We start from the raw sequence: 144,179 nt of genomic DNA, 5'->3' as shown, positions 1-144,179 counted from the left end.
TCTCACATGTTTAATTTTCCCCACTATGCTTATTTGTGTGTCTCCCTTTTATCCTTCTTTGCATCCTTGCTTCCTTCTACATCTCCACAAGTCTTACCATCCATCATTTTGTCCTTACTGTTCCTTCTCTCTGTATCTCCATATGTCCTCTTTTCCTCCCTTCCTAGTGTTCTCCCTTAGACACTTTCTTCCTCTGACCGTTCCTTTTCTTATTTCTTTCTCTTTATCACTTGTGCATTTCATTCCTTTTTTTCCCCCTTCCTTAAAGGTATATAGCCATGTTGTGGGGTGACTGTGGCTTGATGGATTGAGTAGTTGTCTTGCAATTGAATGGTTGTGGGTTCAATTCCAGCTTCCCCTTGTCACATGTCAATGTGCCCTTGGGCAAGGCACTTAACCCCAAGTTGCCTACTGAGCTGTGCATCAGTGTATAAATGTGTGCGTGTTAGTGAGTGCGATTGGGTGAATGTGGCTCTAGTGTACAGCACTTCGAGTGCTCAGTATGACTGGAAAGGTGCCATATAAGTTCAGTCCATTTACAATTTTATAAGGCTATATACTCCAAGCATCCATCCAGATACTGTTTAATAGTCCTTTTTGAGCCTAAATTGAACCCCAGCATCTTTCTTTCCTTCCTTTCTTGCTTGCTTTTTTTCCTTCTTCTTCTTTCCCAAAGCTGTGAGGGCTATCGTCCCCTGCTGGGAATTGAATAAACGTGTCATGCTATCGGGGCAACCAGATATTCAAGCCAGACACAGAGTAGCGCTTAGAAGGTTTCTTTCAAATAAAATAAAGAAAACTAGATGCAGGCAGGATAAAGTTCAGAGATAGGCAAGGGACGGTCAGAGCTGACAGCATGGGATGACAACAGACAGGCCTGGAGACAGAGAGCAGATAAGTGAGGCAAACCTGGTGGTTAGAGCATTGTGCTTGTGTCCTTGAGGTTTTTGGGTTCAACTCCCACAGACTGCCATGCTTGGTCCCTGAGCAAGACCTTTAACCTCAGATTGCTCCTTGGGTGCCACACAGTGACAGCCCACTGCTCCCCAAAGGGATGAGTTAAATGCAGAGAACAAATTTCATTGGAATGTATGCTGCAGTGACAATAAATTATTCATGCAACTGCATGAATAATTTTCATCCTGATTATGATTATTCAATAATAATCATAATCGTTCTGCAAAGTGACAGCTATCTGCTGTTTCAGACTCGAACATCTGAATCTTATCTGATGATGAGGACTACATACACAATTTTAGCTTTTCAGGAAATGTTTTTTGGTGCATTCAACTTGTGTCTTTGTGTTATGTGTGAATACGAGCCGCTGTTTCCCCAAAACTTCATTATTGTTACAGAATGACATTAAAGACCCTTGATTCTTGCTTCCTTCCTTCTTTTTTTTGCCCTTGCTTCTATGCTTCCTTGTGTTCCTCCTGTTTATCTTTCCATATTTCCTTCCATCCTTCCTTGTGTCCTTCCCTTGTTCGAGTTGTCATGCAGGATAGAACCCTGTTAGAGCTGGAACACTATCATTATGTCACTCCTCTCTTTTCTCTTTCCTTAATTCTTTCTTTCTGTCCCTTCCTCTGTGTTTGTCGATCAGTTTCACATTTAAAGTGTAGAAATATTATAGATTTAAACCATAATCAACTTTTAAATTTAGTATATAATACCGTGGGTTAAAACATCGGAGAAGGCTGGAAATTTAATTCTGGAAAATTCAGAAATTTTGCCGTGAGGATGTGTACCCTGCGCCCCTGTGTTTTGCCACGGTCACACAGATGTGCTGACAGGGGTCCTAACCAACATGGCATCTCACGTTCTGCTTCCTGTAATTCCCCCTCCTTCTTTCAACAAACCGTCCAATGCCTCATTTGCGTCAGGTTTTCCAACCCTCACCTTCCTCTATAGTTTTCTATGCAAATGCCAGCTCCCTGTTGATTTGTGGCCTTGAATTTCCCAAACATGCATCACTCCGTGTGTAATCTGGTGTTTGTGACTGCAGTTCCTGTGTCATGGGAAAGGAAAGCGCAGTGTCATCTTAACAAGTTTGTGAAATCAGATAAACCACAGCCAGATGGTTTCAAGTAACAGGGGAGTTTTGGAGGAGAAAAATACTGTCAGACACATGATTTGCTGCCGGTCTTTACTGTAACCTGTACACAAAAACATCATTGATGCTGTACAGCTTTCATCTGATTTAATGGTACTTGCCTTCCCAAAAACACAGCAGAAATCTAAGTTTCCAGTCATGGCCCCTGAAATCCCTTTTTCATGGGGAATTTCCCCTAAAAGAGCCTTAGCTTTTGTAGGTGGAAATAAACCTAATCACAGTTAATAGGAATTGCCCAGTTTTTTATCTATTAACTAAAAAAAGCATGCAATGCACCGGCTGCTGGTCACCAAAGGGATATGTGTCCATACAACAGAAGCGCAGACACCAACAAGCATTGTTGCATTTTTGCCTTGCAAAAGTTTTCACACATTTTTTAACATTTTCACATATTGAAATTTCAGATTCATTTTATTGTGTGTTATTTAGTGTGATTGATAAACACATCATTTTGGGGTGAAAGAAAAAAGTGCATTCAGCTCCCTTTACTCTGATACAATGTGCCATCAACTGTCTTCAAAGGTCACAGTAAATAGCGCCCACCTTTGTGATTTCATCTCCGTATAAATACAGCTGTTCAGTGAAGGCCTTAGGGCAGGGTGTCAAACATACGGCCCGCGGGCCGGATCCGGCCCGCCGAACAATTTAGTCCGGCCCTGTGGCTTAATGCATTATCATTAAATTTTTATTTTTATTTTTTTATTTTTTATTTTTCCCAGTGTCCTGTCTGGCAATGTGGCAATAAGATGCCACAAAGAGCTCATCAGATTTGACTTTCACAGGTGGACAAGATAAAAGGAAGAGAATGATAAAACAATTATTGAAAAAAACATGTACTTAGTTTAATTGAAAATATGCAGTTCCTAAATTGTCCACGAGGGGCGCTGTGTTTTAATTAGCAGATTAAGCTTCAGGTGTGGAAAAATTCCAATCATTTCTTAATTTTTATCTGTTTGATGTATTTTGTCATGCAGGACAGTGTTTTTAAGTTCCAAAAAATGTGAAAAATGTTTTTCAACATTGTATAATCACTGTGATCATTTCTTATGCATAATGCACAAGTAAATGTTTAACTGAGTAAACGTATTGTTGAAATTGCACATACTTTTCTTAAAAACGCTGAGGTTATTCATAACATATTGTGTAAAAGTGAAATTAACTTAATATAAAAATCAACAAGTCCACATTTATTAGTTCTATTTAATCTTGCAATGAGTTTACTCGTGTGGCCCACTTGAGATCAGATTAAGCTGAATGCGGCCCCTCAACCAAAATGAGTTTGACACCCCTGCCTTAGGGAGACCGTTAATCAGAGAAGCAGCCAAGAGGTTTCTCAGCAGGACCCTCAGAGCTCCACATCTCAGGTGAGAGAATGTGTTCACAGGACAACTGTAAAATGTACAAACTGCTTAACCTTTTTCACATCTTTTGATATTAAAACCGCAAAGCTCAGTGTATTTCATTGTTACCTAATTTGACACCGAACACTCAATAATAGATAATTGGAAAGGGAAATTATTCATGTTTTTGACTAACAAAAATCTGAATAGAGTAACATGGCCTTTTAACTACCCCGCATTCCTTTGGTAACCCTCCATAAATTGTTATGCAAGCAATTGCTTTGAGAAGTGCCCTAACTAGTAAACAGAGCGAACCTGGTTGTAATTCAGCATCATGTTGAATTTAGTCAGTGGAAAAAGTGATACTAGACATGCCCCTGAACACACCATCCTCCCTGTGAAACATGGTGGCAGCAGCATCATGCTGTGGGAATGCATTCTCTCCGAAACGGCATGAAAGGTGGCCAGAGTAGATAACAAGATGGAGCTAATCACAGCAGAACACCGACCATAAACATAAAGACAGAGCCACCAAGTAAGAGACAATTTTGATCAAACCATAATTTTCTGTTGGAATGTGCCAGATCAAAGTCCAGACCTAAATCCAAATAAGAATCTGTAGAAATAGTTGAAAAGCAAGGTTATCAGAATGGGCTAAAATGTCTTTATATCTCTACATATGAGAAGCTTGGAGAGGCATACACCAAAAGCGTTGGATCTAAAATTGCAACAAACAAATTTGAAAACCATGTATACTTTCCTTCTACTTCACAATTTATGTGTCTTACTAATCTGTGTTCTTCAGTCACAAAAAATCTGTGTAAAACACATTGAAGTTTGAGGTTATAACATGACAAAATAGGAAAAGGTTCAATGAGTTTGCATAGTTTTACAATGCCCTGTAAAGGTCTGAGCCTTAATGTGAAACGTGTCTTTTCCTCATTACTTTTCCCCTTAGATATGCAGGGAAAAGTTGATACAGATTTCAGTCATTGCCACCAAAACAGACATGTTTGGATGACTTGGAAATTCAGTTTTTCTCCCGCCTGTGCTCCCTTAAATCTTCCCTACTGTGTTCTGGGAATTGAATCTATCTTCACTTGAATGAGTCTGAGAGTGCTTTGTTAGGGGGAGGGTAAAACATGCTGTATCAGCACATTTCCAGCAGTTTGCTTGCCTTTGTTGCTTGCAGTAAGCTCTTACTGTAGCGTGACCTCATCAATCACACCAGGCAGTCATCAAACTGTCTACGATCAAGCCCATACAGAATTATCATGCAGTTGCAGGGATTTTATGGTAAATACACAGCATAATAAGTGGACAGTCTGCATCCAGTTTAATCTTCGGTGCCTGGGTCAACACTTTTCGGAACCACCTTTTACTGACGTTACACCTGCAGGTCTTTTGGGGCATGTCTCTACTAGCTTCGCACATCTAAAGACTGAAACTTCTGCCCATTCTGGCAAAAGTAGCTCCAGCTCAGAAAGTCAGACAGGATGGGAAGCTATTGTGAACATAACATTTCAAACATTGCCACCGTTTCTTTGTTGGATCTAGATGTGCCCTTTGCTTTAGCAATTCCAACCCATAATTATATTTTAATATAGCTTTGGCTCTATGTTTTAGGTTGTTTTCAGTCTAGATGAATATCTGCTCAGTCTCAGGGGTTCTGTGGTCAATAAAAGCTATTCTTCGAGGATTGTCTTGTATTTAGGTCCATCCATCTTGCTATCAACTCCGACCAGCTTCCTCGGTCCCTTCTCACTTCCCCACAGCATGGTGATGCCACCACCGTGTTTCACTATGTGTTCACAGTATTCTTCAGAGTTATTTTACCACCACACATTCTGTTTTGTACAGAAGCCCTGGAATGCAAATGAGAAAACAAAAACTAGATTAAAACATTTCTAAGTTACTTTTTCTTTCGGTTGTTTGTTTTGTTTTTTGTTGTTTTTTTAACTGCCCTGGGGTCCGTTCTTCGTACGTCGCTAACTCAGTTAGCAGGATTTCATTGTTGACGATTTGGCATGATCTCGGATCGTTTGGTTCTTCGAAAGACATCCTGCACTTGTTGTCATAGCAACATGTGCGCCAGCTTAAACCTGCTCCAGAGCAGGCTTATTTCATGTAAACAAGATTAGATCACAGCTGTATAAGCGGAGGAGATAGGGAAGTCTGCCGTAGCCATGTCCATTTTTACGACTACAACCTGTTGCGGAAGATGCAAGAATAATTTGCAGAGTTTTTCGAATTAATCGCGTATTGCGCAATAGACAGGATCCTTTAGCGCAGCGCGACAGTGTAATTGTAGAGAGATTTTTCTTGGTGGCTGTTATAAACAGACAAACACATTATTTAACATTGGCTGTTAAAGAGGAAAAAGTGGTGTTGGAGCCATAAATCTAAAATATTTAAGTTATTTGTATGATGGTTTACTTTTTATTTTTATCCTATTCAGTAAGAAGATTTGTTCGGGCCATTTTATTGTGAAGTTTAGTTTACTTTGAAAGGCTTGCTTCCTGTCGAGCCGTATATTGTATTAGAAAAAACTATGGATGGATTATCTAGACATGGAGCAATACAGTTTTACTGTGTAAACTGTGGATGACTTGGAAAAGGAAAATTTTCATTTTTTATCGATAAAGATTTTTTTTTTGTTAAAATTCCCAGTTTGCACATGTCCTTTACTTCCCGTGTCTAAGGAATGACACCAAAATTTGGATCTCTTGACATAACAAGTGCCTTTTTAAAATAAAGTATAATAATTAAAGGCTACCATTTTGTAGAATATTCTTGTATTTCACTTTTACTTGTTCCCATGTTCTAGTGGGTTCTGTGGAGGCTCTGATATAAAAGAACAAAGTTAATATCAAATTATTGCTTACTGTAGAAAGTGATAGAAACATCTACCATGGACAGTATTTACGCATTAAGTTGTCTGCTACTTTTTGCCAGTCCTCTCTCCTGGCTTTAACAGATTTTGAGATGTTCCCTGTCGTTTTAATTAATGACTCAAATTCGACATAACCTTCCAAGCTCTTGTTCTGCTTGGGAGAAAAACTGTGGGCGTTCTTTGGCCATGCTGAACAGCCAATAGCAGCGTTGCTGATCAATGTTTCTACTATCGATACATTTCCCCTTTTAAACAAACGCATGAACGCGCAGTTGTCTCAGAAAACTCAATCCAGCCATACTAATCATAAACAACAGGTGAGTTTGAAGAACCCAATTAGCCAGACCCTGATTAGCCGGATGAAATCATCTTGGATGTGTCATTTGATCTTGGATGTTTTAAGCAACGTACGAAGAACGGACCCCTGATGGGCAAGTGAAAAAAAAAAATTAAAAGCAAATTTTTCTGTGTTTGTTCTTGTAATACTTCGTTTTAACCCTAGAGGCACTGACATAAATCCTCAGACCTTCACTGATGGTTGTATTCCTCAAATGGATAGTCAGAGGCCTGGTTTCCAACAATCAGTGTCCCATTTTCTAAATTAGATTTTTGCAAAGTAAAATAAGATATAATAAAGGTACAAAAACTGTGTATTTGCTGCCCATGTTATGTTGTTATCATATCGACTTTGTATGTTTACGAGAATTAATTACAGTGGTGATCCAAAACTTACTCCCAGCAGATGCTTATCAGAACTTCACTGCACAAATTGCCTATGTAACTAAGTCTTACAATCTTAGATTTAGCCAAAAGGTCTTTTTGATCTGAGACTGATGCTACGTAAGAGCACATTCTGTTAGATTATTAATCTTCTTTTGAGAGGATTCTGCTCAAAATAAATGTGATAATCTGCCATTGAAGTAACACGTTTGCACTTGGCAAGACTTCTTGAAATCATGATATTTATATTCTCAAAACAAGAAGTCTTGCCAAGTGCAATTTTATTACTGCGCTGGCAGACGGTTGCACTTATTTTGAGCAGAATCTTCTTGAAAGAAGATTAATAATCTAACAAAAATGTGCTCTTGTTTAGTATATCAATCTCAAACTAAAATCCAAAATATTTTTTTTGCTACATCTAAAATTGTAAGACTCAGTTAGATGTAATTGTCACAATAAATTAGACTTGGGTGTAAGAAATAACGTGGCAGGGGAAAAAAGGGAAAGGAAATAAATAACGTGGCAACAAAAATGAAACAAAAAGACTTGGAGAAATAAACCAAGAGTTTTGACCGACAAATACACAGTTTTTGTACCTTCATTGTATGTGACTTTACTTTGCAAAAATCTAATTTAGAAATTAGTCTGTCTGTGTCCCTGTGAGTACCAGCTCACTTTAAAATGTACTCTGTGTTTGGCTGATTATCGGGTTCCTCCAGCATTAGTCATTCAATTTTTTTCTGCACAAAGTTAGATTTACATCATTTTAGAGCCGGGTAATAAGTTACTACTTTCTACCTTTCTTCTGTTGATATATTGCAGAGCCACTCCGTTGTTGCCTTGTAGATTATCTTGAGTTTACAAAAACAGGTTTGCAATAAATACAGTAAAGATACAGCAGAAAATGTAACTCTCAATTCTGGCATAAAACTTACAAGACATTTCTGCACACGTTGTTGGTGTGAAAGTATAGGGCTGGTTTATGTCTTCAGGACCCAGAGAACTAACCTGACGACGCCAGATAGATTGGCTTCGCATATCCATCTGGAAACCTTCCGTTGAAGTAATTTTGGGAAGGGGCGAAAATACTGGTTAGCTGATTGGCCTATGTTGGTGATAGACAAGCCAAATAAACCAATCAGATCAACGAAGCATATGACCTACTTGTCAACATGCTTCCTCGTCGCTCGTAACAGAGCAACGACGAAAACACAACCACAAGCCAAGCTACTCTTGCTGCTGCAGGTAAAGGCTCGCTAGCTCAGCAAAGAAATATTCTGTAATTCCGATAAAACTTGCTCAATAGCCACGCTAACGCTAGTTTCATCGGCTGAAGCCGCCATGTTCTTTAGACTGAACTGTCGCGCTTCTCGTTGCGTCACACCTCAACCCGCCTCAAAGCCAACGCTGATTGGACGTTCGTTTGGTGAACGGCTCCAAATTTTCTTTAACGGAGAGTAGCCAGACTGATCTGCGAGTGAAACCTTGAAAGCTCGCGAGATCAGGATGGTCTCACGAGGCTACCAGAGAACCATAAATGATGCTCTGTACCAGTAAATACTGAATGTCTGACAGTTTCTTACCTTCAGTCCACCTCTGAATGGCTTAAAAAAGCTAAAGGAAGGTGTTTGGAAAGGCCTAGTCAAAGCTTCAATTTGGACATGATTGAAATGTTCTGGCAAGACCTTAAACAGACCCTAAAAACCCAATGATGTTTTATTAAGGCAATTCTTCAAAGACTAGTTTGAAGAATGTGCTCCACAGTGATGCAAAAGACTCTCTGCCAGCTGTTCCACATGTTTGATGGCAGCTGTTGGCAGAGGCGGTTCTCACATGAATGGTGCTGTTGGTGAGCCGCTCCTTTGTCGTAAGCCCAACTAATTTAAATGAGATAAAATGTTGTGCAGTTAGTTCTCCTAACAAGCAGGGGGTGCCATTTTAACCCACAAGGATAGTTAGATCACGTGTTTTGTTTCTGGCATGTATGCACTCTCCCCATTTGTGATGTTGCCCTGGGCAACTGCACATACAATTGCAATTTTACGTACGGCAAGGATGGTTTGGATACCATGTTTATTTTAATAATGGAAATCATAATTTGAAATGTGCTTATTTTGTGCTTGTTTTTATTGAGGATATTAAAGTTTGTTTAATTTTCTGAGATATTTAAGGATGACATTAAGACAGCAAACACAAGTAATTCTTAAGAGAGCAAATACATTTTTCAAGCACTATGAAAAAATATGTTTAGGAACATGTGACATACACAGATGTCTGGTGTCCAATCATTCCAAAATTGAAATAGACTCTCCTGGAATCTTGGCTTGCATGAATTCCTTGAAGCTGGTGAATGGGACAGAGCAACAGTTCTTGGTAATAATTCATAAAGCCCAACAGACACATATTACTTTTTTATTAGTTGGTTTCATGGTATTAATAGCTAACATGAGTCACATTTGAAGTAAAAATATGTTTAAAATTGCATTGTCGTTACCAGGTTTATTGTAAATCTGTTGCTAAACATAGTTTGGATTTGGAGGATAGTAATCTAAGATCATGCATTAATACCAATATATAGAACATGTATTTAAAAGAAAAGTACTCTTGGTTAGTAAGTGAACCCCTGAAAGAATCTTACAACTCAATCTATTGAGGTATCCTGTTCACAAGATCCACTTCATTCTCTGGATTACATTTCCCATCATCTCTTTTTTTGTAATGTAGCATGTTAACCCGAGATCTAGGCAAGTGAGAGAAATACTATACTTCTGAGCTGTTTCCCACAGATTATATTGTTGCTCTGAAGCATTTTGCGCTGAGCTTACTTCTCTTCTCTGCTTTTGATTAGTTACACCACTCAAACATCGTTCGAGTCGTCCCCAGCTCCATTTCTCTCACTGAGCAAATGTGACAGCAGCTTCAGCGTCTTTTGACAGATAATAAAGTAGGTCAGGAAATGAAAGCTAAGCTGCAGATATAACAATGGCGGAGAACAGGGAGGGAGTCAAAGAGGAGAGAGGCAAAAGATTAAGGACTTAAAGATTATTGTTGGCAATAAAGCTTTGAGAAGAAAAGTTCCCATAGGATTTTTGAAACTCTATACCAGTTGTTCTAAACTCCAGTCCTAGACGGATGCAGTTTTTAGATGTGTCCCTTTTTCAGTTTACCTGACTCCAATATTAGCTCATTAGCAGAGCTCTGTAGCGCTTGAGCTACTAGTGAGGCACTTTAGCCATTTGATTCAGAAGTGTAGGGAAAGGGTCACATCTAAAGGTTGTAGGACACCGGCTAAAATAATGTGAGACCAGTGCTGTACACAAATGTTCCTTTTATAGATTCAAATAGATCCCTTAAGGAATACACGTCCTAAAACCCTGGAGACTCCTCCTGCCTTTTCAGACGATCAGCTGAAACTCAAAGTAAGCATTATACATTCCATGTTTTCACTGGTGCCATAAAAGCGGGAACTAGCCCAGCCCTGCAGGGTGGGGAGCGTGCAAAAAGCAGCGGCATGACATCATTTGGCTGCTGGATGTGTGTTTTAATTCACACTTTATTTCCTGGCTGTAAATCTTCTAACACTCTCTGCACTTTATGGTCTTTACCTCAATAGCCACTCCAATGGGAGTTAAGGCCACAATCTAAGAACTTCTTGGAGTATTTCCGGTAGTGACTTAATTTCTCAGTGTCACTGGAGCTGGTAGAATTTTGCTTCCATATTTACAGGGTTGGAAAAACTTTGGAGGTTTACCAACTACATGTAACTTTGCAAAATAGTTTGGCAGATTTTTACAATTGTTAGCCCGGGCATTGCTCATTGATTCAAGTAAATTGTGGATGAGTGGTTCTTTTTGAGAAATATTTTTCTAGTTTTTGCAGAGCTGGTTTTAGCAGAAATGGGGACTTATACATACAATTTAACTTTATGACTTAATTTCTGGTTCAAACAGCAAGATTTCAAAACCCGAAAGACACCACACGTAGTGTTAAAAAACTGGAGTGATATAATTGGTGAGCTTGTACAGTGATGTCCAGTCAAGCAGCAAGCCCAACACATTTACTCATAAACATTCAAGTATCAGATGCAAAATCTTGCGAAACCTCTCAAGATAAAAAACGGATGACAAGGAAGAACAATGGTGATAGTTTGTGGAATAATTTTAACTAATTTTAACTAATAAAAACATTGCAAAAAGAAAAGGTGTTGGGTAAAGGAATGGAGGCAGCACGAACAGGGGCTCTACATTTGCTGCACTATGATATGGAGGTGAGTTGGGTTTTTTTTCACCATGTTTTCCTCACCTTGGATTCTGATTGGGTACAAGTCACATTCAATAGGCTCTGTGCTTGTTTGTCCTCGGCGAATACCATACACCAGGGGTGTCAAACTCATTTTGGTTGAGGGGCTGCATACAGCTTAATCTGATCTCAAGAGGGCCACACGAGTAAACTCATTGCAAGATCAAATAGAACTAATAAATGTGGACTTGTTGATTTTTATAATAAGTTAATTTCACTTTTACACAATGTATTATGAATAACCTCAGCGTTTTTAAGAAAAGTATGTGGAATTTTAACAGTACTTTTACTCAGTTAAACATTTACTTGTGCATTATGCATAAGAACTGATCACAGTGATTATACATTGTTGAAAAACATTTATTCACATTTTTTGGAACTTAAAAACACTGTTTTCCACACCTGAAGCTTAATCTGCTAATTATAACACAGCGCCCGTCGTGGACAATATACGAACTGCATATTTTCAATTAAACAAAGTACATGTTTTTTTCAATAATTGTTTTATCATTCTCTTCCTTTTATCTCGTCCACTTGTGAAAGTCAAATCTGATGAGCTCTTTGTGGCATCTTATTGCCACATTGCCAGACAGGACAATGGAAAAAAAAAAAAAAAAAAAAAATATATATATATATATATATATATATATATATATATATATATATATATATATATATATATTATTTTATTTTTTTTATAATGATGATGCATTTAGCCACAGGGCCGGACTAAATTGTTCGGCGGGCCGGACCCGGCCCGCGGGCCGTATGTTTGACACCCCTGCCATACACGCTAGGATATCGGGCCAAGACAATCCAACCTGTTGAAGATCCCGGATCTGAGGTTCGAGGGGTCCCGATGTCCTCCTGAGCAGATCAGATAATATTTTTTAAGATTATCTTAAAGTCAAGCAAAAATATATAACCGTTTTCATGTAAAATGCATTTATAACTGACATACTACATAATAACTTCCTGACACCCCCCAAAACATTTGCAACTATAAGCAATCCTCGGGAAACCCAGAAGTGACGTACAAACTGCGCCAAGGACAGTGCATACACCTTCCCATCATACTACAAGCTCTTTTGGCATGCCATGTCAAATTCCGCTGCTCAAGGTGGCTGCATGTTGGAGTATTTCTGTTGTTTTTACTCTGCAAATATTTTTAAGGAACTGAGGTTATTTTTTTGTGGATCAGGAGTTGCTTTGTTTAAAAAAAAAACTCTCAGCAAGTGTTGGATGCTGTACTGCTTTAAGGATTTTTTTTTTTTTTGGGGGGGGGGTTACATTTTTGGAACATTTGTAATGATGCATAACCATAGCAACAAGTTTGCTTTGGACAACAGGGAGCAGCTGATTAACATCTCAAAAACTGAAATAACATTTCACCTATGTTCCTATATCCCAGATGAGCTGAAAAGGAGGTGCAGAAGATGCAGAGCTGAAGCAAGAAGAAAGAGAAGGAGAAAATGTAAGCCATGTCTTTCATTTAATTATTATGGGCAATGTGAGATCTATGGGAAACAAGTTGGACGAACAACAAGCTTTACCAAGGATCAAGCCAACATATTTTGAATGCAGTATTACTATGTGTTCTATAGGAACATGGCTGCTGGATCAATTCTATTCTATTCTATTTATATAGTGCTAATTCATGATACATGTCATGTTAAGGCTCACTCCAACGTCAAATTCAATCAAAGTCAAATTCAAAATCATATCCCTGACTCTCTGCTAGGCTATCTAACCACACGAGCAGACAGAAATTTTAAGAAGAGCGGAAAGAGTACAGGTGGTGGATTGGCGGTGCTGGTGAACTACAGATGGTGTCATGCAGGACATTTCACTGTGAAGTTTTGTCTCTGAAGCCTGGATATTGAAGTTATTTACCTAGAGAACTCCCCAGTATTGTTTGGGCAACAGTCCACCATTAGCTGTTGCCTGTTGCAGACACTGCATGTGATGTCATCAGCTCAGTTGTGGATGAGCTACAGACACAACATCCAAATGCTTTCCTAAAAATATCTGGTGATTTTAATCATCCCTCGCTCTTTGTTACACTTCCAACTTTTCAACAATTTGTCGCCTGCTCTATTAGAGAAAACAAACCTCTGGACTTGTTTTATGCTAATGTCAAAGACTCTTACATCTCTAAGGCAAGACCTCTCCTTGGCAAATCAGATAAAAAAAAAATGTCAAAGTCAACCTGCAGTAAGGAGAACTTTGAGAAAATGATCACTGGAAGCCAAGGAAGCCCTTAAGGGTTGTTTTGAGGCAACAGACTGGGATGCACTTCAGGGAAAGGTATAAGGAATTACAGAGAAGTATACAGAAGAAACTTAAAGTCAAGATAAGAGAAAGCAAGGAGGAAGCTGGAGAGCAATAGCCTCGTGAGACCATCCTGATCTCGCGAGCTTTCAAGGTTTCACTCGCAGATCAGTCTGGCTACTCTCCGTTAAAGAAAATTTGGAGCCGTTCACCAAACGAACGTCCAATCAGCGTTGGCTTTGAGGCGGGTTGAGGTGTGACGCAACGAGAAGCGCGACAGTTCAGTCTAAAGAACATGGCGGCTTCAGCCGATGAAACTAGCGTTAGCGTGGCTATCGAGCAAGTTTTATCGGAATTACAGAGTATTTCTTTGCTGAGCTAACGAGCCTTTACCTGCAGCAGCAAGAGTAGCTTGGCTTGTGGTTGTGTTTTCGTCGTCGCTCGTAACAGAGCGACGAGGAAGCATGTTGACGAGTACGTCATATGCTTCATTGATCTGATTGGTTTATTTGGCTTGTCTATCACCAACATAGGCCAATCAGCTAACCAGTATTTTCGCCCCTTCCCAAAATTACTTCAACGGAAGGTTTCCAGATGGATATGCGAAGCAAATCTATCTGGCGGCGTCAGGTTAGGAGAGCAAACTCCAGCCGAACAATATAAGAGATGTGTGGTCAGAGATGAGGATCAAAGGCTTCAAGCACTGTCATTGGTAATGTTATTGTTCTTTTGAGAGGCGGGGTATACCTTGGACAGGTTGCCAGTCTATCGCAGGGCATCGCATTGACAACCATTCTCACACACACCTAATTTAGAGAGGTTTTTTGACTGTGGGAGGAAGCCGGAGAGAACCCAGGGAGAACATGCAAAGAAAGACCCAGGGCAAGGGTAGGACTCAAACCCAGGACCTTCTTGCTCCACAGCAAAAGCACTACCCACTGCTCCACTGTACAGCCCCTAAGCATTGAGACATTTGGTGTGACAGTTGCCTTAGACTCAGTGAAGTTGATTTACTGAAGTTTAAAGCGTGTTTCGCAATGGGGATTTAAGTGATAGGAAATTTAAGCTGTTGTTCAACCAATTATGGTAATGTCCTAAAAATTGGATCATAACAGTGTTATATTCCATATGTGTTTGGGTTTCTTTTGTGTCTCTGTTTTCATCACTTCCCTGGTGCTTGTTTTGTTCATTTCGTGTGTTTATTATTATTTGGGGCAACTGTTGCTTAGAGTGTAGAGATGTTGTTCCAATGGTCACCACAGCAACTAGATCTCAATCTAATGGAGCTCCTTTGGGATGTGGTGGAACAAGAGACTTGCATCTCTGAGGAATCGTTGACACCTTATTTAATCTGTTGCAAAAGCAGGATTAATGCTGTTCTGAAGGCAAAAGAGGTCAAAACCAGTACTAGCAAGGTGTACATAATAAAGTGGTTGGTGACTATAGACTCACACTCAAAAGATTTAATCTTGAATCAATGCCTAGCAGTATCTGTATTTCATGTAATGAAGGTTGAAACTATTATGGTTACCATTCCATCACAGTAAGTGTAGATCGTTTGAATAAATTAATAATAATGCCCCCTTTAAGATACCATAGAGTTAACAAATGACTTATTGTCATGGTAACGTAACACACAGTAGATATACATTCTCTGGAATGTTTCTCTACAATTAATGTCAATAAACAGAAGAAGCACATTTTTACTTAATCTGTTTTTATTTAATGCTGTCAAAAAGAAGCATTTACTGTAAGTCATACTGACAGCAGCTCTGATAGGAAAGCTTGTATTTCCCTATGAAAAATTGCATTTGATTTATTATCCACACAGGTCATGGGCTGTTAATAGGTCATAGCAAACTGTGTTTACTGTTTCATAAATAATCATATCTTAGATATCGCTACAAGTCAACTCTATGTTAAAAGACTTGTCACGGACCTTCTTGTTTCCAGCTGGCAGTTTGCTGCATGGGATGTACCACTGGCAGATAGTTGAAGTGGCTGATATGACCAAATCCCACCAATGCCTAGAGAGAAATCCCACCAATGCCTACAGAGCACTGATCATGGCCGCACAGGAGCAGTCTTGAGCACCAGAGCAATAGAGGCCCAGATCTACCACACCAGGCAAGATCCCAGATGCAGTCTATGCAAAGAGGCAACAGAAACCATCCAGCTTCTCATAGCAGGGTGTAAGATATTAGCAGAGATGGAATGCCATGACCAAGTGGCTGGTTTAGTGTACAGAAACATCTGTTCAGAATACCAACTGGTGACCCCCAGGTCATAATGGGAGTCACCTCCCAAGGTGATGGAGAACAACACAGCTAAGATTCTGTGAGACTTCTAGATACAAACAGACAAAATAGTAATGGCCAACCAACCAGACATTGTGATCTCTGATAGGCAGCAGAGGACAGCCGTTGTCATCGACGTGGCCATCCCATGTGATGGAAATATCAGGAAAAAAGAACACGAGAAACAGGAAACATACTAAGGGCACAGAAAGAACTGGAAATAGCCTGGAAGGTGAACACAACATATCATAATTTCCAGAGTACAAGTCGAGACAAAACTCAAAGCAGCCAGAAAACCTAAGACAGGGGAGTAAAATAACTAACATAACCAGAACAGAACCCAGAACATTACAGAGCCCCTCCCTCAAGGGCGGATTCCAGACGCCCTTTAACGTCTACAGGAGTCAAAAGAAAAACAAGTCAGATCGGGCGGGTGGAGGGGGCTACTGGCTGGAGGGCCAGAGTCAGAAAAAGACAACCAATAAAAAAGGTTCAAAACAAAAAACAACCCTCAAAGGGCGAATCCCAATAATACAGTCCCAAAACAGTCAAAGTGGCTGCATCTCCGGTGGACGTCCCGAAGGGCGAGACAGGGTCGACCGGCGGGGGTCCCGGCGGACGGCCCAGGACTTCAGGAGGCCGTCGGCAGACCAGGAACCTCAGAGCCCGACGCCTGGAGAGGGAGAAAACAGAAACTGGCGCCGGACTAAAGGTTGGGGACGGCGCCGCACTACAGGCGACTAAAGGCGGGGCCTGGCTACAGGCGACTAAAGGCGGGGCCTGGCTACAGGCGACTAAAGGCGGGGCCTGGCTACAGGCTTCGGGCAGGGCCTGGCTACAGGCTTCGGGCAGGGCCTGGCTACAGGCTTTGGGCAGGGCCTGGCTACAGGCTTCGGGCAGGGCCTGGCTACAGGCTTCGGGCAGGGCCTGGCTACAGGCTTCGGGCAGGGCCTGGCTAAAGGCTCCGGGCAGGGCCTGACTACAGGCTTCGGGCGACAGTGCTTTGAAGCTGCGGGGAGCCGGCACTGGAGACTGAGTCCTTAAGCTGCGGGGAGCCGGCACTGGAGGCTGAGTCCTTAAGCTGCGGGGAGCCGGCACTGGAGACTGAGTCCTTAAGCTGCGGGGAGCCGGCACTGGAGACTGGGCTTTAAAGCTGCGGTGAGCCGGCACTGGATGCTTTGCTTTAAAACTGCGGGGAGCCGGTACTGGAGCTGAAATCGAGGGCGGGTCCTCCAGTACCCCTTCTTGGGGCTTGGGCGGAAGCGGTTCCTCCTGGACCCCTTTGTCGCCTGCTGGTGGCGAACCCTCTGGAGACTTGGGCAGAGGCAGACCCTCCAGGGCCCCCTCTGGAGACTTGGGCAGAAGCGGACCCTCCAGGGCCCCCTCTGGAGACTTGGGCAGAGGCGGACCCTCCAGGGCCCCCTCTGGAGACTTGGGCAGAGGCGGACCCTCCAGGGCCCCCTCTGGAGACTTGGGCAGAGGCGGACCCTCCAGTGCCCCATCGGCGCCCGCTGTCGGCGGACCCTCCTGGGCCCCCACGTCGCCCGCTGGCGGTAACCCCTCAGGGACAGGAGCCGAGGCCTCAGCCAGACCAACCGCTCGCCGGCGTTTGCGGCGGTGGGGCGGCTGCGGCAGAGCGGTCCTCCCTTGGAAGTAGCGTCTGGGACCAACACCAGGGGGACAAAACGCCAGCCTGGAACCCTCAAATGAGGCCCACTGCAAATTAGCTCTGTAGGGGAAAGAGCTCCAGGGCCGCAGCAGGCTCATCATAGAAGAAAAAAAAAAGTCAGGGAAAAAAACAACAAAAAAGTGAACGTGCTGGTCTGGCGATGGGTCCTGTGTTGGCCAGGTCGTTCTGTCATGAATCAGAGCAGAGGACCCAGAATTCAACTAGACCAGCAGAGGTTCGGTAAAATAATATTTATTAACAAAATCCAAAAACCAAAAAGGGCAGAGAAACAAACAGTCCAGTTGGGCAGACAAGGCAGCAACAGACAGAAACAGGGTGGCTCAAATCTCTGGGGACAGGGGGTCAAAAATCCAAAAGTAAACCAATAAACAGAAACTTGCAGGAGGAGACTCACCCATACTTAAACAGACGACCTGGCACTGATGTCTGGTCTCAACAGTTTATATGGAGGATGAAGCAGGTGAAACCGGTCAGAGATGATTGCAGCAGGGGTGGAGTAAGGCAGGTGTGCAGAGTAAGTAATTAGACCAGACATCAGTGCAGAGGCTCAAAACAAGAAATAAATCAGAAACCAAACCTAAACTAAGAAGCTAACAGGACAAGACAAAACTCAAAGCAGCCAGAAAACCTAAGACAGGGGAGTAAAATAACTAACATAACCAGAACAGAACCTAGAACATTACACCAAGTGGAGTGGAGACAATTCATAAAGGAGCGGTGATTCAAAACAGATGCAGAGGTTGCAGGTTTTCTGCTGGATCAGTAAGGTAATTCAATATAACTCCTCTGTCATTACGCATTGTTTTAAATTATTTAATGTGTAATAAATAACTCTCGGTCTGTTTGGTATTGTCTGGTGAATATCAGCCAAAACAGCTGATATTAGGACAATAGTTGAAAAGTTGATTTGAGTGCTGGCATACTTTTAACAGCAGACTTTGCACACATATGGAATAAAGGAGAGACAACTTCTCTGTAACGTTTCTGGCACTGGAGCTGCTGATTGCAATCAGCGCACCTGTGTTTTCTCCGCCCTTTCTGCTTATAAGCTCTGCTCCTCGCAGTCTCCAGTGCCAGAGCGTCTCTAGCCAAACGGTGAGCGCTTCCAGTCTTGTTTTTGTATACCTGTCTGCCTGTCTAGCCTCGTGAGACCATCCTGATCTCGCGAGTTTTCAAGATTTCACTCCCAGATCAGTCTGGCTACTCTCCTTTAAAGAAAATTTGGAGCCGTTCACCAAACGAACGTCCAATCAGCGTTGGCTTTGAGGCGGGTTGAGGTGTGACGCAACGAGAAGCGCGACAGTTCAGTGTAAACAACATGGCGGCTTCAGCCGATGAAACTAGCGTTAGCGTGGCTATCGAGCAAGTTTTATCGGCATAACAGAGTATTTCTTTGCTGAGCTAACGAGCCTTTACCTGCAGCAGCAAGAGTAGCTTGGCTTGTGGTTGTGTTTTCGTCGTCGCTCGTAACAGAGCCTCTGTTTTTTGAAGCCAGTCTGCCCCTTTTTGGATTTGTCTGCCTGCCTGAGTTCTGCCTGTCGGCCTCAGAGATCTGGACTGCCTTTCCGTGTTTCTGACCCCAGCCTGTCTGCAAGTACGTGAGATTGCCTGCCCCCTTACTGTCTGTGCTTTTTGGATTTTGGACCCGGACCTGGATTTGAATACTCTGCTGGATGCTCCCTTGGAAACCGCTGCCTGGATCAAACGGATTTCCCCCTTGACAAAGACCCGGACTGGACCTGGATTAAGAGCCCTGGATAACCCCCTCTCGGACCCCATCGACATCTGGAGTCAGAGTTCTGCCCACAGTGCGGCCAGGTTAGTGACCCTGCTTCAGTCTCACCTTTCTGTCTGTTCCTGCTGGTCACTAACCCACCACTCTGCCTTCAGGAGTTGCCAGTCGCAGAGTGCGAGCCGCACCAGGGGTCCGCGCCGCCATCCTCTAAATAAAAACTGTTAAAGTTTTTTACTTACTTGTTTTCGGGTATTTCTTGGGTCCATCCAAATTCATCACATTCTCTTCAAGTTCAAGAATTTATTAACAGAATTCCAGAGAACACCTCTATAACACCTCTATAAGTGTACCAAATACACTGAGGACATGTTTAAATTGTCACATTTATGACACTTCATGGCTTCTGTATTAGTCATTACATGCTTAATGGCAAGGTAATTTGTAATTCATTTAGTCCCAGTGTGAAAATCTTACACAGTGGGGCTTTAAAGACTAGCAAGTTGATTTGACTTGGACACAACAATCAAAGTAATAAAACGTAACTTGCCCTTGCCCCTCAAAGAGCTTTGACTGGTCTTAGACTTAGCCCTCAAAGATTCAACAGCTGACATGGAATTTGAGCAAGAGACTTGAGGCTTGATTTCGACATTCAAATCAGAAATATGACTTGAATGTGACTCGTGATTTGACTTATACTTGGACAAAATTACTTTTACAAATATCTGGTAGCTATAAAGATAGCACTTTATTGTTCTTCTAACGTTGCAAGCTTAGCTTTTTAATTTGCCAAAAACACAAAGGAGCAGTACTGAAGAATTAACATAGTGTAAAACAAATTTGCTTTGTTTACAACTCTATAAGAACAACAGAAGAGCTTTATTAATACAAATCCTTCAGGTATCTCAGTGTAACGTAGGTCAAAGTAAGGCAATGAATCTCCAGCTCAGACACACAAACACACGCAAAGGTATGCGCTGTATTGGCACGTTCTCCAGGAAACCAACAGACTTTAATAGATCATCTTAATGAGCCATCTTCTGGAGGTTTTCCAAAGGAAGTAAGTGGGAAATTTCTGCACCAAGTCGAAAGTGAATATCATTGACATTTGTCCTTTCATATACATAAAACCCTTCTGGAATTTTTCAGGACCGCAAAGCATGTCCTCAATCAATTTGAGCATGACAAGTGTGGGCCTTGACAGTATTAGCTGTGTTGAAAAGGGTGATTGTGGAATAATCTGAGGCCTTTGTTCCTTAAGACCTAGGTGTTACACCATTCAAGAGTTTGGACTGGTTAAAACAACAAAGTTATGTGGTTAACTTTTCTCACTCTGCAAATATACATTGTTTATCTTTTTTGTTTGCATGTAACCATGTGAAATAGTCCACTACGAAATGATAAAATAATATTTAACAAAGGCTGAACTTAAACAACCATGAAGTAAAAGTCAGGTTGTTTTTTTTAAATCCATGACTTTTAGTGAAGACAACTTGATGTTATTCAGCATTTGTATTGGTTGTTTAAAATCAAACGTGTCAATCCCTGTATCTAAATTTTAACTGTATTTGCACCACTAGCATTGACTAGATTTTCATGAGATCAGATTTTAGCCATTTCCCTTTTTTGTTGTACATCATCACTTGCACTAACAAGTTTCACTGCTTTAAATACATCACAACCTTCAGAATGTTAAAACTATCCATATAAAAAAACAATTACAACTAGTAGTGTTAAAATAATTCAGAAACCTATATAAGGTTGAAATGTTTCCATTTACATTATTTATTACATATTTGATATTTCCTGCTGAATCTTGACAACAGTAGTATCAAACCTGATTTCAATATCCATTTTTAGCCACCAACCGAAGTACCAAGAATATATATTTTAATTCACTTTTTCTAAAGCGCTGTAATTCTTCTTCTGCTGCAGTCAGTAATGATCAGTGACGGACTGGGACTAAAAAACGGCCCTGTCAGTTTCACCAACCGAGCGGGGGGGCAACGACGACAAGTTTTGCGCCGAACAGGGGGAGACAACAAGCTTTGCGCGGAAGCGGCCGCCTGGCCAAGACAGCGCTGCAGGAAACCCTGCATTTGGCTTATTAGTGGGCCGAGAGATAATTCAATTCAATTCAATTCAATTTTATTTATATAGCGCCAAATCATGAAACATGTCATCTCAAGGCACTTGAGATGACCTACAACACCCTGTTAAATGTAGGCCTACAATTAACAGGGTGAAAGGGGCCGCGCACACCCGACGACCAGGCTGCCTCGTGATTGGCCGGCCCAAACGGCCCACGAGGGCCCGCAGCCCTTCTGGCATCTGCCCAAATGTTTTTATGTTATCATCACCAGTCCGTCACTGGTGATGATAACATAAAAACTGACTGTTCAAAAGAACATCCTCACTATGAATTAATTAATTTTATCTTGGAAGTAGGAGCTTGTGAAAATCAGGTCTGTACCTGAACTGAATTTGTTCTATATAGATGCAAATTGGGGAAAAAATGGGATTTGCTAATTGTTCAGGTGCCAACTACATGCCACAAAACAAACCAATAATGTTGCATTCTATCCATTTGGGAGTTAAGCGTAAGGAACGTATTCACAAATTGAGGTTGTACATTTTCATGTGTTCCACTGGTTTAGAGGGATGTGACCTCAGACGTTGAAATAAAGTTCTATTCCAGATAATTTCTCTTCTTTTAACTCAGGGGGTGTTCTTGTTGTTATTCCAATTCGAAAATTTGACCTTTGAGTACAAACAGGAAACACATATTAATCTGTGCTAGGCCATAGTTTTCCCCCACAAATGTACCTAGTGTCTTCTTTCTCTCTGGAGAGCAATAGACTTTCTGTCTGACCCACTATTATGTTAGATTTCGCTTGGAAGTAGGAGCTCAGATTGGGATATGACAAATACACACCTGCGTTTTAGAAGCAAATTCCAACAAGAGTGAACTTGGCTACATATTGTGGTGCAAACTGTTTGCAGAAACACAAGCTGATAATGTATTCTCTTCATGTCATATCTTCAAACACTAGAGGAACATGTTGACATAGGGGTATGTGTGGCAGCCATATTAGATGTTTGAAACTTTGAGGGCTTTCTCTTTCTTGTTTGACATCCAACTGGAAACCTGAAAATTCAACCGCACACTACAAAAATGCAGCTTGTGGTTTATGAGAAATCATTGCTTGCAATTTTGTCTCTAATGTTTTTCAGCTAAAATATGTCCCGATGGCGCTACGGGTGACAGCCGCAGTACTTCGCCCTCTTGTACTTTTTTTTGTTTATTCTGCTTTTTGCCACCGTTGCATGATCACTTTAACCCGAGATACATGATTTCTAAATTATTTTATTGATCCCAGATTTTTGTTGCCGGTGCATAGGCCCTCAATTGGATTTCAAGAATTTTAGGTAAACAAACAGGAGTGCTCATGAAGCTTAGACAACAGACTTCTCACACCTTTGGCTTCAATCGACCTGGCTAGTATCCACTCCCTGGCTAATAAAATTGACAAATTGCTGCTTCACATCTCTAAAAACTCAAACTTCCACAGAACTTGTGCCCTCTGTGTCAATGAAACCTGGCTGGGTGAGGACACACCAGACTGCACATTACAGATGCCGTGTATCCGGAGATCCCTGATCGTTGGGGAAAGGCAGAAAGAAGATGCACCTTCCTTTCTAATCCTGTCTAAATCCTGCTTAGTTCAATAATAAAGTCTGATATTACACAAAACTCACTCTGCTTGTTCTCCCTACTTATGCCCTTGGTGCAGAAGATAAATGAAATCTTTAACAGAAATGTTACTATTTATTCTGAAAATATTATCATGTGAATATAAATACAAAGCATACAGAAAATGCAGCTTTATTAAGTGACCTGGTTTATTTTATTTAGCTTTTAATTTCTTTTCAACATTTAGTTCTACTACTTGGCTTGTGCTTTGGTCGTTTCATGTTTAAAATGACAAAAGAAATATGAAAAAGCTTATGGTGCATCTTCTTTCTGCCTTTCCCCAACGATCAGGGACCTCCTGGTTGTGTCTGGTGCTGCAGTGTTCTTATTGGGTAAAACACCTTTAAATCTAGTGGCTGAGCACATAAAAGACAACCTCCTGATAATATAATATGCAAAAAATGCCACCAAACGTTATTAACGCCACCGCACGTACTAGGCCAATAACCTTTTTGTTTTATTTCTAGCAGTAATTACTTCAGTTTGTATTTTATTATGCTGCTCATAAAGCAATGTCTACACTGTGTTAGGTCATTGGCTGATCTTTAATAAATGTTTTAACCAGTGTATCAGACTCATTTTGAATTGATCTGACATTAGGTTGGTACAATGTTAAGTAGCTTCTGATGTAGTTAAGCTACTTTTAACACATTTGTGTAACTTAGCTTGCTATATTTCTATAGGTGGTAGCTTTTGTGTAGTGAAGCTTAATTTATTGTTGCTTGACTGCTGCAAAGATCCAAATGTTGCACACCTGACAACCACTTAAACCATACTTTATATTAAATGTTGCTAAAACAGTTGGCTATGAATCCTTCTAGCAGTTGAAACCCAGATTAGCATTGCCAGTCTTTGTATTATAAATCATCAAATTTGTGCTGGAGTCATGAGTCATCCATCATGTATGCTTCCAGTGAGGAACACGTTCTTCCTCTTCTTCTTCTGACTTTTCCTATTTTCCAGTGTCACCACAGTGAGTCATGTTATTGACTCGCATGGTAAATCTGGCAAATGTTTTACACCAGATGTACTGTCCTTTTTTGATTAAACGTGATTCTTTCATAAGGTTAGTGTTTCCTTTTTGTTTTAGAGCTAGGCTAAATGCTGTCCCTTTGAATAATTTTTACATACACTGCATTTATCCAGGCTAAGGACTGGCCCAAAATAGAGCCCAAAACACTGTGTCCCCTTTGAGGATCACTTTCTTGTGATCTTTAAAAAAGTCTTAGAAGTATTTTTTAGGCTTTAGCCTTTCCTCACTTATTCTTAAGTCTTTTATATATATTTTATGATTGGATCTTCCTTTGTCTTGCAGCACATCTTGTTCTTTGTTAATCTGTGTACACAAGAGCTGTGAAACGATCAGGTGTTAAACACAGAGCTAGCCTTTTTTCTTTTTCTTTTTTTTTTTTGTCGTTCGTGACGTTGCTTGACACCCGATACAGCACAAAGGTCAACACCGAAGGCAAACAAGGGTTGAATGATCCAAAGAGAATTTGCCGGCAAAATTTCAAAGAGGGAGAGAGAAAGAGGAAGCGAAACTTGAGACGACAAAGGAATAAAAGCTTTAGCCAGGGTGGGTTTGAAAGGTCAGTTTGAGTGCTAATTGAAGTTACAAAAAGACTGGATTTATATGCTGGGGTGACACTTGAACTTCATTTACACTGTGATACAGGGACTAAAGCAATGTAAACCAATAAAACTAAATCAAGAGACTTTAAAACAAAATTAATGAGAGACTTTAGATTGCCTGGGTCAACAGTTGAAAAATGTGTTTTGATCTGTATAGGGACTATTTGTTCAAAACACAAACATGCTCATCATCTGAAATCCTCATATCTGCCAAAACACCAAGTGATATATGAGCGCTCTTATGAGAGTGCACCACTTATCTCACTGGACCTCACCAAGTCATAAAACCAGGTCAGTCCGAGTACAGCTTGAGAGCCCGATCTGGAACTGTGTGCACATCTTTGGAGAGTTCATTTGTTATCGTTGAGATGGAATGTCTCAATGTTTAAAGCAGGAATACTTTGGCAGAACAGCGAACTGAATGATATCTGAGGGGAATAATAAAGCTCTGTCATTTCTCAGGCAGGAATTCGCCCTCAACTCTGGAAGACTCTGATCATTTCTTGTCTTCCTGGGAGTTAACTTTTTAACAAATTGTAAAGGCACAGACAAATTAGGCTGTGTGTTGTCCAAAGAGCAACCGTTGGACAAAACTGCGTGTCAGCAATATCAAGATAAATATTTTGAAGGCAAAGACTTAAAACTGGAAATGGAAGGCATGCCGAGAAAACAACCTTAGGCACAACATCCTAATTTAGCATTAGCATTCATTTTATAATAATTTAGCGCTTTTAATTGCCTGTTACATAGTTGTTTTTAAGATTCTAATATGACAATTTCTTTTTCTGTCCAATGTCTTTTTATTGGTTTTAGAAATCTTAATAAATACAAGATAGTCATGTATCGTTAACATTCTTCAAAATTTTGAACCCACAAATAAATCCCCAGACAGCAGACAAACCCACACAAAACAGAACTACAGTAATGGACTTCTCAACAAAAGATAAAAAGGGGGATCAGACTTTGTAAAATCTTTTTTCAAAACCTTATCTTTTCCAAGTCCATGCACATCATAATATCCCCAATGTGAATGAGACGGTCGAATCTCGGATTCAGGAAGAGCAGTGTGGTTTTCATCGTGGCCGTGGATCACTGGATCAGCTCTACACCCTCAGCAGGATCCTGGAGGGTGCGTGGGAGTTTGCCCAACCAGTCTTCATGTGTTTTGTGGATCTGAAGAAGGCATTCGACCGTGTTCCTCGGGGGGGGGGTCCTGTGGGGTGTACTCTGGGAGTATGGGGTACCGGGCCCTCTAATAAGGGCTGTTAGGTCTCTGTACGACCGGTGTCAGAGCTTGATCCGCATTGCCAGCGGTAAGTTGGACTCGTTTCCAGTGAGAGTTGTATTCCGTCAAGGTGGACAGAATTTCTAGGCGCAGCCAAGGTGTTGAGGGGATCCGTCTTGGCGGTCTTAGGCACACATCTCTGCCATTTGCGGATGACGTGTTTGTGCTGGCTTCATCAGGTCATGATCTACAGCTCTCACTGGAGCGGTTCGCAGCCAAGTGTGAAGCGGCCGGTATGAAGATCAGTGCTTCCAAATCCGAGACCATGGTCTTGAGCCAGAAAAGGGTAGAGTGCCTTCTCCGGGTTGGGGAGGATGTGCTGTCCCTTGTGGAGGGTCTTGTTCACGAATGAGGGGAAGATGGAGCGGGAGATCAACAGGCGGACTGGTGCGGTTTCTGCTGTGAAGCAGGCGCTGTACCGATCCGTTGTGGTGAAGAGAGAGCTGAGCCAAAAGGCAAAGCTCTCAATTGACCGGTCGATCTATGTTCCTACCCTCATCATTGGTCATGAGCTTTGAGTCATGAGTTAAAGTTAATTTTGCCTATAAGAGACACTAACAATGGGGACCATTTAAAAAAATTTTTTTTTAAGATTGGTCTAGTAATGGAAGAAAATTAGTTACTTAAATTGCTCAGTCACTTTCCTGAGGGGAAAACTGCCGTAATTTAGTTTCATTCCCTCATCATCAATCAAAAACCTTTAACCTTTATCTACATTTCTTTTACACCCAGACAATTTTCCAAGCTCATCTAACACCTATAGTATTGCGGGTAATGATTTAAGTTGCTCGGAAACTTTAAAATAAAAGCAAACCATCAGCATGTAGTGACAACATATGCTCAAGTCCGCCTCTGTGGATTCCCAGTATTTCCCCACTATTATGGATCATAATAGCAAGTGGCTCAGTTGCTAAGGCAAAAAGGGGGGCTTAAAGAACAGCTCTGTCTCGCTCCCGGTAAAGCCTAAAATATTCAGAATAATGGTCATTTGTTAACACTGAAGCCAGAGGACACATACTGGATTTGCATGTTCGCAATGTTATCCAAGAACAGAATATAGCTGGGCAAAACCAAACTTCTCCAGGGTAGGAAACAAATAAGCCCAATAGACCAACAAATTATTTTTCGGCATCCATAGAGGTCAAACATTCTGCTATATGACTGTTAGATGTATAGATAATTGTCAAACAGCCATTTAATATTGTAAAAGGAATACCGATTTTTGTCAAAACCAGTCTGGTCTGGAAATAATACAAGAACATTCTGAATTCGACGGGCTAACAATTTAGCCCGTATATTGACATCAGTAAGATATAGGTCTGTAAGATGCACAGTCTGTTAGGTCTTTATAATTTTTCAAGAGTAGGGTCATACTGAACTGATAAAATGTGGGAGGAAGAGCACCAGACTCTAGTGGATAATTGAAAACTTAATTTAAAAAGAACAAGAGGTCGTTTGAAAATGTTTTGAAGAAACAGCCAAGAACCCATCGAGCCCTGGCGATTTCCCTGACGTCATGGATAATATAGTTGTTTTGATTTCCTCTTGGGTGATAGTAGCTTCAAGATTTTATCTTAAGTCTGGGGAGAGTGAAGGTATATTAACAGTATAAAAAAATGTCCTGATCACTCAAACTTGCACCAGATTCAGACAAATTTGAAAAGAGCATTTTAAAATGGTCATTGATTATTTTAGAATTAGCTGATGTGTCCCCGCTGCTTGATTTTACACCTGGAATTATTTGCCTGGCTCTAACACTGTGCAGTTGATTGGCGAGGATTTTACCAGTTTTCTCTCCATTTTCAGAATAAGAACTTTTAGTCCTAAACAGACAGCCTTCCACCTGATAGGTGGAGAATATATTAAATTTGGTTTGTAGCCTCAGTCGTTCCTTATAAAATAAATGTGATGGTGATTGTGTAAATTGTCGATCTACGCTAAGTATTTGCTCAGACAGATCCTTTTGTTTCTGTAGAACTGATTTCCTTTTAAATGCTGCAAAATAAATTATTTCTCCCTTTAGAAAAGTCTTCAAAGCTTCCCAAATAGTTTAGTTATATATATATATATATATATATATATATATATATATATATATATATATATGTCAGGAAAATCACTTGATGCTATGTGTTTAACAGAAACATGGTTACATTAATTTAATGAAACACCTATTCTGATAGAGTCAACTCCTCCAAACTACTATTTTCCTTTGAGAGTAGACAGCAAAGGAAAGGTGGAGGAGTGGCAACATTGATTTGGGATTCACTAAAGTGTAAAAAGGCGTTTGGCTCTCCCGATAAAGAGCCCGGTATGAACAATGCTCTTGGTCTCCTAAGTCCAAATCAAACTTTTTTAATTAGTGACCTCCTATCTGTGATATGTGTTGATTACGACTGTTTAATTATTGTGGGAGACTTCAACTCTCACGTTGACAACCCTGAAGACAGAGGTGCAAAAGAACTGTGTGAAACACTTATTTTGGTTTAACTCAACATGTTAAACAGCTAACGTACAAACAGGGACATATTTTAGACTTAATCATCACTAAAGGTCTAAAGATTTCCAAGGTCAATATAACTGATGTTGCTCTATCTGATCACTTTTCAGTTACCTTTGAAAGCAGCATTTCCAATGACTCCTTTAGCTAAAGGGACATAATTGGAAAACACACCTTTAAGGACAATGCCACGGAAGCTTTTATCCAAGCTTACTCTGCTACTTCAACCTTGTGCTGCAACTCAGTAGATGAACAAGTAGATAACTTCTGGTCTAAAGTCTCAGATGTCATTCACTGCATTGCTCCAATTAAAGTGAAGGTTGTTTCCGGGAAGAAAAAATCTCAGTGAGCAGTGCTCCCACAGTTAAAAGTGAAAAAAGGGAATGTCGAAAAGCTGAACGCAGGTGGAGAAAGACTAGACTCCAGGTTCACCATGACATCTATAAAGACGGACTTTACAGATATAACTTAAAACTGAAAAATGCAAAGGAATCTTTCTTCTCTGAGATCATCAACAAAAATATTAATAATACTCATGCTTAATTTGCTGCGGTTGACAGGTTAACAAATCCCCCTGTGTTTATGGCTTCTGAACCCCATTCCACCAAGGCCTGCAATGAATTTGCTAACTTCTTTACTGAGAAAATCCTAAAGATTAGAGGATCAGTGTGTACATCCATATCAATTTTTGAACAGGAAGCTGGCTCCTTGGTTTAATTCAGAGCTGCGTTCCTTGAAGCACAATGTTAGGAAATTGGAGAGAAAATGGCGCTCTACACACCAAGAGGAATCCTACTTAATCTGGAAGAACAGTCTATTGTTGTATAAATAGACCCTTCGCAGAGTTAGAGCAGCATATTTTTCATCATTAATTGAGGAGAATAAGAATAATCCTAGATTTCTCTTCAGTACAGTTGTCAAACTTACCCAGAGCCACAGCTCTGTTGATCCATCCATTCCCTTAGCTCTTAGCAGTAATGATTTTATGGGATTCTTCATAAATAAAATTGATTCCATTAAAAATAAAATAATTGGCATCCTCCCAAACATGATTACCCCATCCTCAGTAAGTGAGGCAGCATTGGAGGAATCCTTAGAACCTGCGCAGTGTCTGAACTGTTTAAAAGCAGTAGAGCTTTCTGAGCTATCTAAAATTTTAGCTTCATCTAAACCTTCTACCTGTATGTTAGACCCAATCCCAACCAAGTTGTTTAAGGAGGTATTCCCTCTGATCAGTGGTCCTATTTTAGACATGATTAATCTATCCTTGGTAAATGGATATGTACCACAGGCTTTTAAAGTAGCTGTTATTAAACCTTTACTTAAGAAACCATCTCTTGATCAAGATGAGTTAGTAAATTACAGACCTATATCTAATCTTCTTTTCTTATCTAAAATTCTTGAGAAAGTAGTTGCTAATCAACTATGTGAACATTTACAAAGTAATGACCTACTTGAGGAGTTTCAGTCAGGCTTCAGAGCTCATCATAGCACTGAAACAGCTCTGGTGAAGGTCACTAATGATATTCTCATGGCCTCAGATAATGGACTTGTGTCTATACTTGTCCTGTTAGATCTCAGTGCTGCATTTGATACAGTTGATCACAATATTCTCCTACAAAGACTTGAGCATACTGTAGGGATTAAGGGAAAAGCATTAGGCTGGTTTAAATCTTATCTGTCGGACAGATTCCAGTTTGTTCATGTTAATAATAAATCTTCCTCAAACTCTAGGGTCACTTGTGGAGTACCACAGGGTTCAGTCCTTGGACCAATTCTATTTACTATATATATGCTTCCGATTGGCAAAATTATCAGACAGCATGGGATTAATTTCCACTGTTATGCTGATGACACTCAGCTATATTTATCCATAAATCCTGATGAATCCAATCAGTTACTTCGACTGCAGTCATGTCTTGATGACATCAAAAGCTGGATGACTTTAAATTTCCTGCATTTAAATTCTGACAAGACAGAAGTTGTAATCTTTGGGCCAGAGTCTTCAAAAAATAAAGTTCTTAATCAATCCCTTAATCTGGATGGCATTAACTTGGCCTCTGGTAATAAAGTTAAAAATCTTGGTGTTGTTTTCGACCAAGACATGTCATTTAAATCCCATATTAAACAGGTTTCCAGAGTTTCCTTTTTTCACCTCCGGAATATCGCCAAAATTAGAAACATTCTGTCCAGGAGTGATGCTGAAAAACTAGTCCATGCATTTGTTACTTCAAGGCTGGACTATTGTAATTCTTTACTATCAGGAAGTCCACAAAATGCAGTTCGAAGTCTTCAGCTGATTCAAAATGCTGCGGCAAGAGTTCTGATGAAAATCAACAAGAGGGATCATATGTCTCCAATTTTAGCTTCCCTTCATTGGCTTCCTGTTAAATCAAGAATAGAATTTAAAATTCTCCTTCTAACGTATAAAGCCCTTAATAATCAAGCTCCATCATATATCAGAGCTCTGATTACCCCGTATGTTCCTAACAGAGCACTTCGCTCTCAGACTGCAGGTCTGCTGGTGGTTCCTAGAGTCTCTAAAAGTAGAATGGGAGGCAGATCCTTTAGCTATCAGGCTCCTCTCCTGTGGAACCAACTCCCAGTTTTGGTCCATGAGGCAGACACCCTATCTATTTTTAAGACTAATGTTAAAACTTTCCTTTTTGACAAAGCTTATAGTTAGAGTGGCTCATACCCTGAGCTATCTCTATAGTTGTGCTGTGATAGGCCTAGGCTGCTGGAGGACATCAGGGTCTAATTTTCTCACTCTACTGATTTCTACTGTTCTTCAGTCTACTGTTCTCCAGTTTTGCATTGTATTACATTGAAATGACTGTCGTCATTTCAGCTTTTAACTTTTTGCTCTCTCTCTTTTTCTTCATAGTAGGTACACCTGGTCTGGCGTTCTGTTAACTGTGACATCATCCAGAGAAGACGGCTCACCCGCTACTTCCATCTAATGTAGAACAGATTACTAGATCAATGTGTGCTTCTGTGCTTTTTTGTCTCTCTTGTTGTCTCTCTGCTCTGTCTTCTGAAACCCCAGTCGGTCGAGGCAGATGACCGTTCATACTGAGCCCGGTTCTGCCGGAGGTTTTTCCTTCCCGTTAATGGGTGGTTTTTCTTCCCACTGTCGCTTCATGCTTGCTCAGTATGAGGGATTGCAGCAAAGCCATGTACAATGCAGACGACTCTCCCTGTGGCTCTACGGTTCCCCAGGAGTGAATGCTGCTTGTCGGGACTTTGATGCAATCAACTGGTTTCCTTATATAGGACATTTTTGACCAATCTGTATAATCTGACCCAATCTGTATAATATGATTGAACTTGACTTTGTAAAGTGCCTTGAGATGACATGTTTCATGATTTGGCGCTATATAAATAATTGAATTTGAATTGAATTTGAATTTGAATTTGAACCAAAGCTGTCTAAAACTAGAACTTGTCTTGACAAAATGTCCCAATTCAGACAAATAAACTACAAAAGCTTAGAGGAAATCATTCACCAGCTAAGTTCCTCCTCCCGCTGCCTTAATGTTTTGCCCACAGCTTTCTTTAAGAAAGTTTTGCCTGTCGTAGCATCTGATTTGACTCAGACTTCTGCCAGGTGTTTTCCCCCAGTCCCTAAAAACAGCAATTATCAAACCACTGTTGAAAAAGAACAATTTGGACAAACTACTTCTGCAGAGCTACAGGCCCATCTCCAAACTCCCTTTTATCAGTAAGATTATTGAAGAAACTGTGTTTGAACAATTAAAAGCCTTCCTAACAATGACCAGCCTTTGTCAAGGTGTTTAACGATATCCTTATAAATGCAGACTGTGGAAGAACCACAGAACTGGTTTAAATCCTACCCAAAGGACAGGGGCTTTTTTGTGTCAGTAGGTATCTTTACATCAGAGACAACAAAAATCACATGTAGGGTCCATCCTGGGTCCCCTCCTCTTCAATATCTACATGCTCCCTCTAGCTCAGATCATAAAAAACAACATCAGCTACCAGCTTTGCAGACGAGACACAGCTTTACATCACCATGTAACCAGTTACTACGAACCCATTCAAGCACTGATTAAATCCTTAGAAGAAATCAATCAATGGATGTGCCAAAATGTTCTTCAGTTGTATAAAAACAAAACTGAAGTGATCATTTTTGGACCAATAGAGGAGCGATCAAAAGTTAGCACATAGCTTCAGTTGCTTCAACTAGAAACCACCAATCAGGCTTGACATGTGGGTGTAGTGATGGACTCAGAACCTCTAAAAACATCTAAGGACAATTACAAGGTCAGCCTGCTATCACTTGAAGAACCTTTCTGGGATTAAAGGACTAACGTCTCAGCAGGATCTGGAAAAACTAATCCATGTGTTTACCTTTAGTAGAATTGATTACTGCAATGGTGTTTCCACAGGTCTGCCTAAAATGTGGGTCAGACAGCTGCAGCTGATCCAGAACGCTGATGCTGGTGTCCTCACTAAGACTAAGAAAGTAGAGCAGATCACCCCAGTTCTGAAGGCCTCTGACTGCTTCCTTGTATCTCAGATAATAGACTTTAAAATACTTCTGTCAATCCATAAATTGCTGAAACACACACTACTCAGATTTTCTGCCTCAAATCTACTCTGCATACCCAGGACCAGAACCAAACATGGAGAAGGAGCATTTAGTTATTATGCCCCACTTATCTGGAACAAACTCCCAGAAAACTGTAAAAGTGCTGAAAGCCTGAGTTCCTTTAAATCAAGATTAAAAACACATTTGTTTAAGATTGCCTTTGACTGTTCCAGTTAAACTGTAAACTGAAACATCATTGATTTAAGTTTGTAATCCAACTGTTTTTAATATTTGCTTTTAGGTTTTATTTTGTTTAAAATTTTCTACATTTTATTCCAACTAGCTTTTATTCTGTTTTTATTTTCCTATGTTTTAATCATGTAAAGCACCTTGCATTGTCTTTGTACTAAGATGTACTGTACAAATAAATTGCCTTGCCTTTATTTGTAATGATAAGTATAAAATTAAATTACATTTAATTTAAATAAAATGGCTTTTCTAGTGTGTTGGTTTATGCTAATTTATCTGTTCGATTTAAAATTGATCAAAGTCAGGTTGTATGCATCACAAAAAAATGTGTTGCTGCAAATAGGTGTTGAGTTTTTGTGCCCCACATAACTTATCATGCCAGAGATGCCACTGCTCACAACAATATCACTTAAACCCTGTATAGCTTGAAGGTCAAATGCAAACAATTGTTAATGCAGATATTAATGCAGTCTCACTGAATATGCATTGCAAATTACAGAAATAACAAAGGAACCGTTAAATGTTAAGCAGCAACATACAGCAAGGGGTGGCTTAGTCATACACAATCAGTCATAACTATCAGTAAGCTTGAGCCGGTGTAATTCCCTCAACTCAGGAACTATGCAGTGGTCTTTCTCTCTTGATTGGACTAAATCAGTAGCCTCAGACACTGAAGATAACCATCGTTTCTCACCGCTGGGGAGTATGACACGCAGCTTAGCCGGAAAAAGAAGAGATGGCCGGAGTCCCGTTTTATAAAATTGTTCCATGACGCCCGTTATTCGGCCCACATTTCTGGTGTCTGCTTCTCCCTTCAAGATAAGAGTTTCAGCTTTAGCTGCCTGCTTTCCTCACGTAGCTTCAAGCTGCTACAAGCGTTGACAAACTTCATTAGCATTAGACCAGAGTTCGCTGATCCACTGTCCATGGCCCGTCACAGTCTGTTGAATTGTGTCTAACTTCAAGTAAATCTGCTACATGTGTAGCCGTCAATGTTCCGCTAGCTTCACTAGCCACACCCGCAGAGGTGCTTTCAGCTGCCTTTGGTGGATTTCAACATATTTACTAAGCCTCAGAGATTCCTTAAGTGTGAGGATGTTGTAAAAGAAGCAGAGATGTGTTATAAAATGGGGTATCAACAGTTAGGAAACGAAAGTTAGCGAGAGCCCCCGACCTACTGACAACTCCATCACTCATTACCAGAAGTCTCACCCTACTATCACACTTTCAATGATCTTGAAACAAATTTATTGATAATTTTCTTGGATATAGTGGGTCAAATATATAGAGGCATTCATCTTAAATCTTTTAGAAGCTGTCCTGAAAGTTTGAGGAGTGTTAACATGACAGGACCAAGACTCATTGTAATATTGTCCTTTCCAAAATTGCTCTCAAGTACACTTTATTCAGATGGGTCACCACAAGTCTAGAAGAAGACTCAAAAGTTGCCGTCAGATTAAAGTAAATTTGTTAAATGTTCAGTACAACCCAGAAAACACAAAGGATCAAACATTTCACAACCTGGAAGCTGCTGGACCACCAGTCTGAGTATCATATTTTTCAGACTATAAGGCACAATTAAAATCCTTAAATCTCAGAAATTGATGGTGCGGCTTATAATCCGGTGCGTCTTATTTGTGGACAAAGACACGTCAATTTATAGTGTGCCTAATAATGCGGTTCGCCTTTTGGTCCAAAAAATACGGTATCCAAAATGTTTACCAAATTGTACAGAGAAATATTGCATTATCTGGTTTTACTGTCAATCACAACCAATTTCTGAATTTGGAGGACAAATACTTGAAAATTACATTTGAAAGTGTGTAAAATCCCTCATGGTATGCATGTACGCAAATGTCGATAATTTTGGTTGATGATTTTTCTTGAAATGTTACTTTTTTGTGGGTAGAGTAATTGTACATACAACTGCAATGATCTCTAATAACAATTGGTTAGACAAATTTCAAGTTATTGTGGATTTTCTCTAATTCACAAGGGGTCAGAATTAGACATGGCAAAATAATATACATGCATATGTAACGAGTTTAAATGGTTCTAGAAAGTAATTGACAAGGTTCAGCTTAAGGCCTAATAACATCTCTAACTGTGCACAGGTCTATGTGGAGGTTTGTGGCACTTCTCTCTGGTTCCACATGTATGCCCTTATTAGGCAAGGACTCTTTAGCCAAAGCGGAAGTGCATCAGCAGTTACCATAAGTGCTGTCTGAATAGTGCAGTCAATAAGTAAGGAGGTGGGAAAAGGTGCCTGTATGCTTCCTCTCGCAGATAGTTTAGCCCAGGAACCACACAAGCCTTAAGGCATCCCACAATCCTTTATGTGACATGACATATTATCACAGCCCACCTCACGGAAATCAACTAAAATGTCCATAGAGATGAGAGAGCACACTTTGTAGTTAATTTTCGGAGGGCTGTAGGTCCGGATTTGACTCGCATCATCCATGTGCGTTGCTGTCATATAAAAGTTAAAGGCTGTCTGAAATCGACACAGCAGTCCAAAGCTCCTTTCCTCCCCACAATAGAGTTCTTACTGTTGACCCCATGAAATGTTACAGAACAGGAGCTAGGAACTATTATTAAGGGTATTCAGATGGAGATATATTTCTCTGCATGGTGCGAGTGGCAGGCTGCAGTTACAGAGAGTTCCCATCAGTAACAATCAAGAGGAGCACAAAGGAGGCAGGACTCATGTATAAGGAAGTTATAAGAAAGCGGAAACTGGACCTGATCCCTGGTGCTAAGATCCTTGCCTTGACACCTTGATAAGTGCTTGTGACTCATCAATGTTTTCTCCCCACACATATCTTTGACCATGGTGCTGGACCTTCACCCAGCTATAATAGTGTTCCTGCATTCCTGAGAGAAACCAAGTAAGCCTGCCTAGTCGTGTGTTCATGAGCCTTCCCGAATCTCCTGATCATCTATGTTCCTGCATTGACGAACACTCATCCAAACGTTCCACAGAACCAGTGCCTAACACACTCCTACATCTACCATCGACAACAGCTAGCTGTGGTGTATTACAAAAACTGCCACTCAGACTGCCATCCACAGCTCTCTGTGTGCCGACTCATAAACCTCCCAGCACTGGACATTAACCAACATTGTTAGCCACCCGCAGAGCAGTTAAAATCACCAACCTGCTTGCTGTCACTGTTTCATCTTGATTATGTTCTGTTTCCAGTTCATGACCAGAGCCATCCCAGTTTCCCCAGTTCCCTTACTCCACTTGCCTAAAAAAAACCTCTTAATCACACATCTTCCGCTGTTTGTTGTACTGTTCAAAGACAAAATGGGACAGTCTCATGATTTACATTTACTATTTTCTCTTTGAATACAAAAAAGTTTTTTGACAGTATTCCCTGGATTGACCAGTTTTTAAAATAACTGGAAGGCCTAAGAACTTTAGTGAACATCTAAAAAGCTGAAATGTAGATTCACATGACCTGGGGAAAGAACCATTTAAAACAGCTGATTCCAAGACCAAGAACTCTACAGCTCTCCATATGGACAAGAAAAATGTAATCTGGAGAAATAATAAGTCAGTCGGGATGGTGATTATTTCCCACAATGACAAGAAGCATGAGTTGGGGTGGAAGTTTCAAGCCTAAAAACAATGAACCACCTGTCGATCATGGTGGGGGCAGAAACATGCTGCAGGGCTATTTGACTGCCAGTAGAATGCACATTTGGAATTAACTACAATTAACAGAAAGTTCAGAGCTGGATTTCCCGTGGGGCAATCGTTGTAAACACCTCAATGCTCAATTTTAAATGTCTACAGGGTCCTCTCCAAAACATTTTTCAGCGTAATTGGGGGCATTTAGCCATATGACGGGGCGAAATGGGGTAGGGTGCACACAAGTGTTTGTATGTCGTTTCGCTGCCCTCAGCCTTTAGTATGTATGGACACAGCGGACAACGTGGCACAGAGGTTAGGGAGTTCGTCTTGCAATTGGCAGGTTGCCGGTTCAATCCCCTGCACTAACTGTCTCTGTCCTTGGGCAAGACACTTCACCCTCATTGCCTGGTGGCGGTGGTGGTCAGAGGGCTGGGGCATGGCTGCCCCAGGGCAGCTGTAGCTACTAACATAGCTGTGAATGGGTGAATGACTGAACTGTAGTGTGAAGCTAGACTAGTTAAAAGCGCTATATAAGTACTAGCCATTTACCATTGCATAGTGCAGCTCAAAGGGGGACTCAACACTGGCTTGTCCATCAAGCTAATAACAGCTAGCATTAATTTATATTGTCCGGGTGGTTTACAACTTCACTGATGCACGGTCAAGAGCTTTACTAACCTTTCTATGTTGCTTTCAAAAATCACGTCATACTGTTAGCTAAGCACGTAGCACCATCGTGTTCATTTTGACAACGAACCCTGGGCTAAAGCAAGCTATCATAAGGTTCTGGATTGAACAAACCCAATGCTCTGAGTGCTGAGGGAAAATAGTTGGCAATAATTACAAGTATTAGGTACACCTGGCCAACTGCTCATTAACACAAATTTCTAATCAGCCAATCACATGGCAGCAATTCAGTACATTTAAACATGTAGATATGATCAAGATGATCTGCTGCAGTTCAAACTGGGCATCAGAACGGGGAAGAAAGGTGATTTAAGTGACTTTAAACGTACCATATGCACCAATTGAGCATTGTGTGAATGCCACACCCTACTTGAGTATTGTTGCTGACCATGTCCATCCTTCTATGACCACAGTGTACCCATCTTGCGATGGCTTCTTCCAGCAAAATATAACACCTTCTCAGACTGGTTTCTTGAACATGATAATGAGTTCACTTTACTCAAATGACCTCCACAGTCACCAGATCTCAATCCAATAGAGCACCTTTGGGATGTGGGGGAACGGGAGATCTGCATCAAGGATGTGCAGCCAACAAATCATGTCAATATGGACCAGACTCTCTGAAGAATGTTTCCAGTACCTTGTTGAATCTATGCCACAAAGGATCAAGGCAGTTCTGAAGGCAAAAGGGGGACAAACCCCTTTGGACCTCTTAATAAAGTGGCTGGTGAGTGTAGTTGGCAATAATTACAAGTGTAGTCTGATACCAGGAAAGTAATAAGTTCTGACAATAAGCTTGCTCAAATATCTTCCCAGAATCATGTCAGAAGATAAGTTTGTGGCTGCAAAATGCCTGGGGTTATGGAGCAACATCCTAAATATTTAACACTGTAGTTATGTCTACATCCAGTTGTCATGCGAATTTTTAGCAAAATTTTAAAATTTCACAAAAAAGAAAACAAAATGCAAATGAGGCATGTTTCACCTACTGGTTTGGAGTGAATTAACCAGGCTGCGCATGGCTGTAATAAACACGAAGTAGAGGTTGCAAACTAGTTACATTAGCGTGTCAAATTGATTGGCATGTGGGACAACCAATACATAAGGCTTTACCCCCAGAAGTTGAGGGAGAGGGGGTTGAGAACAGGATCAAAACTCTGACCAATCCCTCCTCTTCGCACCGAAGAGGACAGAAGGATGATTTTACCCAGCATAACAAAAAGTGTTTCTGAACAGGATTACCAACTATAGCTTTAAATGCTCCATGGGGCATGTATATCATGTCAATTTAAAGCAGCCTTATATCATGTTCCAGTTTTGGTCCTCGGGCAAGATCCTTACCATATAACATAAACCAGGAAGCATACACGGCAACCATAACCCTTTCAATTACGGTATGTCTCGTGACGAGGAACTAGGGCACTGATGACAAATGGGCTACTGTAAGACAGGTTGCAACTGTCAGGACAAGAGAACAAGACATTTTTTTCTTCTTTGTATAAACATGTATCCGTCCGTCTTCTTCCGCTTATCCAGGGTCGGGTCGCGGGGGTAGCAGCTTCAGTAGGGAGGCCCAGATGTCCCTCTCCCCGGCCACTTGGGCCAGCTCCTCAGGAGGAATCCCAAGGTGCTCCCAGGCCAGCCGGGAGACATTGTCCCTCCAGCGTGTCCTGGGTCTTCCCCTGGGCCTCCTCCCGGTGGGACGTGCCCGGAACACCTCACCAGGGAGGCGTCCAGGAGGCATCCTGACCAGATGCCCGAGCCACCTCAACTGGCTCCTCTCGACGTGGAGGAGCAGCGGCTCTACTCTGAGTCCTCCCCGGATGACTGAGCTCCTCACCCTATCTCTAAGGGAGAGCCCAGACACACTACAGAGAAAACTCATTTCAGCCGCTTGTATCCGGGATCTCGTTCTTTCGGTCACGACCCAAAGCTCGTGACCATAGATGAGGGTAGGAACGTAGATCGACCGGTAAATCGAGAGCTTGGCCTTTTGGCTCAGCTCTCTCTTCACCACAACGGATCGGTACAGCGCCCGCTTCACAGCAGACGCTGCACCAATCCGCCTGTCGATCTCCCGCTCCATCCTCCCCTCATTCGTGAACAAGACCCCAAGATACTTGAACTCATCCACTAGGGGCAGCACATCCTCCCCAACCCGGAGAAGGCACTCTACCCTTTTCCGGTTCAAGACCATGGTCTCGGATTTGGAGGCACTGATTTTCATCTCGGCCGCTTCGCACTCTGCTGCGAACCGCTCCAGTGAGAGCTGTAGATCACGCCCTGATGAAGCCAATAGGACCACTCATCCGTGAATAGCAGAGACGCAATCCTATGGCCACCAAAACGGATCCCCTCAACACCTTGGCTGCGCCTAGAAATTCTGTCCATAAAAGTTATGAACAGAATCGGTGACAAAGGGCAGCCTTGGCGGAGTCCAACTCTCACCGGAAACGAGTCTGACTTATTGCCGGCAATGCGGACCAGACTCTGACACCGGTCGTACAGAGACCTGACAGCCCTTATTAAAGGGCCCGGTACTCCATACTCCCGGAGTACCCCCCACAGGATCCCTCGGGGGACACGGTCGAATGCCTTCTCCAGATCCACAAAGCACATGTAGAGTGGTTGGGCAAACTCCCATGCCCCCTCCAGAATCCTGCTGAGGGTATAGAGCTGGTCCAGTGTTCCACGGCCAGGACGAAAACCACACTGCTCTTCCTGAATCCGAGATTCGACTATCCGACGGACCCTCCTTTCCAGAACCCCTGAATAGACCTTACCAGGGAGGCTTAAGAGTGTGATTCCCCTGTAGTTGGAACACACCCTCCGGTCCCCCTTTTTAAATAGGGGGACCACCACCCCAGTCTGCCAATCCAGAGGAACTGCCCCCGATGTCCACGCAATGTTGCAGAGCCGCGTTAACCAACACCGCCCCACAACATCCAGAGCCTTAAGGTACTCAGGGCGAATCTCATCCACCCCCGGGGCCTTGCCACCGAGGAGCTTTTTAACAACCTCGGCAACTTCAGCACCAGAGATGGGAGAACCTGACCCAGAGTCCTCAGGCTCTGCTTCCGCAATGGAAGACGTGTTGGTGGGATTAAGGAGGTCTTCGAAGTATTCCACCCACCGAAACACAACGTCCCGAGTCGAGGTCAGCAGCACACCACCCCCACTGTAAACAGTGTTGGTACTGCACTGCTTCCCCCTCCTGAGACGCCGGATAGTGGACCAGAATCGCTTCGAAGCCGTACGGAAGTCTTTCTCCATGGCCTCTCCGAACTCTTCCCACGCCCGAGTTTTTGCCTCGGCGACCAGCCGAGCCGCCTGCCTCTTCGACTGCCGGTACACATCAGCTGCTTCCGGAGTCCCACAGGCCAAAAAAGCCCAATAGGACTCCTTCTTCAGCTTGACGGCTTCCCTGATCGCTGGTGTCCACCAGCGGGTTCGAGGGTTGCCGCCGCGACATGCACTGACAACCTTGCGGCCACAGCTCCGACTAGCTGCCTCAACAATAGAAGCGCGGAACATGGTCCATTCAGACTCAATGTCCCCCGCCTCCCTCGGGACGTGTTTAAAGTTCTCCCGGAGGTGGAGACATGTATAAACATGTATATCTCAAATAATAATAATAATGAACAAAATCAGGATTGTTACTTTTAATTGATATATACAAGACCTAAACATACTCTATAAACATTCACTTTATTTTTTGTATGTTGTGTTTCCTGATTGAAATGGTGGGTGCTAAATTGACAATAATGGCATAAAAAATAATGAATTATTCTAATGCCACTTTTTCTGCACAGACCCCTAGTGCAAGGTTTAATAGTGTCATATTCCAGGTCTGGGTGCAGGTCTGGACTCTCTCTCTCTCTTCTCTGCAGGGTGTGATGGGCAGGTGCTCCCCATCACTGCTAATTAGAGCCCTTCTTAAGGAGCAGAAACCAGGAGGAGGGCGTCAGGAACTGGGGGCGTCAGAACAGGATTTTGTGGAAGAACCAGAAGCAGCTGAAGCGGAGGGGGAGGAGTGCGGACGGTAGAGGAAGTCGACAGCTGGCTTGGAGCGGAATTTGAATAGACGGAGCAGAATTGACACAAAGTTGCTGAACGTGTGCGGTTGGTAAAAACTGGTTTGTGACTGGACTGCTATGGCGTCTCAGGTTGAGGATGAAGGAGATGATGAGATGGATTTAGGAGACTGGACTCCAGTGCGTGGTAGTAGAGGGTCGGGAAGAGAGAGAAGAGAAGGAAATGTGTCAGAGACACAAAGTAGTAAACGGAGTCTGGAAGGAAACAGTTCGGATGAAAATAATGTAGGGTGTAAGAGAATAGTTCGGGAGGAAGCTAAACTAATAATAAAGTTTAGAAAGGAGGATGAAGGTATTCATCTTAGTCCGTTGGCTTTGTCGAGAGAATTAAAAAAGAAGTTTGGAGAGCTGACATTCGCTAAGATACTTAGAGATGGGAATCTGTTGGTTACAGTGAGGAATGAAGAACAGAAAAATAAAGTAATGAGCACCCAAAGTATTTGTAAAAAAATGATTACTCAGGTAAAGATTGTGGGAGAGGATAAAGTAGTAAGAGGGGTGATTACAGGTATTCCAGTGGAGGAAGATCTAGAAAAGTTCCGAAGAAGTATTTATGGAGGAGAAGTAAGTAAAATTAAAAGGTTGATGAGAACAGTTGAAGGTGAAAGAATGGAAAGTCTATCAGTAATGCTGGAGTTTCAAACAAATGTTCTTCCTGAAAGGGTAAAAGTTGGGTGTATGTGCTTTCCTGTGAGGCCATATATCCCTCCGCCTCTCAGGTGCTATAAATGCCAGAGATATGGACACATCGCAGCAGCATGTAGGGGAAAACAAAGATGTCCAAAGTGTGGAGGAGAGCATAGCTATGAAGAATGTAAAAATGGGAAGGATACTTGCTGTAATTGCGGAGGGCAACACAGAGTGACTTATGGAGGATGTGAGGTCAGAAGAAAAGCAATGGAAATCGAACAAGTTAAAGTCACCAATAATATAAGTTATGCAGAAGCTGCTAAAAGAGTGAAGCCAAAAGAAGTGATAAGGAAAGTTCAACCAAATCCAACACCAGAACAAAGACAGAGTGGAACTGAAAATGTGCTAACAGTTGAAAAGATATTGTTGTTCATTGCATATGTCATAAATTGTACAGATCAAGTTAAGCAAAAAACAGAAAAAATCAAAATAATTGTGAAAGGGGCAGAGAGGTTTTTTGGTATAAAGGACATATCCTGGGAGCACATAAATAAGAGGCTAGGGGCAGGAGGACATGAAGACAAAAACTGAAAATCTTACAATGGAACGCTAGAAGCCTTATTGCAAACGGACAAGAGTTTAAAGGATTTGTTAGAGAATTTAAAGAAGATATAGACATTTTATGTATTCAGGAAACTTGGCTTAAACCAAATCTTGATTTTGTTATAAAAGGATATGAAAGCATTAGAAGAGACAGAGAGGGTGGATCTGGAGGAGGGTGTATAACATTCGTAAAACAGGGAATTCAATTTAGACTACTGGCTAAAGGAAGAGAGTTAGAATACATAGTTACAGAAATTTGGACAGTAAATGGGTCATTTAAAATAATCAACTTCTATAATCCATGTAAAAGACTTTCAATAGATTTAATGGAGGAACTTGGGGTGTATTTAGAGGGTAAGGTTATATGGTGTGGGGACTTTAATGGGCATAGTACACTATGGGGTCATCATAATGATCAAAATGGGGATATAATAGAAGAAATAATGGATGTTAAAAATTTGGTTTGTCTAAATGATGGAAGTGGAACAAGAATTAATGTTAGAGATAACACAGAGTCAGCAATTGATTTGACATTAGTTTCAAATTCTATAGCAGGTGTTTGTTTATGGCAAGTAATTAATAAAACAACTATAGGAAGTGATCATTATCCTATTGTGATTGAAATAAAGTTAAATATAGAAAGGTATTGTATAAAAGGGGTAAAGAAATGGTGTTTTAAGTCAGCAGATTGGGAAACATTTAGGAACAGTAGTGAAATGAAAATGTTAAAAGTGGATATGAACAGTAGTATTGATGAAATCAATTTTTCTATATGTAAAGCTATTTTAGAAGCTGCTAATCAGGCTATAAGGAAGAAAGGTGGGGGAAGGGAAAGAAGGTTGGTGCCCTGGTGGACATCAGAATGTAAGGAGATTATCAGGAAACGAAATAAAGCTTTCAAATTATTAAAAAGAAATCACAATTTTCAGAATCTGAATAACTACAAGAAATTACAAGCAAATGTAAGAAGAATTATTAAAAATGCAAAAAGAGAGTATTGGAGGAGTTTCTGTAATTCAGTAGGAAGGGAGACAGATATTTCTAAGGTGTGGGCAACAATTAAAAGGATGAATGGGATTAAAAGAGTGAGTGGATATCCAATATTAGATGATGGAGAAATAACAGCAGTTACTGACAGAGAAAAGGCAAAAATGTTAGTAAATACTTTTGTTAAAATTCATAGCTCTGAAAATATTAGTGAAGAAGGAAAAAAAGGAAGAGAAAAGACTATTTTAGAAAACAAGTATTTATTACAGCAAATAGAAGATAAAAACGAACCGTTGAACATGTCTTTTACAATAACAGAACTGAATAGGGCTTTTAAAAAATATAAATTATCAGCTCCAGGAAAAGATAACATTTATTATATTATGATTAGTAATTTAAGTGAAAATTCTAAAAATATTTTATTAGAAATGTATAATAGGGTGTGGGAAGATGGGGAATTGCCAAAGAGTTGGAAGGAAGCTGTAATTATTCCAATTAGAAAACCAGGGAAAAATGAGACAAAACCAGGAAATTATCGGCCGATAGCTTTAACATCTAACTTATGTAAAATAATGGAGAGAATGATAAATGAAAGATTAATATATTATATGGAGAGCAAGCAACTTATATCATCTTATCAGAGTGGTTTCAGGAGAGGTAGAAGTACAATGGATCCAGTTTTATGCTTAGAGCATGAAATTAGAAAGGCACAGGTGAATAAAGAGAGTGTCGTGGCAGTATTTTTTGATATTGAGAGAGCATATGATATGATGTGGAGGGAAGGGTTATTAATTAAAATTAGAAGAATGGGGATAAATGGTCATATGTTTAGATGGATTAAAAATTTTCTAGAAGAAAGACAAATACAAGTGAGGATAGGGAAGGATTATTCTGAGAGTTTGAAAATAGAAAATGGGACACCACAGGGAAGTATAGTAAGTCCGTTATTATTTTCAGTGATAGTTAATGATATGTTTAAAGAAATAGAGGGTGGAATGGGATTCTCATTATTTGCAGATGATGGAGCAATGTGGAAAAGAGGAAGAAACTTGGAATTTATTGTAAAGAAACTTCAGGGAGCAATTGCAGTTGTAGAAAAATGGTCATATAAATGGGGATTCAAATTTTCTGTAGAGAAAACTAAAATAATGTTTTTTACAAGAAAAAGAGTTGATGGAAAAGCTAACTTAAAATTATATGGTCAGGATTTGGAAAGAGTTAAACAATTTAAATTTCTTGGGATGTGGTTTGATGAAAGAATGACATGGGGGGTGCACATTAAAAAAATAATCGATAAATGTAGAAAGGTGCTAAATATAATGAGGTGTTTAGTTGGAACAGAGTGGGGAGCTGATAGAAAATCATTAAAAGCAATTTATACTGGGTTAATCAGGTCAGTACTTGACTATGGATGTATAGTCTATAACTCAGCAGCAGATACAAATCTACATAAGTTAAATATTATTCAACATCAGGCTTTAAGAATATGTACTGGAGCTTTTAAAACATCGTCAACAGCAGCATTACAGGTTGAAATGGGAGAAATGCCTCTTAAAGTTAGAAGGGATCAATTATCATTAAACTACTGGTCAAATTTACAGGGGCAAAGGAAGGATCATCCAACATTAGAGGTGCTTAAACCTGGATGGGAAAAAGAAAAGAAACAATTAAAGAGCTTTGGATGGGTAATAAAAAATAAAGTCAATGAAATGAATTTAAATCAGTTAGATATATGTCAGACAGTTCCGTTAACAACAATACCACCTTGGATACTTCCTGATGCTAAAGTTGATCTTGCATTATTAGAAAAGAAGGAAAAAGAAAAATATCATATTATGAATAAATATATAGTATTAGAACACTTAAATAAATATTATAATTATATACAAATATATACAGATGCATCAAAAAATACATCTAATAGGGTAGGGATAGCATTTATAATACCACAGTTTCATATTAAGATAGGAAAAAGGATTAGTGATGGAGTTTCAGTGTATACAGGAGAAATGCTAGCTTTGCTTTTAGCAGTTCAATGGGTGGAAGAGGTAAGACCATTAAAATCTATCATTTGCTCAGATTCTAGTTCATCATTAATCAGTTTGCAAAATAATCAGTCAGACAGTAGACCTGATATATTAATTGAAATACAACAAACGCTTTACAGAATAAATATGATGGGGTTAGTAGTAAATTTTGTTTGGGTTCCGGCACATAACGAGATTAAAGGAAATGAAATGGCAGACAGAATGGCTAAGGAGAGTACAAATAAGGTAAGGGTAGATATTAATGTTAGTTTTGGTATAACAGAAATAAAGGGTATAATTAAACAAAAAGCCAAAGATAGGTGGCAAAAGTTATGGGATGAAGAAAGGAAAGGAAGGTGGCTTTATAAAATACAAAAGAGAATTGGACAAATGAGAATAACAGAAAGGAACAGGAGAGAAGAGATAATTATTTCACGACTTAGAATGGGACACACTGGATTGAATAGATCATTATTTTTGATAGGTAAACATCAGACAGGGAAATGTGACTGTGGGGAAGATGAGACTGTGGAACATGTCATTTTGAATTGTAATAAATATTGGATTCAGAGAAACAGGTTGACAAGTAAACTTAGTAACATGAAAATTAAACTTGATATTGTTGATTTATTGCGAAAGGAATCAGGAAGCAGAGGATACCAGGTCATATTTGAGTTTTTGAAACAGAGTAGGTTGTATAATAGGATATAGTTTTTTTTTTTTTTTTTTTTTTTTTTTTTTTTTTTTCTTTTTTTTTTTTGTCATGCGGTCCACACTCCATACCAGTTGGTGGCGGTAATGCTCACCTAAACGTTATTTGCCAACCGCCAATAAAAAAATCAAGAAGAAGAAGAAGAAGGAGGGCGTCAGTTCTTCCACGCTTCCAGCGTGGTACATGACTGACCTCACTCTTTCTTCTAAACTTACTCCAAGACCAGTCCTAATTCCCTGTCTCTGTATTCTTCCTAGAACCATTTTTTTCAAACTCCAAGAACCAAGATTCCTCTGATCACCTGCCTGCATTAGTCCCCCTCCTTGAGCTCACCTGCCTGTCCGCCCTCCTACACCATCTGCACTGGAGTAGAGAGACACTGGATTTGCACGCGGACACCACCCTCCCTGGCTCTTGCCAAGCCTCAGCCTCTGTGAGTTTAGCTCTCTCCACATTCTCTTCAGCTACGGCCCGTTACTCACCATTTCCCTCGTCCTTCCAAGCAGACCTGAAGACGATCCCGCCTGACAGCACCACCCCTGTGACCCAGCACTTTGACAATAAACCTTATTTAACTAAACTGCCTGTCTCCGTGGTTACCTTGATTCAGAGTCATTCTTTTCTAAACATGACAAATAGAGGAAGCCCAAAGGGTTATAGCTTTACTTAAGTAACCTTTTCTCAACCGAGATGCCTTAATAAATCAAAGACCTACATCAAATATTCCTTTTTTTTATCTAAAATTCTTGAAAAAAAAATAGTTGCTAATTGTGTAAGCGTTTGTGCAGTAACTGTCAAAATCCCATGGTCTATGATTACATTTGTGACTTCTGTATTTTTTGGTCTTGTATTTTGAGTTATTTCTTTAGTTTCTTGGCTGTGCTTGTACTAATTTCATGGTCATGTGTGGTTACTCGCTTTGTGTCCATGTCACAAATCATAATGCCGCTACGTCTGATCTGGTTGCCTTTTGGTAATCATCCCCAAAATATGACATGTATTGAAACGTTTGAGTTTTTAGTTACACTTCAGAGCTCGCCATAGCACTGAAAGATATATATATATATATATATATATATAATATATATATATATATGTATTATATATATATATATATATATATATATATATATATATGTATTATATATATATATATATATATATATATATATATATATATAAAGCAGGTAGTCAGCTACAGGTTGTGCTTGTTTTCCTACTTATAAAGATGAGAGAGGTCTGTGATTTTCATTATAGGTACACTTAAACTATGAAAGACAAAATAAGAAAAAAATCCAGGAAGTCACATTTTAGGATTTCTTTTTTTTTCTTTTTTTTTTATATTATGGTGGATTATAATACGTAATTGATCAGTAAATAATGTTCAACTAAATAGGCCTGAACCCCCTCAACCAAATAATCAACAAGTCATGGTTATGGATACTGACTCAGAAGGGGCCACTATCAAAAATTTAAAGATTCTTTATTGTCACCGCATGTTACCATGGTGAAATTTCTTTTTGGCCACTCCGGCTAAGAGTACACATAAAAAGACAAACAGGCAATGAACAAGGGTTACAATGTCTTTTTCTTCTCATTATAGTGTTCGAAAGATTAAAAAAGTAAAAAAGATGAAGATTCAAAATTCTGTATGAAGTAGTTGCTCTTCATGAGTCACAAATAACAAATGAGGTAATAAGGTGCTTTTGTGCAACGATGGTTTGAGGCTTCATTTACAGAAACATGTATTTAGATATTGTGAGATAATAGTGTGCAGGTGGGCAATAACATTAAAGTGATGGTAACATATGATGGGCTAGTAACAGTGGGATGATCTTTAACGTGTTGGACTGCAGTCTCCCATCGGGGTGGGGGGGTTGAGCTCGCAGCTCTTGTGAAGAAACTGTTTCTAAGTTTATTTGTTTTGGCTTTGAGGTTTACCTTCAGCACATTACCTGGGTGGGTGATATCAGTGAAGGAGCGTCTGGCCCTTCTAGTAAATCGAGTCCAGATCCTGCAGACGGCATCCCACAATCCCCTGCGCTGTTCTCACCACCCATGCTATATCCTTCCTCTCCTGAACTGTGCAGCTCCCATACCATACAGTTATGCTGACACATAACACATTCTCTGTGGTAGCTCTATAGCAGTTTTTTAGCAGCTTAGTGGAATGTCCATTCCTTTTCAGTCCTGGGTGAATAGGGAGAAGAGAGCAGGGCTCCGGACACGATGGACCTTACCAGAGGGGCCGCTTTTCATTGGCTGATGCCCATTCTACGTCATAGAGTGGCTACAACGTGCGAAGAAGTCTCACAAACACAAGCTAATGTAGTGCTAGACTACTACTGTACTAGCATACCGGCATAAAGTTTTCGAATCAACAATCGAAAAATAATGGTTCTCCATTGCCAGTGGGGTATCTGTACTGGTGATGTCAGATATCCTGATCGTATTTGTGGTCGGAAAATTCACAGATTTCCAAAATCAGGAGCAGAATGCCGGGCTTGGATCAAAGCTTGTGCACGACAACATGAGCAGCTCAACCTTCGTAGGATCAACAAGAACAAGGGAGTGTGTGCTGGTGTAAGTATTATTGCTTTGCTTTAATACTTAACGCAAAGAAATAATACTTATTGCTTTTTATTTTTTTATTTATTTGGAGGCATCGCGTGGCTCAAATACCTTTAACTCATCCAAAAATGATGACATGAACTTGTTAGTTCCTCTGTCCATTGTTGTAGATGATATTTGTTCAAAATCAGGCAGAAATGACGCACTAATCGAGTCGGGAATACTCCGCAAAGAATCAGTCCAAGTGGAAGACGCAATGTTTACATAGAAACTTCCATAGAATTAAAGCGCCGCGAGGCTTTGTTTGTGAGACTTCAGATTTTTTAGGTCAGTTGTGGGCGGAGCTTGGTAAGGTCCATCCTGCGGCATTCCTGTGTTGAGGATCAGTGGAGCAGATGTGAGTTTCCCTATCCTCACCACCTGGGGCCTGTTGGTGAGGAAGTCACTGATCCAGGAGCAGAGAGGTGTGGATAATCCCATGTTATGGAGCTTCAGAGCCAGCATGTCTGGTAGCACAGTGTTGAATGCTGAGCCGAAGTCCGCGAAGAGCATCCTAACATAGCTGTTAGGATGCTGACCTGACACCATGTCTGGACCTGCAGCCTTGTTGGTGTTGACCTTTTTCAGGGAAGAGGTCACTTGGTGGAGCTGCAGGATGAGAGGGACGATCAGCCACCTCCTGTACATCGATGACATAAAGCTGTATGTTAAGAGTGAGCGAGACATTGACCCGCTGAAACAAACCACCAGGATCTACAGCCGGGACATCGGAATGTCATACGGACTCAGAGAAATCTGGTCACCCGGTAACGTTGATGCTGCTATTTCATCAGTGTTGTCCAATCTACCAAATATTAATTCTTTAAAAGAACACCAGAGAACAGTTTTGAAGGCTTTTGTTAGTGGAAACGATTACTTCGGTTTTGATGTGAGTGGTTGAAGTAGCATGTCAGTAAAGATGATGGACAAGTGGTTTATCCAATCATGTGCAAGGATTTTTAACAAGGCCCCTCCTTCTGAAATACATCTCCAATGGAGCAATCCCAGGTGGTTGTGTGGAGCTTTGCGGAACAAAATCCATCTGACAAGAGTCAGTTTAGTTAACAAAGTTAACAACACCATGCATCCATCCATCCATTGTTGCTACATAATCATCTTTATTGTCATTGCAACGCACAATCCAATGAAATGTATTCTCTGCATTTAACCCATCCCCTTGGGGAGCAGTGGGCAACCACTATGCGGTGCAATCTGTGGGAAGGGTGCCTGAGTGGTAGTGAATGGCAGTGTGTGGGAGTTGAACCCAGAACCTGGACACAACCGGGACACAAGCGCAATGCACTAACCACTAGGCCACCAGTGCCCTACATACTCATTCAGGACTTGATGTTATTGCCGTGGGTTCCTTCAATAGCAAACATTTTTAACTATATAAGTAATAAACAAACTTGTTTTTTTTTTGTTTTGTTTTTTCCCAGGTTCCCCAGGTTCGGGTCCGGTCCGCTCCCTCTCCCAAGAACATCTCAAGTCTCCGATAGATGCGGAGCCCATCCCCCCACGTCCTGCCCTCCTCCGCTGCGTTGGCAGGCGCCTTGGCCCTCTGGCGCGTTGACGGTCCTCGGGTTTGGGGCGGGTTCCCGGGTGGGCGCCGGCCCATTCCCGGCGGTGGCTTCGCGGGGCCTGGCCCCCCGGGGGGAGGCCGGGGCCCCTGCCGCGGGGGCGGGGCGCCCCTGGGGCCTCTGGCCCCCAGGGCCCATGGCCAGGACCACATCAGCGCGGCCGGCTGCCGGCGGAGCCCATGGGCTCGTCCCCGCGGCTCTTGGGGGCTTCGGCATTGCGGTGGCTGGGGGATTTCCTCGGGGTCGTCTCTCCTCTTTCCTCGGGGGTGGGGGTTGCTGATTTCCTGTGAAGGCCCCTCTCGGGCGCACTGCTTTGGGGGCCCCTTTGGGAGTCCGGGGTTATGGGTCCCCTGACCCCTGCCTCTGTGCTCGGGGAAGGTGGGTCTTCGGTTCTCCACAACCACTATCGAACTATTTCCTTCTGGATAAATTTTCACCTAAACTAGTGCACTCTCACAAACTCCCACAGGTGCTGGGTCCCAGGTATTAAATGTTCACTTATATACAGAAAGGCTATAATTTATTTATTTACTTTCTTTTACTTTCTTTTTTAGGTATCACATTACACATGTCAGCTTAAATAATAATACATATGATTTAGCAATGGTATCAAGGTGTTACACGATTGTATCTGTTGCTTTATGTCTGTTGGTTGTGCTGTTCTTTTTGTGTCTCTTTCCAGGTGATGGAGCAGACAGAGGACGTTTTATCATTCTCTTCCTTTTATCTCTTCTTTCTTTCACCTCTTTCTTTTTTTTTCTCTTCTTGTTTTTCTTTTACTCTCCTACTTTCCCATTGTAGTGTCCATATAATTTGAAATTCTCCCTGCAGGAATCACAATAAAGCTATTTACACGCACAAATCAAGCGGAGCATTATGGCGAAAGCTGTTTGCTCCACTTGTGAAAGTAAAATCTGTCAAGCTCTATTTGGCATTAAGATATCAATTCTTATTGCCACATTGCTAGACAGGACACTGGGGAAAAAAAAAGTAATAAACAAACTTTACTGCATAGTTTAAACCTTGGAATATATGTGAACGACTTTGAATATTTCTATATGGTTAGATTAGAAAGAATTTACTTTATATTTCTGTATATCAGTTGGATGTATTATTATTATTATATATATATTTTTTCTTTGGTGTTTGTTTGATTTAGTTGTTTGTTTGTTTGGTTTGGTTTTGTCAAAGGCCTTGAGAGAAAATGTGAATATAAATAAACCGAACTGAAATGATTACTGCTGAGCCATCTCATCTTCTCTTCTCCCAAATTCTGGAGGCAGTCTCTGAATAAACCTTCCTCTATGGGGGAAAGTGTTGTCATTTTTACAAGATATAGTTCAGTCCCTAAAAGTGTGAATTATGTATTGCCAGCAATAGCAGAATTTCAGCTTGATATATCTCTGGACTGAGACTGCCTTCTCTTCGTTGTGCACAAAATCTAGACTCATTGCTGAAAATCAGCAGTACACGTCACATCAGACCAGATACCTGGTTGACAACACTCTGGCTGTCAGTAACTCAAAACGTCAGCCAGAAGCAGCTGCTCGATACAGGTGCAAATAAAATATTACCTAAACAAAAAGGTATTTTTTTGTGTGTTTAGTTAGATTATCTCTCCTATAATCCCAGTAAAATCTGTAGCCAACTAATCAGTCAACCCTTGCAGATGCAGAGATACGTTTTCTCCAGGACTATGGGCTCAGATCTGGAGGCTTGCCAGCCTCCGCCCTGAGAAATCAGCCTCGCAGTGCAGAGTTGACAAGTGCGCCTCCCCCCTCTCCAAACGTTGTTTGACAAGCCCATCTTTATAGGCTTTGCCTCAGGCGGTTTCCTTTTTTAAAAAGGCAAGCTCAAAGCCACAGATTACACATTCTGCTCACAGTCCGTGTGCGGGTGAAACGACCTGCAGAGAGAGCCGCAGAGAGTCAGTGGGCACCTCGGCTTTGGAGACGAGCGGCGCCGAGCATCACTTTAAGAGGAGATACTTCAGGGTCTGGATAGTTTTATATTAATCTGGGTCATTGTGGGCTTCATGCATCGGATGCACCTGTGGATGCACCTTTCCCCCTGATGTTTGGACTGAAACCTGCAACACCCAGGAGATTCCTTGCAGCTCTCAGCCGATAGTCCTTTCAGTTCACCAGCCTGCATTTTTTTTTTTAATATATATATATTATTATTATTAGAGGAATAGCGCGAGATGGTTCTGGGAGTTCTCTTCCTGGCGGTCTCTCTATTCAGCATCACCGGCGGCGGGGCGTCTTACGTGCCGTGCGAGCCGTGCGACTCCAAAGCCCTGTCCATGTGTCCACCGGTGCCCGTGGGCTGCCAGCTGGTGAAGGAGCCCGGCTGCGGCTGCTGCATGACGTGCGCGCTGGAGGAGGGCCAGCCGTGCGGCGTGTACACGGGGCCGTGCACGCGCGGACTCCGCTGCTTGCCCAAGAGCGGAGAGGAGAAGCCGCTCCACGCGCTCCTGCACGGTCGGGGCTTGTGCACGAACGAAAAGCTGTACAAGCATCCACCAAAAGGTATGCCTCCTGAAAGAAACGTGTTGCGCATTCTCAGATTGCCGTTTTGCATTAAAGAATGCATTTTTTTAAAAAAATATGTAAAGGTCTATTACGATGTCAGTCTTCCCTCCTATTAGTGTAGCCAGTGGTGGTTCTAGACCACATTTACCAGGGGGGCCAAGGTGGGGCCAGTGTTTTTTCACAGGGGCACAGAACAAAAAATTAAAAAAAAACAATAAAATGGCAATATTTAAATGTGTAATTATATTAAGTAAACCACTTGTGGCTCTGGAACTGCAGGTTTCAGACACCTGATCTAGCAGTTGAAAACTTTGCCCCCCAGCTCAATACAGCTAAAGTTAAACATGGAACATCTTAAGTTTTAAATTCTTTTTAGAGTAAAACTGCATAGGTAAAAAATAATATTGGTCAAAGGGACCAGTCAGTCATGTTTTTTTTTTTACCATTGGAAATAATTATGAGAAGTGTATTTATTATCATGTCTTTAGTACAGGGGCCATATCAGGGGCCAGGACCATTTCTACAGGGGCATGGGCCCCTGTTGGCCCCTGTCTAGAACCGCCCCTGAGTGTAGCACACATGCATCGTTTGAATTGCATGCAGATGCAGGATGGAGGGTTTGCTTTCTTTAACACAGGCTGAGATGTCATTGCCAAAAGGCTTAGTAACCCAGAAGTCTTTATACACGTGACCCCATGAACTCTACCAACAATCAGGCAAAGAGAACAAATCAATTTGCCATCTCAGTTTGAAAGACGTTTTTTTTATGGCTCCTATAGCTGTAAATCAGAAGGTTTGATGAGAGTGGTCCACGCCTGAGGCAACCCAGACTTAAAACAAGCTAGGGGAGCAGATTATAGGTGGTGGCTCCTTTTGAACGGCAGAGTCATTGTGTCTGCGATGATGGCAGCTTTTCATGCTGTAAAGTCATATTTTACGTGGCTCCCTTCTTCTCAGTACTTTCCTCTCTTTCATCTAACTCTTCCTCATCCACCACCTGTGCCTTTTCCCACGTCTGACCCCAACTTTTTGTTCTCTCACCATCATAGCCTCTTCTCTTCTTTCCCCTACCTGGCAATGATCCCTCTGCATTCTTATTCCCCAGTCTTATTATTCGTCTGCCTCCATTCCCATGTCCACCCTCTCAGTTCTGGCTGATGGTTCGGGTTCCCGCTGATTTTTTGTACTGTTATACTAAAGGAAATTTAGTGGGTCTTGAATTTTAGTCATAAAAATTATTTTAATTTAATCAAAAGTGTGTTATTTTGCAAATATAACATTTATTGCTGATGAAATCCAAGCAACACCAACTATTTTATTTATTAAACAAGACTGACCTATACTGAAACATTTGATTAGAATTTAAATTAAGTTTTCATTTGCCCCATAGCACTATACAGCAGAGGATGGTAGACCTAAGTCTAAGACATTTGTATGAATTATTTTCTGAATGAATATATTTATATTAGGAACATTTTTGAAAGTTAGTGGTTAAAACAGCTTCAATGTTGGAAGAATAATTTGCATTCTTTCCAGCTTTAACTATTTTAGTGAAAGTAAATGCTAAAGGCAGACTTGCTAGCTATCTTTCATCCTTAGTCCCGAGGCACATCTTTGTTTTGGCCTTCATGGAAACTTATATTCTGCCTTGCTAGAAAACATTTATAAAGTTCCTCTGGAACTAGTTTAGTGACAAGACGAATGCTCGAATCAAACTTGCTAGCAAGCTAAACCTGTTAGCCCTGGGATGGTACTTCAAAAGGAACAGCACATCATAGCTTTGGTTGTCAGATAATAGAGTTCTCAGCTTTAACTAGTTTAGCAACAGCGCTAAGGCCTAAAATTAAACTTACTAGAAAGCTACACCTATTAATTATGAGGCTAATCAACCCTAACCAACATATTAAGTTATCTTCTACTTCAAAATATTTAGGTAGCATTTGTTATCAAGATGTAGCTAATGTCTCCCTCCTCCTGTTTTGCCATGCCTTTCTTCACTTACCCCTCTGTATATAAGCTGTCCGGTTGTCATTGTTCATTGCTGTTTTCTTCCATTTCACTGCTCCAAGTTGCCTCCATTCTGTCCTGTTTCCTTGTCTCTCTTGTATGACAACCAGTCTATGCCCAGTCCAGTTCCCGCGCTTTCTCCTTGCGAGAGATCGTCTTTATTTTTACCATTAAAATCCTCAGCCTGACTTCAGTTCTGCTCTGCATTGAGTCATTGTCTAACTAAAACATGACACTCATAGGCTTTGCTAAATTGGGACAAGCAAACGAACCACATAATCTATGGCTAAGTAACAACAGCATGAAGTTTGTAAAGTTTAAAAAGTTAAGGATACATTACTACAATGTTTTCATATAATATTAACAGTTCAGATTAAGGATACATTTCTTAATTAATGAGATACATTTTGATATTTTTGCCATTTTAACCATCTTTTCCTGTGTCATCCCACTTCTTTCTGTCCACCCCCCTATTCATGTCAGGCTGTGCTGTGATTCAGCAGAACGCAGCCTGAGCGTGGGTTTACAGATCCACCGTCTGTCTGCTCATCAGCCAGCTTTCCTGCAGTGCAGGGCTGTTGCAAAAAATTGGAACCAAACCCAAATGCAAGCTGTGGAGTACTTTTTAAAACTAAAGGCACTTGATGATGTTTAAAAACTGAGCCAAAGAGCATGTGTGCACACCAGAATGCACATATGAAATCCAAAGCGGACACCATCTGTCATTTAAAGCTTAAAACATGAATATTCTAGTTGCATCTCTCAGCTTCAGGGGTTCATTCTCACATTCCAGATGTTGAATAAAAAATCTGAGTCAAAACTGAAAAATAAAAAAGGCTTTACAACAAAAAGAGAATGACGAATGACAGATCAGTCAGCACAGATCGGCTTAAAGCAGCGTGAGGATTTGCAAGTGAAAACTTGATTGGACTAACACAGGCTGACAATCTGCCTCAGCAAATTCCCAACCAGAGAAAAAAAACAGGAATCATCATAGCGAAGGGATGAATGACATAATCATAATGTCTATTGTCGTTGGTGGAGGGGCTTGGTAGATCTTAAGAATCACATATTGAAGGAGGTCATGGCCTTGTTTCGTCATTCAGTTGGCTCAGTAGCTTAGCGATAACGTCAGAGGTTACCATCAATGAAATAGAAGGGAACGCGTGACACAGCAGTAGAAGTGGGCCAACCTGGGCTTAACTCACAATTCATGGCCAATGCTAATGTAAATCAAATGCTATGTCAAGCCTTTGGCACAGAAGACCACATTCACTCTGTCTGTGGTCAGTACAAGTGGCTGTGGTTGCTTGAATAGAGGGTGGGGACAATAAGGCAAAGGGGCGAGTGCCGAGGACTGTGTTTGACACCCCCAAATTTTGAAAGAGGGATGAGAGACGCAGCATATGCAAAGTTTCCCATTTGGAGGTGTGGGCCACAAAAATGGGTTGCGGCTACTTCTCGTGCTTTGCCACATGACAGGGGTAATGGCAGGTTTGCACAGGCTTGGGTGCCAGGGTGAGACAAAATGTCTAATTTAGGTCACTTGCTATAAAAGTTTTAAAAGCCCTGGTCTACATATACCCCAGACTGGCAGCCTGACACGCCATAAATGTAGTCTCTGTCCTCTCTTATGTCAACACATTCAATCTGAAACTGGCCCGCCGCCACCAACGGTGCTAAATAAGCATTTAACTGCTGCAGTGAAATCATCACCTTGTGTTGTGACGTTACACTCCTGATTTGTGTCCTCATGTATTTTGCTTTACTTTTTAAATGTAGTCCTTTTTCAAGAGGTGTAACTCCAGATGACAGTGCTCTTGATTTTAACCCTTCTTCAAGGCATCTCATGAAGGTGGCCAAAAGAATGCTTTGAAGTCCCGGTTCGCAAATGACTATTACACCTCAGGATCATTTTGGTCAGGGGGGGGGACAACTGATAATGAGTCTTTTTAATCCAGTCATGTCTGTAATTCCCACAACAAATTACCAACCATTCTGCAGGAGACATGCTTCTCTTCTGATAACAGTAATTATGTCAGCAAATTAAGCTTCAGCAAGACTAAAGCAAGGCTTTTGGGGGGTGTCATTTTCACGTTACATATTATTTTCAAGAGACTACAGCAGCAGGACGCTTTGAGCAAGATTTGTTTTGGTATTAGGCTGCAAAATCTTTTAAAAGTGACAATGGGTTTTACAGTAAACTTGGCTTCTAAGCTGATGAATGAATCCTTATTCTCTTGTGTGTCTTTCTTTCCAAACAAAATATTATTATGATGTGTCACAGAGCCAGTTGAAACCAAGGTGCCCCTATATGGTGATCACATCAGCAGTCGGAAGGTGTATGCTGTGAAGCAAGCCAAGGACCGCAAGAAGTATATATCAAAGCTTGGATTGACCAACCACCGTGAGCCCGTACCGCCTAGCCTGGATAAAGTGGAGCCAGAATTTGTAAGTGATGTGGCGACGCAAAATATTCTTCATTGTTGCAGATTTTCTGTGCAAACTTCAGCTTAGTTCTTGTTCCCACCTTACATGAAAAGGCTGGGTTTGAAATGAATTGTAAAAGGCAGATTTTGAAGTATTTCCATGTAATTTTTGGGTTTTAACTTCCAAACTTACATTGTGTGCAGGGGCCTTGCAAAAGAAAACTTGATACTCTCATTCATAGCATGAAGGACACTTCTCGGGTTTTGACTCTTTCTTTGTATATACCCAACTGTGACAAAAAAGGATTCTTCAAGCGCAAGCAGGTTTGGATGCTTTCTTTCATGTCCTATAACTAATTCAGTTATCCAAAAAGTGAGCGTGATTTGTAACCGTCCCAATCTGGCCTCTTTTCGACTTGCAGTGTAAGCCATCTCGTGGTCGGAAACGGGGCATCTGCTGGTGCGTGGACCGATTCGGCGATAAAATACCAGGTATCAACTCCGCCCGTGGGGAACTGCAGTGCAAAGATCTTGACAGCATCAACAACAGCAACGAATGAAAGCGAACCGCCTGCATGCCCATTTTTTTTCTTAAAACCTGCCAAACACAAGCCAGCACACTTTATGACTGACAATAAGGAGAAAATGGCACAAACACTTTTATTTTTTGGTGATTGTGATGGACTGTGTTGTCTGTTGTAAAGGGGAGGCAAACTTTATCCTATATCGAAACGAGAAATATAAATAGTTTCTGTTCATAAAGGTAGCTATTATATATATATATATATATATATATATATATATATATATATATATATATATATATATATATATATATATATATATTCAAAATTATGAAAAATGCAGACAACACATATTTCAAATGTGGCTAGCTGTCCATTTGAGTTTCCTGATGTTGAACAGGAAAGGTGGCCTCCATGGGCGGCGCCAGGGGGTAGCTTGGAGTTGCTATAGCAACACCGAGATTTGTAGGATAACGGTGAGTTTCAAAATGGAGAAGTTTCTCATTCCGCCAGCAACTCCTACCTGTCCTTTAGCAACTGCTAAGCTACCGCAATGAAACAATTCTGGCGTGCCAATGTTGGCCTCCTAAACTAGAAAACATTTGCTTATATTGAATTGTTTTTGTTAAGATTAGCAGCTTTTCCATGTGCTATTTAGGTGAGATGTGGTAGATTCTCTTTCCAATAAATACCAAAAGACATGCAACATAAAACATACACACTTGAGATTATATTGAAGGTATTTCTGGAAAGGTTTAAACTGTGTTTAGAGATCAGTGCTTCGAAAAACATATGAAAAATAATTTCACTGTCATCCCATTCTTGATAAAGTAAAACATTAGAGGCAAAGTACATCTGGAAGATATTCATAATTTGCCAGCTAATGCATGTATTAGAGACAGAACAAATCAATAATACGGTTTTTGTTAAGTAATTTTCCAAAACTGTAGATTGACTTTATAGGTTTTTGTTTGGCAAGGTCATTTTATGTTTTTGTTGTTGTTGAGATAAATGATCTCTGAAGAACAGAGGGCATTAGCTTACAACCATTTGAACCTTTTAGTCAATTCCGTTACTAAGCTAATTTGTTATGGCTCATTGTAGAATTTTACATGGTAATGTAATGGGATAGCATAACCTAAAGTTATATTTTATTAGCTGTGACTATTTTCATATCCATCTTACCTAAGTGACCTAGATTAGCAAATCTTGACATTAGACTAGCGGGAAGGCTGATAAGAAACAGCCATCTGAGGCTCGGTTTTTAACACATAACTTAAAGGTATACTATGCAACCGGGGTTGATTTTCCAGCGAGGCTCCCCCCAGAGGGCGAAAGTAAAAGTGCACTGTCGTAAAGATGCTCAGCTGTTCTGGTTTCTCCGTCAAGCCAGGCGCGGTTGTTTTGAGCTTAGCAGACAGGCGAACGCAACGAAAAGTGGAAAAAACGGCAGTACAAACAATGACTAACACAGTGAAGGTCTCGCCGCCGCCGCGGTAGCGTCTCGCCAACATAAAAAAAAATAATAATAAAAAAATAAAATAAATAATAATAATAATAATAAAACTTGATATGCTTGCATGTTTATTTGACGTTAACACGCGGTTCATTGTTGTTTCTTTCGCGCGTGCATATAGTGAATGGCAGGGCAAAAACACATGGAGTTCTCGCCGTAAAGCGAGACTTCTGTGTGTGCGGGCCGTGAGCTCTTGCAAGTGCAAGTGCGGTATTTCCCCCACAGACCACCAGGGCGGCCGAGAAAACCTTTGTTCGACCTGAAATGACTCATTTAATCATCCAAAACGGTATGGAACACATTAATTAACCGAAAAATGTTGCATAGTATGCCTTTAATGTAAATCATCTAATCTTACAGATTAAAAAAATTATTAGATTGGCTGTAACTGTTTTTATATCCGTCTTTTTAAAATTAGCTCAAGCAACTCATGATCTTAGCTTAGCATGGAGACATAGAAGAAGCTGCTTCCTGGGGCTTGCTAATTTACATGTAGCCTAATCTGGTTCACTGAGTCTTAAAAACACTATCTCCGGCTGGTAGGCAATGATTTAAAAATACCTAGAATCTGGTAGAGAAATTGAAATGCTCAATGAATTAAAAATAATTGTATTTTGGTCCCGTTCTAAATGAGAACAGGATCTAGCTTTAGGTGCAAATTTAATTCCTTTAGCAGAAATTTGTGAGCCTCTGATTGTAAAATATGCTAATCAAAAAGTAGTCTATAGCCAATTTAAAGTTATTTAACTTTGGTTTGTGAAACTTTTATCCTATAGTTTTTGCAGATTCCACTGACCAATTTCAACATTGAGGCCACAGGCATTTGGATCAGTTCAACTTTAAGACTTTAAATAGCCCTAATTTAGACCTATATGTTTTCATGTAGGCATTTAAAACAAGTGGTTCGCTACGTATTACATCATTAATACATCCCAAACAAATTACTAAAGCATTCCAGAAGTAAAACCCAATTCTTGAAAGCACTGCAAAAATTCCAGAAAGCACAAACCAATAGATTGCCCATCCTATAAATAACTATTTGTTATTTTTAGTTACAATGTTGTGGTTCTAATATTAACATTAATATTAGCTCAGTCTTTCTGTGTGACTGAGTGCTGAAAGGGTAGAGAACAGTAGTGAACTTGAGGATACATTTACAACCTTGTCTATATCAGAAAACTAAGTACAGGTCAGTCAGTCACAGGAGATCGGTTATATCGGGAATACAATGAAGGGCATAGATGACAGAAAAATAGGAAGACAAACTATGGCAGTTGCACTGCATGAACCATAACTTTGACCAATATCTATAACACCATCACTCACCAAGAAAATAATGAGTGCAGATTGTCTTAATGGAGGTAATTCTTTGCTGGCAAGATGCCTCAAAGATATCATTAGGGTCAGAATTGAATTTATGTTGTAAGAAGACATGACAGTAATTTCAAATGAAGATATCCAACTCTATATATGATACAAACATGACATTCCTGGAGGTCTGCGTTAATGATAAGTTTAAAAGACTTTGATTGTCACCCAAAAAGGTCACTAGTCCGATCCCCAGCCTTGTCATCATTTAATATTTCTTGGCAAACTTGGCTAAATGTAGATAGTTAAAACAATATTTAGACTATCACTCAACCTTCGCTTTGAGTACAGTTTTGCCTAGATTTTATCCTATGAATCATTTCTAATGCTCACTCGGACCTTATGATGCTCCTTTGGTGGAATTTTAGTGCCACAAACAGGGAGTAGGTCTTTTAGAAATAAGCAAAACGGACAAAACCTCAGTCATAAAAAGCTCTTTGTACCGATAAATTTCTATTTCAGGTTCTTAAAACAACATTCACCGTTTCTAAATGTATGTATAGAATGTTTGCATGCCAATGAGTGCGTATGTGTGTATTTCTTCACTTTAAAAAAGAAAAAGCACGTAGTACATTTCCCATTAGAACTCGCACACAAATTGTATGCAAAGGCACCGTCTTTCCATATGGAGGGTCCCTACTGCCACCGCACATGCAAATCTGCAGGCCGATGTCAACTTGCTCACAGGTTTCACCAGGTCCTTTATCCCACAGAGATCAAGGTCACAGAGTTTTTACGTAAATGAAGTGCCTTCTGCCCCAGACTGGTTTGAATCTAGATTTGCATGCGGACCCATTGTGTCTTTGAATGAGGGTGGCCTGAACAAAATAAAAAAAGAAAGGAAATCAGTTCAAGGTGTGGATGCGATTTGCTGACAAATATTATGATCTTCCAGTCAAGTGCTGCTAAATAAGTAATGACAAAGGACAGGATTGTGTTCTGTGGGTCCGGTTCGGTTAAGATCTTGTTGTTGTTGTTAAAATTGTAATGTTTAATATAGTTTTTGTTGTGTAGATAATACCTACACTGACACTGGCACATCAGCCTATTCTTCCTGATAAAAGTCTTCTCTCTTGCAGTTGATTCAAGCTCATATAAACACAACGCAGTGACTTTATGAAAACCACAGAAACTAAAGATTAATGTGAATTTTCTGGTGGTATATTCAGCACAACTGTAATTGATGTACTGTTTTTTTCTTTTTTTTTTAAAGTTAAATCACTATTTAAATAAACTTGGTATAATCACTCTAAAATGCTTGTTAGCTCCTTCTGTGGGAATTGTCCTAACTGCTTTTAGATGGTAAGATGTTAAGTCAGATGTTTGGTGTGTTGTGAAAACAAAAATGCTAAAGACTGTGCAGGTGGTTTCAGTTTCTGCAAAAAAAGCAAAAAAAAAAAAAAAAAAAGCCCCAGGGAGGTCACTTTATTTGGAAATGTGATACCACCTGTAGGGGGCAGTGCAGACAAGGTTTTGTGCCGGTTTCTGCAACATCAAACGTGAAATCTGAGCAGTTTCCGTCATTCTTTAAACTTGTAGTGTTCCCCTGCAAAATGCTCACATGCAACATTGATTTTAAGAGAACTATAAGACATGCAGAGCTTCAACAGGTTTCTACTTTATTTGCATTAGCACTTTATCATGTCTCATTACTGCTTACTGTGCAATAAAAATGAGGCATACCCAAAAACCTAGTCTGCAAGCTGGAGCACGAAAAGACACCTAAAAACATTCAACAAACTGAAGGATTCTCCATTTTTTTTTGAACAATACAAAACACTGACGACAAAGCACTCTGAGCATTGTCACAGTTAGTAAAGCATAATTACTGGATCTAAAACGTGACAGCATGAAGAAAATGTGACATATTTACTTTAGAATGCAGCAACAAGTTGGTTTCTATCATTCAAATCCTGTCTGGAAATTTAGATTTGAAATTTAACTGCCAATAAACAGGCTACAGACACAAACACACATATAGCTTATAGCTTACTCAAGTCGTTTTTTGTTCCCAAGTACTTTGCAGTTTTTTTTTTTTTTTTAGATTTGCAATTTTGCTGCCACATTAGATCTGGGTTGTATCAGGCAGCTCCAGTTCCAGTTCGCTGAGGTACTGACTGCAGTTGGGGTCCCCCCTCACAGTTGGAGCTGATGGTATGTGTCGGCCGGTGTGAGGGTCAACGCACCAACACTCGCCCCTCTGACCATGAAGCGACATCTTGCACTGAAAGAGAATTATTTATTGAGTTGTTCTTCCTGATTTTTTTATGGAGGTATGGGGCACAAAAAAGATTTTTAGCTTTAATTATGGAGGTCTAAATGTTCATTAAAAAAAAAAAAATCTATAACTTAAGTAAATGGAAAACAAGTGATATATATATATATATATATATATATATATATATATATATATATATATATATATATATATATATATATATATATATATATAAAGATATAATTTTAATATACATACATATCTTCACACCAAATATTTTACTAGGGAAGCCGATTGAAATTTGTTAACCCTTTTTTCATTTGCACCCTCCTAAATGTAGCCCATGCTATTTCAATCACCTGTTTTGGGTTATACTGCCCCCTCTTGTCACAGTTGGGGATGTGCAGTGCATAGAGGTCCTCCAGAGGACCTCGGTTATCTCTGAAGGGCATCTTGGATATCCTCTCCAGGACCTGGTCAAGCTCCTGCTGACACTGAGTCTTGAGAATAAACAAGAACAGAACAAAACAACAGTTTCAAGCTTAAATAGAGGTGTGCGGGTGTGGTGGTTCCGCCAGGTTTCTGTGTCCGAGGTTATAAAAGGTTGTTTGCCTGCAGGATGGAATGTTCTGTACAAAACGTTCAGTTAATTCTAACCTCTGTGGGGTATTCTGGGTTGCTTTTAGATTGAACAAAAAACAAAAATCTTTTTTTTTTCTGTTAAAATATAAAACTTCATTAAAACGAATCAATCCTCATATGAAACAGAGCTAATTCCAGGACACATCAACACCAGGTTGTATTTGGCAAGTAATCTGCACAGATTTGACTATAAAATACCATACAAAACACACATATACACACAGTATTGCTAAATGGCTTCCAGTTATGTGCAAATTAATCTCAATTCTTGCCAAACATTGTATAAAAACTTGCCAAAGACCTCCAGTTTACCTCCCATTCTGTTGCCAAGACTCTTTCGGAGACATTCTGTTCGGGATTCAAGCTTTAAATGGCTTTGTGATGTTGAAAAAGTACAACGTAGCTTGATATAAAATTATATGAGTTGGCAAAAGAGCAGGTGAGATGTGTGTGTGGTCATGATATAGCAACATTTTGAATAAAAGGGAAGTAAGACAGTTTAACCAGTATGGTTGACTAAAACACAACTTTTAAACCCAAATGACATTTAAAAAAAATCATCATTATATGGATTAGTGAAACACAGCTGTTTTGTCTCCATAAACCTTTTCTCACTTTCCTAATGTCAGCAGGAGGGGTGGACCTTTTTTTTTTTTTGCAGTCAGTTTATTGCTTTGGACCATCTGCCACCAGGTGGCGTAAGCTTTAAATTTGAGTAAATCCAGTAAATTTTCAAATTTTCAAGGACATTTACTGGCTATATGCATCCTTTTTGTGACATAACACAGACAATTCTCTTGGCTTGGAAATTTTTTCTAACGTGCAATGATATGTTACTGTCAACAGGTATTCAAGGTTTTCTATTTCAAGCCCACCTGATACAGCCAAAGAAGCCCTTGATTGGTCAAGGGCTTCTGAGACCACATGTGATTGGCAAATGTGTGCTCTTATTGAGAATTCTGTTCAGGGGGTTGAATATCTTTGAGACTGCAGTAGTCTTTATAAGTGGGATTTAGTAATAAATGTGGATAATTAAAAATTATGAGTTACTGCTCCACCAACAGCTCTTTCACACTGGCAGAGAGCATTTGAACATTTTCTCTCATGGATGCAACCCACACACTCCACTATGCTGCTTAACCCACAAATGGCTTGTCCCAAAGAATGTGCCCTCATTTAAGGGGAAATTAAGGATGTATTCACACCTGGAAAGTCCTTTGGTCTGTTTGTTGGTCCAGACCAAATGTGGACTTTTTTTTGTTTCTGTTTGGTGGGGTTTGCTTTTACAATGTACTTTTCGGAAGTGAACTATAACTTGTAAATAAAACCACAGTTGTGACGATCATTGCTCTCCTTGGACAGAAATGACTAAGATGTGTGGTAGCACAGACCCAGAAATGGAGGAAAGCTATTATTGAAATTGTGCGTGCAGCACCTCTATTCTTCATTTTTGTGCCATTATTATAGCTGCTAAATAATTTTGAGAGTTAAGAGCACCTCATTCAACCCAGATTCCCAGGCATTTTATTTCTAATTTTGGAATGTCGTCTGACCCCCAAATTCCACATCCTCTGTGACCGCTCCATTCCGCTCATGTCCGTTCAACTAGTTGTTATTTTAATTAAATCAGAACCGTTCTACATTCTACTTGACTTCTCCGAACATCACCATCAGTGGAAAAGCTCTCCGTCATTCACGTCAAAATATGGAACAGGTCTATTTTCTGTTCCGTTCCGTTCCAGTCCGTTGGACTCCAGCCAGAGAGAAATAACCCACAATTTTCTACTGAAATTCCGATAAAATAATGGTGAAGTATGGATAGCGATGTCTATTAATGTACGCCAAAACACAATTTAATTATTTTAAATATAGAAACATAAGTTTTTGGTGGCCAATGTACTCACCCATACTTGATGGAAGTAAAAATATGTCATGATTTGGGTTTTGGTTCACTTTTTGCCCGTTTTATTCCCTCTAATAAATCTCCGTAAAGAGCATTCCTAGTGTGTTGGTTAAATTCCGGATTCATCTCCCTTCTAATTCGTGACAAAATATGCCGAGTCGATGTATAATCAGCGATAGAGAACTTTTCAGACACTGTCCAAAGGATGAATGAGAAGATTGTTTTTGTTTCCGGCTCCTTTATATCCTCTTTTTTATAGCGTGAACTCGTAGCACTCGTGCATGCCCTCCTCTAGCTCCAAGGAGCTCACAGCAGACCTAGATGGAGTAACCGTGGATGCAGTAGGCATTGCTTTTTTTTACGGACTCACAGAGGCAGTCTGGAATGGAGTGGACAGGTACAGGAACGGAGGATGTGGAATTTGGGGTGAGATTGCATTCAGGATGCCGTCCTGCTGTTGCTAGGAAACAGAGAGCTAAAATTTCAGTACTACGTTCACTGCTACATTGGCTTGTTAAGTCCAAAATTAAGTGTGTTTTCAGTGCTTGGTCTGGATCAAGGCCATTTTTTCATCACACGAAAAGCGAGTCCATTTGGAAGTGGACCGAGACCACTTCAGAAAATGGGTCTCAAAATGTCCGGACCAAGGGTGGAAGCAAACTCTGGTCTGTTTAAGATGAGCCAAATGTGGCAGGTGTGAATGCACCCTCACCACCCTATAAGATCTATGTCGAGGAATAATTGTTACAAAAAAGAATAAAATTGAGCTAATTGAAATTCTGTGCCAGCTTTATTTACAGTGCACTTATATGATATGTTTATTTCAAACTACTGAACAGTTCTGAGTGTTGCTAAATTTACAGCCATGGTTGAATACTTTTAGGTGCAAATGTACATACACATGATAAATTATGTCAAATTTCCTAATAACAAGCATACTAGAAGAACCAAGAAACTAGTTCCAAAACGGTACTTAAGCAAAATTAAATAGTTTAGGAGCAAAAACAATTGCAGATTTGGAAACCATAATTTTGCTTATTGAAGATACAAAGGTAAACCTGGGGCTTAAAACCTGCCAGTCTTTTAAGAAGCTTGTCCCAGAGTCATCCTTTTCAGCAGACACTCACCTGTTTTGGACGAGTAGGTCTCACCTCTTCCACCTTGTTGGTCTTCATTTTGGTCTTCATTTCCTGCCTGTGCTGGCGTACGGCACTCTCCTTGGGTCCAAGCCAGGCGGCGTCTTTACTGGGCTTTCGGACTGTCGGGACCTCGCTCACGTCCAGATCAGGCTGCAGCTCCAAGGCCTCACCTTTGTTTACACACATGGGAATATGCGTAAATGTTGAATAAAAGGGTTTGTGTTTTTTTCCTCTTTTATATATATATATATATATATGTATACATATATATTTATATGTATATATATATATATACATATAAATATATATATATATATATATATATATATATATATATATATATATATATATATATATATATATATATATATATATAAAATTCAATTCAATTCAATTTTATTTATATAGCGCCAAATCATGAAACATGTCATCTCAAGGCACTTTACAAAATCAAGTTCAATCATATTATACAGATTGGGTCAGATTATACATATCTGACCCTATCTGGGTCAGATATGATATATATATATATATATATATATATATATATATATATATATATATATATATATATATATATATATATATATATATATATATACAGGTACAGGAACGGAGGATGTGGATATATATATATATATATATATATACATATATATATATATATATATATATATATATATATATATATATATATATATATATATCATATCTGACCCAGATAGGGTCAGATATATATATATATATATATATATATATATATATATATATATATATATATATATATATATATATATATATGGGACTCACTGTGGTGATCCTTGAAAGGAAAAAGCCAAAAGAAAAAGGCATATACTGAATAAGCTAGACACATAACTCTTTCTTTTTAGTGTTTGACATTAAATCTGATGAAAATTTTCTTTTTATAGAAGTGTTTAACTTCAAATTCTGACGTTTACATGTAGTATTACATTTCTTTTGAACAGTTTTGTGAAAGGTAAACTGATGATGTCAAAGCTTTGTAAGCTTATGATGGCTTAATTCTTGACATTAGACTTTACCGCACGGAAACTAAATTCATTTAGTTTAGGGCAAAACCTCAAACTGCTTTATTATGAAACTGAAAAGAAGTTTCTCAAGATATTACAAGAGAGTTGCAGGACCTCTGCAAGTTTAATTTAACCATGGCGACAATATTCAGATGTCTAAATGTACCACATTCCTCTTAGTCATTTGCAGATAATTCATATTTGTCATAATCATATGAAAATGCACAGTTATGGTGACATAAGATGACTTGGAAATTACTTGCATGCATCAGACGTCTAATATGTAATGTTAGATTTATGGATCCCATTGCTTTGCTTTCTGTCACGTTCTGTTCTGGTTTATGTTTAAGGTATTTTGCCCTCCTTCCATAGGTTCTCTGGTAGCTTTGACTTTTGTCTTGTCTAGGTTCTTGTTTATTGTTAGTTTATCCTGTTTTGTCATCAGTTTTAGTCTTAGCTTTAATTTCTGTTTTAGGTTTGTTTCTCTGCCCTTTTTGGTTTTTGGATTTTGTTAATAAATATTATTTTACCGAACCTCTGCTGGTCTAGTTGAATTCTGGGTCCTCTGCTCTGAATCATGACAGCTTTCAGTCTTGTAGTGTTAAAATGGTTGTGTCAGTAAATTCTTGATTACGCAAAAAGCCATGCTCTTAGGACCATCAGTGGTCGCAAATCCTTCACAGTAAAAGATACAATAAACTTTGTTATTTGCTTTGAGTTAGAGGAGAGCTTTCTGATCACTTGCTCAATTGTCATGTGGTTGACCGTGTCACTGTACGATCACCTGGTTTTTTTTGTTTCTGTGCCTCAGTTTGGAAACGTGGAATGTGTTTTTTCTCTTTTGACATGTTTCAGAACATTCCATTTTAGTTTGCTCGCATATGGTATGGCTCTTCTCCAAATCATTTGCATATTTCTACAGAAAGAAGTTGAAAGAAGCAAACTCCGGTAGAGTGTTTTACCCCTCTCCAATGTGTTTTTGCTTTTGCAATTTGTTTTTCAGATTTTCAAAAAGCTAAATTTGAGATCAAGATAACCTGAGGATGGAAAATGACAAAAAGCGATGATGTCCTGTGTTAAGTGGAAAAAAGCAGTGTTTGCATTGATATGCTAATGTTAACTTTAGCATTTCAGTGGAATAACGTTCCAGTGTTAGCAATAACTTGCTAATGTTAGTGTTAGCCTGCAGATTTTAGCATTAAATTTAGCTTTGGTTCTGTCAGATTGACTAACTTCTGTCAAATAATTTTATTACACATATTCCCCTTTCTTAATTTCAGATAAGTAATTTTTGGACCAATAGAGGAGAGATCAAAAGTTAGCACACAGCTTCAGCTGCTTAAGCTAGTAACCACCAATCAGGCCCAAAATCTGGGTGTAGTGATGAACTCAGACCTGAAACTCCAAAAGCATCTAAGCACAAATACAAAGTCGGCCTTCTATCACCTGAAGAACATTTCCAGGATTAAGGGACTAATGTCTGCACCCCAAAAGCATTAGGGAGTTTGTCCTGCAATTGGCTGGTTGCTGGTTCCATCCCCCGTTCCAACTGTCGTTGTGTCTTTGGGCAAGACACTTCACCTAAACTACCTGTATGCGGTGGTCAGAGGGCTCAGTGTTGCCGAAGTATGGGAGCTTCACCTCTGTGTGTCTGCCCCAGGGCATCTGTGGCTATTATCATAGCTCACCACCGTCTGGTTGTGAATGGGTGAAAGACTGATTGTAGTGTAAAGCCCTATACAAATACAAACTATTTCTTCTGTAATGTTTTCCGTTTGTCAAACAACCACCAGGCCCTGTTTCCTGGCTTTAGCCAACAGGCCCTGAGATTCAGTTTGAAAAGCAGAAAAAAATTACTGTCAGCTGTGTGTACAGAGCACCAGCATCCGACACTGAAGTCTTTACAAATTAGATGGGAACAATGTTTGCTAAGATTTACAAAAAGGTCATCCGTGGTGACTTTAATATGGATGTATTTAGTCCTAATAAGGTTTAAAAGACAGAAGAGTTTATTGATACCATGCACAGTTTAGGTTTATATCCACTAATTACAAAACCAAGCAGAATACCAACACACAGTTCAACCCTGATTGATAATATATTTACCAATTACTAGTGGTGTCCCGATATTGGTATCGTACAAGTACTCATACTCGTACTTGTAAAAGCAACGCGATACTCTGAACCGATACCATTTTCCTCCTGGGTTGGGCTTTCTTGCAACGCAAAGACTTGATACCACTCTATACCAGGTAGTGGTGCTATCCACCAAGAGCTTGTTTGCTGACCCTCCAAAAAAATAAAGGAGAGAAGATAAGTGAAGCTCTAACCAAATTCATTGCCATTTATGGTCAGTTGTTTTCAGTTGCATTAATAATGTTAAGTTATTTGTTATCGATAAGTTTCAATTTATTAAATACTCAGTATTGGTACTTGGAATCGGCAAATATCTAAACTGAAGTACTTGTATTTGTACTCGGTCTGGAAAAAAAATGGTATCGGGACACCACTACCAATTATATGAAAAATAAATTGAAGAGTGGACTTAGGGTATATTGTATTAGTGACCATCTGCCCGTGTTTGTGATCTTTGAAGGGGTCTGCAGAAAAGTAAACGAAGGCGTAAACAATTACATACAGAAAATATTGATAAAGCATTTGAGCTATTTCTCAAAATATTTATAGCACTATGCAATAAAAACGGTCCAACTGTACTATTTAGTAGCAGACAGAAATAGAAAGATAAGCCATGGATAACCAAAGGACTACAAAATGCATGTAAGAAAAACAATTAACCTATTTAAACAATTTATAAAGTGTTGAACTTTTGAAGCAGAGCAAAAATATAAAATATAAAAAAATAAATATACTACTATTATGAGAAAACATAAGAAGGAATATTATTAAAAAATATTAGAAAACAAAACATTAAAAGAATATGGAAAACACTATATAGGTTGATGAGAGATAATTCCTCCAAAACTACTCACTCTGAATATTTCATACATAATTACAAAACCCTGAATGACATGGAGATAGTGAATGGATTTAATGAATATTTTGTAAATGTAGGGCCTAAATTAGCAGAACTAATAAATGACTTCCATCTACAGGATAAGGAGAGTCTCCGTTTCTGAAGCTCAATGTTTTCTTGCTCATTGCTTTTCATGTGCTTATATAAATTTGTTTTTTCACTGTATTTATGTTTCATTTACGACATTAAAATATAGCCAAACGGCGCTTCTTTTCCTCTCCTCTATGGTTTTTCTGCTCCGGCGGTCTCTCTCTCTCTGCGAGTCTGAGGAAAAGCAGCACTGTTGTTTGTGTGTTATGTGGAGAGAGAACTGAGTGGGCGGGCCAGGCTGAGCCTGCATGCTGATTGGCTAGCGCCGCTGAGCCACGTAAAGGTGCAAGACAGGAGGGGAGGGGAGGAGCAGCAAAGTGCTGTGACACAGACAGGGAAACTTTGGTAAATCTGCGGCAGTCAGTGCGTGCGGAAGAAAATGAAGAATATTGTTTAATAGCAACGGTCGATCCGCCCACCTCTAGAGGAGACCGCTTCTGTCTCGACTCAGCTTTCCTGTAACAGTTAGCCTGGCTGGCACTGCAAATGTTCGTGGGTGTTTTTCCTTCCCGTTAAAGGGGAGTTTTTCTTTCCACTGTTGCTTCATGCTTGCTCAGTATGAGGGATTGCTGCAAAGCCATGGACAGTGCAGATGACTAAACATAATTTGTGGGGTCCCACAGGGGAGCGTGTTGGGCCCGAATTATTTAATTTGTATATAAATTACATATTCAAGTATCAGTCCTGCTAAAATACATTCTATTTGCAGATGATACTAGCATCTTCTGTATTGGAGAAAACATCAACAACTCACAAATGTGGTCACTACAAAAATGAAAAAAAAAAACCTGATACATTGGTTGAACATCAATGAATTATCATGAAATTTAGATAAAACAAAACTCAACGTTTGGAAACCACAAAAAATTAGAAAACAATGGGAACCAAAATAACCATTGACAGTGTTGATTTAGAATGTCTAACGACTGTAGGAGCGAACACGAAATTCAGCCGGACACAGAGTTATGAAAAAAAGGGGGGTTATTGAAAAAATATTGGATAATAAATTTAGCTGGAAACCTCAGATCTGTCACATAAAATCACGACTAGCCAAAAGTGTTGCTCTGCTTATTTTATATAATACTCTCATTGTACCATATTAAGACTTATCGTGTGGATGTTTTGGGCCAATACATACAAAACAAATGTACAACCACTGTACGTAATACAAAAAAAAAAAATCATTCAGAATATTACATAAAGTGGGATATTGGAAACATAAAAATCCAATTCTATTTAAATCAAGTGTATTGAAATTCTGGGACCTTGTAATTCCAAACTGTATAATTTATGTTCAAAGTAAGAAATCGGCAAATTCCACACAATATTCCAAAAATGTTTTGTGACAGAGAGGAGAGTTCTTATTTAGGAGAAGGACATTTAAAATAAAAAGCATTAAGGACAACCAAAATAAGTTTTTGTCTATCAGTGTGTGGGGTAGATCAATGAAATGGATTAAATGACGAGCTCAAACAAAGTGTATGAACCAGCTTAAAAAACTGCACAAAAAGGAGCTTATTGGTAAATATGTTATATAGGATGGGTGTCTCAAAAGCCATGAATGCTATTGCTGATATATTATAAAGTGTAAATAATTGCACATTCAATGATGAAAATGTAAGGTTTAATGTGAGGGTATTCTAAGGGTTTCTTTGCTGTGGAGAAATGTAAATGTTTTATGTTGATGTATATAGGAGGGACAGGAAATCATAAGATCTTGTATATTCTACATGTTCCTTTTCGAACAAATTGTGTAAAATTGTTCTATTTGTCTTATTATTTTATTTTCTGTTTTTACTTTTTGTCTGTTCAAAATAAATAACTAATGTTTTTCTTTACTCTGTAATGCGTTCTTTTGTTGTTTATGTACAGACTTCCGTCTTGTTGCTGAAAAGTGCTTTTATAAATAAACTTGCCTGACCTGCCTATAAAGAATATTTAACATATAAGACTGTCTGCCATTGTTAACATTAGGGTGCCAATGTTTCAGCCCTGGTCATAATGAATTATGGTCTATTTTGAAGGTCAGAACATGCCTTTTGCTTTATTATGTGATGGGTTTCTAGTGCCCTTTAGTGGACAATTACAGTAAGAATTTTAACCATACCACATTCAATGCTAACTCATTGTAGTGGACTACAGAGTAAACATAGTCTCAGTTATTTTCATTGATTCCTGTTTTCTTTCACTTCTCATTTCAGGTCAATGTTTTTCACTAGTAATCTGAGTAATCTCAGTTTATATGTAGAACTGCATCTGTTGAAAGCTTATTATGATGTTTTTTTTTTTTTTGTCTTGCTGCAGAAGCTCCAAGCATAGAGGTCAGCAGGTCCAACTCAACTTGTTGTTTCTGGCATTCACAGAAAAGGAGTGGAATAGGTGTGTCCCTCCAAACCAGTTGATTTCTGACAGGAAAAAATTTTTGGATGACACAAATTTTTCACATGCCCATTTTAGCTAACTTTAGCTGCAAGGAATAATATTTCAGACAGCAAATAAATCTGCCTGGGACACCACTTCTTTTTGTTGAATCTTTGCAGGAAATCATGCATTTTCGTCTGCACGGGGTTTTACTGGACACCCAAATGAAAGACTGGAAGAAAGCCAGGACAGCAGAGAAGGTCAAACCCTCGGCCATGAAGTGAATAGTTCAAAGCTGTGGAGGTCAAGCTCTAACATGCCGACTTGTGGAAAGTGCATAAAAGCAAGTTTATGTTTTAGCAGAAACGGTAGACAAAGGAGGCAATCTCTGAGCCCTGCAAGAGGTAAACTTGACATCCAGTTTGGGATTATGATCACAAAGAGTCTAAGAGAGAACGAGAGAAAGGAAATTCCAAACTAAGCAATAACAAGGTGCTGGCGCCTTTCACCATCAGATTGATCTGGTGCGTTTTGGACTTGAGTTTTTTCCATGACACTCTGCCGTGCTTTCTTTGAATACTTCTTTGCAAAAAAAAAAAAAAAATGGGAGCAAAGGTCAACTGAAGCCAAATGTGTCTAGACTTGCACATATACGTGCACTGACAATTTGGACAGATAAGCACAAACCATACTCAAGCTGAGGCGACTTTTGTTTTGCTGCCTTATGTAATCCCAAGATACACAAACTGCAGAACCTTCGACCTGTCTTTTCGGGGGAAACCTGAGACATTCAGTCAAGTGTGCAGTTTGCAGACATGCTCACATGAATGCACAGTGCCTAACAGCAACCTTACTGTTGCATGTATGTGATCAGTGCACAAATATAGAGGCTCAGAACCCCAATTTCAGGGTGCACTAGGCCTCTGCAGAACAAGCTGCTTCACAGCAGTAGGCTGAGGATCAACAGAATCAACAGAGCAGCAGGCCTACTGTCCAGTCTACTGCTTGACTTAATCCCTGCAGAAAGCCCAGAGGGGCTTCTTTTCTGTTTCTGATCCACGTTGGATTTCCAGGTGGCACGTAGGCCAGAGGTTACATGTCTGATTGTCCAGATTCTGGTCAACTTAGCAAATGGGAGACTTGGCCAGGTGGTGGAGAGTGGAAAGTTTTTTTTGTGACACATTGTAACATGACAAAATGTGAAAATGTTCAAGGGGTCTGTCCATTTAATTAAATTAGATACAAAGTTCCAAACCACTCTCATTACTCTATATTTTGTGTCCAATGAACCACATTTCCTGTAACTATTTTAGGGTTGTCTTGATCAATAGATTGTTAGGAGTACTCAGTTTTTCTTTTTCTCTATGCTTTTGTATTCTGTGTCCGAGTCCTTGCTTTTGGGGAACTTAAATGAAAAATGTCAGGATTCTGAGCATTTCCTGCCTCCTCCCTTCCCAGCACAGCTCTGATTGGGAGCACCTGTTTGCTGTAATCATTCCTTGACTGGTTCCACCTGTTCACACCCCTTCATAAGCTCACCTCTGTTTGTTCTTCGTTGCCGGCTCGTAATGTTCAGTTACTCCAAGTCCTGGTTTCCCTCTGGTTAGTTAAGTTTCTGTTTGCTGCGCTGCTGGTTTCCGTTCCTGTGTTCCCCGGGGTCGCCCTCCGCGACGCCCGCCTCCGACACTGCCCAGCGTTAAAAGACGGCGCTTTCAGTCATCGCTGCCCAGCGATATTCTGTCGCCCCTGCCCAGCATGTTAAGGATGTTGCTGCCCAGCGCACTGAAGTTCCTGCCTTAGATCTGTCTTGTTCTCTAGGTCCTGGCTTTGTTCTTTAGTTTTTGCCCAGCTCTAGTTTTCTAGTTCTCTAGTTCCTCCCTTAGTTCTATAGTTTTTGTCTTAGCTCTGTAATTCCTGCTTTAGTTTTCTAGTTTTTGCTTTAGTTTTCTAGTTCCTGCCCTGGTTGTTGTGTTCCTTAGTTTTGTCTGGTTTAGCCCTTCGTAGTTTCTGTCTTGTTCTGGCTTCCCCCTAAGTTTCCCTGTTCTAGTTCTCCTGAGTCCTCCTAGTTCTTCCGTTTCCCTGGCGTTTTAGATTTACTCTGTTCCCTGGCATGTTAGGATGCCCTCTGTTCCCTGGTGTTTTAGATGTCCCCGTTTCTATACGCCCCGGTGTTTCCATTTCCCCCCCCGGCATTTCCCCTGGCGTTTCCACATGCTAGCTGTGCCCCAGCGTTTCCGCGCGCTTGTTGAGCCCTAGCGTTTTCGTACGCCTGTTTGTCCCTCTGGCGTTGTCATACGCCTGTTTGTCCCTCTGTCGTTTCCGTACGCCTGTTCCCCTGGCATTTCCGTACACTAGTTGTTGCTCCGGTGTTTCCGTACGCTTGTTGAGCCCTAGTGTGTCCGTACACCTGTTTTGTGTTTTTGTTTTTCCCCTGGAGTTGTCTTACGCCTGTAGTTCCCCTGTGTTTTCTAGGTCCTGTAGTTCCCCTGTGTTCTGTTTTGAACAAAACAGACACCAAGACAAAATCATGACAAAAAATGTCAGTGACTTTGTGTCTCATCTGTTCTTAAATTACTTTAGATAAGGGCATGATTTTGCTAACTTCATGTCGTCAAATAGGCTCTATTTAAGTAATTTATTGATTTTTCAGGTAAAAACAGATCAAAACTGTATGGAAGCAAATACTATTTCATAGCACTGCAAAGAAATCTGCCTAAAAACCTGTGTATACTTTGATACTGGTAACTTGCCCTTGCCTAGGTTTTGGTTTTACTGCTATGATGGAGTGGCAACCTGTACAGAGGGAATCCAATCTTTAACATGAGCGCCCTCTCCAGCCCACTTTTGTGACCATTAATGTTCCTATTATTGCCAGAATGGGATTTAGCTAAAATAAAATAATAATTCTTGTAGTGGTGCATCCATCTTACAAGCAGTAGATGAGAAAAAATAGAGTCCTATTTTAATGTTGTTGATAGTTTTAGCAGACTGTAAAATGGAGTTTAAATGAAAGTTCAAGCTGGAAGACTCGCGTCCCTTCAGCGCACCTGCTCAAGCGTCAATGCTCCAGCCTATCGCATCAGGACTTTGCTTATAAGGTGCCCCACACATGGATCTTCCTGCTCTTCAGCTGTTTGATCATATGTCCGATTCCCGGAGCTGTTTCGTCATGATTCCTGGTCCTCCTTTCTCCAGCACTCCGGTACTAGCGTTCATTTGACAACTCTGCCTCCATGCTACCTCTTCGACTTTGTAGCTTAGAGCTTGTGGCTTCTCCTGGCTGTGGCCTGTATTCCTCTCATTGTCATCTCACTATGTGATGCCCCATGGTAACTCCTCTCCCTCCTCCATTCCTTCTCCCCTAACTCCTCCTCCTGCTATCCGGTGTGGCAATCACTGCTCAAATCTGCCAATCCTGTTCTGAACTCGTGCAAGTCTACCCAACCACAGGTGGTTCCCTCTGGCGCATCACTGGGCCCATCCTCTGCAGCAGTGTTGTCCGATCTCCTCTCTAGTGCTTCCCTCAGCCCAAGCTGAACACCTCCTTGCCATTGACATTGACGCTTCGTTCATCCATTCATGAACTTTCTTCAGTGATCATTTTAGTTCATCGCCTATATCCAGGAATTCATCTCCACGCCACCACGTCATCGTTCCTCCCTGTTCAACACAGCTAGTCTGTGGCTCTATGGAGATAATTTCCTGCCAAAACGTTGTAAGCAAAAAAATGTGTTGTACACAAATAAAACCTGTTTTGCACACAAAATGATATGTCTCACACACAAAAAATTGTTTTGCAAACTGTTCGCCAACCTTGCACTCAAAATATCATTTATAAGTTTTCCTCGAGTACAAAACGGTCTGTGCTTGCACAAAACTGCCTCTGCTCGAGTACGAAACAATCCCACCACCGCTGCGGTAAATTTGTGCCAAAAGTCACGTGATGCATTAAGAGTTGTTGTTCAGACTTCCCGACAGCAGGGGGCGCACCCAAAAAAACTGAAACGCACCGGTTTGGCTTAGGAAGAGAGACGTGATAACACAGCTAACAGCATCAGCACCCCACAGGTAACTTTCAAAAAAGTAACAGCTCACTGATAGATCATGTAAGATTTTAGTTAAAGGCCCTGTTTAGTTTTATTTCTGATCTAAAAATGCTGTGTAACGGACTTTTGAAAAATAATGTATTTAGACTATGATTTGATCTTTACTCTCCTTTCAGAATTAAACGTCTTTGGAGACGTGTGGTGCGCAGGAACTATCATACACAACAATGTGCTGCACCCAGGAGAGGACAACAATTCGCTTGACCTGTCAAACATGTTAGATAACTTCTGTTGTCACCATTTATTTGTCCCAAGACTACAACTAAGTTTTCACACCATCAGCAGTGGCTGGGATGACAATTCACTCAGAACTGAGGGGAATCTAACACTCAGTCAGTTATGGAAGATGGGAAGCATCCAGCATGCTGTGGTAGAACCAGAAATCACAGAGGTAAGAAGGATTTTTTTGTGCTGGCTATTATACAGTTTCTCACATTAATGCGTATATTTCAAACCAGAAATGAATTTATCTGATCATTTATCTGATCACTCCAATACAACAAAACATTGAGTACATCAGAGAGGTGGCACTGAAACTGGTTTCTTTGAAATCTGTTTATTATGGTCCTTCAAAATAATTAATGGATTTTGGAGTCATTTGCTTTTCCATCCTTAGCTTCATAAATTTTATTATATTAAGTAAGTTGTAGCAACAGAATCACGGCCTCTTTTTTATTCTCTATATATCTTTCTTGCAGGGACTCTGCCTGCCTCATATTGACTGGGACAACAGTGGACTGCTGGATGACCCACACTGTGGGGTCACTATTTCTGAAACTGGCAATGTGTTGAGCCCTGAACAACTTGGTAGCACTGAGGGCAGCCATAGATGCACTGGGACATTCTGAATCGCACAGCTCAGATATATATATATTAGGGCTGGGCAACGATTAAAATATTTAATCGCGATTAATCGCACTGATTAATCGCGATTAATCGCATTGTATTTACAAACTCCAAGAATGAATTCAAAAGTAGTGTAAAGAGCACTTTTATTTTAATGTTCTGCTGCCATATGAACAAAAGTGTTGTAACATTTGTAGCACTTATCAGTAACACATATTTAGTGTAAAGCTCAACTTAAACATGTAAAACAAAAAATAGCAATAATAATAAATTAAAGCTTATTGCCACTGACAGGGAATTCTCTTTATGGGGAAAAAATCTACCAAAAACAGGCAATTTCTGAGGTAACAGCAGGGAGCAGCATTACCATTTTATGTTCAATACCAAAGTTTAACTTGGCAGTGGTTACAACTAACTTGTTTCTGTCATATTCCATGCTGGAAGAACTTTAAACTGAAATGCTTGCTAACTCGATATGCTTGCGTTTATTTGACGTTGACACGCGGTTTTTTGTTGTTGCTTTCTCGCGCGCATATAGTGAATGGCAGGGGAAAACAGGCAAAAATACATGGATACTTTGAAACGAGAAGCGACTTCACCGACGGCGTCGATGCAGACCCCCCCCCCCCCCCCCCCCCCCGCTCCCCGCTCCGCTCCGCTCCGCACAAAACTTGTTCCGGCCGCCAACTCACCGCCTCGCCTCGCCTAAGCTCGCTCGCGGTACCTGCGGGAAACATCGCCTTCCGCATGTCAGCTGTGTTTTTTTCCGGCCAGCACCTTTCTTCCTCTTTGAATCTGAGGCTGGGCTGACAGCGAGGTTATTGGCGCATTATCGCCACCTACTGTTCTGATTCAAACCCCTACACCGCAGCAACAGACCTTCACAAAATAAAAGCATGTGACCAACATGCGTTAACGCGCGTTAAAGAAAATATCGCCGTTAATAGTCTAATGAGTTAACGCGAAATTAACGCGTTAACTTGCCCAGCCCTAATATATATATATATATATATATATATATATATATATATATATATATATATATATATATATATATATATATGTTGCTACTCTCCAGTATGACCAACACTTTACGGGTTTAATCTTATTGTGGTTACCATTGTTGCAAAAGGTTTTTAAGTAGTAAAATCTAGCCAGGGAAATGTAACTAAGTTAGTGCATTCACTGAATAAAAGTGTAGAACTGCTGGGATTATGATGGTAAATGTGTATGGTACTGTATAAAAATTTTGAAAATGCTGAGGTTATTGGAAAAAAGGGCACATTGAGCTGTTAATAAACCTGAGGATGCAAACAGTGTGGGAAAATTAAACAGTCCTTTATTTTCCACATTGCATAATAAACATACCCTTTCATAAAGTCTTCATTTCCAATTCTTACCCATATCAATCAAAGTGAATACACCTTTCCACAAGGATTGCTTTTATTGTTGAAATCAAGACTGAAAGAACTCCATTAATTCTCCAGGTTTTTCCCAGTAAACAATCCATGTATTACCATAAAGCGGGCTGTATAAAACAAACTGGCTGATGAAATGGATGAAGCCAAAAACAGGACTATGAAAAACAATTTCTGCATGTAAGACTGTCAGGAAATTTAGAACCTCAAACCTGGCCTTTTTTTTCCAGCCTAAACGGCTCCACTAAGAGCTATGAAGGACATGCTGCAACAGTTAGTGATCAAAGTAGTTAATACTGGGAACTAAAACAGTAACATATTAAGTTATTTTTAAACAAGCTCAAATCATCTGCCGTATGTTTAAAGATTACATAAAATTTTGAATTGTTCAAGTCTTGGTAGTCTTGTGATGGAAGTCGGCGTGTCTCAAAGCAGGTTGATGATCTGGTAGCCTTCCATCCAGCCCAGAACTTTGATGACCTTCACCTCATCAGTGGATGCTGGAAAACAGATATGTGTTATGGATATGTAAAGGATAATACTCCTCTTAAAGAAATAATTACCAAGAGGAAAACAAACGTTTTAAGAAAATATCTGCCCATGTGGCCAATTCCATCTGTGGTTTTTGCCATGGCCAAACCAATTTTATTAAGTGCACAACACATATTTGCAATTTGGCACAGATGACCTCATTTTTACTTTGAAGAAATTAAGGATTTAGAAAGGTAGTGAGATATAATCTAGATCTGCTGCTATATGCTTTACATGTAACATTCATATTTATGTTAGAAAACGCAATTTTTAATTAATATCCTTACCAATTTTCAAATAATCAATATCCACTCGTTGCAATTATTTTAAATTGCTTAAGAATCCGTTTTGCACATAAGCATACATGCATTGGTTTAACAGTTTTAGGATAAATTATCATATCCAAACACCAATTTAGGTTTACACCAATAAGAACAACAGACAGTCAGTTGAAAACAACATAAAGCAAAAGTTGTTTTAGCATGGCGCTCAACCTAAGGCTAGCTTTCATGTAATTTGCTCTAAAACGTAACATGGTCCCTTACTGTAACACAGCAGTACCTTTAACTGAAATCTTACATGTTCTATCTGCAAAGTGAGCTGTTACTTTTTCACCTGGAAAGCTTTGAAAGTTACCTGTGGAAAGCTGATGCTGTTAGCTGCACTGAGCTATGGTGTCACGTCTTTCTTCCTCAGCCAAACCGGCGTGTTTCAGTTTCTTTCGGGTGCGCCCCCTGCTGTCGGGAAGTCTGAACAACAACAACAACAACTCTTAATGCATCACGTGACTTTTGGCACAAATTTACCGCAGCGGTGGTGGGATTGTTTCGTACTCGAGCAGAGGCTGCTTTGTGCGAGCAGAGGCAGTTTTGTACTAGCACAGACCGTTTTGTACCCGAGGAAAACTTATAAATGATATTTTGAGTGCAAGGTTGGCGAACAGTTTGCAAAACAATTTTTTGTGTGTGAAACATATCTTTTTGTGTGCAAAACAAGTTTTATTTGTGTGCAACACATTTTTTTGCTTACAACGTTTTGGCAAGAAATTATCTCCATATGGCTCAACACATCTGCCTTCGCTGTCGCTAAACGCCGCCCGGCTCGTAAGGTGAGATGTATCACTCCATTTATGTTTAATGTCTAAAAATCACGCAACCTCCGCCCCATAAATCTACAGGTGCAGTTCTTTAATTCAGTTTCAATTCTAACATCTCCCGAGGTCGAACAACACGTCACATTTCTAAAGGCGTTTCTACCGTCTTTAGAAGATACAATTTTGTTTTAAACATTTGTGTGTACATTTATATGGCTAAGTCAACAGAATTTGGCAGGTTCAGTGGGTTTGTCCTCTTGAGGAGCCCTGAGGTTGGGGCCGGCTGACTTACGTTGGTTTAGGGAGTAATCTTGAGGGCATGCCTGTGTCCTCTCAGTAACAGGAGGCATAATATAACAGATCCAAGCTGGTATCATCCTATAAATATACTAGAATTGCTCACCATGTGTTTAAGTTCTGCCAGATAGATCTAGGTCTAGTGTTTGTCATCCTTGCTGGCTCAATGAAGGATTAAGTTGAATCTTTTCGGTTTTCGTAAATTAACATAAAAAAACTCCATTATTCCTAAACATGCTTCCTTTAAATGTTATCTAGACCTCTTGCTTTCTCCTCACTTCTCCTCACTCTTAGGGTTTCATAGTCAAGTTGATTTGCATAGTTTATTTCAGCTCAAGGTGATTCAAACACTTTCCATTATATCATGGAGACATCTATCACGTTGAAACTGTCACAGTTTGTCAGACCAGCATCAAACATTTAACGGTGTAGCTGCACCTCTGCCAGCCATTAGGAGGTTTACAATGGCCTTATGATAGGGCATTTAAATCACCGCTTTTCTCTTTTGATTTAGCCCTCTTGGGATAGTAGTTACAAACAGGTCTATTCAATATTTCTAGTCATGTCCCGCCTCATTGCATTTCATCTCTCTCCTATACCTTCATAGATTGGCTACTCTTGATCTTTCTGCACCTGAACCTGCAAACCTGCTCTTCAGCTGAGCTTGGACCCTCCTTCACCCCATGTCCTCCTTCACACTCAAGAAGGTCCCGTGTTTGAGTCTCAGGTTCAGTAGGGGCCTTTCTATGTGGAGTTTTCATGTTCTCCCTGTGTCTGCATGCCTCCGGGCATTCTGGTTTCCCCTATCACTAAAGACATGCTGATCAGGTTGTCTCTGTATCTCCAGATTGAAATGGAGTTAAAACGAAAGTTCAAGCTTGAAGACTTGCCTCCCTTCAGCGCACCTGCTCCACTCCATCTGATCTACAAAATTTTGTTGTATGTATAATGACAAAGCACTTTATCCTTATCCTATGGTCTCCACCACAAGTGTTCAGACCCCGGGGAAAGACTTCAATAATCCTAATCCTAAAATGAACATCCAAACTTCTATACCCCGTTTACACTACCCTTTTTTAAGCGAGCCAAGACCAGTCCGAGCTCGATAACCGAGATAACTATCGAGTGTAAATGGTAAGCAGACTGAACTGAACCGAGCTAGACAAAACCGGACCGCGCTAAATGCAGACCAGTTCCAGGTGTGGTCTCGGCCTGTTTTTTCCCTGGCCGGGTTCTCTAATAACAAAGAGCGGATGAGCAGACCGCGTCATCCCCTTACAGTCAGCTGACTGTCCGCGGGTTTTCCGGCGTGTCTGGCTGCACGTCCCGATTCACACTCCATTCAGACAAATTTCAGACTTTCATAAAAATACTAGCTTCCTTACCGTGCCACACGGTTTCCAGAGATGATTCAATGAACTTTTAATTTATGTCAATAAATCTCTGTAATTGCCTCTTTTTGTCTGTGTGAGTCTCTCCAGATTGAACTGCTTTCTATGGTACATGAAGTAATGTAGAAAAAAAAAGGTTTGAGAAGACCATATATTGAAGTTTTTGTGCTTGTTTAGTTATTTTTTGAGTGTCCTGTCTGGCAAAGTGGCAATAGGAACTGTTGTCTTCATGTCAAAAAGAGCCCAACCGATATTCCTTTCACAAGTGGAGCCTTACTGCTATCGCCACAGTGTTCCGCTTGATTTATATGTGCAAGAAGCTTTATTAGATTACAGACAACCAATGCCTTGATACCATCACTGAAGAATACACAGTTTGACAACTAAAGATCATAATAGGGGTTTTCTGTATAGAAGTGAATCTGTAAGTACCTTAATTCAAGCACCTGGTGCTTGTTTAATTCTAAGGTGGTCCTAACACCAGAAATTAATTTAAAAAACTGGAAAAAGTAGTCTGTGCATTTGTAACTTCAAGGCTGGACTATCGTATTTCAGGAAGTCCACAAAATGCACTTCAAAGCCTTCAGCTGATCCAAAATACTGCAGCAAGAGTTCTGATGAAAATTAAGAAGAGAGATCATATTTCTCCTATTTTAGCTTCACTTCATTGGATTCCTGTTAAATCCACAATAGAATTTAAAATTCTCCTTCTCACGTATAAAGCCCTTAATAATCAAGCTCCATCATATATCACTGATCCAATGGTCCTAAAAGAGCACTTTGCCCTCTGTCTGCAGGTCTACTGGTGGTTCCTAAAATCTCTAAAAGTAGAATGGGAGGCAGATGTGTCAGTTAAGACTAGGCTTAAAACGTTCCGTTTGACAAAGCTTATAGTTAGAGTGGCTTTGGTTATCCTGGGCTATTGCTGTAGTTATGCTGCAACAGGCTTAGGCTGTTGGAGGACATCAAGATCTATTTCTCTCACTTTGAGTGATTGCTGCAAAGCCATCTGAAATGTAGACTGTCCACCGTGGCTCTGCGCTCTTTCATGAGGAGTGAACACTGCTTGTCAATATGCTGGGTTTCCTTAGATAGGAAACTTTTTGAACAATCTGTCTGGATGATGTGATTTAATTTGACTTTGTAAAGTGAATTGAGACGACATGTGTTGTGAATTGGTGCTATATAAATAAAACTGAAGTGAATTTAATTGAAAATACTTACTTTTGTTATTTTACAAACATAATAAACATTCCATCTTTAACAAAAAAATTTTGCAGTTCAGGTTTAATCAATTTAACCAAGAGATGAACAAATGTAGTCCTACCTCAATACAAACTGAAATATGTTCTGTAACATTTAGACTCTATTCATTTGCTGCTGTGAGTTGAAGTGGATGGTAGCTCATGTTTTGACATGTCTGAGCTTGCTGCAGTTCCTATGCTAGTTTATGTCCTGTACAATTTGCCCCAGAGTTCACCCAGCGGTGCCTGCAGAATGAGCTCTGCCCGGTCTTGGATGCAGCCGCGTAGATACATGCCAGAGCCTGTGCAAAGATGACTTCTTTGGGCCAAAAAGCTTGGGAGCTTAACAAATCTTAACTCTGCTGGGCTTCTATCTCTTGAAATCCCTGCCAATAGGCCTTGTAAAAGTTTCTAAACCACAATTATATGCAATACCTCAAGCAATGCTTTGCTACAACACATGACGGCTTTAACAACTAAGAGCTACCTAAAAATAGGAGTTTAGATGATTATCCAATGTTTACAACATTTCTATCCATCTACCAACTGACTTAGCCAGAGACAAGTTTTACCATTATATCTTCCCTTTCCAGCTTTCTCTTTGTGCATCCCAGTACAACTTATTAACTGGTTTTCGTGGAAGTAATTTTAGAATTTATACATGCATTAAAAATTTGGATTGTTTGGAAAATAAAACTCTATAGCTAACTAAAATCATTCATACGTAAATAGCAAATGTTGCTTACATTTGATATAATGCCACAGAGATTCACATAAAGCAAGAACAAAAATGAAAGAGTTTTTCGTTAAAGTGAGACTACAGTTTAGTCATAGTTGTTCATACACATGGATTAGCATTTTAGTAGGATTTTGCAAATACTGAAAGAAGAAACAATAAAACAGGCAACACTAGGTAAATTAAATCAGTGCAAATGTACTAAGAGAAGTAAAGAAATAATATGAAAAAAAATCTTAAAAGCGAGAGCAAAATGAAAAATTACATGAAACCAACAGGTGCAACAGAAATAATATTTGAATAATACTTTTGTATTAAACAAGATGATGTGAGACAAAATTTTAGCATTGTTTTTGGGAACACCACCAATCAATTCTTCCCTTCTTGTAAATGCTACTTTTTTAAAGAGGCTTTTTATCTGTTTACAACAATTTAGTTCAGATTTTATTAGTTCATATATATAATATATGAACATATAATTTTTTAATAGGTTGGTTATAACGTTAGAAAAAGCACCAAATTACGCTACATACGCTAAGATCACATGTTACTGTCAGAGGATATAGTAAACATAATACCACAGTTGTGTGAAAGAAAGTTGTAAACATTATTAGTAGCAGCTGAATAAGTTGTCCACTGATACATGTATTTTACATGTTGTTTTGTTGTTTTTAAGCCAAATAAAAAATGAATGAGTTAATTATAAAAATGTGACTAATCAGCTGCTGTACTCTGCGACTTTTATTTTCACCTCCAGAAAAGTGTACCGAAAACACCTGGATGAGGTTTATGATGCATAGAACAGTTTAGAAATCTCAAATTTTTATTCCCATTAGTGCAGAACATTTATTTCAGGATATTTACGCTTTTGAAACAGAGGTAGAAAGCTGCAGTCCTCATTCTTTAAAACTGTAAAAAAGCCTTTTAATTTAAGGATGAAAGGAAATCCTATTGTAGATCCTAACTTGCTGGTTATCGCACCGTGCAACAAAAAACTATTACAGCAGAAATTAAATGAAATCTGCAAATATTGACAAAACTGGAATATTATTCAGTGAGGCATTTCCACAAAACAGTCAAGGGACCAATTTCTCTAACTTCAAACTTGAATAACTTGATTTTATCATTTTTGTTAATCACTGTGAAAGTGGGCTTATTTTGTTGGCAGGAGCTGCGTGACGTATAGTGAGAAACAGCAAGCTACAACACAACACAGAACAACCGAGGAATGTTGTTACTTTCCAGTTGTTTACTTGTAGCCATGGAAGAAGAAGCCTTCTTTGAATTTGAAAAAAATGCCGGAATATTTTGCGAGAGTAGTGGGTATTTAACCACACCAGTATGTATCTGAACCTATAGCTGGATCTCCAAAATCAAGGGAGAACTCTTAAGGCAAGGCAGGCAAGGCAAGGCAAGGCAAATTTATTTATATAGCACAATTCAGTACAAGACAATACAAAGTGCTTTACATGATTAAGATACAGCAAAATAATAAAATGTAGATAGAAAATAGAATAAAAGCAAGTAGGGATAGAATGTAGTAACAAAAAAGAACATTAAAAACAGTAAAACTGTTTAACTAGAACAGTCAAAGGCAATTTTAAACAGATGTGTTTTTAATCTTGATTTAAAAGAACTCAGGCTTTCCGCACTTTTATAGTTTTCTGGAAGTTTGTTCCAGATAAGCGGAGCATAGGAACTAAATGCTGCTTCTCCATGTTTAGTTCTGGTTCTAGGTATGCAGAGAAGGCTGGAGCCAGAAGACCTTAGTGGTCTGGAGGGTTGATACACTGATAACAAGTCTGTGATGTATTTAGGTGCTAAGCCATTTAAGGATTTATAGACTAACAGACGTATTTTAAAGTCTATTCTCTGAGATACAGGGAGCCAGTGTAATGACTTTAGAACTGGGGTGATGTGCTCTACTTTCTTAGTCTTAGTGAGGACGCGGGCTTAAGGCTGGAATTCTGTTTATGAAGACCGTCATGGCCACCGTCAAGACGATACAGCGAATGAGTGATTGAGGACAGTTAACTAAACTTGCCTGCAAGATTAATTCTTATGGTATTTGTGTGTTTACAAGAACACAAGAAACCATCTTGGACCCAGTGGCGTATCCAGAAATTGCTTTTCGACCGGGCCTAATAAAAAAAAATGGTATATAGTCAAGAGTAAGTAAATTTGGAACGTGCACGTTTGTAACTTCATTATAGAGAAGATACAGGCGGAGGAGAAGGAGAAAATACCTTCTCTGTTCAAGTGAACATCCTTGAATTGACAGCAGAAACAAATAATCAGGACCCATCACCTATAATGATTTACAGCCACAAACACAGTGGAGTAACTTCTGGATCATTTAAACTGCAGCAGGCTGTCAAAGTCATTATTTCTGTTTCTGAATGCTATGTCACTAAGCAATGGCAGTGGTCACATCATCGATCCGGATGCCCAGGATAAATCAAACAGTTTCTCCTGCTTTGCCTTTAACCTCCCAGCATTAGCTTTAAGCCTATTGCACCTTTATATCGTATATAACTACACACCGACATTACCGTGTGACTAAATTGTGTATGAGCACCTGAGTTCAAGTGCAAAGCGATGCAGCAGCCCCACAGCTCTCCTACACCAAAAAAGAATCGGTCGCTCTGTTGTTTCCCTGTGTAACCCCCCCCCCCCCCACACACACACACACACACACACACACACACACACCCCACCCCCTCCAGAGTCACCCATAGCTACGCCCCTGCTTGGACCGCTCTTGCTTCAACTGTTTTGAGACCTAACCAAAAATCGGTTTGGGCCAATCACATTGCAGTATTATGGTTAAAGGCGGGACATACCACTGTGATGAAAACCAATGGTTGCCAAGCCCACAGCAGAAACAACATAAATATGACCTCACGCATCTGTTTTGTCAGAATCCACAATTTCTTCTCTGAAAGAAGAACAGCAAGAGGTGCCTTGACCAGCGTAACTTATTGTGGTTTCTCATGACATCTGCTGCTTACATTTTCATTTGATACCGTGATTGGCTAAAAACAACCTTTGGTAGGCAGGCACTAGGTGTCACTTCATCCAATTAGCTTGGAAAGTGTAGTTGAATGTCCCTCCTTTCCCCAAACAGATTTCATAGAATCAGTCCCAGATTGATAATGTGCAGAACACATTGTCAATCTGGTTTGCCAGAGTAATAGTGAATGGCACTACATTCCAGTTGTTAACAAGTACCCATGGAATAAGAAGCCTTTATTGAATTTGTCGTTTTTCAGGCTGTTCAGGCCTGCTTCGAACAGTTAATAGCAACTCACTGGACCATGATCAACCTGTATTCTACCATTTGCTGCTGTTGAAGAGCTGTATGGTACAGTATTTGTCCTAAGTATTTTTTTTAAATACTGTAAGTCAAAATCAAGTTAGTGCGATTCTTTTTTTTATTTGTTTAGTGCTTCTAGTTGTATGTCATGTTAGCTTCACAACACTTTTCATTTCTACTTTAAGACTTGCTCAAGTTCATGAACAACAAAAGTCCTGATGGATAGAAATACAGAACTAAATACATTATACCAGGGGTGTCAAACATACGGCCCGCGGGCCGGATCCGGCCCGCCGAACAATTTAGTCCGGCCCTGTGGCTAAATGCATTATCATTATAAAAAAAAATATTTTTATTTTTTTCCCCAGTGTCCTGTCTGGCAATGTGGTAATAAGATGCCACAAAGAGCTCATCAGATTTGACTTTCACAAGTGGACAAGAGAATGATAAAACAATTATTGAAAAAAACATGTACTTCGTTTAATTGAAAATATGCAGTTCCTATATTGTCCACGAGGGGCGCTGTGTTTTAATTAGCAGATTAAGCTTCAGCTGGGGAAAAATTCAAATCATTTCTTAATTTTTATCTGTTTGATGTATTTTGTCATGCAGGACAGTGTTTTTAAGTTCCAAAAAAATTTGAATAAATGTTTTTCAACATTGTATAATTACTGTGATCAGTTTTTATGCATAATGCACAAGTAAATGTTTAACTGAGTATTGTTGAAATTGCACATACTTTTCTTAAAAACGCTGAGGTTAATCATAATATATTGTGCAAAAGTGAAATTAACTTAATATAAAAATCAACAACAAGTCCACATTTATTAGTTCTATTTAATCTTGCAATGAGTTAACTCGTGTGGCCCTCTTGAGATCAGATTAAGCTGTATGCGGCCACTCAACCAAAATGAGTTTGACACCCCTGCATTATACTGTACAGAAACTGACTCTGTGTTAACAGTGTGGTGGGCTTCTTGTTGGGCTTCTTTTGGGGTTGTTTTCAGAGAGCTGGTTTCTTGTTCCTCTGGCAAGATATGGCAACGCTGTTCACAGAATTCTTGTAGTGCCCACAAACCCTTGTTTATCTTTTCTGTCACCATTTTCTGTCAGCAAAAAATGCTAACAAGACTCCCTGTTGAAACCAAGTGCTGTTGGCCAGTTTCCTAGCAGGAACTATATCTGCGATGAGAAAGGGCTTTGCAAGATAGACTTTACATTGATGAGAATTATCTTTACCTATGATATTGTTTGTAAGGCCAACAATGGCAAACATGATTTTGCCTTGACAGAAATATTTTCTTTTAGCTTAGGTTTATAAATAATTTACTGGGTGAAAAAAGCAAGACTTTTGTTTTGAAATAGTATTGACCAACAGTTCTTCTAGGTTTTTGAAGGTTTTTCAAGGTTTCTCTTTGGAATTTATTTTGTTTAACATATTTCTAATTATTTATGTCCATTAATTTTATTTCTAATTAAGATCGTTTGGCATATATCATCAGGAATACAAATTCACCAACATTCAAAAGATAAACCACGGTTTTGTCAGAATATATAAGACTACTTGTTAAATCTGTTTTTAATTAGAATTTTGGAAACATCTTAGTCATAAATAGATGCTGTTCATTATTTCATATTTTTTATATCTTGTCATTTGGTACCTAAATTTTAGGAAACAAATAAAAGTTGCCATAGGATGTTTCACACAATTTGTCAACTCAAATCTGCTTTCAGGATGTTTCATCAAATAGTTCAAGTGGTTTGTTATAGGCCATATAACATTTGCACCATCTGACTATTTTACTCCATTTACTCTATTTAAGCTTCCTGTAAAGAGAGCTGTTTGAATGCAATTATCTACCAAGCATAGGGTCACTAATAGTTTATTAGGTTTAGGATGATAGGACATCATCAGTTTTGTAGTAAAAAAAAAAAAAGTCAGCAAATCCAAATAGGAATTCATACCTAACCAATACAAATTCTTTATTTAACCTAAATTAAAATATGTGATACTTAAATGTATTGCGTATGTATCACTGTGGTTGTACTAGACAATGACAGCCATAGGAACTAAAATTAGAATTTAATTTAATTTTAAGAAAGAAAAAACATCCAAAAGTATTGATAATCTCCAAAACATTATGTGGAGGACAAAAGCAGAAATTTTTGGAAGGTGAGGGTGCATTTGTTGCAAAATTAAGACAGTATTTCAGGAAAAGAATATCCACCATGGTGGTAGCGTGATGGTCTGGGGCTGCTTTGCTGCTTCAGGAGGTAGACCACTTGGTGTAACTCATGGAACCATCAATTCTTATCTCTACAAGGAATTTTTGGTCAGGGTTGTGACATTAACCTCAAGCACACTTAATTTATGAAGCACGACGGCGGTGCAAAGCTCACCGGTAAAAACATTTCTGAATGGCTGAAAAAGGGGCTTAATGGCCTAGTCAAAGGCAGCACTTAAATGCAATTTTGATTACGTGACATTCACCCTTTAATCTGGCTGAATCACTGCAATAAAATTAAAATCAGTAGGCCAAAAACCCTATGTTGATGTCAGATAGCATGGGATTAATTTCCACTTTTATGCTGATGACACTAAGATATATTCATCCATAAATCCTGATGAATCCAATCAATTAGTTTGACTACAGGCATGTCTTGATGACATCAAAACCTGGATGACTTTAAATTTCCTGCCTTTAATTTCTGACAAAACAGAAGTTGTAATCTTTGGTTGTAATCCCCCAAAAATAAACTTCTTAATCAATCACTTAATCTGGATGTCATGAAATTGGCCTCTGGTAATAAAGTAAAAAATCCTGGTGATATTTATGACCAAGACATGTCATTTAAATCCAGGATTTCCTTTTTCACCTCCGGAATATCGGCAAAATTAGAAATATTCTGTCCAGTAGTAATGCTGAAAAACTAGTCCATGAATTTGTTACTTCAAGGCTGGACTATTGTAATTATTTACTATCAGGAAGTCCACAAAACACAGTTCAAAGCCTTCAGCAGATGTAAAATGCTGCAGCAAGAGTTCTGATGAAAACCAACAAGAGGGATCATATTTCTCCAATTTTAGCTTCCCTTTATTAGTTTCCTGTTAAATCAAGAATAGAATTTAAAATTCTCCTTCTCACGTATAAAGCCCTTAATAGTCTAAATCCATCATATATCACAGATCTGATTACCCCGTATGTTCCTAAAAGACCACTTTGCCCTCAGACAGGTTCCTAAAATCTCTAAAAGTAGAATGGGAGGCAGATGTATTCTAATTACTTCAACGTTTTTGGATGTTTCTGTTGTTTAAGACCTTCAAGATGTATTCTTGTGTCTAAGTCATTCCTATCAGTTGTAAGTAACTGTTTACAAAAACAGCGTGAAATTTCACCACATCACTCTTAGATACAGCTTCCTGTTATTTTTGGTTTTATGAAAAAGATAACAGAATTTTCTCCAAAATGACAATAGATGAAATAAAGTGTTCAAAACATATTTAATCAGATAAATTACTATTATTAATAAATTAGAAATGTATGTTATACAAGTCATGTTAGCAACTATTAACCTCAATATCAGCAACTCAAATATTTGTTTTAAATTAGTATTTTCTGCCTATTCCCACCAGTGTGGGTCCAAAGCCTTCGCCCACCCTCCAGTATCAATAGTATGTCAGACATTGTTTATACTGTCTTTAACAACCATTGCCCAAAATAGTGGGGTGGGAAGTTATTTTCTTTCTCAATAAGTACGAGGAGATTTGTGGCATGGATATGTCTGAAGTCAACGCCTCAGGGGGAGACGGTGCAAATACCCGTTTTTAGGTGGGATTTTTCAGGATGGGTTTGAGGGATTATCTCGCTGCTATTTCAGGCCTGCCGGATCTGCCTGGACACCCCTGAAGGTACACAGGAATGCCCCTTCTCAATGAATGTGATTCCAGTCCCCAGAGGGCACGGGTTGTTTTTAGCTTCCTTTTGTTTCTCTAGTTTTCCTTCTCCATGACAACTTTCTCCATAACAGCACAACATTATGTTTTCCTTACTTATTATCACGAACTAAAATGGACTCGAATAACAGTTGGGCCTAAATTAACTCTGACAGCGTGCTGTTTTTAGGATCAATAAGCAGTCAAATTCAACATGATTTTTGAACCCTTTTTGTATCTCGTCTACTAAAGAATACAGAATATTTGAGTCTTTTTAAGTAAACTTGTTCTTTTATCAGGTCATACCTTGTGTTATTCTTGTCAAAACAACAACATATCAGTCCAGTCTGATAAAGTCGACCTTACTCGGATGTAGGGTTCTACAGAAACCAAATAACAACAACAAGTTTTTGTGTGTTTCGTTTGAAAAGGAAGAATTTATGATTAAAACCAGCCATGTTTTCATCAAAATGTATTAAATAATTTCATCGGTCCAAATATGACAATTAATACCATAAAAGGAAATATCTCCTGCCTGTTTTCACCTGAAATCGAAGGTCCTCTATAAAATTGTACTAGACGTGGCTTGCAATTTGCCCAAACAAGATAGAGACCATATGTAAACCAGCAATTTCTTTCTTTCTTTCTATTTTTTTTTTTGGGTTGGGGGGGGGGGGGGGGGGGGCAGTGTAAAGCACCAAAAATATAATATCAAGAGTGCGGTCTCACCTAGGTAAGCAGTATGTTGGGTCTGTTTTCCTTGTATTGGCAGATTTCCTCCACAAAGGGGGGTAGACATGTCCCCCTGTTGCACAGCTGACTTTATCGAATTAATGACATGTCACCTCATATGTGGTTCAGGTAACAAATTGAACAGGCCACAGTCATTATGAAGACATAGAAGGGGAAATGTTCACAGTCATACTATGACTTCTTTAAACTAACAATAATGATGAGAGAAAAATAAAACATAAAAATATTAAAACATGAAGAATTTCTTCCTCTTCTTCTCATAAACATGCACGTGGTTCACTTCATGCGACATTTAGCCATGTTCAAAGTCTACGGTGACAGCAGTGGAGCTACAATGAACGGCTAACTGCTAGCTAACCAGATACATAAACACTAGAAGTGCACATGCCCAGCCAGCAAGTGGAAACTAACGAGGGACATGCATACACACTGGCATTATGTGAGCATGTCAGAATGATTGGTATGTGGGTAAACCAATAGATATGAAGATACCCCCGGAACTTGAGGGACAGAGGGGAATGAAAGCAGGAACAAAACTCTGTCAAACTACTACTTTAAGAACGGACAATTTTACCCAGTATTACAAAAAGTGTTTCTGAACAGGATTACCAACTATAGTTTTAAGTGTGTGTTTACTGGGGAGTTTTCAGTGCTTCCATGCATATATGTGTATGTTTGCGTAGAAGTAGCAAAATAGTTTTTTGCTGTAAACGTGTGGAAGGACTCGCTGGGGGTTGGCCAGTGGGTGGATTGGTGGTTGGGCACCACTGCAAAGCTCGGAGGTTGTCCTCCAAGTTCACTGCTGTGGACAGACACTGACCAGAGGCAAAGCCGTTTCTTTGGCTCTCTATCAGCCAAAGAAAGGATCGTCTATGCCCTGCAGCTAGCAGATCGCAGCGCACCGCCCCCAAAGCCCCCGCGGAGAACACACCTCCATCCTAAAACCGCAACTGTCACCTGCTAATAAGGCCACAGCACACCAAGAGTCTCAGTGAACACATCATATAAAAATGACACAATCAGCCAATAAACAAAAATATCTCAATAACACTCTTCTCACACATAAAACATTTTCCTCATAAAAAAATCCCTTATCCCTATTGGGGTCACGGGGGGTGTTGGTGCCTTTCTCCAGCTGTCAATGGGCGAGAGGCGGGCTACACCCTGGACAGATCGGCAGTCTATCGCAGGGCCCTGATAAACCAATACAACAAATAATACAACGATTATAATGTATTGCATTCTGTTATTACCACCCCAATAAATTCCTATACCTTGTTTTCAATAATGATATCAATGATATAGAAAAGCTAAAGATTAGGGTGACGGAAAGGAGGTCAATTATTACCAAGAGCATAAATAATTTAAAAAAGACACATTTTTAAATTGAAATATATATCTTTAGGATAAATATACATGGAAAAGGAGTATCAAAACTAAAACTCCTCTTACATTGTTTTATTCTTTGTTAATAGATGTCTGTCTCATTTCCTGTCAGAAACACACTTCTTTGTATGAACATGTTGTTTCCAATTAGAACTATGTACAACATTAAAATGCAGTCATCATCAAATATCAATGTATGCTATACTGGAATTACAAAGAATTCCTGGGATAAAATCTTTGGTTGGTACTAAATGTCATTAAGACCCATAAATGATAATTCTGCATGTAAATAACATATTCGGCCAGTTGGATAGATTTTTATTGACCTCAATCCCTATACATGATGTATATTTGTAATTCTGGGATTCAAAAAGAGTGACTAGGGAAATTGTGAGTTAGAAAAAAAGGCAGAAACAAGTCAGAAAAATTGGATTCATCATAATGTGCTGTATATTGTCAAGGCAATATTTTACAAAAGGATTGCAGTTACATTTTCCTGATATTGTGCTACCCCCCTTATTCCATATATGTCTAGTTTATTATGTAATATTTAATACCTCATTGTGTCAAATTCTTTTTTTTTTCTCTCAAATTTATTTTATTTTTTCTCCATGGAATTTGCCACTTTTTCCATGAGATCTGTTAATGTTACGGTTGTGGATCAACTCCTTCCAAATTCATATTAACTCACACAAAGAAGGTTGTATTTCAAATGTGTCCAGATAAATTAGAGCAGTTAACCTGTACATTTCTGTTACTTGATGATTTTGTAAATTAAAAAGTACACAATAACTTCTAGAGTTATGTTAAATAATAAGCCTTTTTGAACAATGATATTGTTTTACAGCTTATTTTTTATAATGCAATGCACAGAAAATAATATCCACTACAAATTAGTTTGGATCAATTAAAAGCTAAGAAAAAAAGATGATCTATGGCTGATGAAAAAAATATGTCAATACAGTACCTATCAAGAAAAATTTAATTAATAAAAGATCAATTATTTCATCGCTTCAGTTTGAAACAGCATCTATACTTTCTAGAATTCTAAATACAGTGTTCAGTAATTATTTATTTTTTGCTTGGCCTTTGTTTGGTTCCGTTTTAATAACCACACCCAGGCCTGATTATTACCAGACCAGAAGGATCAAGAAATCCCTTCTTTGGAAAGCTTGTTTGACAAAATGAGGTAGACTAAAGGATCAGAAAAAGCAACACACCAAGCACAGATGGGAACCAAAGTCACTTGCATGTATTACTCTGGAAAGTATTACAAAGCTATTTGTAGGGCGGCGAGACTCTAGTGAACCACAAAGAAAGCCATTATCCATGAATGAAGAAAACATGGAACACTCCCAAGAGTAACCAGCCAACCAAAATGACTCCAGGAGCATGTCAAAGCTTCATCTAGGATTTAAAAAAAAAACCTTAACGCCATCTAACCACACTGCAAACCTCACTTATGGTAACTCAGTTTAGGTTAGTGGTCTGGATTCAAAATTAAGAAAGAAACTGGACAAAAAAAATGGCATTGATGGAAGAGTTCCAAGGCCTGAAAGAAACAAAAAAATATTGATAAAGTTTCAGAAAAATATTCTACTGACTGGCGAGAAAAAAAGTGGATATGTTGGTGTGCGTTCCGTTACTTTGGTGTAGTACTAACAGCATGAAAGTACTGACAGTCAAGCATGGTGGTAACAGTGTGATGGTCTGGGGACACAGTTAGACAACAGGACAACGATCCAAAACCCAGCAGGTGCCGGGCGGACCAGGGAACATGCGGGGGGGGGGGGGGGGGTGAGGGTTGGGCTACAAGAACAAGGTGAATAAATGCTAAATAAACTAACTGAATGCTAAGCTAATAATTTGCCAGTGTGAGAACCCAAAGGAAAATCACAAAGCTCACTATTCCAAATGTAACTCGCTATGGAGGCATACGAGACGGACGTATGTCTTTCTGGGTGACATCACAATATTCAAGGGCAGTACACTCAGTAAACATGAGGAGGGCGCCACACAGATAATTTTAGACAAAAGCAGGATTTCAACAAATGTGAAGTACATTGTCAAAAAATATGCAGACAGACAGGCCTTTAAGACATCCATACAGTTAATTAGCAAAAAAAAAAGGTCGAACTGGGGGTGAGTATCTCTCTAAGAAAATGGGTCATGATGTGAAAACTTTGAGACATTACTATTCTCTTTTAATAAGATTTGATCTTGTATATACAATTTTTTTTTTAGCATTTTCAGCACTATGCAGGAATTTCCTTATTTTCTCTGTTTGCTTTGCTGTGACATAGAACTTCATTATATCAGGGAAATAAATTCTGGTGCTTATTTGCAGCTCAGAATATGACGACTATTATAAGTGCTTTGTATGGGACTGTGTTGCATTATATCCCGTCTCAATAATCAAGCATTTTTTCAGACTTTTGAGATGCTTTATCAACTAGCTTGCTTCAAACCTCTCTGCAACTTTAACCGTCATCTTCATGATGCAGTTTGTCAACTTATGTTCTTTAACAAACTGCTAAGGCTTACCGATTCATAATGAGATTAAATTACACACATCTAGAGTCAGTGGAGGATTTAGCTCTCTTAAGGCCCTAGGCAAACTTTTGGGAAGGGGCCCTCCTCCAAGTCGGCGCTGAGTCTTCAGCATAAAAGGGCTTCATGATGCAATACTTAGAATCAGACAGTAGTGCTACATTTTCCTACAGTCTCTCCCCTGGCCTCTACAGCTTAAGAATCAGAGCCCACAGCGTTCAATAATAAATCTGCATATTCATCTGGAGGGAGCTGTCAATCAACCAGCAGGCGCACGATACAGCATGTTTGATGTGCCTACGTCAGAAACGCAGCTGATCTGTATAAGAAGCATGGCTTTCTGCTCCTTCAAGGAGGGCAGTGAAGCTAAACTGAACAAACTTTATGGCTTCACTTTAGCTCTATAATATGGTTCTAAGCACCAGATATGTTCAGAGTGTTCCTGCTGTTTTCTTTCACAGTCAGAGCTTTCAAATCTAAATGTAGCCCATGTGAAGGTCCTTCTGCTCTCTGTCCCTCATGAAGTAAACCGCTACCTCACATCTTGCTGGGTGAATATAAATGATCAGCTGAAACTTACAATCAGCTCATTCTGAGTCAGCATTCAGGTTTTCCAGAGTTAAGTCGCTTCCACCAACTGGCGCCCATATGCACGGCTTGTTATGCCCTCTCCTACTAAGGCCTTACTCTTCTTTTTACAAACTTGTAACAGTTTGAAGCTACAATGAATGGCTAACACCGAAACTAACTGGAAACATAAACACTAGAAGTGCGCAAAAAAACAATCCGTGAGTTCCTCTGGCAGCAGCTGAAGCTTCCAGGAGATGAGGTACAAAACATCCCGTTCCATCGTGTTCACCGGCTCGGCAGTAAGAAGCCCGATAAAACCCAGCCTCGGACAACTATAGCTATATTTAAACATTACATGCAAAAAGAGGAGGTCAGAAGTTGGGGCAGAGAGCTGCAAGTAACAAATTTCAGCATTAATGACCAGTCTCCAAAGGAAATTCTTGATCGAAAGTGAGTATTATTCCCAATCAGGAAGAAATACATTGCTGAGGGCACTAGGGCTACAGTGGCTGTAGATAGTTAATGGTCAGTTGTTCAGGGATCGGGAGGTCACTCCGTGGCTTTATTAGCAGCACAACACTTTATAGCATGAAACACTGGTTAAGAGAATAGAGCTTGATATGGTGATAAATTACATGTATGCACAGCTCAGCAGGACCCACGGTAAATGGGTTAAGTCATGGCTGGGTTTCTGGGTTATGGGTCATTATCCTTTTTCTTTGACCCCTTCTGACTCTCTGCACCATCTTAATTTTCTGCCTTTCCTTGCCTGGGGCACCACGCAAGGATGCCCCCTTTCTCCCTAACTGTTTGCTATTTTTATTGAACCACTGACAGCAAAAATCATACAAAAATAATGATATTAAAGGTGATTAAATGTATGAATATAGAGCATAAAAGTAGTCTTTGTGTGCATGATGTATTACTTTATCTCCACCCCTCAATCACCTCTCTCTCTCTCTCTCTCTCTCTCTCTCTCTCTCTCTCTCTCTCTCTCTCTCTCTCTCTCTCTCTCTCTCTCTCTCTCTCTCTCTCTCATAATTAGATTACTAAAATCTTTCTCAAAAGTTTCAGATTATTCTATAATTTGGTCAAAATCTACAGTACTGCCAATTAACTGCTCTTTACAGAACACCCTAGATTTACAACTACAGTCAGGGAGGATTCAATATTTGGGTAATTACTGTTTCACCAAAAAGGCAGATTTAACAAAACTTAACCTCACCTTCATTAAAAGATAGAAGATGATCTCACCAGATGGAACTCTCTCCCAATTTTACTAATTGGGAAGGGTTGCTTCTATTAAAATGATGGTTTTCCTAGAAATAATTACTTATTCTCAATTATCCCAAATAAACCATAATTTGACTGGTTTAAATCGCTGGACTCCTCTACCTCTGATTTGAAAGACACCAGGATCGATCTCTCTGGGCCCCTTTGATTGGCTCCATCACCTAGTGGGAATGGGGGGCTGTTGTATGTGTCCTGTAATGCATGGTGGTTGATTTAGGGGTGCCTGGGTCTTGAGAGTCTTGGGAGTGCCAGGAGTAGGGCTTTGGGGGCCTTGGGTCGGCCTCCAACGGCCACCCGTGATGCTCTTGGGGAGTTCTCCACCGGTGGCACCGGTGGGCATGGGTTAAGTCTGGTAGCTGTGCTGCTCCTGGGTGAGTCTGGGGTGGCGAGGGGTCAGGGGCTTGGGTTCTGTGGAGTATGTCGCTGAGGGTTTGGGCTGGTGCATGCCTGGGTGTCTGGCCCTACCCAGGGCCTCTGGTGTGCTGGCAGGCCTTGGGGTCTGTCAAGCTGGCGGGGGGTATGGAACTTAACAACTCAAGGCAGATACTCTCCCCTTCAGAGAGTTTAGTGTAATTTTTCTTTCCTTGGTATGTGGGGGTTACCTGACTCCGCCAGATGTATTTGCTCCGCATATCCATCTGGAAACCTTCCGTTGAAGTAATTTTGGGAAGGGGCGAAAATACTGGTTAGCTGATTGGCCTATGTTGGTGATAGACGGGCCAATAAACCAATCAGATCAACATCTGTACGAGTACGTCAAGCATATGACGTACTCGTCAACATGCTTCGTCGTCGCTCTGTTACGACGAAAACACAACCACAAGCCAAGCTACTCTTGCTGCTGCAGGTAAAGGCTCGTTAGCTCAGCAAAGAGATACTCTGTAATTCCGATAAAACTTGCTCGATAGCCACGCTAACGCTAGTTTCCTCGGCTGAAGCCGCCATGTTCTTTAGACTGAACTGTCGCGCTTCTAGTTGCGTCACACCTGAACCCGCCTCAAAGCCAACGCTGATTGGACGTTCGTTTGGTGAACGGCTCCAAATTTTCTTTAACGGAGAGTAGCCAGACTGATCTGCGAGTGAAACCTTAAAAGCTCGCGAGATCAGGATGGTCTCACGAGGCTAATGTGGGGGGGGGGGGGGGGGGGGTTGCTTGGATAGCTCCTTGTCTGGCTCCTTGTCTTGGTCCTGGTTCATGGTGGCTTTCGTGTTGGTTCTATCCAGGGAATAGGGGTCTGCATGGTTCGGTAGGCTTACTGACTAGAGTGTTTTTTATTTTCTTATTTTCTCTCTCTCTCTCTTTCTTTCCCCAGACCTTCCCGGCCCTCCTCTGGGGAGTGTGTTTGTGTGTGTGGGGGAGTGGGGGTGGTGCAGGGGTTGGTCCTGGTTTGCAGTTGGCTCTAGGGCCTCGCCACTTATCTCTGACCTGCAGACTATGGTGGTGCAGCTAGCAGTGAATCGCTCTCCGGGAATATATGTAGGACATTAATTGCAGGAGGGGTAAGGCATAGGGGAGAGAGGGGGTGGGGGCTTCCTCTTACTTTCTCTTTGCATTTATAAATTTAGGGTTCTGGGTGGGACTGCATGGTGGAGTGCACTGGCTGCCTTCCAGAGGGCGGTGGGGGGAGTGGGCTTCACTGGGCACCTCCCTTTTAGCCCTCCCAGTTTTAAATACACTTGAGAACAACATGCAACAACATGACATTTGAGCGGGCAGAGGCAGTCTGGGGTCCATTCTAACAGGGCCTTTAGGAGGAGCAGGCCACCTGGTCGGGGTCTGGATGTTCAGCCACAGGGGTCAGTTGGGGCTGGTGCTTCTGCTCTCCCTTGGAATACGGGGGAAGCACTTAAGTATGTAGAGCAGGGTGTTGGGGAGGTAGCACCTCAGGGTTTGAGGGTTGGGCTCTGGTTGGCGGGCCTGTTCGGTTCATGTTGGCCCCATCTCCGGGTGGATGGGCCCTGTGGGTCATCAGGGCTGGGATCAGGTGTATGGACTGTGTAGGGGTATCCAGCCCCACCTCCCAGGTCAGGGGGCTGGATACCCCTCTGATGTGCCATTGCCTGGACCTGGGTAAGGCCAGGTATAGACGTATAGATGTGTGTGGTGAGTGTGTGTACTGCGGCCCTTTTTTTTTTACTTTTTTTTTGGTGGGTAAGTGGGTGCACTAGGGTGAAAAATGTGTGAATGTGACTGTGTACCTGGTTTTCTATTTGTCTTCTTGTCAGGTATCCACTAAGTGTGGAGTGCCCCACCCGCACCCCAGCCAACAGGAAAATAACATAAGATCAGACTCTAAGGCTAATCTAAGGCCAAATAATTGTGAAAGACTGTTGCGGTCACGCCTCCCAAGTGAATGTTGTCCCAGCAGGTAGGCCACTGTATAAAACACCCTGGCCAGAGTAATATCGCTCTCTTTTGAAGCTCTGACTGTGCTAAGTTGGAGCAGCTAGGGGGAGAACACTCTCATATTCCTCTGCAGAGGATCCCACCGGAATTCGGAGAACCGCCACATATGCAGGTTGGATTGAAGCAAAGTCTGCAGCCTTTTTGTTATGGATAAACCTTACATACACAAGTGCACTCTCAAAAACACTTACAGGTGCTTGGATTCAGGTGCTTACATATTCCCTTCTATACAGTAAACCCCTATAATTAGCTTTAGCTGTCCATTATATATTTTGTATTAAATAATACTGTGTATCCTTCAGTGATGGTATCAAGGCTTTGGTTGTTTGTACCTGTAATCCTTTATCAGTTGGTTTTGCTGTTCCTTTTGTATCTCTCTTTGCAGGTGTAGAAGCAGAGTCAGAGGATGTTATCTTGTTCTTTTCTTTTCTTTTCCTCTCCTCTATTCTTTTAACCTTTTCCCCTATGTAGCATTTTGTCCCATCTTTTCTCTTAATTTTTTCTCTTCTACGTTCCTGTTTTTGGGTCCACTGAACATGAAACTGTCCCAGAATAAATCTAATAAAGCCTTTTGCATATATAAATCAAGAAGAGCACTATGGCAAAAGCAGTAATGCTACCATCTAATGTAGAACAGATTACTAGATCAATGTGAGCTTCTGTGCTTTTTTGTCTGTCTTGTTGTGTCTCTGCTCTGTCTTCTGTAACCCCCAGTCGGTCGAGGCAGATGACCGTTCATACTGAGCCCGGTTCTGCTGGAGGTCTTCCTTCCCGTTAATGGGGAGTTTTTCTTCCCACTGTCGCTTCATGCTTGCTCAGTATGAGGGATTGCAGCAAAGCCATGGCAAATGCAGACGACTCTCCCTGTGGCTCTACGGTTCCCCAGGAGTGAATGCTGCTTGTCGGGACTTTGATGCGATCAACTGGTTTCCTTATATAGGACATTTTTGACCAATCTGTATAATCTGACCCAATCTGTATAATATGATTGAACTTGATTTTGTAAAGTGCCTTGAGATGACATGTTTCATGATTTGGCGCTATATAAATAAAATTGAATTGAATTGAATTGAATTCACTTGTGAAAGTTGGGCTCTCTTTGGCATTAAAACGGCAATTCTTAATGCTACACTGCCAGAAAAGGGAACCTGAAAAATAAAAAGAAGATTGTCCACTATACCATTAAGGCTCACTATAATTCAGTGAAAATATATATGTATTAACTTGCCTTCAAAATAATCCTTAGTTGCCCCACAGTGAGTAAGTCCAGGTGCATTTCACTCAAACTGCAGCAAACTTTAAAAAAAAAAAAAATGTTTAAAAGGTTTTGTGGCACCAATGGCCTTCACTGGTAGTTTCAGACTGGAAAGGGGGAGAGAGAGACGCACGGAAGACAAAGATCCTGAGAGGTCGGTGCTCCAAATATGGTGAGCACTTCTAGATCTTCTACTAAATCTCCAAACTGGCATTCTTTCTCAAACTTTTTACAACCAATATAAAGACCTAATTATCCCAATACTCTCTTCTCAATAATTTCTGCGAATCCTACCTGTTTCATGTCATATATTTGAAGCTATGACAATAGGAAGAAAAAAAAAACAGGATTTATTAAGGGTGATCATTATCTTACTACAGCGTTTTCATTCTTTTATCTTCATTTCTGTATTAAGGCTCCCTACAGGTCGAATGCCAGAAGTTCCAGGGCATTCCAATACAAACAAAGTCTCCGTCTGAAGGTAAGATCTGATGTTCTACTTGCGACTCTTTCACATAGGTCAGATTTGTAGAGTGCACAACAAACAGACTCTCCCACCTGAGCTCTGGATCTCTGCAGCTCCTCCAGAGCTACCATGGACCTATTGATTTCTTCTCTGAGCAGTGCTTTTCCTGCCCGACCTGTCAGTTCAAGTGGACAGCCATGTCTCAAAAAGTTTACAATTTTGCCACAGTGACTTTGGAAGGCAATTGGTGGCAAATAGCTTTATTTATGGGGATCCTTCCATGTGCACGCCACCCCCCGCAGATTTGTGTTTGTAGGAAAATTGTGTTTTTCAATCATGATATTCCAATAAAAGGTGGTTTAGTTTTGCATTGTGATGTAAAAACTCTACCGAAGAGTTGCATATAGACATTGTCTGTTAGTTACCCGGATACAGGCAGATTATAGTCGGCTCAGTCACTGTCAACAGCAGTTTGCAGCTTCATCTGGCCAAAGCTTAAAGTTCAGCTTTGCAATCTATGCTGCATTCCTGTTGCAGTCCCCTCCCTGCAAACCCCCGTGGAAACATCAATACTTCAGTGTTTTCGGTTTCGATCCAAGTACAACTTCAGAGTATTTTTTTTTCTCCAGGCCACTTGTTCTCTGTTGCGGCGTTTCAAAGGCCATTTAGGGTGGTTGGGAGGGGAGTGTGTTAGGAAAAGCTGGAGACCAGGCTGTTATGGACCACAGCTGCAGATCAACCGAATGAAGAGTACTCACAACACATAATGCCATCTTTAACATGGTTCAGTGTCCTAGATGCATAAGAATAAATAGAAATAGCCATAGGCTATACAACAAATCTATAAATTCTCAATAATTTTTTTAGACATGTTTTAATTCACAATCTTGCATATTCAGGAGTTATTATGCACTAATAAACAGGAGGATGATCACTTTACCTTATTCGACCATTCATGACAGTGCAATCTGTCTACAGGCTGCCGTCTAGACAGTGTCATTAAAAATTGATTGAGGATTTCAGTGAACTGACTGACCGCTGGTGTGCTCCCGCTGCTCCGGGCTGTAAGTTGCCGTCTCTGCGTCCACTTTGCGCCGACACTGGCCCTGGCCCTGCACCAGTTGCTCCAGGGGAAGCTCCGAGTCGGGCGTCGGGTAGCAGCGCAGACCGGTGGAGCACCTCGGAGTGTAGACGCCGCACGCCTCGCCCTGCTGCCGGGCGCACACGGGGCAGCACCCGCAGCCCGGCTCGCGCACCATCTCCGCGCACTGCTCGGTGAGCTGCGGGCAGAGCGCCTGGCGCTCCGCGGTGCAGCCCGGGCATCGGAACACCATCTCGGACAGGGAGGCGCCGGCGAGCGGCGCGGAGAGGAGCAGCAGGCTGCAGCCGGCGAACCACAGCATTGTCGGGCGCGCGTGGGCTTTGGTCATTGTCACGGGGGGACTGATCGAATGCAATCCCGAGTGAGAAAAGGGGGCAAGAAATGTGTCTGCGAACAGGTGAAGCAGGGGGAATGGGAGGGCTGCTGGGTCCTACAAATTCCCAGGTTTGGGATCCGGCCACAAAATGATGTTATTTGAAGAAATGCGAAGCTACACCGTTAAATGTGTGATATTTCTGTTTAATCTCTGTTGCCGGGGCAATGCAATCATAAATTATATTTTCTTAACTCCCGATCTTGATCTGCACAATTAATGAGATTTATCAACATAAAATTGGCCACAAATATACCGTTCAATGAAACTGATTTTGACATTTTTTAAATAAAAACCTGAAAAGTGCATGGACTGAAAAACTAGTCCATGCATTTGTCACTTCAAGGCTGGACTATTGTAATTCTTTACTATCAGGAAGTCCACAAAATGCAGTTCAAAGCCTTCAGCTGATCCAAAATGCTGCAGCAAGAGTTCTGATGAAAATCAACAAGAGGGATCATATTTCTCCAATTTTAGCTTCCCTTCATTGGCTTCCTGTTAAATCAAGAATAGAATTTAAAATTCTTCTTCTAACGTATAAAGCCCTTAATAATCAAACCCCATCATATATCAGAGCTCTGATTACCCCGTATGTTCCTAACAGAGCACTTCGCTCTCAGACTGCAGGTCTGCTGGTGGTTCCTAGAGTCTCTAAAAGTAGAATGGGAGGCAGATCCTTTAGCTATCAGGCTCCTCTCCTGTGGAACCAACTCCCAGTTTTGGTCCGTGAGGCAGACACCCTGTCTACTTTTAAGACTAGGCTTAAAACTTTTCTTTTTGACAAAAATTATAACTAGTGGCTCATGTTACTCTCAGCTACCTTTATAGTTTTACTGCTATAGGCTTAGGCTACTGGAGTATATCAGGATCTAATTTTCTCACTCTATTGAGTTCTACTGTTCTTCAGTTATGCATTATGTGTTGTCATTTCTGCTTTAACTTTCTGTTCTCTCTCTTTTCTCTTCATAGTAGGTACACCTGGTCTGGCGTTCTGTTAACTGTGACATCATCCAGAGAAGACGGCTCACCCGCTACTACCATCTAATGTAGAACAGATTACTAGATCAATGTGTGCTTCTGTGCTTTTTGTTTCTCTTGTTGTGTCTCTGCTCTGTCTTCTGTAACCCCAGTCGGTCGAGGCAGATGACCGTTCATACTGAGCCCGGTTCTGCCGGAGGTTTTTCCTTCCCGCTAATGGGGAGTTTTTCTTCCCACTGTCGCTTCATGCTTGCTCAGTATGAGGGATTGCAGCAAAGCCATGTACAATGCAGATGACTCTTCCTGTGGCTCTATGGTTCCCCAGGAGTGAATGCTGCTTGTCGGGACTTTGAAGCAATCAACTGGTTTCCTTATATAGGACATTTTTGACCAATCTGTATAATCTGACCCAATCTGTATAATATGATTGAACTTGACTTTGTAAAGTGCCTTGAGATGACATGTTTCATGATTTGGCGCTATATAAATAAAATTGAATTGAATTGAATTGAAAAAGTGTGACTCTCCTTTGTATTCAGTTACCCTGATTGATTGCTTGTTGAAACAACTTTTTCTTTAATTAGAGTCCACGGTCTCGTTGGGTATGTCTCTACCAGCCTTGAACATCCACAGACTGATAAACCTGTTCTTTGTAGAATAACTCAAGATCAGTCAGGTTGGATGTGGAGTATCCCTTAACAATGTTGCCCATACATCCAAAGTTGCATTTAAGACTGGACTTTGACTGGGCCGTTCCAGCACAGGACATGGCACTGTAGCTCTATACTGTGCGCCTTTTGCATATATCCATTTTCTCATAACTTCTGCAGCTTCCTGTTTCTGATAAGGAAAAGCAGACCCACAACATGATACTGCCGCCTCCACATTGCTGGTGGCAAAGCGCACATATGGCTTTTGTTCAATTATGGGTTTTCTTCTTGCCTGTCTTCCATAAAGGCCGGTTTTTTTGGATTGCATGGTTCACAGGACAGATTATATGGCGTGCAGAGTTTTGCATGTAGGCCAATAGTTTTGTTTTTGGTCTTATCTAAGCCAGGAGTTCTCAAACTTTTCGTGGCCAAGGATCCCTTAGCAGCGGCAAAAAAAAAAAAAAAAAAAAAAAATCCAAGGGCCCCTCAAGATTCCTCATGCTGATAGTATTTTTTAAACAGCCTTTTGTATCGTTTAATATATTAGGAATTATGTATGGTTTAAATAAATATATATATAAATAAACCTAATAGAGATTAGATCCTCATTCTCGATAAAGCCAAACTCGATGTAACTGTTGTCATACTTCTTAATTTTAGCTGATTTGGCTTTTGATGAAGTGGACAGAGTTAAATATTTGTCCATTGTGTTACTTAGCTCAACCCGGACACATCCTCAGCAGTGCCTCCTCAGGCCTGACAGCATCCGTTTCATGGACCCCCAACCCATGGTTCGCAGACCCCTGGGGGTCCAGGGACCCGAGTTTAAGAGCTGCTGATCTAAACAGAGCACCGTCTTTCACATGTTTGCTGTGTCCCCAACATGGCTTACCTTCCTTAGGCCATGTCTTGGTAGGTTTGCAGTTGAGTCTTTCTACTTTTCTGATTGATAAATTAAAAGTACGTTGCACTCAGATTAGATTTCTGAAGCCCTTTGGTTGAACTGAATATTTTTTTTTTTATCACATTTTCTTCCAGTTCCCAAGGACACACTATATTGAGTTATTATATTGTAAAATAAAAATAAAATACAGTGAAGTTGTTAGAAAAACTTTTGCAAGGCACTGTACAATTGGTTTGTAATGATATTTAATTATATTTAGTGGGACTTGAGTAAAAATACCTATCATAAATGTTTCAAATACCTTCCAAAAAAAACTAATTAAATTGGTTCAAAGAATCATCTTCAGTCATCAGATTTGATTAGAGCAGCCTGAATCAGAATCAGTGACAAAAAAATGTAATAATATTGAATTATTCGTATCCCAGGATTCCTTGAAAATAATTCTTCCTGTGAATTTTACACACCCCAACTGGCTGGTTTCTGGACTTAAAAAGCAAGGAAGGAGCTTATTGTTGTTTAAAAGCTAAACTTTTCTAATACTTTATCAAAAAAGAGATGTAAACTTGATCTAAAACAGCTTTCAAATAAAAGTTGCCAGTTTCCACCAACCAACGTAGATTTGTACAGCGATGCTACTGTGGGCATCCACAGTCCCTTTTCCTATCGATCGGTGAGGCCGAGCCTCGAGGTGTCGTACCTGCCCACAAAGCAAGCTCGTGTCAACCCTGTCCAGTGCTGCAGACTAATTAGTGTTTATCCAAGGGGCCCAGAAATAGCTCTGGTATGTGAAACCTAACACCGCAGGTATAAATGCTGATTATTTTGTTTCGTGGGTGCACCCTGAGTTAACATTATTTAGCCCAACTCACATCAGTAGCTCACCTTGGGCGCTTAGAGACAGAGAAAGGTGTGAGTCAGGAGGATGCCTGGAGGGCTGTTTGCTCATAGAACCCCATATGTCTTTTTTTTTTTTTTTTTTAAACCATGGGTGGAAAAGATGCAGGAGAGAAGGCCTGCTGTTTTATAAACACGAGCCAGGGTGTGAGGATTTGTGTCCAGATTGGTCACTGGCTAATTAGACCAAACAGACCGCGGGGTCTGCCTGTGTGTGCAGAGTGATTCCCACCAAGGTCATTTGCTTCAATTCCTCCCAGAGGAATTGTTGAACAAACACAAACTCTAGATAAACTCCGCATTGACGGAGGAAGGCAGAGGATCACTGATGACCGGGGATTGCTCACAGTATGTTTTTTCCTTAGTGTTCATAAAGTAAGCATTTTCTCCTCTTAACCGTAAAGCCCAAATTGCCAAGTCAGAAACACGTTCCATGAAGACACCAGTGTGCAATATGCAAAATATCTTTTATCTTATTCATGCGTAAACTTTGGTTGCTCAGTCTTTAAAATCATATTGTATAATTTATGCAGTGGATACCAATCATTTGAACTGCAAAACTTTATTCCATTTCTTCAATTTTCTCAGAGCGGTACAAAAAAACAACATTAGCACAATGAATTTTGGAAAATTGGTCAACGTCTTGGCAAAGCTGTTGGAAAGGCCGTTTATTGCCGTTTCAATTATGGCGCATTTGTAAGGAAAAATGCATTAGTGGGGTTAAACAGCAGAGATGAGTATGTAGGTTGCACCCATAAAAAAAACTTTTCAAATGCATGATTTCAAATGATGCCAATGCATCACTGCCCTTTCTGCTAGTGAGTTTTATTTGATGTTGTTTATTGGCCTGGGTGAATCAAGTATGAAGAAACAAGGGAAGCCGGCCTTTTGGACGATTTAATGGGGCCTCATTTGGGCATAGAACAACTGCACAGCGATAAATGCCTGGCAATTCCCCCGCATGCTGATCACCAGCTTGGTCACACACTGTTGGTCACACACACTTGGTCACACACTACATCCCATGCCACCACCAGTATGTCTTGAAAGTCAGCCAATGTGGTTGCGTTGCTCACTCTGGCAAGAAACACTTTAGAATACAAATAATAAACCTTTCAACACCCATGCAGAGACAGAGTGTTGCAATACTATAGATCAGGGGTGTCAAACATACGGCCCGCGGGCCGGATCCGGCCCGCCGAACAATTTAGTCCGGCCCTGTGGCTAAATGCATTATCATTATAAAAAAAAAAAAAATATATATATATATATATATATATTTTTTTTTTTTTTTTTTTTTTTTTTTTCCATTGTCCTGTCTGGCAATGTGGCAATAAGATGCCACAAAGAGCTCATCAGATTTGACTTTCACAAGTGGACAAGATAAAAGGAAGAGAATGATAAAACAATTATTGAAAAAAAACATGTACTTTGTTTAATTGAAAATATGCAGTTCCTATATTGTCCACGAGGGGCGCTGTGTTTTAATTAGCAGATTAAGCTTCAGGTGTGGAAAAATTCAAATCATTTCTTAATTTTTATCATTTGATGTATTTTGTCATGCAGGACAGTGTTTTTAAGTTCCAAAAAATGTGAATAAATGTTTTTCAACATTGTATAATCACTGTGATCAGTTCTTATGCATAATGCACAAGTAAATGTTTAACTGAGTAAAAGTATTGTTGAAATTGCACATACTTTTCTTAAAAACGCTGAGGTTATTCATAATATATTGTGTAAAAGTGAAATTAACCTAATATAAAAATCAACAAGTCCACATTTTTTAGTTCTATTTAATCTTGCAATGAGTTAACTCGTGTGGCCCTCTTGAGATCAGATTAAGCTGTATGCGGCCCCTCAACCAAAATGAGTTTGACACCCCTGCTATAGATAATGACTATATATACTCTGAGCATCCTCTTCATCAGACTCTCATACAGCAATAGAGTGTCTTCATTTAGAGACTTCTCCAGATCCGCTGTAAGACAGATCGGTACAGGAGATCCTTCCTGCCTGCAACCACCAGCGTCTACAACCGTATAACACGAGTTACATCAGCATTTTATTTCCGTTTAGTAAAGTATCTTTCAATTGAATTGAACTGAATTAGATTCAAAGGACCAAGAATGGTTAAAGCAGTGCTAGGCTAAACAATTGTCACTGATGTTTTCTTTGTCAGTGTTTACCTTTGGTTCTCAGCTATTAATTTCTTCAGCGCACATTTGAATAATAATGGAAACATAGTCTGGAAAAAGCCAGACAGCTGTGGGAAGAAACTATAAAAAAAAAAAACTACTTCCTAGTTGTGGTTTCTTGTCCACACATTCACAAGACTGTAATTTTTTGTCCTTTTTTTTTTTTTTTTTTAAATCAAAAAGCGTGTTTGTGCATGGTTGGGATGTGGAAACTGAGTAATTTATTTGCAAATGAGATATAAGATAGAACTCAGCAAAAACATTCCTTTAGACGATACAGAGCTTTAGTAAAAGGAACATGAAATCCTAGCACTATATAAGGCTTCATAGCTCAGCCAGTCTTTCTGTTAAAAACGCACATCAAAGTTTAAACTGGCCATAGAAAGCCTTGGCCTATATCTGCCTGCCAATGTCTTTCACATCTTACCAATTCTTTTACACAATCAAAATTAAATTGTTACATCATTTCGAAATTTGACCACAGAATGTTCACTTTAAAAATGACCAAATTTCAGACGTTTTTACTGACTTTTTATAAATCAAGATAGTTCATATTTAGAGATTGCACAAACTTATAAACAGTTTCAGAAAAGATATCATATGCAAATATTACTAACATTGACATCTAACTATAAAGGCTGATACAAAGGCCTACTCCGCGAGAAGCGAGAAACTTGTTCTAGCGCCAATCCTTGTGCTCGCAATCTGCTTAGTGAGTTCTTACTGTTTGTGCTCGACACATCATCTGGTCAGAATATTTTTCTTGCAGGGTGTCTGATAACTGTGGTGTGATTGGTCAGGACTTGAATGGGTGTGGTAAAGTTGGAAAAGTGGAAATATTAATTCTCTTTTTTTAATTTTGTGCGTGACCGCTAGTCTCTGCTGGGCAGAGACTGGCATGCTGTGTGTGGGTGCTTAGTTGAATATTGCATGATCCGACTAACAATCATGATCAAATTCCATTCAATTTTATTTGTACAGTGCCAATTTACAACACATGTCCTCTCAAAGCGCTTTACAAAGTCAAATTCAATCATATCATCCAGACAGATTGGTCAAAAAGTTTCCTATCTAAGGAAAGCCAGCAGATTACATACTGAGCATGCATGAAGCGACAGTGGAGAGGAAAACCTCCCTAACATGATGGAAAAACCTCAAGCAGAACCAGGGTTAGTGTGAGCAGTCACCTGCCACGACAGACTGGAGCATTAGAGAAGAGAAAGCAGAGATACAAAAAAGCACAGAAGCACACATTGATCCAGAAATCCTTTCTGTTATCAGTGGCTTCTCTGGGATCATAAGTTAGGTGGGGCATAAAAACTCAACACGTATTAGCAGCAACTAATTTTTTTGTGATGCATACAACCTGACTTTGGTTAATTTTAAACAAAACAGATACATTAGCATAAACCAACATACTAGAAATGCTATTTTATATAAAATAAATATATTTTTGTTTACATACAATTATAAATAAAGGCTCACTCATAATGATCATTATTGAACAGAAAAGATTTACATCATCCTTCAATGAGCTAGCAAGGACAACCAACACAAGATACATTTTTTGCTTTGGGTTTGCATTTTCCTATGTTTTATTCAGTTTAAATTCTCCTACATTTTATTCCAACAGTTTTTTTTACTTGCCATTATTCTGTTTTTATTTTCCAATTATTTAATCATGTAAAGCACATTGCATTGTTCTTGTACTGAATGTGCTATACAAATAAATTTGCCTTGCCTTGCTTAAATAGTCACAGACCATCCGGTAGAATGTAACATGCTCAATTCGAGGTGCCGCAAGATGATTTAGCTACGAAGCTTTTCAGTTTCCTGGCTGACTTAGATAAATAGACACAAATGATTAAAACAGAATTTTATTATAAATGGAATCAGGCTTTTTTAAAAAAAAATAAAATAAAATAAAAAATTAAAAAAAAAATATATAATAATATATATATATATATATATATATATATATATATATATATATATATATATATATATATATATATATATATATATATATATATATTACTCTATAAAGAAAGAGCATATCTTACTGATTATTACAAACATAGAGTTCCACAGCGACATCTGGTGGGGCTAGGCCCCAAATGCAGAGACGCCATAATTTTTTATATGGTAATGTCACATGATCTGCCCCCTTGGATGGTGTCACAGCTAACGCCACACCGGGGGTCCGTTCTTCGTACGTTGCTTAAAACATCCGAGATCAACTGACACATCCAAGATGATTTCATCCGGCTAATCATGATCCAGCTAATTGGGTTCTTCCAACACACCTGTTGTTTATGATTAGTATGGCTGGATTGAGTTATCTGAGACAACTGCGCGTTCATGCGTTTGTTTAAAAGGGGAAATGTATCGATAGTAGAAACATTGATCAGCAACGCTGCTATTGGTTGTTCAGCATGGCCAAAGAACGCCCACAGTTTTTCTCCCAAGCAGAACACGAGCTTTTAATGGAAGGTTATGCCGAATTTGAGTCATTAATTAAAACACCTCAAAGTCTGTTAAAGCCAGGAGAGAGGGCTGGCAAAAAGCAGCAGACAAATTAATGCTTAAATACTGTCCATGGTAGATGTTTCTATCACATTCTACAGTATGAATTTTAGCATTTTAATAATTTCATATTTACTTTGTTCTTTGATATCAGAGCCTCCACGGGACCCACTAGAACATGGGAAGAAGTAAAAGTGAAATACAAGAATATTCTACAAAATGGTAGCCTTTAATTATTATACTTTATTTTAAAAAGGCACTTGTTATGTCAAGAGATCCACATTTCGGTGTCATTCCTTAGGCACGGGAAGTAAAGGATGCGTGTAAACTGGGAATTTTAATTAAAAAAAAAAATCTTTACCCATAAAAAATAAAAAATCTTCCTTTTCCAAGTCATCCACAGTTTACACGGTAAAACTTTATTGCTCCGTGGCTAGATAATGCATCCATAGTTTTTTCTAATACAATATACGGCTCGACAGGAAGCAAGCCTTTCAAAGTAAACTAAACTTCACAATAAAATGGCCCGAACAAATCTTCTTACTGAATATGATAAAAATAAAAAGCAAACCATCATACAAATGACTTAAATATTTTGTATTTATGGCTCTAACATCACGTTTTCCTCTTTAAAAGCCACTGTTAAATGATGTGTTTGTCTGTTTATAACAGCCACCAAGAAAATCTCTCTACAATTACACTGTCCCGCTGCGCTAAAGGATCCTGTCTATCGCAATTTTAGAATTAATCGCAATACGCGATTCATTCGAAAAACTGCAACAGGTTGCAGTCGTAAAAATGGACATGGCTACGACAGACTTCCCTATCTCCTCCGCTTATACAGCCATGATCTAATCTTGTTTACATGAAATAAGCCTGCTCTGGAGCAGGTTTAAGCTGGCGCACATGTTGCTATGACAACAAGTGCAGGAAGTCTTTCGAAGAACCAAACGATCCAAGATCATGCCAAATCGTCAACAATGAAATCCTGCTAACTGAGTTAGCGACGTACGAAGAACGGACCCCGGGTGTACCTACTATAAAGGGAAAAAAGACAGAACACAAAGTTAAAGTTAAATGATGAGTTTTGCATGTAGTACAATTTTAAACTGTTACTTCCCATTTCAATGATCTATACTGCAAGGGTGATATAATATAAGGGTAAATATAAGGGTAAAATAGCTACAGCCCTCAAACTTTTGTTTACTTGTGAAACAGACAAATCACAATGCTAACAGGGATGATAGCATTAGCCGCCTGTGAGTAAGCTCATAAAATGGTCAATTTAAAATCAACTGAGTTTGGTTCCAAATTTGATCAACACCAATAGGATTTAGTCTGAAGAAAAAAATTAAGTTTTATTATTTGAAGGTTTACTTAGAATTGTTTCCTATGGGAGGCAGAGTGAATTTGCTTCTACAGCTGATGTATGAACACTTAGCAATAACAACAAAGATTTGTATTTTCAGCTGTAGTTTCTAGACTTGCTAACCAATTGACTTTACTATTTTTTGCAAGGAAAAAGAACTGTAATTGCAGTTTTTATAAATTGCAAAGCTGTGACAACCTGTCAAACTAAGATTAAACTAGCATCAGAAAAAAAGAAAAGAAAAAACCAAAACCTTAATATTAGGGTCAAATAAACATTTTACTTAAATTGTTTTTGACATCACTTTTCACTTCAGTAAAAACTATCCTCTCGGCATGTATTCCTCTGGGTGTGATCCAAACCAAGGCAATTATTTCTTGGACGTTGTTTTAGTGCATCACCCTCTCATCGGGCATTCAAAGTGTCAAAAATAGTTTATTTTCCAAAAATGCACTTGCTTTTGTTCCACTGTGTGACCGAGCAACTATATCTTGATCCAAAATGTATTTTAAGCAATAAAAGCAAGTATATTACTGACGTTTCTAGTTCTTATCAAATGATGTTGTTTCCTACACTCGTGTGCTCATCCTTTCAAAGACTTCCAAAGAATGAGTTCACGGTTAGGTTTTTAGACTTTGTAAGCAGAATAAAAGTTACGGAAATGATGTGATTAGTGAGACATGATGAAAAAAAAAGTTACTCACACAGCTAGATGGCCTCATTTTGTGGCGAACTAGCTGTCAAAGCAAGTTTTCACGCATGCACGCTGAACCGGCAAAACCCAAGACTCCCCTTAAGTGAGTTCATTGTGCTGCATTTTGCTAGATGGAAATGTTTACCAAACTGCAGCGCATAAATCCTTACATGGAAATGTTCACTTCACAAGTCCCAGATGGAAAACTATGTGTATATAACCAAGTGTTTGTTTGCTGCCAAGCAACAAATGCACATGCAAAGCAGGAAACTTTATTTAGCTTTTTTTGTCTGCTGATACGAATCACTGTGCGGTGTCGGCTACGAAGCCCCATTGTTACCTTTTACCCAATAAAACATAATAAAGACCTGTTAAAAAAAATTGCTCACTTAATGAGTTTAGTCGATGCATCATGCAGATTTGGAGTTCAGATGCTGAAGTTTGAAACATGGTGAATAGCAGATTTCATTCATTTAAGCCAGCATTGAACAATAATTACTATTATTGCCCACTCTGAAAATGTTTAAAAACCCAAAGTTAAAGTTGGGAACATTAATTCAATGTGGGGGAGAAAAAAAAAAGTGTAAGAAGTTATTGTTTTTTTGGAACCAAACTGCATCCCTGACAGCTACTATCAGCAAACAGCAGGTGAGAAGTGGGGGTACACCCTGGACAGGTCAGCATTCCATCACAGGGCAGACGACCATGAATGCACACACACACACTCAAACCTAGGGCAATTTAGAGAGACAATTAACTCAACAGTCATGTTTGTGGACTTTGGGAGGAAGCCAGAGTACTCAGGGAGAACCCATGCATGGACAGTGCGAACATGCAAACAGACCCCAGCATAGGGTTTGAACCCAGGACCTTCCTACTGCAAGGCAGCAGTGCAACCTACTGCAGGGGGGGGGGGCTTTAACACACCTGACTCCAATATGAACTCAGTAGCAGTGCTCTGCAGAGCTTGACTGAATGCTAGTGAGGTAGTTTAGCCATTTGATTCAAGTAGGACAAGAAAGACACATCTAAAATTGGCAGAACACCAGCCAATTTTAGGATTTGACTTTGAGACCACTGATTTAAAAATCACCTGGTTAAGTGAACAGGATGAAGGAAAACTGGGCAGGGTTTACCGTCTGAAGCCGGATTCACCCACCTCTGCGCGGCCAGTCTTGTGAAATATGCCGAGAATGGTCCACATGGGTTTTGGCTCAGAGTAACCTTCTAATTTAAATATTGTCAGGATTTGTCTTTGATGAACCCAGAACCACACACACACACAGGACTAAAGTTGAGGAGTTTTATTGACAGGTTTGATGGGATGGTGGGTGATGTAACCAGTGATCCAGGAATACACAGGAAGTCAGGTTAGCAGTTCTCAGAAGACACCAGGACAAAAAGGCAGAGCTTCCCCAGGAACTAGCAGCATGATACATAGTCTTTCAGAGAGACCGGCAGGACTGACCTTAAACGAGAAAGCAAATCAAATCTTCCAAGGCAAAAAACGAGGACTGGCATGGAGAGGGTGTAGAACGACGACGGACCGGCAAAGGAGTGACAGCAGAGTGAGGCTTAAGTAGGGAGGCTGGCAGGTGAAGTGAGTCTGGCTAATTAGTGGCTGGCAGGTGTGACTAACTGCAGTGGAAGGGAAGGCTGAAGGGAGCGGAAGGAGAAACTAAAAACAATATATAAAGTCAAACCCTAACTAAAACAAGGTGGAAGCATAATAATGGAAAATGTGATTATTGTGACAGATATGAAACGATAGAACATGTTATGTTAGAATCCCATAAGTATGAAAGAGAAAGAAGGTGTATAAAAGAGAGTTTGAATATATTAAGGAAAAGATTAATTTGATAGATATTTTGAGGAAGAATTCGGGGAGTAAACATATACAAATAATTATTAAATATTTAAAGAAAACTAAATTTTTTCAAAGAATATGATTAAAATAGGTGTGTGTGTGAATGGGTGCATGATCTAGGGGGGTGGATTATAAAGATATATATAAAAATGGATGAGAGTATGTAGGTATATATAAATAGGAAATTCATTTAGTTAAATTATATATTAAAGGTAGGAGTAGGAAGATACAAATACTTATATAAGTTGATAGTCCATTTCGAACCACACTCCATACCAGTAGGTGGCGGTAATGCTGCTTAAAGTTTGTTGCCAACCGCCAATAAAATCAAGAAGAAGAAGAAGAAAACAAGGTGGAAAACTCGAAAACCAATGGCAACAAAAGCCGAATCAAAACTAAACCATGACAAATATACCATAGTTTGTAAATCAATCAAATAGCCTTTGCATTAATGGCTGAGACATTTTTGAGACTGAGCTTTATGCGATGCTATAGAACTCCATATACATCCTGCCCCGTCCCTGACTTGTTAGCTTTACCTTCTGCCCCAAAAGAATTTTCAAGTGCAGTCAATTTATAAACTGTTTATTTCACTTTTGCCAGATCCTCATTTAAAATTTTCAAATTATTGCTATCATAAATAAACAAATAAATACTACAAGATTTTTTTGTCACAGTCACCGGGGATGAAAAGGGAGAAAAGGAGCCTAAGTCAAAATCAAACAGAGCAAAGTTGAGAGGAAGAGTGCAAAGCGGTTGTTGAGTTTCAAAGAGAAGGGGGACATTTTCATTCGATTAAATTAACCAAAGCGATCATAAAGGAAATTGGTAGTATCAAGCTAGCAAGACTCATGAACAATAGGAGAGTGATGATTCATGCAGTTAGCAAGACACAGCAAAGGTGCAAAGGACAAATCATCAAAATGACAACATTAGCTGGGGAAAGGAAAAAAGCATATCTTCCCATTCGCACAATTAAGAAGAGTCATTTCCTCCTAGGTGCATTCTAAGTCAGATGTAAATCATTGACCCACTGACTTTAGAAGCTATTGCTTGGTGTGAGTGGAGTCCTTAGTCACCTTAATCATGACGAGACTGCTGATGTAATCTCTTTGGAATGTGTTGGAGGACCGAGATGTAAATACTGGGGAGGTGGAAGCGAAATCCTCCCCCTCTGTTTAGTGATGGCTTTTCTCTTTTGACCAAGATGGCTTCTTTCACCATCAGTGCCTCCAAATCCGTGACCATGGTCTTGAACCGGAAAAGGGTAGAGTGCCTCCTCCGGGTTGGGGAGGATGTGCTGCCCCTATTGGAGGAGTTCAAGTATCTTTGGGTCTTGTTCACGAATGAGGGGAGGATGGAGCGGGAGATCGACAGGCGGATTGGTGCAGCGTCTGCTGTGAAGCGGGCGCTGTACCGATCCGTTGTGGTGAAGAGAGAGCTGAGCCAAAAGGCGAAGCTCTCGATTTACCGGTCGATCTACGTTCCTACCCTCATCTATGGTCACGAGCTTTGGGTCGTGACCGAAAGAACGAGATCCCGGATACAAGCGGCTGAAATGAGTTTTCTCCATAGTGTGTGTGAGCTCTCCCTTAGAGATAGGGTGAGGAGCTCAGTCCTCCGGGGAGGACTCAGAGTAGAGCCGCTGCTCCTCCACGTCGAGAGGAGCCAGTTGAGGTGGCTCGGGCATCTGGTCAGGATGCCTCCTGGACGCCTCCCTGGTGAGGTGTTTCGGGCACGTCCCACCGGGAGGAGGCCCAGAGGAAGACCCAGGACACGCTGGAGGGACTCCCGGCTGGACTGGGAACAAGTTGGGATTCCCCCAGAGGAGCTGGCCCAAGTGGCCGGGGAGAGGGACGTCTGGGCCTCCCTACTGAAGCTGCTACCCCCAAGACCCGACCCCGGATAAGCGGAAGAAGATGGATGGATGGGCTTCTTTCACCCCTCTTTCAAACCATCTGTTCTCCCGGTCCAAAATCTGGACATCATTGTCATCAAGAGAGTGCCCTTTGTTCTCAAGAACAAAGGGTACTCTTTTGTGCGAGCCACCAGAATTAACAAAGACTCCTGGATAGGTGTTGAAACGTTTTCAGAGAGGACTGAACAAAAGTCTGCCTCCGATTTAAGCCTGTTCGCTGTTGTGGTGACCTGGATAACTGAGAATTTGCACAGGCATTAAAGAGCAAAAGAGAAGGAATTGTTAAAGATTAAATGTCAGTCATGTTACAGTTTGAAAATGAGACGGCAGAATCATTTCAACTCGGTTTTGTGAACTATAAATTAGGAGAATACATACCAAAAAAATGTCAAAGAATGGGTCACATTGTGAAAGGATGTAAGAGTAAAGCTAGATGTGCAGGATGTGGAGGTCCTCATGAGTATGGGAAGTGTGATAAAGATGCTGAAGTAAAGTCTAACTGTAGAGGGGAACACACTGCAACATATGGAGGAAGTATAGTTCAGAGAGAGGCATGAGAAGCTCAGAAAATCAAGCTAACGGAACAATTTTCATATGTTGAAGCACTAAAGAGAGTGAGAAAGGACGGTGCAAGAGACATGAGAATTGGAGAAACAAATCAATAAATTGCAAGACAGGACTTTAATACTTTAATACAAACAGACAAATCCTCAGTTCTTCAGCTGCTGGACATATTGCATGTACTCATCAGTGTAAAGTGGATGAAAACAAGATGATTGTAAAAAAGGAAAACAATATTACATTTATTTGTCATATTTGAATGTAAAGGTACAAATAAAAAAGAAAAGTGATAAAATCCAGACAGTAGTTACAGCAGCAGGGAAGATTCTAAATATAAAGGGAATACAAGCAGACCAGACACATACTATCCTAAGTTCAACTGCAGCAATAGAAAATCTACAAGAGAAGGATTAAAGAGTGGTTATTCATATACTCCAGGAAAGCTAGGACTTTAATAGCAAATGGACGAGGTCACTATATATATATATATATATAAATATATATCTATATCTATATATATATATATATATATATATATATATATATATATATATATATATATAATATATATATAGTGTGTGTGTGTGTAGATAGATAGATAGATAGATAGATAGATAGATAGATAGATAGATAGATAGATAGATAGATAGATAGATAGATAGATAGATAGATAGATAGTCACAATGACATGTATCTTAAATTGCAGCTGTATAAATAAAATTGTGCTGACATCACTTTTCACTTTAGTTAAAACTGCATTTAGATTTCAAAATTAACGGTTACAGTTCAATTAGACATAGAAGTCATTTTAATTGTGGAGGAGGATGTGCAACTTTCATTAAACATGGAATAGCTTATGGGAATATTCCAACCCCTAAAGAGTATAAATGTATTCAATGAGTTTGATTATTTAATCTTACAAAGACAGGAAATATTAAGATATTGAACTTAATCCATGTAAAAACCTACATAGTCTACCTATATCTGGTATAATCTCAGGAACATTCAGGAGAGAAATGATGGATGAAAGGTTGTTAATATGTCTAAATGATGGTAGGGGTACAACAACTAATATAAACAGAGGTTTGTTATCACATATTGATCTCACTTTAGAGAGATCCATACGAGAAATCAAATGAGAGTAAGGGGAGATTCAACATTAAGGAGAGATCATTTTCCAGTAAGTACTATTATTAATAACAATTTATCCAGACAAGGAGAGTTTAAAGTTACAAGATGGTGTTCCAATAAAGCAAATTGGGAAATTTGCTTTATTGGAACACTGGGCCCTCTGGCGGTGGTCAGAGGGCCCAGTGGCGCCGATGTATGTGTATGTGTGTGTGAATGGCTGAATGACTGACTGTAGTGTAAAGCGCTTTGGAGGTCGTCAGACTAGTTAAAGTGCTATACAAATTCAAGCCATTTACCATTTAGATAATAAAATATTCTCTCAAAGTAACCCGGTTAGTACAATTCCATTTTGGCTATATCAAAAGATAAAAGCAGACATGAATCTAATTTAAAAGAAGAAAGAATGGAAATTAAATAAAATAGGGATGAAAGCGAAAACAACTAATGAACAGTGTGTAGTTTGTTCAGAAAAATAAAATGTTGAATATATAATAATGAAATGTGTGGTATATTTATCTGAAAGAGAGAAATTAAACGGAAGAGTGCAAAAGGCAGGATGAGAATGGAGTTTGAAAGGAATATTGGGTAGAGAAGGGGACAAAGAAGATATTTGTAATACTAGAAAAGCATTACTCACATACTTACATGACACTAAATTGAAAAACAGGATTTAGTTTGTGGAGGTCGTGAACTTACACACTCTTGTACAGTAGGCGGCGGCATGCACCTTGAAATTGTTTGCAATCTACCAATACAGAAAAGAGGAAGAAGAGGATTTTGTCACATATTGTTATACCTGTTATTCCACCATGGATAATTGAGCTAGCGGAAGTTGATTTAAGCTTACTGGAAAAAGGAAAACAATTAGAAAAGAAAGAGGTGGAAAATTATATTGGAAATGAGTATGCGGAATATATACAAATATATACAGATGCCTCTAAAATGTCAAATAACAATATAGGAATAGCTTTTATAATTCCGGAATTAGATATTATGAGAAATAAAAGAATAACAGACACATTGACAGTATATACAGGTGAACTAATGGCTATTTTAATGGCTCTAGAATGGGTTGAGGAAACAAGAGAGAGAGCGGTTGTAATCGGTTCAGATTCAAGTAGTGCATTAGTAAGTATTGTAGAACAAAATTCAGAATCCAGACAAGATATTATAGTTGATATTAATCAGTTAATGTTTAGGATTAAAAGTTATGGATCTCTGGTCAAATTAGTTTGGGTTCCTGCTCACATTGGAGTAATAGGGAATGAGCAGATAGTTTTGCTAAGAATGCAGCAAAAAAGTGTATTGCTGATTTAAATATTAAAATGAGTAAAAATTAGGTTAAAAATATTAGTAAAGTGTATATTAAGAATAAATGGCAGGAACAGTGGGATAAAGGAAGCAATGCCAGATTTTATTATAGCATCCAAAGAAAAGTTGGAGAATTTAGGAAATGTAGCAGGAATAAAAAAGAAGAAGATATTATATCTAGATTAAGGTTTGGACATACAGGTTTAAACAGTACTCTTAAAATAATTAATAAACATGATACAGGTTTCTGTAGTTATTGTGGGAAATTAGAAATAATACAACATTTTTTTAGAATGTAGTAAGTATGTTCGAGAAAGGGGGGAGTTAATTAGAAATTTAAATAGGAATAAAAATAAGTTAGATATTAGAAGTTTGCTTCAAAGATCATCGGGGAATGTAGTTTTTAATAGTATTTTTAATTTTCTAAGGAGAACAGGTATTATGGGAAGATTATAGTGGTTTTACATCTGATCCATACTCCAGTCTAGAAGGTGGCGGTAATGCACATAAAAGGTGTTTGCCAACCGCCATAAAAAAAAAAACAAGAAGAAGAAGAAGAAGGATTTTGTCACATCGGGGCCACCGTAGAAGCTCCAACTGACTCCCATGTCACGTGACAGGAAAAATGTCAACATCACTGAGCTCTGAGCTGTGGAACCGAGGTTTAACCACTGTTGCGTCACGTTTTGCTGTATTTACACGAAATAATGTGAATTACCTTCCACTCCACTGAGTCAGAACTGTATGTCAGCTGTTGTTTCTTCAGCTGTCACTGCGCAGGTAAGCGATGTAGCATAGCTTCCGGGACAAATCAAATGAGCTAACAGTGCTCGCTGCGGCGAAAGAAGTTTGAATTGTTTAAAGTAGAGGATTGAAAGCTAATTAGTTACAGTGTAAAAAAAAAAAAAAGCATGTTGATTAACCCCAATGCACTTTATTAAGTAAATAAGCTGCTGCGTGGTGACAAAAAAATTACAGCAGATTTGTTCGTATCTGGAAGTCTTAGTCCTGATCTTGAATGCTTGTTTAACAGGTTCCAGGATGGCTGTGGCTCACCCAGGCCAGTCCTCCCTTGTGCACTGCTTGGCCACCCTACTTCGCAGTAATGGTACGTTGCGGTCTGCATGGTGTCGTGAAAGGATTTTGAAAAGCAGAGATGTAATCATTTCGCGTCAGTTGAGGTTATTTAAATACTACCAGCAAGACGAACCAGGGCCAGTTTTTAATTCCGGTTTATGGAATCCAGCTCAGTCATTTTATTTAGAATCCAGTTATATTCTACTCAAAATCAGTTATTCTGAGTTAGATCTAAGGAAAGCCTTGCCGACTGCATCCATTTGTTGCCATGACAGCAAAACCACATCCTTAAGTAGCATGTGGTGATGTTGGAGAGAATGATTTAACAGGAACAGCTAGGCAGTTCCGCTAGATAGAGTCAAGGTTTCTCAGCCAAAAAAATCTGTTAAAAGCCGTCACAACACACAAAAAAAAAACAGCCCAGTCAAATAATGTTCTATAATCTAACTTATATTTACTGTATGGGCGGACCTGAATGTACATCAGTACTATTATGTTTTCGAAAGCTGCAATCCAACAAGTAGACGGCGTGAAGAGCAGCAGTAGCCCCAGCAGTGACTTTATAGGAAAACTCCTCAGCTAAACAACGATGCCCTGTGTCAGGAGTACTCACTACAGGAATGAAAGACTAAGTTAGCACAGAACCAAAAATAGCTCTCATCTATGGCTCCATTCAGAAAACAGGCTCCACTGCAACTATAGAAGCTCCAGGGTCGGGTGCATTTCCCTTAGGGAAGCCCAGACCTACAGCAGTGCAACAATAGAGTTAGCTGAAGATAACTTAAACAACTCTATATAAACTTAGCAGTCGTAACTCAATGAAAAGTAATATAAATCATAGTGTCGCCATTAGCAATATGCACTTCTTCTCTGGCTGATTATCAGTTACTTTACACTTCAGCCAACTCTAGCAATAAAGGTGTTCATTTCTTTCTGTTATACGAGAGTGAGAAACTTAAACGATCTGAAACCCTGGTGAAAGCATTTTCCATAAAACGCCTCATCTGAAAGAACATTAAATAATAATAATTTGTTATTTATTAAGCTTGAAAAAATTTAGTTTTTTTGTCTTCTCGTTTCAAAAGGAAAACCTATTATTAAATCATTTTTCTCTGCAGGTGACATGGTTCTGGACGGCAGCAGCACACTGACTCTCCCAGCTTGCACACTGCAGCAGCTCACCAGGCTCTTTGAGCAGTACTTGCTGTCCAGGAGCCAGCAGCACGGCTTCTTGGCACTTCCCTCCCACCCGGCCGACACTTCCTCTCTGCTACAGCTGCAGTTCCTGTTTGACGTGCTGCAAAAAACAGTCTCTCTCAAGGTGGCTGTTCACGCAGGAGTTGGGTGGAACTGAGAAAAATGGTCTCAGGGGCCTGTTAAGAAAGAATTCAATAGTTAATGTGACTTAAGGATTTCCCTTACTACCTACTAATTACTGTTATTACTCATTCCTTACTTCCCGTCTCTGTGGGGAATGACTATGATTTGGCACAAAGGCTCATTTCTTCTACTTATTCTTCAAAATTGGAAAGAGTCGAGTGCATGCCAATCAAATTTAACAGATGTGTGTTAATCTAAATAAATTGAAAGTACAAGACAACAGCTTCTCACCAAAATGTGCTCATATCTACAGTCAGAGCAAAAATTAATTCACTTAAAAAGCATCCATAGCTGACTGTTGGGAGACCTGCTGTAAAGGGGAGTGTTTTAGAGGTTATGCTGCCTTTATAACAGATTATCCCCCTTGACTGCTTGTACTCCCACCTTTCTGGCACCCCTCAGTTTGTCCAACTTTAGTTCTTGCTTTTCCTGCCCTTTTCCTGTAACATCTGGTGAACCTCAGGGCTCCGTCCTAGGACCTCTACTCTTCATTATTCACCTTCTCCCCCTTGTCGCTGTTTTCTGTAAGTGTAACATTCACTTCCCTTGCTACGCAGATGACGCCCTGATCTGCTTATCCGGTAAACCCAATTCTGTGCTCCCGCACTCTTTTCCTCACCTCTCGTTGGTTCACTTTAAACTTGCAAAATTGAACAGTAATAAAACCGAGCTCCTTCTTATAGGAACAAACCAAGTGTCATCCAAAACAGGCAGTTCTTCTTTATCCGCTGACTGCTCCATAGTCTCCCCCTCACCTCAGGCTAGACATCTTGGTGTCAGCCTTTACAGCTCTCCTTCTTTCATCTCTCACATTTGCAACATCACCCAGTCTACATATTATCCTCTACGCAACTTTAATTATTTCCATCCCTCACTCTCTCCTCCGTCTCAATTCTATTCTTCAGCCTCGCCATCACCTGTATCGACTGTTGCAATCTTCCTTTTTTTGGTTTCCCTCAAAAATCCCTACGTAAGCTCCAAATGCTCCAGAACTCAGCAGCTCGTGTCGTCACCAGAACTTCATCATTTCACCACATCAGCCCAGTTCTAAAGCAGCTCCACTTGCTCCCAGTCAAATTCAGAATCAAACCAAATTCAAAATTCTTCTGTTTACATTCAAGATTACCTACAACCTAGTTATAACAGTCTTTTTTTTATGTAGGGTGCAAATTAATATTTGTCAGAAAAGAGTGCTTCATCCTTTCTAAAACTTTGTCAGATCTTGTTCAGCCTGATTAAGTGAGAGAGTTCCGGTCCAGTTCATAGCCCTGAGTTACATTGTCACTGTGCATTTGCTCACCCTGCTTGCAGCACTTCTTTGCTAATATTACTTCAAATGATAGATAACAGCACTGTCTACTCTTCCAGGCCTCAAACGTCAATAAACATTGGCAATTTATTGCCACGCTGCCCCCTTGTGTTGAATATGAGCTGTGAAATGATTTAAAACAGCTTTATTAAAAGTGTCAGATGAACATGCAGATGGCTTCTCCATCTTTATCTGCCATTAAACCAACAATTAGATCCTACCTGTCCTGGTATTCCTATTGTCCCACTAATAGATTATTTTTTAGCTTTTTGTGCCGTTTTTTTTTTCTATTGCATCAAAACATATATCAAAAAAATGCTAAAACACTAAATCATTGGTCTGTGTGTAAGTGCATGTGTGTTAGATGTGAATAAAGTCCAGCTACTCATCTTATATTTATCTTGATGCAGCTCATCCACCCACCAGGCATGCGACTGGAGTCAGCAGTGAAAATCTTCCCTTTCAAGTCTCTCAAATATTTAGAGGTAAAATCTGAGTTTCTTCTACAGTTATATTTAGCTCTTCTGCAAAGTTTTCACTGCCTCATTATTAATGTCATGTTAAATTTAGTCTGTCAGTTCTTAGTCCACACATTTTTAAGATTGGTGCTTTGGGGAAACAGTTCCAGCACCAGTTTTGATGCGCTTTTGGGATTTTCGTTGGGGAAAACCCAGCTCTCTCCAAGTTTCAACCATCAAGGTTTGAGAGTGGTCTTTCTTCATTATTTCTATCACCTTCTGGAGCAAAACAGTCCAGCAGCACAATGCTGCCACCTTCATGATTGACAGTGTAAGGTGTTTTTAACCTTTGAAGGCCTCACCTTGACATCTCCAATCGTTCTTCAACCAACCAACTAGCGCACCAAAACATGGCAGTTGGTCCAGTGTTCCTAGCTTCTACATACGTACTTCCTGTCATATATATGATATAGATGTAGATTTTAATTTCTGTTTTCTGTTGCTGATGAGAGCATGTTTATTCATTTTGTTTGTTCTTTTCGTGGTAATGCATTTAAATGATCACACAAAACAAGGTCTCAGTTGTCTACAAAAAACATGCAATACCATGCTATAACAGGAGTAGGTTGAAGAAGACGTCTTATGAACCCTACCCCTTTCTCAGTTAATAAAAACAAACAAAAAATGGCACATTATGCCCTGAGCATGGGTTTGACAAATATAATTATACATTCTAGATAGTTTTACATTAAATTTCATAAATGTTCATAATGTTTTACTTATATTTATATTTAAATAACAAAATACTTGAACAATCCTTAAGGTCAAATTACTGTAAGTTCCACTGTTTTACAGAAATAGTCATTTGTTTAAGTGTGGTTCTGGCAAATGGATGTTTACACTGCAATCATCTTCTGCTACTATCCTCATTCAAAGTAAACAGACCTTGGATGGCAGGTGGTAACTGATAATGCTTTGCCTTATGCATAAATAAAAGTGTTTGAAATTTAGCTAAATTCTTAATTTTTAAAAGTCTAGACAGTTCAGTGGTGTGCTCTCTTGCGGCAGCTCTATTTGTAATCCATATAGCTCCTTTTCTAATACAATCAATGGCACTAGGTTGTTGGTATATGAACCAATACTTCTAAAATATAAAGAAGGTATGGCAAAATCAGAAAACAATTAAAAATTCTCATTGACTCATAATTCAACACATACTTAACTTTAAAATGTTCTTTTTAATATATGCAATATGAGATTTCCATCTTAATTTCTCATCTATTATTACTCCCAAAAATCTAAATTCTGGAACTCTTTCAATATCAATTCCATTAAAAAAATAATCTAACTTTTTCACTCTAGTTTTTATTCGGAAATAGCTTAAACTTAGTTTTACTTCAATTCAGTGACAGTTTATTATCATTAAACCAATTTTGAAATGGGGCCATTTCTTGTTCAATACTATTTAATAATGATTATAAACCCTTTCCTGAACAAAAACAATTTCTGTCATCTGCAAAAAAGACAAAGCGTAATGTTTGTGACACCTCACACAGAGCATTAATGTATAAAATAAATAATTTTGGTCCCAACATGGAGCCTTGTGGAACTCCACATAACATTTTCCTACATTCAGACACATACTCTGGAAACTCTGTAAATCATTACTAATCTGTGAGGCTAACCAGGAAAAAAGTCTTAAATTGGCCAGGGAACATACAGATTAGAGCAGGGGAAGAAGATCATATGGTCTGATAAATCCAGATTTACCCTGTTCCAGAGTAATTGGCGCACAGGGTGAGAACAGAAGTGGTGCACCCATCATTGCCTATTGCCTACTGTACAAGCCTGTGGGGGCAGTGCTGTGATCTGGGGTTGCTGCAGTTGGTCAGGTCAAGGTTCAGCAACAGCATGGTGCTCAAGGAATGAGGTCCGCTGACCACCTGAATATATGAATGACCAGGTTATTCCATCAATGAATTTATTTCTTCAATGATGGCACGGGCATATTACAAGATGACAATGCCAGGATTCACCTTGAATTGTGAGAAAGTGGTTCACGGAAGGATGAGACATCAGACAGGGACAGATATAGAAAAAGCTTATGGAGTGGCATGTAAGGGGCAAGAATTTTCCAGGGGTTGCAACATACATCAGACTTGTGTACACACACACACACACACACACACACACACACACACACACACACACACACACACACACACAGTTTTATATATATATTCTTTCAGTAGGCCTATACATTTCATAATAATGTTCTTAATTCTTTACCATCTCAAAATTAGTTGCAAAACTACTAGCATCGAGTTTAAATTGCTCCATTAATCAATGTGGTGTAGTCAGTTTTTAACTCTTTCCATTCTCTCGCTACCCTCAGTCCTTTCACCAGCCCCCCTCTCACTCCCCCCCCCACTTGCCTTGAGACTGTGTCGGGTTACCTCGTTCTGCGTTCAATGTTGTTGGACATAAGAGGTTTATTTTCACGTCTGCAATGGGCAGAAGCTACCATCATCAATGCAAGATCTTGGTGAAAAATGAATGCAACACTGAGTGGAAATAAATCTTATGACATTGCAGAAGCTTATTAAAACAATGCCACAACCAATGCCGTAATCAAAGCTGAAGTTGGTCCAACAAGAGATTAGAGTGCGTGACCTATTTTTGGTGGCACCTTTTTTTTGGCCAGGCGGTATATCTGTCGTTGTAACGCATTGCCAAAGTAACCAGCGTCAACTGTCTTACCAGCTAACGATTAAGCCAGCACAGTACTTTAGAACAATCTGGCTATTTGACTGGAACTTTTTTTTATTGTTGTCCTACAACTCTTTTAAGACACCCTGCAGCCAATCAGAATCAAGTATTCACCCAGACCGTGGTACAAGTGGAAATATTGATGGCCAGGGAATTAAATTAAAGCTTCTGGTCTTTATGTGACTCTGTTTAAACAACTATGTGTCCTCAAGTGGCTTAATGGACAGCAATGTATCAATTTAACTCCACTACATCAGTTTTGACTGGAGGAATGGGCCACAATTCCAGCAAACTATTGCGAGAAGCTCGTGGAAAAATATGCAAAGTTTGACATTGGGCTTAAAAGGTGGTTATTCCTAATATAATACTGTCATGAGGAACTCAGGAAGGGTTTTTTGTCTTCAACTGGGACATTGTTGCTTTTTGTTTTTCTCAAGCTAAAGAGAATCCCGCCACACCTCCTTGAGGGACTCCGAGGAGTTTATTCCCAGCTCGAAGTCTTCACCTGCTCAAAGAGCCTCAGCTCCCTGGAGGTACATGTCGGCCTTAGTCAGACAGCAATATATGTGTGTGTGACACTGCTCATAAAATAAAGGGAACACTTAACACAATGTAATTCCAAGTCAATCACACAGGCCTCCGCATACCTGTATGACCTCCCTACAACGCCTGGGCATGCTCCTGATGATGTGCCGGATGGTCTCCTGAGGGATGTCCTCCCAGACATGGACTAATGCATCCGCCAACTCCTCGACAGTCTGGTGCAACGTGGCATTGGTGGATGGAGTGGGACATGATGTCCCAGATGTGCTCAATTGAATTCAGGTCTGGGGAACAGGCGGGCTAGTCTATAGCATCAATGCCTTCATCTTGCAGGAACTACTGACACAGCTCCAGCCACATGAGGTCTGACATTGTCCTGCATTAGGAGGAACCAGGGCCAACAGCACCAGCATATGGTCTCACAATGGGTCTGAGTATCTCATCTCTGTACCTAATGGCAGTTAGGCTACCTCTGTCGAGCACATGGAGAGCTGTGTGACACCCCCCCCCCCCCCCCCACACAAAGAAAGAAATGCCACCCTGCACCATTACTGATCTGCTGCCAAACTGGCCATGCTGGAGGATGTTGCAGGCAGAACGTTCTCCACAGCGTCTCCAGACTTTGTCACGTCTGTCACATGTGCTCTGCGTGAGCCTGCTTTCATCTGTGAAGAGCAAAGGGCGCCAGTGGCGAATTTGCCAGTCTTGGTGTTCTCTGGCAAATGCCAAACATCCTGCATGGTGTTGGATTGTGAGCATAACCCCCACCTGTGGATGTTGGGCCCTCATACCACTCTCACAAAGTCTGTTTCTGATCATATGAGCATTCTGCAGGGCTCTGGCAGTGCTCCTCCTGATTCTCCTTGCACAAAGGCGGAGATAGCGGTCCTGCTGCAGGGTTGTTGCACTCCTACGGCCTCCTCCACTTCACCTGATGTACTGGCCTGTCTCCTGGTAGCACCTCCATGCTCTGGACACTACGCTGACAGACACAGCAAACCTTCTTGCCACAGCTCACATTGATGTGCCATCCTGGATGAGCTGCACTACCTGAGCCACTTGTCTGGGTTGTAGACTCCGTCTCATGCTACCACTACAGTGAAAGCACGGGCAGCATTCAAAAGTGACCAAAACATCAGCCAGAAAACATAGGAACTGAGAAGTGGTCTGTGGTCACCACCTGGGGGGGATCTTGCTAACTGCTTGTAGTTTCCACCTCTTTATTTCATTTGCATAACAGCAGGTTAAATTGATCGTCAATTGGAGTTACATTGTGTTGTTTAAGTTTTCCCTTTATCTTTTTGAGCAGTGTATGTAAATATAGCTCTCTCCTCGCGCCTAACTGCCTCACCAAGGCAGTTAGGCATAGTCTATCTATCTATCTATCTATCTATCTATCGATCGATATATATATATATATATATATATATATATATATATATATATATATATATATATATATATATATATATATATATATATATATATATATATATATATATATAGATCTATATATATATATATATATAGATATATATATAGATATAGCTATCTATATATCTATCTATATCTATCTATATCTCTCTCTCGCTCGCTCCATCTCGAGCTCTCTCTCTCGCTCTACGCTCGCTCTCGCGCTCTCTCTCTCTCTCGCTCTCTCGCTCGCTCTCGCGCTCTCTCTCTCGCTCTCTCTCTCTCTCTCTCGCTCTCTCTGGCTCTGTCTGTCTGTGTGTGTGTGTGACGCCACAGTAAGTAGCTTTTTTTGCCTTTTTTTAGGAGCTGCTCTCTCTGTGCGGAGGTGACCTGAGCTCTGCACTGCCTTGGCTGGAGCTCCACACCCTGAATTTCAGCTACAATTCCATCGCCTGCCTTGACCAGTCTCTGGTGAGACAGACCAACCCCCATGTCTGACTCTTTCCTACACTATCAGCTGGAGCTTCCTTTTTCCTGTTCTCACTTTCTTTCTCCCATAGAGTTTGCTAAACGTCCTGAAATCGTTGGATCTAAGCCATAACAAGATTCAAGAGTGTGAGGAATTTCTAAAGGTAGCATCTTTGTTTATTTTAGAATATCTCCACTGCTCATTATTAGCTACTATCTTGGTTTTTGTTCTTTTCCAGCCCCTGAGTGAACTGGAACACCTAAACCTAGGATACAACTGCCTGCAGAGGGCACCAACGCTCGGCCACGCCGCCCGGGCCAAGCTGCACACGCTTGTCCTCAGGAACAACGAACTGGAAACCATTAACGGTAAAGAGCACTGGCATTACTCGCCGGGTTTCTTATCTTGCCCCTGAAACGCAGGCAAAAAGTCTCGGCTCTGGTCAGACTGAGAGGTTGGCTGATGAAGTCACAGAGCAGAGGGAGGGGGGGTGACGTAATACAAAAAAAATCAAAGTAAAATGGAGAAACACCAGAACCACTTTTAAGAGTTTAAACGAGTACTTGTTTTGTGTTGGACCACATCATCATCATAATCATCATCATCCTGATCCTCCGCTGCTTTCCTCTCTGATCATGCAGGTGTGGAACAGTTGTCTTCGCTCCAGCATTTGGACCTGGCCTACAACCTGCTGCTGGAGCACTCCCAGCTCTCTCCTCTCTCCCTGCTGCACTGCCTCAGTACTGTAAGGACCCACATTTAGCCTGTCAGATCTGTTCCTGGAAGGGGGTTCAGTTCCTCGCTGTGTTTGCTTCGCGTACCGCCCGTCAGATCGGCTCAGCACAAAATGTGATGTGTTGTTGTAGTTAAACCTGGAAGGGAACCCGCTGTGCTTCCAGAAAACTCACCGTACCGCCACTGTTCGACATCTGTCCCCAAAAGCTGCCAACCTCAGGGTGAGAAGCGGCTTTAATCTCAGTCTTTTTAGATTGATTTAACTGGGTTTCTGCTTTTCTCTGTCATAAAAGCTTGTTTTTCTGTTTCTTTCTAGCTCAGACTTGATGGAACCCCGCTGTCCTATGCTGAATTATCAGTAAGTCTCGTCATGCGTGGTAAATCCTCTGATGTCACTCCTGTTCATAAATCATCTCATGAAAGAATTGTTTTGCAATAAACTGAAGAAACAGGAGCAAAACCTGAACATACAGTAAAGAGTTGTTAAAGCTGGGTTTAGAACAATGGAGACGGTTAACAGCAGCAGTTTGGTTTCAGGTTACGATGCAGACAACAATGGACAGAATAGAGGAGGTTTGTATTTGTCCGTCCATCCATCCACACACACCTCAACGAAATTGTTCATTATCTACCCATCCATCTGTCCATCCATTCGTGAATTTATGATTTATAGTTAACAATTGGCTAAAAACGGACCTTAGGAATTTGACTCTTTAAAACTGAGACATTTCGACAGCAAACCTGTGTAGGAACCCTGGAGGAGTTCTTATTGGCTACAATGTTTCACTGACATTATGATTTGTCGTAAAAGTGAAGAAAAGGTGGAAGGTGTTGAGATTTGCTCTGGAGAGCAAGTTTAGGTGTGTGTAGATTAGCCTCGTGAGACCATCCTGATCTCGCGAGCTTTCAAGGTTTCACTCGCAGATCAGTCTGGCTACTCTCCGTTAAAGAAAATTTGGAGCCGTTCACCAAACGAACGTCCAATCAGCGTTGGCTTTGAGGCGGGTTGAGGTGTGACGCAACGAGAAGCGCGACAGTTCAGTCTAAAGAACATGGCGGCTTCAGCCGATGAAACTAGCGTTAGCGTGGCTATTGAGCAAGTTTTATCGGAATTACAGAGTATTTCTTTGCTGAGCTAACGAGCCTTTACCTGCAGCAGCAAGAGTAGCTTGGCTTGTGGTTGTGTTTTCGTCGTTGCTCGTAACAGAGCGACGAGGAAGCATGTTGACGAGTACGTCATATGCTTCGTTGATCTGATTGGTTTATTTGGCCCGTCGATCACCAACATAGGCCAATCAGCTAACCAGTATTTTCGCCCCTTCCCAAAATTACTTCAACGGAAGGTTTCCAGATGGATATGCGAAGCAAATCTATCTGGTGGAGTCAGGTTATGTGTAGGTGTGTTTGGAGTGATTCTTCATAGAAGGAGAGCTAGAGGAGTAAAAGGGAAGCAGGTATTTATTATTCTGAGATTAGTAAACTAAGATAAGCTTTAGATAAAAGGCTTTTCTGTTCTTTAGGTTCTACCCAAATCCAGTAAGTTGGTCATCCAAATACAGACATCTGTGCCTCCTGTTTGGGATCCACCTGAACGCACCAACCAGGAGCCTTCGAGTGGAGCGGGGGAGCTGAGCGACAGCCTGTCCGTGACAGAAGCCGGGATGTCACGGTTTAGAAGGAAGAAATCCAGAGTAAGATGGGTTCTAGTATCTGTCTCTCTGGAATGTCCCTGAGGGGGAAAAAAGGGCTGTTAACATTTTCTGTGCCTGTGGTGTTTCAGAGTAAGGTCAAAGTGCGGAGAGCCAGCATATCAGAACCAAGTGATACCGATTACGAGCCCAGGCCCTTTTCCTCTGCACAGGGTTGGTTTTTGTACTGTCATGTCTGCAGCTGCTATCATTTTCCAGCTGGACGGATATCTAAACCATACATGTCTCTCCGCCAGACATCGTTCTTCCCCACCGACAGGAGATCGAGCGCATGTCCAGCTTCAGAGATCAGCTGGGAGAGGACTGGCTGAGATACCAGCACCATCTAGATGGAGGAGCACCCGCTGTTATCCCCACGAGCCAGCCCGCTTCTCAGACTCTAACCAATAGCGTCGATGCCTCCAAAACACATTTGCCTAATGATCCTCCTGCGGAGGTCCCGGATGTTCTGCCACCGCCGCTCCTTTCCTCTGAGGCAAAGCAGCCGGACACAGAGTCCACGTTACAGTGGACTCAGCAGACTGAATCCACTCTGGACGCCAGCATTGTGGATGGTCCAGCTGTGAAGCTGGAGGAGGTGAGCTCCCATCAGTCGAGCCCTGACTCCCAGAGGTCTGCGAGGGCTTTGAGTGGATGTAGCAACCAAGAAGAAGAAGACGGACTTGGAGGTAGGACTGAAACCATCCTGTTCCATGTAACTTCATGTAAAGTGTCTCATCTGTTGCCACACTGGGGTACCTCTCCACCAGGTTTGTGCCTCTAGAGGCTGAGTCTGGATTGTTTTGCAGACACCTAATGGTCTTCTTCCAGGAATGTATCAGCATCTCCACAGCATGATGCTGCCACCACCATGTTTCACAGTAGCGATGGCTTGTTTTGGGATATTAAGCTACATACAGTTGGACTCCTGCTTACTACTGATGTGACTTCTAAAAGCCTTTGCTCACCCCAGGTTTTTTAGGTATTTAGGGTTTTTTCCATGTAAAGGGAACTGAATACAACTGAATCTCACACTTTTCTAACAATGTTATTTAAATAAAAAAAAAAACTGCTTCTCCTGCATTCCCTCAGTATGACGGTACCACCGTCATACTACCAATGGGGGTAGTATGTTGAGCTTTCGCCACATCTTTGTATTCTGTTTGTCCCATGAAGGCTATAAAGTGGATCAGAGAACCTTCTACCACATGGTTGTTGTGCCTTGATTCATGGTTCCGACCCTTTTTTTACCCCACGGACCGGTTTAGTGTCGGACAATAGTTTCACCGACTGACTTTTAAGGTGTGGCAGATAGATAAAAAAAACATAAATGATACGACCAGCATAAAAAACGTAGTATTTTGCAAACATAATAATGATCTAAATGTTCACATGCGATATAAAGTGCATGAAGAACGCAATTCAATAAAACGGTGAATCAGCGGGAGCAACACGGTCCCATATAGGGGCAACAGGACACGCGAAGCGTGTTGCTTATGTCCACTCTACTCTGAAGTGTTACTTCGTTTCATTGCAATAATGGTTACATACTTTTAAAGCCGCCGTTATTGCGTCGCCTCTCCTAGAAGTTCTGAGTAGCCACAGTTCCACCGGCTCTCCTCGATTCGCCTGCCCAACTCGGCGCCTCCCTACTCGGATTATCTTCTCACGCTTGCTTGGTGGTCCTGGGGTCCGAGCTTCCTGATGCCAGAACAGGCCGCTCCTTCGTCTGGCTGTTTTCATTCACAGAGTTGAAACTTACACCTTTATATGAGATATTTTGCTTCAGCCATGGCGGTAGCAAGGAGATCATGTTAATAGCTTACATTTTTGAACCGCAGTGATATTGTTTTATTGGGTTGATTGTGTGCTTACTACCAGACTGTGGGCTGCTCTGTCAGCGGAGAGAGCGTAAAGCGTTGGCCAAGAATGAGCTCCTCTAGAGCGGCCAGCACTGGAAAGAGGGGCGTTCGATCAAAGCTCTTCTCGAGTCAGCAGAGCCGGAGGAACCCAGTCTAGCTGGTGGAACTGGGCCTAGCAAGTGTCTTTAGTAGTGGGCCAGATCAATGCTTCACCGATAGCCCTTGCCATGCGGTTAGCCTCCAAGTATGATGCTATCAGTTCATTGTTGGTATAACTAAGTAATGTTTTTTGAGTGAGTGATAGACCTGTTAAAACCGGGCCATTTTTCAGAATAAAACTCTGTTCGACTCAGATTTTTATTTTTGATAAAAGGGGTTAACCTGACTCTGCCAGATAGATTTGCTTCGCATATCCATCTGGAAACCTTCCGTTGAAGTAATTTTGGGAAGGGGCGAATATACTGGTTAGCTGATTGGCCTATGTTGGTGATCGACGGGCCAAATAAACCAATCAGATCAACGAAGCATATGACGCACTCGTCAACATGCTTCGTCGTCGCTCGTAACAGAGCGACAACGAAAACACAACCACAAGCCAAGCTACTCTTGCTGCTGCAGGTAAAGGCTTGTTAGCTCATCAAAGAAATACTCTGTAATTCCGATAAAACTTGCTCGATAGCCACGCTAACGCTAGTTTCATCGGCTGAAGCCGCCATGTTCTTTAGACTGAACTGTCGATCTTCTCGTTGCGTCACGCTTCAACCCGCCTCAAAGCCAACGCTGATTGGACGTTCGTTTGGTGAACGGCTCCAAATTTTCTTTAACGGAAAGTAGCCAGACTGATCTGCGAGTGAAACCTTGAAAGCTCGCGAGATCAGGATGGTCTCCCGAGGCTAAAAAGGGGTTGCTCTAGCTTGTGGGAAACTGGATTTTAACTGTGGTGCCGCTCTACTATAAAGGCAGTGGAGCTCAACCTGAGCCGTGGATCTCTGCATCTCCTCCTCTTCTGGGCCTTTTTTTGTTTTTGAGGTAACTGGTGATGAATACAAATGCATGTCAAACTTTTAAGATTTTTATTTGTGGAAAAAAAAAAGCTATAATTAATTTATCATTTCCCTTCCATTTTACAAATTAGAGCTAATTCGCTAAAGTTTGTGGTTCTAATTTGACTAAATGGGAAGAAGATGAATACCTCTGTGAGGTGCTATACCTTTTAAGTCAGGCACTAAAACGTGCCTCGGTCCATCTTCTCTTCAGTTGACCTGTGTCACCCCCTGCTGGTCGGAGTCCTGCTCAACGAAGAGGACGTTGACGGCGAAAGTCAGGAGAGGAAGACGATGGAGATGTTTTTACGCGTTAAACAGGGTTTACTGCTGGAGGTGGACATGCAGCGCGGCATGGAGAGGTGTCGGCTGGAGCTGGACAGCCTGGCCCGGGTCGAGACCACAGAGGCCGTCTGGACCCGAGAGGTAAGGCGATGAAGAGATTGAGACTAATCTTCCTGATTTAGATAGGGCGGATTGGTAAGAAACACTATCTGGGAGTCCATCCTTCCTGCTTTCTGTATGTGTCCAGTTAATTTATGGTGAACTTTCGTTTGACTTCAAGCTGAGAAGGAAGTCCAAATCATCAGGCTGATGTGTGTTGAGATGTTTGCACTGCTGGGTTTGGTTTTCCCCAAACATGCTGGAGAGCATCATGGCCGAACACTTTGATGTTCTGCCTTTTAGAGCCATTTTGGTGTTTGAACCAAGGAGGGTTCATAGACGTTCTGGAAAAGTCTGGAGTTTTACTTCGTTATTTTCCTCGTGTGGAAATGAAAAAGAATATGGAATTTTGCAAAACGTCCCTCCTTCCAGACTTTCTTATGCAAAGGTCCAGATATCGTGTTCTTCCTTCCTGGTGTCAGTTTCCTTCTTTTTTGGGTTCTCCCTTTCTCCTTCATGTCCTTTCATGCTTTCTGTAGTCCTTCCTTTTTTTTCCCTTGAAATTCCTTCTCTCCCTTCCTTGTTTACGTCCTTCTTTTTGCTCATGCGTTCCTTTCTCCCTTGTAGCCTTTGTGTCTTGGCTTGTTTGCCTTCTTTTCTCCCTTTCTCTTGCTCTCCTGCATTGTTCCATATTTAAACCCTGACATGTACAATATGATAGCAAATCATAATGAACCTGTGTTTGAAATGTGCTTGTAGCATCTGCTTAAGTTCATTCCTGTTGTCTTTACAACCTGCCACCTTCTGAGCACTCACCTTTAACACAAAAGGTCACCACTGATAACACAGTCCGTTTTTGATGGCTTTAATCTCACTTACGTAACATTTTTTTTTTAAGAGAATAGAAGATTAAATGTGCTTTATTTCTCAGGACAGGGAGGCTCTGTTCCCTGCTGTAGAGCTTCATTTCCACTACATCGTTAAGTCCAAGCGGAGGAGATGCTACATCCTGCTGGATGATGACCCGCAGCAGGCAGCGCAGGTAACAGACGACCTCGCACACGTCTACAGCCGCCCGCTGGGTCTTAATGAGCGAAACAGCATTTTCCCCATTGGTGCTTTCAGCCTCCACTGAATTCATGTTTGACATGAGCTTCCAGCAGAACCCCTCGTTCCGTTTTTATTCGCACGTTTACGATCATTTTGACTCCCGTTGTTTATGAACCACATGTTGCACAACAGAAAACATCAGCCATTTAAAACTTGGAAGCATCGTGGCCATTATGTTTAAACATGATGAAACGGATTGTTTTCCTCGCAGGTTTTGACGGATATCTTGACCGCCGTGGCGGAGGAAAACCAGCGGCGGGATTCTGGACTGGGCCCCGGCTGCGCTCGCCTGCAGTGCCTTCGCTGCAGGTCCGAGTTCACCTCCCTTGTGCCAGCTGGTGAGGAGGAGGAGGAGGAGGATGCTGGAGGAGAAGGGAGGAGGATGCGACCGGCTGGTGGGGAAGGATGGTACGGGGAGGAGCAGACAGAGGCTGATTATAATCCTGGCTGCTCAGGTGAGGATGTAGGAGATTTTGTCTCTTTCAAACTGGGCTCTTGCTGCACAGTTCCTTTAAAATTTGATTTGCTGTTGTGATAAAAATGTCTTCTTCCTGTATATTCAAATAGTTTGAGCCCTACGTGCGTTTAGAAAAAGGAAAGACAAAATCAATAGTGATAGCTTCTATAGGAACTGTGGCGTTAAGTAGCTGCCAGATTCCGCTGATCAGCAGCATGTGGGGCCGCTGCTCTGAAAGCAGAGATTTTGGCCTGTTGCTGCTCTCAAACGTACTGGTGTGGTGAAACAATGCCAGGGTAGAGATGCAACAGCAGTGACCTTAAACACGGGATTCATTCTGCTCAGAGAAGTAGCAGCACTTAGCAGGCCTTTTCAAATCCGTTAAAGTCCTTCATTCGTTATTAATAAACAGGATATGAGATGGTCTCAAGCAGGGATTCAAAACATACAGGCGTGTGAAAAAAAATGAGTGCACCCAGTTGAATATTCAGTTGTTTCTTTAAAAGAAATGTTCACATATTCATGTTGAGTCTTATTTTGTATTTCTGAAACAAGGTCCTTTCTTTACTCAGCAAAATAACGATGTTTCTTGTAACCCTCTACTGGTCTCTCACGTCAGTCTGAGGGAAGTTTGCCCAATTCCTCCCGTTCATCCGAGACGTTTGAGAAGTTTCTTTCATGTTTGTCGTTTCAAAATGATTAATTTCAAAACAGATACAGAGTTTTTGGCAAAGTTTCTCCTCGACAGGTAAGCACCGGTCGTTGTATTTTACGAACAAAGATTTTTGCTCTATCGTTTGGTTTAAATGAATCCAACCAATAATTGGGCAATTTACCTGTCCTGCGTAGGTAAAGATTCAGTGTGGTAAATGGAGAGTGTATTTGTCAGTGGCAGGCTGTTGGGCTGCTTTGGCGCTCTGCATCTTTGTGGGCAAATTGTTTTCAACAATGACAACTTACTTTGGCTGAATAGTCTTCCCTCGCCATCTTGAATTTAGCTGCACAACGTCCCTGACTTTGGAGACTGCTCTTTGCTTCTTATGGTCTCAGTTCAGGGCGGGTTTGCTTGGACGTCCAGACCTGGACCCGGTTACAGTTGTTTTGAATGTTCTTCATTCAATGACTATTGTCTATACTGTGAAGTGACTGATTTTAAGCTGCTGCAGTCTTAAAGTCCTCAGACAACTCCTTGGAACCAACCATGGTGTTCACTCTGACTTCAGCAGCCAGGAGCATCAGGACTAGAAACCCAGGGTTTAAGTGGGGCAAACATCTTTTGAAATGCTGCGTAACAATGTTTTAATTATTTGCTCCTGATTTTAAACCTTGTGTATTTTTATCCATTTTAATTTTGGATTTTTTTGTCCTAATTTATTCATCACTGCTTCTTTTTTTTTTACGTTTTACTAAAATTTTCAACCATATTTTCTTCAGTTGTTAAACTGAAGCTTTGTTAAAATCAGTAATAATAATAATAAAGATGCATTTGTCTAAATATGTTGTAATATAAATATCTAAAAACAGATAGACTTTTTTAGGAGGTCCACATTTTTTCACATGGACTTTATATAATAATCTGGTTCAAAAACATCTGAGGATCCCCCAGAGTGACTCTGGTGTCACAGTGGAGAGAGATTATTAAACATGGTTCAGATGAATAAATGATCCTTTCTTTGCCAGAGGAAGTTTCCGCTGCTGGAAGTCATGTTGGGATCTGAATTTAAATGTGACTTTTTTCTATTGAGCTCACTATATTGTTTAAATCCCTGGTAGCAGGTGTTGTGGTTAAACCTAAAGACAACAGTGAAGGGAAGGTCATACACATGGCAAGCAGCATCATAGTCCCTATCAGCGTCCCATTACTGATCTCCCTCAGGCTACAGAGTTCCACTAAACAAACGCCTCTGAGCGATGCATCCCAGGCCTTATCACACGTCTCATATACTCAAGCTGCTCCTTCCATCTGAATTCCCACCTCTGTAATCAGCTCCAGACAGATAATACCCTGGGGCTCCTCCACCTGGCCTCCCTGTGATTCAGCCGCACCCGACTCTGAGAAGTCCTCGGGCATGCACAGACCGCGTGCCGGCTGTGTTCGCCACATGTCTGGGGGATTACTTCATACCTTGTTCCTTTGTTAGCATGTTTAACCTTGCTACCCTGAACAAATTGCAGCAAATACCTTTTTGATTCCCAGACATGTGATCTTAACATTTGTATTCCTGTTGGTTGCAGAAATCCTGCAGATATAAATCATAATTATATAATAATAAGTTAAGTTAGTAAGGGACGGGAGGGGGGGGGGTGAGAAAGTGGGTTTGCTGGATAAATAGAGCTGGGGTGTCATTCATGTAACATTGAAAATTAAATATATGACATGCAAAAAAGAGAATATGCATATTCAGTGACAACAATAGCTCAATTCAGTGGCTTTATTCAAAAAAAGCAATGCAGCAAACCACCAAACCCTGAGTATTTTCTATAAGAGAGGAAAACAAGATGTGCACAAGAGGGTAAGCGACAATAGCTGTGTAGATGACTCCATCTAAACACAAAAGGCAATGACCCATGAATCAGAATGCCTTTTATTGTCATTATACACATGCCGTTATACACATGTACAATGAGATTAAAGCCAACTCCAAACAGTGCAGGAATATCAAAATATCAATTGTGAAAAATGTATGCAGTGTGAGTACAGTGAATACCTTCTATGGGAAAAATACAAGTGCACTTTTTACATAAACAATAGTGCTGTCAATAACTCCACCCAGGAAAGAGACACAATTAAAGACACAGACGCAATGGGCCATAGCTGCCTTCTACGAGAAAGGAAAACAAAAACTACACAAGTTAATGGCAGCAAAAGCTACCTAGAAGCACTGAGCATGAAATACTTTTGGTTGGAAACAACTAGAAATAGTAATAGCAATAGCTCTTTTAGCAGCCCTGTCAACAAAAGAGACATGGCTAAACACAGAAGTCCTGAGTAGGAGCACTTTATATGAAAAAAACAAAAACAAATACAGTACACACAGTCAATTTAATGATTTTAGTCAAGACAGAAACACATCTACACACATTAGCACTAGAGTCTAGTCTAGTGACTAGTCCATGCATTTGTTACTTCAAGGCTGGACTATTGTAATTCTTTACTATCAAGAAGTCCACAAAATGCAGTTCAAAGTCTTCACCTGATCCAAAATGCTGCGGCAAGAGTTCTGATGAAAATCAACAAGAGTTATCATATTTCTCCTATTTTAGCTTCCCTTCATTGGCTTCCTGTTAAATCAAGAATAGAATTTAAAATTGGGAGGTAGATCCTTTAGCTATCAGGCTCCTCTCCTGTGGAACCAACTCCCAGTTTTGGTCCGTGAGGCAGACACCCTGTCTACTTTTAAGACTAATCTTAAAGCTTTCCTTTTTGACAAAGCTTATAGTTAGAGTGGCTCATGTTACCCTGAGCTATCTCTATAGTTATGCTGCTATAGGCTTAGGCTACTGGAGGACATCATGGCCTATTTTTCTCACTCTACTGATTTCTACTGTTCTCCAGTCTACTGTTCTCCAGTTTTGCATTGTATTACATTGAAATGACTGTTGTCATTTCAGCTTTTAACTTTTTGCTCTCTCTCTTTTTTTCTTCATAGTAGGTACACCTGGTCTGTCATTCTGTTAACTGTGACATCATTCCAAGGAAGACAGATCACCCGCTACTATAATCTAATGTAGAACAGATTACTAGATCAATGTGTGCTTCTGTGCTTTTTTGTCTCTCTTGTTGTGTCTCTGTTCTGTCTTCTGTAACCCCCAGTCGGTCGAGGCAGATGACCGTTCATACTGAGCCTGGTTCTGCTGGAGGTTTTTCCTTCCCGCTAATGGGTGGTTTTTCTTTCCACTGTCGCTTCATGCTTGCTCAGTATGAGGGATTGCTGCAAAGCCATGGACAATGCAGACGACTCTCCCTGTAGCTCTACGTTTCTCCAGGAGTGAATGCTGCTTGTTGTGACTTTGAAGCAATCAACTGATTCCCTTTATATAGGAAATTTTTGACCAATCTGTATAATATGATTGATTTTGACTTTGTAAAGTGCCTCAAGAAGACATGTTTCATGAATTGACGCTATATAAATAAAATTGAATTGAATCGAATAGACCATGTTGACTTTCTGCATAAAAAAAGTAAAACAAAGAGCTTGCATTGGTCAATAGTGGCAATAGCCCCTTGAATTGGAAAGAGAGACATCAGAGCACTGAAGCACTGTACCAGGAGCATTTTCTATGATAAACATAGAGAACTGTATTCATGAAAAATAATGCATCGATTGAGATGAGTCAGATAAGTAATCATTTTTTCTTCCCTAGGCGCTATATTTAGTGTGATACTTACAACTTCTGTAAGTTGCCTCACACAAACATGCTCTTTGTGGTTCAGTTGTGGTTGTGATCTGGTTGTGACATCACTTCTAGTTTCGAGTGCCAGCTCTTACGGAACTTGGAGCATTGTTTTATTTTTTTCTTTGTTTCCAACTATGGAGGCATTTTGCAAAGAAAAGAAACCACTGGAAAGCATTATGTTCCTTTCTTAATTGTAACCAACCAGTTTTTGCTTTGTTTGCTTTTCCTTTTTAGGAAAACCTTGTGTTTGTCCAGAATGTGGCAGTGACCATGTGGTTCAAGTGGCTGAACAGACGGCTCCTCTCAGCAGTACTCCCATCAGTCGATCTCCAAGGCCTGAAAGCGAAGAAGATCATCTGGATTTTACCCAGAGCCCTCACAGTGCAGATAAGGTTCGTCTCACTAATACTAGTCTTTTTTTTTTGTTTGATTGCTGTCTGGTAATTGTTAATTTATCTTTTTACTTTATGTCTACAGCTTGATGATGCAAAGGAACCTATAAGCAGTAGTCTCATCCTGGACACCGCCATCACATCAGTGGATCCGAGTTTCGTCACAGCCCAGGGAACCTCCTTCTTTATTGGGGAGGCTTCAGATGACACCAGCAGCCTCTCCTACAATACTGAGTGCCAAAGTAAAGAGGACCTGGCTGGAAGCTACCACTACTCCATCACAGGAGCTACACCACCTCCAGCCGAACCCACAGGGCCATCAATCTCTAAGGGTTAGCCCAAATTTACATTTTAAATCATGTTAAAAATGAGCAATCCGTACTATTAAAAGGCCTCCTAAAACAACTTTTAGCAGCCTAAAAATCTGGCTTTCTCCATTTTAACTGAAAACTATAATTATAATGCAGTAAGGTATGGTGTTCTTTCTCCTGAATCTGATATACACGTAATCACGCCTTTGTTAGGGGGGAAATATATGGAATTACATCCTTTGGCAGCTCTGCAATTCTTTCTTGGTGGACATAATCTTTCTTTCTCAGCATTTAGTGAGTCTCTATACATTAGGTGTTTCCCTATTTTGCTATTTGACTCTCTCTTTTTTTTTTTAAATCATCTTTATTGTCCCTGCAACATACATTCCAACATACATTCCAATGAAATTTATTCTCTGCATTTAACCCATCCCCTTGGGGAGCAGTGGGCTCCCACTGTGCGGCGCCCAGGGAGCAATCTGGGGTTAAGGGTCTTGCTCAGGGACCCAGTGTGGCAGTCTGTGGGAGTTGAACCCAGAACCTCCGGGACACAAGCGCAATGCTCTAACCACTAGAACTAAAATGTTCTGCTCTATTTT

At 40.4% G+C, this 144,179-nt stretch overlaps 4 protein-coding genes and 2 long non-coding RNA genes across 9 annotated transcripts in view; 5 read left to right on the top strand and 1 right to left on the bottom strand.

Annotated features, from left to right (window-relative positions):
- The first annotated feature begins 41,591 nt into the window (after positions 1-41,591).
- On the top strand, positions 41,592-46,718 carry LOC118557933. Its single transcript, XM_036128437.1, has 2 exons — positions 41,592-41,628; positions 45,148-46,718. The coding sequence occupies exon 2, from the start codon at positions 45,216-45,218 to the stop codon at positions 46,710-46,712; it is 1,497 nt and encodes a 498-aa protein (XP_035984330.1). The 5' UTR covers positions 41,592-41,628; positions 45,148-45,215; the 3' UTR covers positions 46,713-46,718.
- A 130-nt stretch (positions 46,719-46,848) lies between these two features.
- Positions 46,849-47,279, top strand: LOC110367792. The gene is made up of 3 exons (XR_002427713.2): positions 46,849-46,892; positions 46,971-47,146; positions 47,220-47,279. It is a non-coding gene; the product is annotated as an uncharacterized LOC110367792 (long non-coding RNA).
- A 5,480-nt stretch (positions 47,280-52,759) lies between these two features.
- On the top strand, positions 52,760-58,653 carry igfbp5a (insulin-like growth factor binding protein 5a). Its single transcript, XM_012858892.3, has 4 exons — positions 52,760-53,434; positions 57,732-57,895; positions 58,078-58,197; positions 58,296-58,653. Exons 1-4 carry the CDS (start codon positions 53,107-53,109, stop codon positions 58,431-58,433), a joined length of 750 nt encoding a protein of 249 aa, XP_012714346.1. The 5' UTR covers positions 52,760-53,106; the 3' UTR covers positions 58,434-58,653.
- Positions 58,654-62,879: 4,226 nt separating this feature from the next.
- On the bottom strand, positions 62,880-104,819 carry igfbp2a (insulin-like growth factor binding protein 2a). 2 transcript variants are annotated; one of them, XM_021314420.2, is made up of 4 exons: positions 104,346-104,819; positions 67,196-67,353; positions 63,859-63,999; positions 62,880-63,505 (listed from the first exon to the last, which is right to left on the bottom strand). In XM_021314420.2, exons 1-4 carry the CDS (start codon positions 104,737-104,739, stop codon positions 63,347-63,349), a joined length of 852 nt encoding a protein of 283 aa, XP_021170095.1. In that variant the 5' UTR covers positions 104,740-104,819; the 3' UTR covers positions 62,880-63,346. The 2 variants fall into 2 exon arrangements, with proteins under 2 accessions (XP_021170095.1, XP_012714338.1); XM_012858884.3 differs by having other exon boundaries at positions 67,172-67,353; positions 104,346-104,739.
- On the top strand, positions 77,493-78,669 carry LOC118557785. The gene is made up of 3 exons (XR_004928005.1): positions 77,493-77,785; positions 77,940-78,214; positions 78,522-78,669. It is a non-coding gene; the product is annotated as an uncharacterized LOC118557785 (long non-coding RNA).
- A 17,536-nt stretch (positions 104,820-122,355) lies between the features above and the next one.
- LOC105922977 (serine/threonine kinase 11 interacting protein) overlaps positions 122,356-144,179 on the top strand; it is a 64,045-nt gene continuing 42,221 nt past the window's right edge. For 2 of the 3 annotated variants that reach the window (XM_012858908.3, XM_012858902.3), the window contains exons 1-19: positions 122,356-122,562; positions 122,816-122,890; positions 123,978-124,180; positions 125,959-126,033; positions 129,213-129,308; positions 131,095-131,202; positions 131,292-131,363; positions 131,439-131,568; positions 131,842-131,945; positions 132,067-132,156; positions 132,252-132,293; positions 133,456-133,626; positions 133,716-133,797; positions 133,881-134,312; positions 136,743-136,954; positions 137,844-137,954; positions 138,234-138,477; positions 143,112-143,269; positions 143,355-143,601. In XM_012858908.3, coding sequence (XP_012714362.2) covers positions 122,824-122,890; positions 123,978-124,180; positions 125,959-126,033; positions 129,213-129,308; positions 131,095-131,202; positions 131,292-131,363; positions 131,439-131,568; positions 131,842-131,945; positions 132,067-132,156; positions 132,252-132,293; positions 133,456-133,626; positions 133,716-133,797; positions 133,881-134,312; positions 136,743-136,954; positions 137,844-137,954; positions 138,234-138,477; positions 143,112-143,269; positions 143,355-143,601 — 2,644 coding nt within the window. In that variant the 5' untranslated portion in view covers positions 122,356-122,562; positions 122,816-122,823. The remainder of the gene's footprint in view (positions 122,563-122,815; positions 122,891-123,977; positions 124,181-125,958; positions 126,034-129,212; positions 129,309-131,094; positions 131,203-131,291; positions 131,364-131,438; positions 131,569-131,841; positions 131,946-132,066; positions 132,157-132,251; positions 132,294-133,455; positions 133,627-133,715; positions 133,798-133,880; positions 134,313-136,742; positions 136,955-137,843; positions 137,955-138,233; positions 138,478-143,111; positions 143,270-143,354; positions 143,602-144,179) is intronic. The other variant, XM_021314429.2, reaches the window with a different exon arrangement.

This window comes from Fundulus heteroclitus, chromosome 24, assembly GCF_011125445.2.
Source record: "Fundulus heteroclitus isolate FHET01 chromosome 24, MU-UCD_Fhet_4.1, whole genome shotgun sequence".
NCBI classification, from domain to species: domain Eukaryota; kingdom Metazoa; phylum Chordata; class Actinopteri; order Cyprinodontiformes; family Fundulidae; genus Fundulus; species Fundulus heteroclitus.
Note: the sequence above shows the minus strand (reverse complement) of the source record. Positions and strands in the feature narration are given on the sequence as shown.

Excerpts from the sequence above, each read along its gene's own strand:
- LOC118557933 (XM_036128437.1), top strand. The coding sequence starts at position 45,216 with ATGTGGTTTGATGAAAGAATGACATGGGGGGTGCACATTAAAAAAATA.
- igfbp5a (XM_012858892.3), top strand. The coding sequence starts at position 53,107 with ATGGTTCTGGGAGTTCTCTTCCTGGCGGTCTCTCTATTCAGCATCACC. Across the intron at positions 53,435-57,731 it reads GTACAAGCATCCACCAAAAG|AGCCAGTTGAAACCAAGGTG; the intron begins GTATGCCTCCTG and ends GATGTGTCACAG. Across the intron at positions 58,198-58,295 it reads GATTCTTCAAGCGCAAGCAG|TGTAAGCCATCTCGTGGTCG; the intron begins GTTTGGATGCTT and ends TTCGACTTGCAG.
- igfbp2a (XM_012858884.3), bottom strand. The coding sequence starts at position 104,739 with ATGACCAAAGCCCACGCGCGCCCGACAATGCTGTGGTTCGCCGGCTGC. Across the intron at positions 67,354-104,345 it reads GCAGCGGGAGCACACCAGCG|GTGAGGCCTTGGAGCTGCAG; the intron begins GTCAGTCAGTTC and ends GTGTAAACAAAG. Across the intron at positions 63,506-63,858 it reads GGCAGTATAACCCAAAACAG|TGCAAGATGTCGCTTCATGG; the intron begins GTGATTGAAATA and ends ATTCTCTTTCAG.